At 54.6% G+C, this 121,896-nt stretch overlaps 2 protein-coding genes across 8 annotated transcripts; both read left to right on the forward strand.

The window, feature by feature from the left end:
- Positions 1-35,502: 35,502 nt before the first annotated feature.
- On the forward strand, positions 35,503-76,446 carry LOC102458141 (nuclear receptor ROR-beta-like). 2 transcript variants are annotated; one of them, XM_006128975.5, is made up of 10 exons: positions 35,503-35,773; positions 62,566-62,651; positions 63,034-63,175; positions 63,556-63,969; positions 64,881-65,002; positions 66,315-66,447; positions 69,816-69,923; positions 70,985-71,095; positions 72,399-72,511; positions 73,451-76,446. In XM_006128975.5, exons 1-10 carry the CDS (start codon positions 35,767-35,769, stop codon positions 73,610-73,612), a joined length of 1,398 nt encoding a protein of 465 aa, XP_006129037.2. In that variant the 5' UTR covers positions 35,503-35,766; the 3' UTR covers positions 73,613-76,446. The 2 variants fall into 2 exon arrangements, with proteins under 2 accessions (XP_006129037.2, XP_089631088.1); XM_089774962.1 differs by lacking the exon at positions 35,503-35,773 and adding an exon at positions 48,508-49,344.
- Positions 76,447-82,659: 6,213 nt separating this feature from the next.
- On the forward strand, positions 82,660-118,796 carry SCAMP4 (secretory carrier membrane protein 4). Of its 6 annotated transcripts, none has more exons than XM_075903226.2 (7): positions 82,664-82,765; positions 93,642-93,698; positions 97,447-97,575; positions 102,429-102,585; positions 111,395-111,496; positions 113,037-113,154; positions 114,702-118,796. In XM_075903226.2, the coding sequence occupies exons 2-7, from the start codon at positions 93,692-93,694 to the stop codon at positions 114,876-114,878; spliced, it is 690 nt and encodes a 229-aa protein (XP_075759341.1). In that variant the 5' UTR covers positions 82,664-82,765; positions 93,642-93,691; the 3' UTR covers positions 114,879-118,796. The 6 variants fall into 6 exon arrangements, with proteins under 6 accessions (XP_089631025.1, XP_075759341.1, XP_075759342.1 ...); XM_075903225.2 differs by having other exon boundaries at positions 82,698-82,840; XM_006128973.5 differs by lacking the exon at positions 82,664-82,765 and adding an exon at positions 93,216-93,392.
- The last annotated feature ends 3,100 nt before the right edge of the window (positions 118,797-121,896 follow it).

Below are 121,896 nucleotides of genomic sequence, written 5' to 3' on the forward strand. Positions count from 1 at the left end.
TTTCCTTCAGTGTCGCTCGGTGCGTGGGTGACATGCAGCCAGCACCTGGCGCCCTTTCCCGTATGGCCTCGGCTCACCCCAGACGAGGCAACTGCAGCTGGCGGTCTGCTCCGCGGCGTGACAGCGAAGGCTGAGGCTTAGCTCTTGTCTGCTGCGCTGCACCCACAGGGGACCGACGGCTGCAGAAGGAAGGAAGTTACATAAGCCGCTCCCTCCCTGCCAGGTGCGCAGTGGAGCAGCGGGGAGGCACGCTTGGATGCTGCCTGGCAAGGAGAGGCCGCTGCGCACTGCAGGTGTCTGATGCTAGGAAGTGCCTGATTTGGGGAATCCCCAGAGTGGGGGGCTGGATTCCTGAGGGGCTCTCGCAAATTAACGAGAGGGGCTGGGACTGCTGTGGCAAATGCTACGGGGTGGGGGAAGGGGCTTCCTTGGAACATGTCTCATTTGCAAGGTACAACAATCAGGCTGGAGCACCGCCCTGCCCAGAAAGGACCCGTGTCCCCAGGGGGGCTGCAGAAAGAGAAGGGAGTGAGATGAGGCCAAGGCGGTCCCCAGCGGGGTGGGATGAAGGTGATCAGAGAAGAGATCTGAGCCCCGTAGCCCATCACTGCCCGTTCCCACTGGCTCGGTTCTTGTGTCCCGTATCCACATGCAGAGCCCAGCTCGTATCCGCGCTTCTGTTGGGTTTGGCAAGGCAGGATTCTTCACGGGAGTGAGGCGCGCAGGATCGGGCCCGTACACTGCTTCTGCCTTTCTTCCGGGAGGGTTCATGACCCTTCGGGGCTCCTGCAGGCCTGTACGGGTGACCGGAAGCTTTGTGGATGTGGGATGCGGGGAGTGTCGAAAGCACCAGATCTGATCCTTCAGGAGGCCAGGGCTGGGAGATACAATGGCTGACCAGGCGAAGGGAATCCTGTTGTTCTTGTGCATTCTGGTGAACAGAGCACTAGGTTGTGAGCTAGCTCTCCAGTTGCCCATAGCAAATAGGCTGCTCAAATAGTCCTGAGCTTGTAACGTGCAACACAGGCAGGAAGGAAAAGAACCAACCACTTCTCATCCCACCTTCCAGGCTTCCTTGCTAGCCATGTAACGGGGTGGCATCCACCTCCCGGAAGCGCCCCCCTGGCCGAGTGCACGTGCCGGCACTCTTAATTCACACCCTGCCTGTGTGCAGAGTTCACAACCCCCTCCGGAGTACATGTGTAATAGGGACCCATCTCGGAAAGAGAGTGGTGCCCCCAGGGAGGTAGCATCCCTGCCTTTATCTCAGGGCTTTATCTCAGAATCCCAACATCGTCCATCAGTCTCCAATAAGGTCTCCACCCAAGCTACCCGCGGTGCCACCCAATCTCTCGATCTGCACACCTTGAGGTCTCCAGAGGAACTGAGTGACTCCGGTCCTGCAGCTCCTTTTATAGGGCCTTCCTGACCCCTGATTGGCTGCTTCCTTTGTAGCCTCTCTAGCCTGCTTGGAGGACCTCTGTATTATTTTTGGGGGGTGGGGGGTGGCAGGACCCAGTGTGCACTCCCCGCTGAGGTCCGTATAGAAACAGTGGATGTAAAATGGGGTATAACTTTGCCTGGCAGCCTAGCAAGTGCTGGAGTTGTCAAAATAGCTCAACCTCCACAACTGGGAGTAGATTTTCCAAAGTATTCAGCACCCATTATCATTAATCACCTGTATTACAGCCGTGCCCAGAGCCTGGCCAAGACAGGTGCTGTACAACCCCAGAGCAGCAGAGAACTTCCAATGCTCAGCTCTTGAATGTCCAGCTGTAAGTTCCATGCTGCGAGGGGCAGGGCGCTTTTGAAAACCGGAGCCTTATTTCAGTGTTTGGAGAATCGGGCGCCGCCTGTGGGTGAACACTGGGAAATCTGAACACTGGGAAATCTGGCCCCACATGTCCGCTCCCCCCATGGAGAGTTCAGGGCGCTGCAGTCTGTCGGGGCATGCGAGCGTTGAGTCCCAGATGGAGGCAGAGAGGCGTGCTGGGAACAGCAAACACAGCGGTGCAGTGTTTACAGGATGGGAGGCATACAAATAAAAAACTCTATGTGGGCTATAAGCAGTAAAGCACAGAGCAGAACTTCCCTAGAAAGCAGCTCTTGGCGAGGGCTGTGGAAGAGTTATTGGACTTTTTATTAACATTGCTGTTGTGCCCAGAAGCCCTAATCAACATCAGGACCACATGGTGCCAGGTGTCTCTCAAGCTCATAGCGCGAGACGGGCCCTGCCTTGGGAGGCTGACAGCTTAGAGACAAGGCAGGCAGCAGAGGGAGAGTACGGAGCTTGCAAAAGACTTTACCATGGGTGGGGACTCCTCACCAGGGGCATGTCTACACCACAGAGGAAGATAGAAGCTGCTGCTGTCGATCTTCCAGGGTTCGAATTAGTGGTCGAGTGAAGACAGCTCATTCAAACTGAGAGGGGCGCTCCTGTTGATGCCGGTAGCCCCCATTTCATGAGGAGTAAGGGAAGTTGGAGGAAGAGTGTTCTCCCTTCCACTTCCTGCAGTGTAGACAGCGCCAAAAGCCGAGTTAAGCTACTTCGACTTCAGCTACCCAATTAGCGCAGCTGAAGTGGCGTAGCTTAATTTGACTTTGTCCTGAAGTGTAGTCGTACCCTAGGGCTGTGTCTAGACTGGCCAGTTTTTCTGGAAAATCAGCTGCTTTTCCGGAAAAACTTGCCAGCTGTCTACACTGGCTGCTTGAATTTCCGCAAAAGCACTGACGATCTCATATAAGATTGTCAGTGTTTTTGCGGAAATACGATGCTGCTCCCATTCGGGCAAAAGTCTTTTTCCAAAAAACTTTTGTGCAAAAGGGCCAGCGTAGACAGCAGAGATTTATTTTCCGCAAAAAAGCCCCGATCACAAAAATGGCGATCGGGGCTTTTTTGCGGAAAAGTGTGTCTAGATTGGCCACGGATGCTTTTCCGCAAAAAGTGCTTTTCCGAAAATGCTTTTAATGGAAAACCTTTCCGTTAAAAGCATTTCCGGAAAATCATGCCAGTCTAGACGTAGCCTAGGTGTACAAAAGCGGAGAGTGGCAGAGCTTGCTTTGAAGAAGTACTGTCTAATGGTTAGAGCAAGTAATTGTGACTTTGGACTCCTGGTTTCTCTTCCTCTGTGCCTCAGTATCTCCCCTGCAAACTGGCCTGGATATTACTCCCTCCCTGCTTCATAGGGGCCATTGTAGGGTGTAATTCATTAATGATTGCAAAGGCCTATCAGAAAAGTGCAGCATGCAGAGCGCTTCGTCAGGTCCAGAAGCTTGAAAGCTCGTTTCTCCCACCAGCAGAAGCCCGTCCAGTACAAGAGTTTGCCTCCCCTACCTTGTCTCCCTGAGGGGTTTTGGTAATCTGACCCTGTGGGTGTCGCTACCTTACAAAGAAACACTATTGGAAATCTCCTCAAAGAGCTGGGTGCACAAATTCAGACCTAGAATTGCCATCAATTGTCTTCAGAATTGTCAAGGAAAGATTTCCACATTCCAAATAGCCTGGTTCATTGGGGTTTTAGATTCTCCACTGAGGACTGAAGGAACATTTTTAAATAACTCAGATCCATTATTTGTGTGACTAACCAAAACCCCAGATGTGAGCGCCACCGATTTCTCTGGAGCAGTAATTAACTAATCGTTAATTCCGGTGCCTGTTTGTATTTCCAGTGTGTTGTGGTGAGGTCGGAAGGAAGGGTTTTGTCCCCACAGTTGATGGTGAGCTAGGACTCCTGGGTTCCAGTACAGGCTCAGAGACTTGCTGGGAGACCTTGAGGAATTCACTTCCCTGTCCTGGGCCTCAGTTTCCTCATCTCTAAAATGGGGATAATTATGCTTGTGCAGTGCTTTGAAACCTATGGATGAAAAAGGCTAATGAAGTGTAGATTCCAGGACACCTGGCTCCGCATTACATTTTAACTATACGTTGCTCATTGGCCTTCAGCCTCACAGCTAAATTATTATAATCTCACCTCCCAGGGAAACGCTGGCAGGCAGACAGGGAGGATTTGGTGGGATACAAACACTACACAAAGTTTAAAAACAAACAAATAAAACCTCTCATTTTGTTCTTTCCCATTTTATTTGAAACAAAAATCACTAATATCTGTCATGAGAGCAGCCTGTGGGTACGTCTACACTACAAAGTTAATTTGAACTAACAGACGTTAGTTCGAATTAACTTTGATAGGCGCTACACTAGCGCTCCGCTAGGTCGAACTTAATTCGAACTAGCGGAGCGCTTAGTTCGAGCTAGGTAAACCTCATTCCACGAGGACTAATGCCTAGTTCGAACTAGCTAGTTCGAATTAAGGGCTGTGTAGCCGCTTAATTCGAACTAGTGGGAGGCTAGCCCTCCCCAGCTTTCCCTGGTGGCCACTCTGGCCAACACCAGGGAAACTCTACTGCCCCCCTCCTGGCCCCGGAGCCCTTAAAGGGACACGGGCTGGCTACGGTGCCCGTGCCAGGTGCAAGCCTGCCAGCACCCAGCCAGCAGACCCTGCACCTGGCATGGCTCGAGCCAGCCACCCGATGCCCCCCAGCCCTCCCCCTCTTCCCGGGACCAGGCTGGCGGCTCCTGGGAGCCTGCCCGGGACCGCAAGAGGCAGGCGCCCACCTGGTCTAGTACAGACATCGTGGACCTCGTCCACGAACTCCGCACTAGGCACAGGAAAGTGGTCGTCTAGGGCAGGAGAGCTGCCAGCCTGGCCACCCAGGAGCAGGTTTACATGAAAATCAGGGTGGTCAAGTGAGACCCCCGACCCTGAGCCCTGAGCTTAGAATGGCCGTACTGGGTCAGACCAAAGGTCCATCTAGCCCAGTGGCCTGTCTGCCGACAGTGGCCAATGCCAGTGCTTCAGAGGGAGTGAACAGAACAGGTAATCTTCAAGTGATCCATCCCCTGTCATTTCCAGCCTCTGACAAATGCACTAGGGACACCATTCCCATCCATCCTGCCTAATAGTCATTGATGGACCTAACCTTCATGAATTTGTCTAGTTCTTTTTTGAACCTTGTTAAAGTCCTGGTCTTCACCACATCCTCTGGCAAGGAGTTGCACAGGTTACTGTGCCGCCTGAAGAAATACTTCCTTTTGTTTGTACCTATTAATTTCATTTGGTGATCCCCTCGTTCTTATGTTCTGTTTTGTCAGAATATGAAAGAAAAGCACCATTCAAATGAAGGGCAGTAATCAGACACCTTTGACATACTCTGTAGGGAAAACACTTAAGACTTGTCCGCAGTATGGGGAAGATTGATGCTGCCGCGGTCGATCTTCCGGGGTTCGATTTAGCAGGGCTAGTGATTAATTAACGTAGCTGGAGTTGTGTATCTTAGGTCGACCTTCTACTCCAGTGTAGACCAGGCCTCAGAGAAATAGTTTTTAGAAGTGATCTCACCATATATGCCCATAAATTATCTATCTATCTATCTATCTGTTCTCACACATCCCTTCTGTCTGTGTCTGTCTGCCATCACCAATAACTTCTTTCTTTCTTTCTTTCTTTCTTTCTTTCTTTCTTTCTTTCTTTCTTTCTTTCTTTCTTTCTTTCTTTCTTTCTTTCTTTCCTGGAGGCACAATAACACAATCAATTTAAATGGTTTATTGGCATTATGTTTGTTTCAGTGTGTGAGTGGGTATGCGTGCGCTGTGTGTCTGTCAGTGGGTTAGGGATGAAGTTATTGTGGGAAAACTATGCCAGACAGCTGAGAGTTTTGTTCAGTTCCGAATGCGGGGTGGCCAATGGTCTCTTTTTTCTTGGGGGAGGTGGGGAGAGGAGTTCCGTAGTCCAGCTCCAGATCCCACAAATTTTCTGTCTCCCTCACTTGCCTCGCTCCTCCTACTGGTCAACAGTGTTGTCCAAGTGAAATATCGCTCTCAGGGGAGCAGGAAGAGATGGTCTCTTTGGGTGTGTCTACACCGCACCCGGAGCTCGAAATAAGCTACACAATTTGAGCTACACAAATTGCGTAGCTTATTTCATCTTAATTTTGAAATTTGAAATTTGACACTGTCTCCACAGAGCACTGAGTTTCAGAATAGAGCACAATTCTGAAATGTCCCTTACTCCTTGTGGAACGAGGTTTACAGGGATGTTGGAATAGAGAGCCCGTTGTATTTTGAAATCACGGGCTTGCTAAAAAGATGCAGAATAGCGTCCGGTAGCTCTCTGAGGGAATGTTCCGAAATGACTGTTTCAAAATAAGCTTATTCCCCTTCGCAAGCAGGAGTTATTATTTCGAAATAACAGGCTTGGTCGTGTGGACACTCGCCTTGGGAGTTATTTCGAAATCACTCCCCAGTGTAAACACGTCCTGAGCGTCCTGGTTTACACAAGCATGTTCACCCAGCACTGACAAGAGGGGTCAGCAACAGGCGCAGTGGAGCATGGTTTAACAGCAGGTAAACTACAGCCAAGGCCAAACCGCAGTCAGCACTGTTACAGAACCATAAGAACATAAGAACATAAGAACGGCCGTACTGGGTCAGACCAAAGGTCCATCTAGCCCAGTATCCTGTCTACCGACAGTGGCCAGCACCAGGTGCCCCAGAGAGGGTGGACCAAAGACAATGATCAAGCGATTTGTCTCCTGCCATCCCTCTCCAGCCTCTGACAAACAGAGGTCAAGGACACCATTTTATCCCCTGGCTAATAGCCTTTTATGGACCTAACCTCCATGAAATTATCTAGCTTCTCTTTAAACTCTATTATAGTCCTAGCCTTCACAGCCTCCTCTGGCAAGGAGTTCCACAGGTTGACTACACGCTGTGTGAAGAAGAACTTTCTTTTATTAGTTTTAAACCTGCTACCCATTAATTTCATTCGGTGTTCTCTAGTTCTTCTATTTAGGGAACTAATAAATAACTTTTCTTTATCGGCCCTCTCCACACCACTCATGATTTTATAGACCTCTAACCGCTCCGAGCACGACTCCTGGAGGAAAAGGGAAACTTGTTTGTGCCTCACTCCCTGGAGAAGTCATTCCAGCATGGTTTGGCCAGCTGCCAAGACAATCCTTGTGCCACCCTGACAGGGGCTGGACAGGCCTTGAGTTGGTTGCTCTGAGGTGGCTGGGAAACAGTTTGGAGAGGGAAAGGCCTGGGGCCAGGGCCGGCCTTACCATGAGGAGAACTGAGGCGGCCGCTTCAGATGCCAGACTGTGTGGGTGGCGCCACTAGGACCAGAGTGTAGAAAATTGTGTCTTCTGGTTGCCTATGTCAGTAGCAGAGCAGTCCCAGGAGAGGAGTAGAACAGGAAGGAGGCAGAATTCGGACCTTTCAAAGTTTTGGCCCAAGCGAGCGAGCATGGGGGCATCATTTGAGCTCCCCGCCACAGGTGCCAAAATGTTGTGGGCTGGTCCTGCCTGGGGCTGAGGTGGACCAGCCCTTCCCATCTGTCCTGCTGACCTGCCAGCAACTGTCCTGGCGGTTCAGCCTCTGGGTGAGGATTAGGGTTTGCGCCGCACGAGGTGGGGCAGGGGGTGTCATAGGGATGAATAGTGATGGTTTTGGTGTGAGAACCACCTGCTTACGCCATATCCTTCGTCAAGCCCTCTCCCATTGGCTGAAGTTTGGTGGTGCCAAGCCCCCGGCCCCCGTCTTTCCCTGGACAGCCGCGACATTTCCTGCAGCGAACTTAGCGCTGCCGAGGACAGACAGCCCCGAAATAGCAGCTGTACCTGTGAAGCGACAAAACCAATTTGCGGCTGGGGGTGAAAACACATCGCCCCCGGAAAATCAATACACAAAAAGCTTTCCGTGTGAGATAATTGCGAGAGGAGTCTCTTAACGAAGAGCAAGAGATGGACCAAAGCAGAGGAGAGAAACCATCAATAACATCTCTACAATATAATATGTGTCCAGGACCTGCTGGGGTGGGGGGGCAGAGGGGGAAGGAAGGACTTGCATAAAATAGGACCTGTGCTGAACTGCCACCCCAATCTCAAATCAAACGTTAGACAAAACCGATGTTCCCCAGTCTTGACCTAACTCCAAATGGAACTTACCCCAAGCCCGACACCCCCCCGCCCCCAAGTCCTAACCGCAGAGGAACCTTCTGCAGATGCCAAACTGAGTCTACGTCACAAGCTCAGACCAACCCCAAACTCAATCTGTTCTCCAGACTTTCAGATGAACTTTTCCTGCCCCCACCGGTGCTTCACCCCCCTATACTCAACCAGTTCCATCCCCAACCAGTCCTGAGGCTGGGAAAAGTCTGGCTAACTCCTCCCTGCTGTTTATCTTAGCCTGGGAGCCTCTGCCCTTCCCGGGCACGGCCGAGGCCCAACGTGGACTCCAACTGCAGCAGCTCCGCCATCTTGTTTTGTCTCGGGCATCCTCTGTTGACTCCCTTGCCCGAGCTTCCCATAATGCTCTGGGGCTGAGTGGTACAGACTCCCACCTGCGTGGTTCCACCAGCCTGTTACTACAACCACTTCCCCGTGGTCGTGGAAAGACCAGAGCTGGCGTGGTTCCAGCCTCCCTGACCCGCCTGTGAACGTCTCTCTCAGCGCTGAATCAGGGTCCATCCGGGCCCAACCTGCTGCCACCCCGGGCCCCTCCACCTCACAAAAAATGCCCAGGATCAGCCACGGCAAACTGGTCTGGCCAGGCTCACCCCCAGATGGACTCTTGCCTCCCTCAGGCCTTGATTTGCCTTGAAGGCACCCAGTGGAGAGCCACCACCCCCCTGACTTGCTTCTGCCTTAGTCTCACTGCTCTGGCTGATCTCAGACAGCAGCTCTGCCGTAATCCTCTCATCTCACCAGCCTCCGGTGGAAGCAGAAGGGACAGAGGCATCGTAGGAAAAGCTGGGCAGTGCCAGCGAGCCCTGCCTCTCTTCCTCGTCTTGCCACTCCCATCTTTCCAGCATGCCCTCGCCTGGGCACCTGGCCTCTCTCTCCAGGCACCGGCCTCTCGCTGTTCAATTCCCGCTCCTTCAACTGAGGCTGGCTCAGTGAAAACGGTGCCGCCAAAGCAGGTCTGTCTGGCCCGGCCTCGTCACCACAGGGCCCCAAACTCTGGAACCCTTTTATATCTCGCCTGCGCGCCGAGAGGGGTCTGCTCCGAGTCCCCGCCCGGCTTTGGTCAGTCCGGCTTTGTATGCCGCCAGTTTCTCGGCTGCTGCGATGGCTCTGTCTAGCCCCCCACGGAACCCACCGCAGGGGTAATAAACATTGGTGTGCCCCATCCTACTGCATGCCCCTCCAGCAAGCATCCAGCTCCAGGCTGCATGCCCCTCGGGTGAGCGTCCGGCGGCTGGAACCAACACAGGCCCCCGTCTCAGATCTCTTGCGGCTCACCCAAGGGTGGTGAGAAATGCTACCGCTGCCCTTCGCCCAGCTCAGCTCTGCAACCACTAGGCGCCCTTCCCCCTCCGTCTGCCCCATGTGCACTGGTCTTGTACACCAGTGTGAAATGCCACCCCATCCGACGGGCGGTGACTTACACGGGCGCTGTGCCAGCTTCGGAGGGCTTATCCAAACCGACGGCCTTGCCTTGGGTCCTTGTGCAAAGGTCATGGAACCACAGATTGCAAGGCCAGAAGGGACCACTGTGATCAGCTAGCCCCGCCCCTCCCCTCGCCCCTGACTCAGTTCCTGTTGAAACAAGGGCAGATCTTTTAAAGAGAAAAAAAAATCCAGTCCTGCTTTTAAAAGTGCCCGTGATGGAAAAGCCACTCCAGGCAGTGGTGAATTGCTCCGTTGGTTGATTCCCCTCCCTGTTATAAATGCACCCCTTGGATTTCCTGGGGCAAAGCGCTTCCCGCTGGGCGGAGTAGTCTGACGTGGCAGGGTTTTGTGGACACTCGGCCCAGAGAAGACACGAGGCGAGGCGCACGGTGATCCCTCGTGTTTTCACGTGGTTAGTATTTGACCTGGCTCCCCGTTTGTTTGCGTCTTGGTGGACAATGGTGCCGAGAACAAACCAAACCCTCAGTTGGGTTGAAATTTCCCGTGGACATTTGTGTTGGGAAAACGGAAACTTTTCAGCTGGAAAGGGCTCCAGCCGGCCACAGGAATCAAAGATTTTCAAGTCCGTCTTGTACGCTGGCGGGCGGGGGGTGGTGGCAAAGGCCCTGGTGTTTCACGCTCTCAGCAACCTCTGGCCGGTGTGATAAGGCTGGAAGTGGGAGCAGGGTATCAGTGGCGCTCGGCTGGGAGTGAAAACAGACGGAGCACAATGCAGGACTCTGTGGTTTCCTAGCACCCTGGCCCACTAACCTACTTTGAGCATAATCACAGTTAAGAGCTTGGAGATGGCCCTAGCTGCAGGGCTATTATGTTTATAAAAACAGAGGGGGAGCGAGCGGGCCGTGCAGGCGAGGCGGCGAGGGCTTGTTTTGTTAAAGCCGATACGCCGCCATCCTGCCTGCCGCGTCTGCTCTACACTGCCGGGGAGACAGCAGGGCAGGACGGAAGCAATAAAAACAGGCCGGCAAGTCTCTCGGGGAGCTGGGATGAGCATGGTCCACTGGGGAGCCCAGTGTCATAGTTTTAGGGTCCCTGCACCCCTACTTCCCGCGCCGTGGCCCACTCCAGGAATGCTCAGCTCTCCAGCCAGCCCCTGTGTCCCACTCCCTCCTGGCCTGAGGATTTTGCTGTGCACTGTGATGTCTCCCAGCTAGCCCGTCTGTGCCTCGGTTTCTCCCAGCAGGCTCTCAGCAGCCTATTGCCAGCAATTCCAGGGGCTCACCCAGCTCTTTCTAAGCAAGCACCTTTATTCTCAAGGGAAAAGCGTTGCCACGGAACTATAATCAACAGATCTGAACAGACACTAAGCCCACCAGGAGTTGTCCACCGGGCTTATGAACTCGGGGTGGGGAGACAATGTCTTTCTAACCCTCCCAGGACGGTTGGGGGGCCTTTCCATTGGCTGGATCAGAAAGAACGCCGCACGTCAGAAAGGAAGCCCAGGTCTTTTGGCAGCCAAAGGCCTGTCTTTGTCTGTGGGGCTCTGGAAAAGGCCAGTCTAAGCCAGGCTGTGCAAGCAGGGGGGCTACCTGAATCGCTGGCTTCCTGAGCAGCACCACGCTCCCAGAAGGGGCGGGGCCTTGGGTGGATGAGGCGGGGCTGGGGCAGGCAGCTCGCAGCACGGCAGGGACAGCGCCACGCTGCGCCGCCTGCTCCCCAGCCAGCCCTCAGTGCTGCCGGGAGCGTGTCACACAGCGCTCCGGCGGCCATTTCAAGGACCCAGGGCTGCAGAGGTGGCATCGGCGGCCGGGGGATCTGAGCCCTTCTAACATAAGAACGGCCATACTGGGTCAGACCAAAGGTCCATCTAGCCCAGTATCCTGTCTGCTGATAGTGGCCAGCACCAGGTGCCCCAGTGGGGGTGGACCGAAGACAATGATCAAGCGATTTGTCTCCTGCCATCCCTCTCCAGCCTCTGACAAACAGAGGCCAAGGACACCATTTTATTCCCTGGCTAATAGCCTTTTATGGACCTAACCTCCATGAAATTATCTAGCTTCTCTTTAAACTCTGTTATAGTCCTAGCCTTCACAGCCTCCTCTGGCAAGGAGTTCCACAGGTTAACCACACACTGTGTGAAGAACTTTCTTTTATTGGTTTTAAACCTGCTACCCATTAATTTCTGTATCACCAGGCCCCGGGGTATTTGCCCCCCACTGTTGGCGGGCCTGGGCACGAGCCTCCCTAGGGGCAGTGCTTCTCTGGAGCTCTTTAAAAGCTGCATGATCCCCTTAGTCACCCCCCACCCGCTGTCTGTGGTTCCTGGGGGGCTGCAGTAACCTCCGCCCCTCCCCCATCCCTGGATCAGAGAGTCGGGGGGGTCAGGGCTTTGGGCCCCCCAGGCACCAGCTCGGGACTCACGGCTGCTGTTCTGTGGGATGCTGGGGCACGGGGGAGCCACGGCTTGGGGCGCACAGCTTCTGCCCCATGGAGACGGGGTGCTGGAGTTTAGGGCGCCTGTAAAGGGGCTCAGAGATCATGGCCCCTTGAAACAGCTCACGGGTCCCCGGGGCCATGGCAGTGTCCCTCTAATTCTTTACAGCTCGTTGCGTGCACCAGTATGGAGGCGAAGTATCACACAAGAAAAGTCATTCTGCACCCAGGCAGCGCATGGGCAGGTAGGGATGGGGGGTTGGGGTGAGGGCTCTAAATGGGAGCTCTGGCTGAGGGAGGAGCTCTGGGCTGGGAAGGTATTTAGGGTGCAGAAGGGGGTGAGGGCTCTGGGGTGGGCCTGGGGATGAGAGGTTTGGGGTGAGAGAGGGGGTTCCAGGTTGAGTAGGGACTCAGGACTGGAATTGTGGGGCTGGGGGTACAGGACTGGGGATTGGGGGCAGGAGGGGGGCAGGCTCTGGACTGGGCATTGGGGGCAGGAGGGGGGGACAGGAGGGGGGGGCACAGGCTCTGGACTGGGCATTGGGGGCAGGAGGGGGGCACAGGGGTTGGGGGCAGGAGGGGGGCAGGCTCTGGACTGGGCATTGGGGGCAGGAGGGGGGCAGGCTCTGGACTGGGCATTGGGGGCAGGAGGGGGGCAGGCTCTGGACTGGGCATTGGGGGCAGGAGGGGGGCAGGCTCTGGACGGGGCATTGGGGGCAGGAGGGGGGGGCAGGCTCTGGACTGGGCATTGGGGGCAGGAGGGGGGCAGGCTCTGGACGGGGCATTGGGGGCAGGAGGGGGGCAGGCTCTGGACTGGGCATTGGGGGCAGGAGGGGGGCAGGCTCTGGACTGGGCATTGGGGGCAGGAGGGGTACAGGCTCTGGATGGGGCTTGTGGGCTTTGGGGTGTAAGAGATGGCTCTGGGTTTGGGGGGCTCAGGGTGGGGCAGACTTTGGGGCTTGGGCTTCCCTGGGCAGCTCCTGGCAGCGGTACTCGGGTGGGCTGCATGGTGCCTGCCTGTCCTGGGGCACCACGCTCCGCCCCGGTGCTCAAGGTGGGGGCAGCGCACTGAGCCCCGTGGCCCCGTTGTCTAGGAGCTGGACTGTGGCTGGCTGCTTCCCCACGCCCAGTGGGGAGAGACCCCTCTCTCCCATCCGCAGCAGCTTTGGGGCTAGGGGAGAAGCATCTCTCGCCCCGCTGCAGCCTGGAGCAGCCAGTGCATGGCCGTGCAGCCGCACAGCTTAGGGGGAACGGGGCCGCAGTTGAGACCCCTCTCCCCTCACTCCCAGACATTGGCCCTGTCGTGGGGTTCGATTTATTTTAGATCCAAGGGAGACCAGGACACGCCGGGGCTACTTAACCCCTTTCTTATTTATTGCACGCTTTAAGCCGTTCATACAGTTGTTTACGTGTCTCAAGCCTTAAGAACAATGACTAGCCAATTTAAACCGTAAGTACTATAAATTCTAAAGCAATGATCACAGCGCAAAGCAATGCAAAAGCAGTAACTAGAAGATCTACTAGAGACAATAATAAAGCCTAATTCACTTTCACTTCACCCTACAGTGCCAGGCAGGAGGTCGTGGGTCCATCTCTTCCCACCCATGGGAGCGCCACCACTGATGTAGCCTGTGGGAAGGACCCAGGGGTGGCCCGTGCGTATAGGCCAACTCGGCCGTCGTCTAGGGTGCCACGTTAAACGGGGTGCCCAATGATGACGTCACACCATTGAGGGCTGTGGAGGTGGGGGCGCCGATCGCGCATTCCGCCTGGGGTGCCAGCTGTCAGCAGCCCGCCTCAGGCTGCCCCTGGAAGGCCCTAATCAATTCTAGTTACAATTGGGTAAATCCTGCCCCTTCCCTCCCATCGATGTTCTTACTAAGCGCAATTTATAGCAAAGTGAGACTTGGTCGTTCTAATGATATTTACCGATTGATGCCGTATTGTGTAGGATACGAACATGCCCAGTGCCCCTAGCTGGGGTACATCCTGCTGCTCAGGATGTTGCTGCTGTGTGCGCAGTTGACAGTTTCATGGCTGCATCAGAACAAAAGTCCCAGCACAAGGCTGCTTGTCCTGTGTTCTTGACGTGGTCTCGCGTGCCAGACTTAATCTGCATTGTATGCAGAACAATTCCTGACTCTCGGGCCTTGCCGGCGTGCTTAGGTGCACCAGACTTGAGACAGGCCAGAAATCCACACTTTGGACAAGGCAGGGGAGTGCAGGCTTCCCTACAGGCCCTCGCTGAAATCAAGGGAAGTCGGGTGCGTTGATGAGCGGAGCCGTTCCTCGCAGCAGAGTCTGGCCCAGACACAGCTCTGTCCCCGGGCTGCGTGGGGGGGCCCATCACTCCCCGTACCATACGGCCCCCACCATCTGACAGACGCACGTCCCAACCCTCATCAAATGAGCGCTTTGTGCTGCCTGGTGGATAAAGGGCAGGACCCCGCTGGAAGGAGCTGAGAGCTACAAGCAGCCGAGTGTTTGTTCCAAAGTGAAGCACAGACCGTGTGAAACCCAAGGGTGAGCCAAGCACCCTGAGTCCAGGCCCACGAAAGGAGCAATGAAGCATCTTTATGTAACAGAGGCAGCTGCAGACAAGAGGCCACCGCCCAAGGCACGTGGCGGACGGGGGTTGAGCATGCGGATTGATGGGTTTTCCCGGTTGCAAACTCAAAGGTTAAAATGCTGGTTTGCAGGGTGCTGGATGGGGCAGGAAGGCCAGGAGAGGGAGCTCTGAGTTTGGTTTCTTGGGCTCAGAGCACTCTTGGGGCAGACGTGGGAATTTCAGCACAAGGGAACTGTCCCTGGTGATTTGTTTCTTCTGAACTCAGAGAAATACCTTGCTGGTAGCATGGCGTTCTCCTCCGAACAGAAACAAGCCCACACAAGGAGACCGTCCAATCTCCTTAGGCTGGGGCATTGAGTGGTGGGCTAGGAAAGGCAGAATTCAGCCCCAGGACACCTGCAAACTATTCACGTCCTGCTCCACAGGCAACCCCAGAGTTCCTGGCCGTGCCGGACAGCTGGCCACCCAGCTGCCTTGCACGAGGGCTCTGGAACACAAGATCAGCAGTGACAAGGAGGCTAGTTGGGACGTGTCCCCATTCCCCCTTAGCTAACGGCTGGAAATACAGCCAGTTACCAGGCGCAATTTGGGGGGGATTTTATTTTTCAGGGTGTTGGGCTTCCGCTCCGTGAAGCAAGAGATGACAGAGGCCGACAGAGACCCCACGTGAAATTGGCAGTGATTGTCACCTGGCACCATCATCCAAAACTCAGCGATTTGTCTGCTATTCTAGCTGATCTGTTACACATCTCTTTGGCCCTGGCAGTCGAGACCACGGTTCTGCGCACCTAATGATTGGTACTTAACAGAGCCAACAGCGCCACTGATTCTCTGCCGTCTCGTCAGAATGGTGCGGCCTGGTAGAGCGGGCACAGCCTGGGGCTCTGGCAACAAGCGTTCCATTCATCACACTGCTACTGGCCTACTGAATGATCTTGGGTAAGCCACTTCCTTGCCTCAGTTTCCCCATCTGTAAAATAGGGAAAACGATACTGACTTCCTTTGTAACAAGCTTCAAGAGCTAATGAATACAAGTGCTGGCTAGGCGGTATTATTATTAATTAACGTAAGAATGACCGTGCAAAGTCAGTCCAATGGGCCATCTGGCCCAATGTCCTGTCTTCTGATAGGATGCTCTCTGGTGCCAAATGCTTCAGGGAGAAGGAATAGAGCAGGGTGGGGGGGAACCTTGTTTGGGACAGGGGCCGCTGATCTCCAGACAAGTAGATCTTGTGTGCTCCAGCCCCATGATGGGATAGTGAGGGGCAGAGGGAGTTGGAGTGCCAGCACAGGCTCCCCAATGTTGGGGTGAGGGTGCCCTGAACCTTAGGGGCCAGATCCAGATAGCCAGGGGCTGCAGGTTCCCAACCCCTGGAATAGAGGATGGCAATTATCAGATGACCCATCCCCTATTTCCAGAGAATGGGGTCGCATCCCTGACTATCTTGGCCAGTAGCTTTTTGGACCCAGTTATACTTTTGGCCTGCACATCCCCTAGCAAGGAGTTCCACAGTTGACCAAGCATTGTGTGAAGAAATGCTGCCTTCTGTTTGTTTTAAACCTTCTGTCTATTCATTTCATTGAGTGACCCCGGGTTCTTGCGCTACATGCAGGGGCATACAACACTTCCCTATTCACTTTCTCCATACCGGTCATGATTTTACAGACCTCTAGCGTATCCCCCCTTGGCCATCTCTTCTCTAAACATGAGGGCTCCGTCTAGACTGGCATGATTTTCCACAAATGCTTTTAATGGAAAAGTTTTTCCGTTAAAAGCATTTGCGGAAAAGAGCATCTAGATCGGCACAGATGTTTTTCCACAAAAGCACTTTTTGCGGAAAAGCGTCCGTGCCAATCTAGACGCGGTTTTGCGCAAGAAAGCCCGGATCGCCATTTTCGCCATCGGGGCTTTTTTACGCAAAACAATACTGCGTTGTCTACACTGGCCCTCTTGCGCAAAAGCATTTGCACAAGAGGGCTTTTGCCTGAACGGGAGCAGCATAGCATTTCCACAAGAACACTGGAAAATCTTACATGAGATCGTCGGTGTTCTTGCGGAAATTCAAGTGGCCAGTGTAGACAGCTGGCAAGTTTGTCCACAAAAGCAGCTGCTTTTGCAGACAAACTTGCCAGTCTAGACGCAGCCGAGCAGTCCCAGTCTTTTTAATCTCTTCTCAGACAGGTTCTGTTTCACCCCCAATCATTTTTGTTGCCCTCCTCTGTACTTTTTTCTAATTCTAAAGCATCTTTCGACAGTATGGTATTTATTGTCTTCTTGTCTATCATGTTCCCAAGAATTCCTAACATTCTGTGAGGGCTTTTTTTTTTTAATTACTGCTGCACACTGAACAGATTTTCAAAGAACAACCTACAGCAGGGCTACTCAACTTTGGAAGCCCCGGAGACCACAATGATACTCTCAGCACATGCCGAGGGCTGCAACTTAAGTGTGGTTGCATATACATGAAAATATATATGCAAATAGCTTCTTTCGATGACGGGCATGCATACAAAGATTAAGGCAAGACTACACAACACACAGGCCCCATTTAAGTCAGTTCTGCTGATTTTAATAAAATGCAATAGTTACCCGATTTCCACCATATGACAGCACTTTTAATGAGCAATGACAGTCCAGGAATGTAACTACTAAAACGCATAGCAACAGGAGACCATACTATTGAGCACTTTTTTGTTTTGGCTCCCACCCGTGGACCGCAAACAAACGGGCCATGCTCTGCAGTGACTCGAAGATCTTCCCTGAGAGGCAACAGCTAATTTAGACCCCATCGTTTTGTACATATAGTCGGGATTACATTTTCCATTCTGCGTTACTCTACGAACACTGAATTTACCTACCATTTTGTTGCCCAGGCATCCAGGTATTTGTGGGCTCCTTTGAAACGCTTCGCTGACAGCTTTGGACTTGGCTATCTTGGATAATTTTGTATGTGCAAACTGTGCCGCTTCCCTGCTTAGCTCTCTTTCCAGCTCAAGCACCCCCATCGGGTAATAAGGAGAGGAACAGAAACCTCCCTCGCTGTTGTCAATACTCATGATTTTATCACAAGTCTCGTCCTGTTTGGTGTTTTTCTTCAAGTCCCTACTCCTGGAGCCTCAGCTGAAAAGAAAAAAATACGTTTTCTAGTTCTGGTTGTAGACAAAAGTTTCAAATTGTGACCCACGTGTGACGCTAAAGGCCCACAAACCAGCCAGCCAAAACTTTTTATTTTAAACCCCTGACCCAAAATTGTGATTTTTAATCCCATTTTATGATTCTTTGAGGCCTGGCTCAGGATTTTCAATCCCGGCAATACGGCTCCCTTCGGTCTTCTTCTGTGTGGTATTTTCAACTCCCAAGTTTATTGCGACTCTCGCCATTTGGAGCAGGCGTGCACCTGCCAAATGATAGAATCATAGAATCATAGAATAATAGGACTGGAGGGACCTCGAGAGGTCATCGAGTCCAGCCCCCTCCCTCAAGGCAGGATCAAGCTCCGTCTACACCATCCCTGACAGATGTCTATTAACCTGTTCTTAAATATCTCCACCTCCCTTGGCAATTTATTCCAATATTTGACCACCCTGACAGTTAGGAATTTTTTCTAATGTCCAATCTAAACCTCCCCTGCTGCACTTTAAGCCCATTACTCCTTGTCCTGTCCTCAAACCAAGAGGAACAAATTTTCTCCTTCCTCCTTGTGATGAACAGTGCCAACTCAACGACTTGTGCCTGATTCAAAATGGCCGCCGTCTCCACAGGGCTGAAGCCAATGCGATTTGTCTGTCTGCTTGTGTAGGCTGCCCTCGATAAAGTTACAGCGAGGAGCCCTGTGGCATCTTAAAGACTAAGATTTATTTGGGCATCAGCTTTCATTGATAAAAACCCAAGCCCTCTACAGGCCCATACTGAGGGTGTGACGGCACGTTGGGGTTTTCCTGTCTCCTGCACCCCCGTAATGGCACAGACAGACTCCACCAGCCAGTAGAATAGAGGGAGTTTATTGCTTCTCCAGGATACAGCACAGCACAGATGTCATCTGGTTACAGGGCAGGCCTAGGATGCCTCAGCCCCCCTTGAGATGGGGGAGCCTGGGCCCCTAAATCCCAGCCCGTGGCCTCCGCTGCTTCCTCCATGATACCAGCCAGAAACCAAACTCACTCACTTCCAGCCCTGCCCCTAGCCAGGGCTCCTCTCCCCTTCTTCCCATTGTTCCGCTCCCTGGGAGATGACTGGTTAGACAGGTTCGAAGCCCCTTTGCATAATGACTCATCCCCTGCCCTGCTGGGCCGTGCTGCAGACAGCAGCCAGTGGAGGTCACTCACAACCCAAGCCTCGCAACCAGCAAGGTACCCCCACTACGTCACGGAGGGACAGTCCATGCCTCAAAGAACATCAGTCTAAATAAAGAAGGAGTAGCAAGGGAAACTGAGGCAAGGGGCTTGCCCATGGTCACAGAACTAGCTGAGGGCTAATCTGGGCTCAAAACCCAGCTCTCCTGACTCATAACCCAGTGCGCTACCAATGGCCCCATACGACTGTTGGGCTGATCTGATCTGACACCCTCCACATATTTCTTATGGCAGGAGTTGGGAGGCGGGGCTGAGAACTAGGACAGATTTCGGAGCCCAGGCTGCAGGGACTCAGGTCTGATGGCATCAGACAATCCCGGCAGCTTGGAACCAGCTGGTCCGTCACGCTCCCTGTACTATGTAAGGCCACATCTGTGCCTCTTGGGGGGGAGGCTGAGCTAAAACTGGAGCATCCTTTATGTACAAAGCCCGGTCACATAACGCCCTTCACTTATGTAACAGCCGCTCCGCTGCGACTGTGTAAGGGCCACAGAGCCACAGGGACAATCACCTGGCCCTTCGGCGTCAGGTGCGCAGGAAGCAGGGCGGACTAATTGGCGCCATGGAATGAAAAGCTAATGTCAGGCAGCCGAGTGTGTGTGAAGCGGGGCCTTTGATGCAGCCTGCCGTACCCGACGCGCCCTGCCGGGGTCAGCGCGCAGAGAGGGCTGCGAGAGCAATTAGCAGCGCTGGACCCCTGCTAGGGGGCTCGAGAGCGAGGAAGAAGAGGGGCCCCGATCCTGCCCTGCATCCGCAGGGAGCCAGTCAGTTGGGAGGGAGTTTGCTTGGAGCACCTTTGTGAGTCAGACAGAGCAAAGTGGGGAGGGAGTGCGGGGGGCAGATCCCACATCTCCAATCCGCCAGGGGGGCCAATGCTGCCCCCCAGAGCTGTGGTGGGTGGGGTGGGGGGGCTCTGATCCCACATCTCTGATCCGCCAGACAGGGCCAATGCTGCCCCCCAGAGCTGTAGCTGCCGGCAAGTGCACACTGCAGCATGACAGAAGTGAGACTCTGGTGTGGGGCATGGGGGTGCAGCCACCCTGTGCTTTGGGGAGCACAGGTATCAGGTTGGGGGCATAGCGGATGAGTGAGGTTGGAGCTGATGGATGCCCCCGCTGCACGGATCCACCCCCCTCCCAGACATATGTTTGGGCTGCCTGAGTGGATGAGGGTGACTGGGGAGGATTCCCCAAACTAGGGCGGGTGGGGTGATGCAAAGGGAAGAGCTGACCCACCCAGTCTGGCCTGCGTTTCATTCCAGGATTGTTCACTTTCATCCCGTGGCCAAACGCTAGCCCTCCGACCACAAACCCAAAGCTCCTGCCTTTGGCTCTGAATCGTGGCCTACAGGCGGCAAAGCCAGCAGCTGGGAAAGCAAAACACCCCCCGGGGTGGGGCTGGAGCAGCGTTAACTCACCAGTCCACGCCTGCCCGACATGGACCGGCGCTGGTGGCGGAGTAATGCCTCGGCAGGCATCGAGTCTGACCCGGCTTTGTCCCTCGGGCAGAGGTCACTCACGTTAACCCAGGTCTGCTTAGCCGGGGGGGGGGGGGGGGGGGGGAGAAGTCACCCTCCGGCCTCTGGATCCTCACTGGATCACTTGCAATGGCAGGTACATAGCCCACGGTTCTCAGCACGCGGGTGAACGGGTCCGCCCTGGGCACGCAGCGGGGCTGGGGCTGTGTTGGGCAGGTCCCAGAAGATGATCAGCGCTTGAGTGTCTTAAACTTGCCTCCTCCCCAGGATTCTGACCCACGACGGGGCAGAAAACGCACTTCATGCGCATCTTCCATAGGCTCTGTGCCCAACGGCTGGAGAAGAGCAGGCATCCAGCTGAATTAGGAAAGCCTGAAAATGGTGAGCGACCAGACACCTCGTTCATGGACCCGACTCTCCCTGTAGAGACGGATCAGGTGGTGAAAAGGGCCAGCGGCAAGAGGGAGCGCCTCCCGCCAATCACAGCTACCTTGGAGGTGTTATTCAGGGCTTGCGGGTTTAAAAGACACCACAGTCCTCCCAGAAACTGTGAGCTGCGTCCACACTGCAAAAGTGCATGGAAAAAGCGGTCTGCTATTTCGAAAGAGAGCGCCCAGACTGAATGGCCGCTCTCTCCCAGGTGAGCTGTGATTGCTACGGACGGAGCGGCCGCCAGGGCACCTGTGCTGTTTCCTCTTTCCTCTTCTTCCGAAAGAACGCCCTCTTCCCCGTCCACACACGCCTGTTTGTGAGAGAGCTTTCGGAAAAAGGCTTCTTCCTCGCAGAACGAGGATTCCCAACGCCGGAAAAACCCCTCTGGTCTTTCGATTTGCTTGCGGAAGAACGCAATTGCAGTGTGGACGTTACTCAAGTTGTGTAGACATACCCACTCTGTCTAGCTCAGGACTGGGCATGATGCGGCCTGGGTCCAGCCCACCTACCACGGGCTGCATCTGGCTGATTTCTATTTATATCCTGCTGCCTGTCCCACCGAATTTCCAGGCGGTGGCTCAGGCAGCAGAATCTATTTCAATGGCTCCCAGCCTTGGTGCTACCCTGGAAGGGGCGGAGCTGTGAGCCTTTTAAATAGCCCCAGCAACCCAGGTGCCTGTGGTAGCAGCAGGGCCGGGAGCCGCGAGCTCTTTGCTGATTTTACTTCTAAGCCTCCAGCCCCAGACAACACTGGGGGGAGGCTAATCCTCATCCCCGCCCCTTCCACCCAAGCCCCACCCCCTTCTGGGGGCGGAGCTAGCCCATGACCACCTATTAAAATTCATTAAGTGCCCCCCCCCCTGCAAAACGTATTGCCCACCCCGGTCTAGCTCAACCGCAAGCTATGGGCTGGCTGTGGGGATGGTACCGGTGCAGTCCTCTGGCCTGTGCTATGCGGGACGGTCTCCTTTGGCCAGAAGATCTAAGGATCCTTGAGTCCCGGCGATGGACCCAGCCTGCATGATTCCAAGCTGGTTCCGACCCATCTCCGTGGATAGCCCTGACTCCTTGGCTGGGGCTGGATCAGATCCCCAGTTTGCTGTGTGGGGAAGCAACTGAGCTCCTGGGAAGCACAAGCCTAACCGCCTTCCTCCCCACCCCCGCGGCCCCTGCCCCCCAGCCCCATGCCTCTTGCACAGCTGCCTGCGTTAGTGGGACAGATGTTGCAACCCCAGGCAAAACCATTGGGCGCCATGTTGGATTCGGCCTCTGTGATCCAGGGATGTAGGCAGCTCGGGAGGGAGCCCAGAGGTCCAGCCCCCACTTGGCCCTGGAGTTTTTATTGCATGTTGGGGGGGGAGGCTGAGAAAGAGAAAGGTTGAGAACAATGTTCCCTCTAAGCGTTCCCATCCATGTGCGGACTTTTCCCCCATCTGTGTGCGGAATGAATTTTGTTACATGCGCTGCGGCCTGTGTGAATGGGCACCACCAGCAGGAACCAAAAAAACCCAGCTGTGGGCACTCTGCTGATCAGCTGGGCCACATTTAAATCTCTCTTGAGTGCCACACAGGCCCCACAGATTACTGGGACCCCTGGTTGAGAACCCCTGATCTCGGAGACTCCTGTCTTCGGTGAGACAGTAGCGACTCCAGGATGACTGCACGGGAAAGGAGCATTCCAGCCTGTCCCTCCGGCATTACTTGTCTGTGGGTGCTCCCATATCCTGCTGCCCCTTTACTGCTGGCATAACACCCACCACTTCATCGTTACCCCCGGTCACAGATGGAGCCCGGCTAAGCTAAGTTCCTCCCACTGGCGCGTAGAGAGGCAGGCACAGAACCCAGCTTTCCTGAGCACAGGGTCAGGGCGCTACCCACTAGGTAGCACTGTCTCCGTGGGAGCGGCGGCACGCAAAGAGGGATGTGGGTAGCCTGCCTTGGCTGCATTCACCAGTCCCCCTAGCCCTGAGCAGCCCGGAGGCTCCAGTGTTTCTCAGGCAGGAGTAGCAGGTTGATACTGAGCCCGGGACCAGCTGCTAGAGGGAGACAGGCCCACACACTGTGACCCAGCCCCCAGCCCGGCCGTACGCTCTCCAGAGCCCGTCGGATACAGGGGACAGGAGCTGGCCTGGGCCCCCAGCTGCTCCACAGAGCCACCCGCAGCCAGCACAGAGGGCCGGGGCCCTATGCTCAGCATCAAGGCCCAATGTCCACCTCCTGGCCCCTGCCCACACCAGCGAAGGCCCCTCCCGCCTCCCGAGCCTGGTTCCCAGTGGGCTGACAGCTTCCGCGCTCCCCTCAGAATGTCTCCCCGCCTTGCCCCTGCCCCCGCTGGCTCCTTGCCAGCCCTTCCCCTTTCTGGGCCTGACCCCCAAGGTCCCCTCCTGCTCCGGGCAGGGGGCAGCCAGTCTGTGGGGAGAGGGGATTGCCACGGCTCCACAGGGTCGGCTCTTCTTGCAGCCGCCAGGCTGGGCCAGCTCGGCCTCCCTTCCTTCCCACCCACCCTTCCCGCATCCCCTGCTGGCTTCCCCACCATCCGGCAATGGGCTGGTTCCTGCAGGGGAAACCGGCCTCCTCCTGGAGACGTGGGGGTGGGGGCGGGGGTGGAGGACCCTCTGAACCCACCTAATCCTCCCTCGGAAGCGCATTTTCCCAGCCGAGCTGAGGAAGCACCGAGGGCTTTGGAGGCCGAGGAGAAGGGCCGAGGAATTCTTGGAGAGCAGGGCCCGATGCAGGACAGACCCCGGCGGGCTTCCGTCCTAGCACACTCCCGGGGCTAAAGCGACCTTGGTCCTCTCCCCTGGGCTGGGGTGAGGGGGAGGCGAGCGTCTCTATCCCCTTCCTTCCTCGGGGGGGCGATTTTAGCCTGGGTCGCATCCCATCTGGCTGCCACACGTGGCTGCGAGGTGTCCTTGCTAGCAGGGAGACTTCTCTGTTGCATAAAAGGATTAAGGCGAACAAAGTTGCCTGGAGCTTACAGCGGAGCGTGCAGGGGAGCCGAGGAGGGAGACCCTCAATTTTCGGCAGGCAGGTGAAGCGGGGACTTGACGGCAGCCCATACGGCCGTACGTGAGGAACACATATTCTGCAGCGGGCTCGGCAGGCTGGCCGGGGGCGGGCTGACGCGAGCCATGGCCGGCAGCGGGAGCTAGACAGAAATAAGGAACAGTTTCCCAAGGCTCACGGCGGATCCTCCATCCCCGGCAGCTTTTCAAAGGAGAGACGTGTTTGCAGACAGAGAGGGAGTGCAGGGCCTGCAGGGCACGAGAAGGCAGGACCAGACGACCCCCGTGGTCCTTCTGGCCATGGGATCTAGGTGAGGCCAGGGCCTCTCCCTGGTCCGGAGAGCAGGAAGCAGGAGGTCAGGGCTGGGCTGGTGCCCCCGAGGAGAAGGAGCGGGGGGTCACAGAGGGATGAGTGTCTGAGAGCCGGGAACGTCTGAGATCCCTCCATCCCCCCGAGTGGCACCACGTGAACGAGCTGCAGTGTTATTAGGGCTGGAACGCAGGCCCCTAGGTCTCGGGTTGATCCCAAGTGTCCTTGATTTGGGGTGGGGTTTAGCGCCTGGGGCCAGGCTATGCGCCATGGGGCTCTATATTTAGGGGGCTTCCACCGCTGCCTCTGGCTCATGGAGCCGGAGGCTGCTCATAGCAACTAGGAGCCATCAACCCCTCTCCTTCACCAGGGGCAGGGGCTGTTCGCGGGGGGAATTTCAGGTTCATTAGCCAAACGTGGGGCCCTGGGAGAAGGTTTGGAGCCGGGTCCCGGGGTGGATGCCCCCAACACTCAGGCAGTGACTTGGAGGTGGTTGGCTTGGGGCCACCTCCAGATTTAACGGGCCCCGAACCAGCGTTCTCTGGCGCCAGGAGATGTCGGTCCAGTGACATGCAGGGGGTTCAGGCCAGGCCCACGGTGCCCACTGCGGTGATATTTTCAGCTGCATTCCAGAGGTCGTGTGGTCTAGCGAGTGGCGCTCGACCTTTTTTAATTCGCAACCCCCGGAGCCAGGAAACTTTTCGTTGAGCAAAAAAAAAAACCAGCTGGAACATTTTGTTGTGACCCCTTTAACCGCCGGTCTGCTCCCCTGCCACTTCCCCCGCCCCCGCTGCGCGTACGTTGGGCGCCGAGCCAGGAAAACAAAATGGCAGCTGACCCGGTGCTGCGACCCCCCAGGAAGACGGGTTGCGCACCGCTGGTCTAAGGGATAGGTCCTCTTCGTGGGAAGCCAGGCGACCTGACTCTCTTCCCAGCTTTGCCCTTGAGCTCCAGAAAAGACGGAGAAGGGAAATGATTTGCCCCAGACCAACAGGTCTCTGGCCTCGTGAGCCTGGGCTGCCTGTTGCATGCACGTGTCAGCCCGCTCGCTTTGCTTTCCCCGAGCCCCGGGGAGGGCCTGTGTCTCTAGCCAGGAGCATTGGCTATCGACCGGGAAAGCAGGCTCTCTGGTCTGCCTGCCTCACCCTCCTGGCGCCTGCCCTCCACTGTGTGTCCCCACCAAGTGGCACTTTTCTGTCTTAGCTCCACCAGCACGGAGCTGGGGGATCCCATCCCGCCGCCGTGGGCTCCCCACTGGCTTTTTGGCGCCTCCACAGACGTGTCGGATCGGGTAGAAGACTCAGGACAGACGCAAAGGGAAAAGTCTCCCCCGTTCCAGGCATGGCTAGCACGTGGCGGGCTGGACTGAAGAGGATTCAGCCGCCCACCGTCTCCCACAAGGGATCAGGAAGGGGCCTAGGGGCATCGGGGAGGGTTTCTGGTAGCGAGAGAGACGTATTCATGCCACCGGACAAGGCAGGCCACCCCTGGAATCCAGGGCAGAGCTGTGGTCGGCCTTGTCCCCGGAGCCGGAGTCAAACCGGAGCGGGCGCTGAGAGGGGCTCTCAGGATGGGCAGGGGGATGCAGGCCCATCTGGCCGAGGAGCCTGACAGAGCTCGGCGCGCTTAGGGCCGAGGGGCCGGCTGCCTGTGAACACATCAGCTGGCAAAGCCAGCAGGGGAAGCGCCATTGGAGCTAACGCCCGACACTGGCACAAGAACAGGAACAAACACAGGCAGAGGGGAGGGGAGGGGAGGGGAGAGGGGAGGAGGGGAGGGGAGGGGAGGCTCTGGGGGGGGGAACATCCTAAGGAGTCTGAAGATGGCGCTTGACGAATGCCGAGGGGTCCAGGTCACCCCAGAGCTGGCTGCTTTTCAGCGGAGGGTGGAGGAATTCCTGAGCGCCAGGCGGGGCAGTAAGGGCGCTTCACAGACACACAGCACGAGGGATCCAGGCAGAGATGCAGGATGTGCCCTGGCCGACGCAGTGCGCCCGGCAGCCACACAGAGGAGCCAGCCTGGCTGGGGGAGGCTCCCCCAGGGATGTGCCCTGCGTAGCTGGCCAGAGAGGGCCTCTCTTCAGCTGCAGGAGAGGTTCGCACCCCCTGCACCAGCAGAGCACTAGTCAGCCTGCCTGGCCCAATCACCGCACGGCCTCCTGCCACCACTGGTGCTAGCGGGGGCCGTGGCCCTACCTCCGCGGGAGACCCTGGCACCGGCCATGCGAGCCGGCTGCGCCCTCCCTGCCTCGGAGTCACTCGTGTGCAGGTTTCACCGAGCCAGGCCGGCCATTGCCTGGTGAGGCTGGACGCTGTCGACCGAGACCAACTGGCCACTTCGCACAGGCCCCGCCCAAAGTGTCCAGGTATTTAGGAACCTAAAGCTGCAGAGAGCAGCCCGGCTGCTTCTGAAAACCTCACCAGGCGCTTGGCTGCATCTCTAGCTCCTTGGCCCCTTGGAAATCTGACCCTGCCAGAGACCCCACAGCCCAGCCATTCTAGGGATCAGCGCGGGCCTCGTTACCAGAGCACCATGTCATCATGAATGTATTTACCCTCTCAGCCCCCCTTCCCAACAGTTATCCCCATTGCACAGATGGGGAAACTGAGAGAATGACTCAGACCCAGGTCCTCACTGGTATTTAGGTCAATGAGAGTTAGACAACTCTAAATACATAGAACGGTCAGTGGGAGTTAGGTGCCTAAATACTTTGAATGCTCTGGGGCTAAGTGACATGCCCAAGGACATGCAGGAAGCCTTTGGCAGAGCATAGTGATAGGCTACCACTCTGACCCCTGGTCCGTCCTTCCCCTGACGCCTTTTCCAACAGCTGCTAGCCGAGACCAGCCCCAGCCTGTCCCCTCGCCACCCGCCCGGTCTGACAGCCAGCCTTTGGGTTAACAAGCTGGTTTTTGTTGGTCCACGGCGCGTCAGTACAGGACACAACGAAAGAGGTTTGATCCAGAAGCTGGGATGAGCCTCATGGAAAATTCCTAATGACAGGCTTAGCTTTCTAACCTGTCCTTGGGTGGGGTGCTAAGGAGAGCAAACAATTTGTAATTAGCCCGACTCGCAGGGAGGAGATGGTGTAATACTAAATTCCTAGCACCGGGGAGAGAGACAGGCTGGGGGAGGGGACATCTTGTACTGGACCAGCTTCTGTCGGTGGAAGGGACAATCTCCAGGGCTTATCCAGGTCACAGACGATACGTCCGTGTTGCAATTAAACACCCGCCGCTGACCTCGGCCGCTGGGCTCGGAGGCTCTTTATTCAGGGTTAGGCTGGGGAGATGTGGCCCAAGAAAAGCCCTCGGCGCCTTGTCTCGCTCAGGTCTGGGGACCAGCGGGACTACACGGAAGCCGCCAACAACTCATTCCTGCTGAGAACAGCCGGCTGGGGGCGGCGCGGAACAGTTCTGAGCCAGAACGTTTGCCTGCATCCTTCGCCTCGGGCCGGCGGTCCGAGGGGGAGCATGAGACCCCCCCATGAGGCTGAGCCCGGTGTCCGAGGGGCCAGGGACGGCAGCCTGAAAGCAGCCCCTTGATCTTCAGCTTCTGGCAGCCCCATGTTAAGTCAGCTCCCCCGGCCTGGAATCTGCCGTCGCCCACCAGCCAAAGGGCTCCAGTGCCGAACACGTCTCCATGCACTTCCCCAGCGGGAGCCCCCGACAGGTATTCAGGGTGGGACGGGGGCACATTGGGGTGAGGGGGGCTGACGCTGGAGGAGCCCCAGGCCCTGGCTTCCCCCTACTGCTGCAAGGTCCCAGGCCGGGGGTGGGGGGAGATTGTTATGGCCAGAAGGGCCCATCCGGATCCTCCAGGCTGCCTAGCACCGGCCATAGAGAGCCTCCCTCAGCCATTCCGGTGCCGGGCCCAGCCAGCCCTGGGCAGCCTCTGGCTAGGGGAGGCTCAGTCGGTCTCCCCACGGTGCCCGAGTCAGAGGAGGCCCAGCGGGGCCTGGGGGTGTCCCACGGATGGGACGTGGGAGGCCGCTGGGGGAAAGGTGCGTGTGACTCCAACTGAGGATGTTTTATGACGGCCGTGCCCAGAAGCCCCACCCCAGTCAGGGTCAGAACCCAGTTTGCAAGGTGCTGTCCAGACGCTGCAGCAGTTTGCCTCGACTCGGCCATACCCTTCCCCGGCAGCCCCTGGAGAACGGCATGGAGGCTCTGTCTCCGATGGGGGATTGCACAGGTGTGGCTGAGCTGATGTAGTTTCACTGGCAAACCCACAGGACAGATGCCCGGCACGGGGCTTGCACAAAGTGTGATTAACGTGCAAACCCCTTCTGCACAAGCATGTATGCACGAGAGGTTCCGTCAGTGTCATGACATGGATGTAGTTACCTCGGATGGAATTTCCTTAGTGCAGACTGTCCGACTGAAGCTACTCCCTGCCCCTGTGCTGTCCACCCAAGCCGCTTTAATTCACCCGTTTGCACCTGTTCTTTTCCTTTTACAGTCACCCCGCTTCGGAGAGTCATTGCAACAGAACCATTCTGCTCACACGCACACAAATAACTGAAACCCAGACAGGCCTGCGGCGTCACACAGAACCGCGCCACCGGAGCATGTCAGAAATGAAATGTCAAATGTGCTGAAATGCAACCACCTCTGGGGTGGAACACGGAGCTGAGAAGCCCTCTACAGCTGAACAGACTAACAGAGCCAACTCAAGATTACAAGGAAAAGGGGAAAAACGTGTCTCCAGTGGCAAACGCGAGGGGAATTTCGGTCCCCAGAATGTGATTAGCCAAGTTGGAATTTGGCAGGAGGGCAGCTTTTGTTTTGGTTTGCTTTGTTCCACCATTGTAAAGTTTTTATTTCCCTACTAATCTGCTTCGGGATAATTATTTCCTCCCCAGCTGGGTGAGTGTGACCTCGCTGCTGATTTCTAGAGCTGTCTGTTCCCTTCTGTGATATGGATCGATCTCTGCCCCGCTGTTGGCATTAAGTGGTTATATGTGATTGCCCAAACGGTCTCAAAGGGCACAGCAGGTGGGCTGTCCTGCCACCTCCCACCCATGTTCTGTCTCTCGAGATGCCCCTTCTGCCCTGGGTCTGAGCGCTCAAGGAGAGAGGGTATTTGCTAGCAGGCATCTTACTTGTTTTGACTCCGAGGTCGGCCCCCCAGAACTGCAACCCAAACACACCTCCGCCAAAGCCACGGCCTCTGCCAGACCCAAATGGGAACCCTCCCTCTCCAGCCCCCCGCCGCCCCAGCTGTCCCGCCAGCTCCGACCATTCCAAAGATTTTCAGCCAGGCTAGGGCAGTTCCAATCAATGCTTTAATTACCGCAGCCGCATGGATCGGCTGGGTTACACAGCTGGCAGCAGGCCAGCCCGGAGCATGAATCCCTCGAAATGTTGGCCAATGACCATCATGGGACAGAGGTTCCAGTCGGGCCCCATGGGACAGGGTGTGCCCCAGCCCATAGGTGTGACCTTAGGAATGTTTTTACATGGGGCACAGGGCGCTTTGGAGGGCATGGGGGTGAGCCGCTGAAATACAGACCAGGGAGGGAAGCCGGACTCCTTCGGCGTCAGCTCCTGTGTTGTGCCTGCCGAGAGCTTCCAGCCAGCTCTAAAGCCCTGCAGGTTCTGATCGCTTAGCCCCCGTGACCAGCACTGTGTCTGGACTGAGCTGGCTCCGGGGGTTAATATGGGAGAGGGAACCTTTTACCTCTAGGACAGACAGCAGCCCTCCCCTGCGCCACGCCAGTGTCAACCCAGAAGGGCTCCCTGCAGGCCGGTGGAGTGACTCCACATTGACAGAAATTAGCCAGACGTCTCCGGTTTCGATCCAGTCCAAGTCTGTAGGAACCAAGAGTCGTTCCCTGTTGCCTGGCGGCCTCAGAGGTGGTCTCGGCCCAATTCTTGCTTCATAAAACCCCCTTTGATGCTAGGCCCCCAGGGGGGTGATCTTGTCATCTCCCCCTGAGTTCGTCTGGGCCGGGACAGGGGGTAGGGGCCGTATGGGGGAAGGGCGCCTGTGCAGGTAAGGGGGCTTGGTGGAGCTGCTGTTCTTTGACCCAGGCCTGTGCTAACACCCCTGCGAGCTCTGAGTCTAGGAGAAACCGCCCTGAGACATGAGGGAGCTCTCAAGCCAAGCCGCGATACCAAAGGCTGCCATCCCTTGTGTTCACTACAGTCTTTTTCGCAGGTGTCAGGTGTTTAATTCCAGCAGCCTGGCCAGATCCCAGCTCCATTCTGCTGCCTTGCAATTCACCCCTGCTCTTTCCAGAGCACCCTGCCGCTGTCTCCCTCGGACAGAATTGCGGTGAGCTTCCAAACAGCACCACGTTCCACCCCAGAGGTGGCTGCACTTCAGTGCCGAGGGAAGGGCGCTCTGTGCATGGGCAGAGATGAAGAATGACCCGCTCAGTGCTGCCTTGGGGGCTCCGTTGGCTCCGTGCATGCTCCATAGCTGCAGGGAGGCCCACATGAGGCACTAAAGACACTTGCCGGTCGGCGATGCTCAAGAATATCCCTCCGCGTTCCTGGGGCTTGTAGGCACAAAACAATGTGTTGTGGCTTTCTCGGTGCGGGGCTCTGAATACCAAAGGCGCTAGCAAAATATTGGCTCCAGATGAACATGCCTGACTGGTAATAGGCATTTTCAATTACGGAAGGCAGGGTGCGGTTCGTTATATAACCCTCATGCTTTTGTTTTCCATCCACTGCTCCTGTAGTCTCTGTGTGCCTGGCACAAGAAGGGCCAGGCCTGTCGCCTAAACAATAATTAATAATAATCATGGTCTAGTGGATGAAGCATGGGACTGGTTTATTCCCGGCTCTAGCACTGGCCGGCTTGGCAAGTCCCAGCTCCTCTCTGGGCCTCGGTTTGCCCATCTGTACAATGGAGCTAAACAACCCCGCCCTCCCTGGCAAAGCCCTCTGAGCGCTGTGGCTGGAAAGCGCTCTGTGAGCGCTGGGTGGAACTGAGGACTCTGCTAGCGGCAGCCATGCTGTGCTGAGAGGCACACGCTGTGCTCTCTCTTACGGAGCCTGCTTCGGCTCTCTTGGACTTGAGGCGAGGGGACCCGCCGGATGCCTGTTCTCAGAGCAGGAGTGAAGCTCAACACCTGCTTCTTCTCGGGAGGGGGAGGGCATTGGAAACCTCTCTTGGTGCTGCCACGGCTCCCTTGCCAGACTCACGGGCTGGCTTTGCAGGACCCCGGTGGAAGCAGAGTCTATAAATACCAAGCTGTGTCATCCTCCATCTACATCCTCCATCTACCCATGCGGAGAAGGCTCCGAGGAGGCGGTGGAGGGGAGGGAGGAACAGAGTGAATCCAAACAGCATGAGAAATTCATCAGGTCCTATTTGCCTTCAGCAAACTCAGGCCAAGCGGCAGCATCTGAGGACAGCGGGTCCCGCTGCCCTTCCCGCTGCTTGTCTGGGGAGCGGCTCTCTCTGCCTCTCACCTAGGGCAGCGCAACTTCCTTACTCTGCGTTGCCGTGCTGGCAACCCCTAAGGGATCGGCAAGGAGCCAGGGGATAGCTAGGTGCACATCTGTGAGTGTAGCGGGGAAGGGGGGCATTCAGAAAAGAACACACATCTTTTGAATAGCAGTGATGATCTCACTGCACTATACAAAGGCAGGTCAATGTATCCTTATGCTCATCTCACAGTAGGGGAAACTGAGGCACAGACTAGCGTTTCCCCCCATCCAGCCCAGTGATAAGCCAGGGCTCCTGAGTGTTCAGCATAGCCAGGCCACACTGCTTGCCCTTGAATTACCCCATTCCTATTCAACAAAGCGCTTAAGGCCCAGTGGGACTGAAGTCTGTCCTTACTCCGGAGGGATTAATTTGGAGTAGATGCTCTGCTGAATGAGGCCTCACCGTGGCAGCTGCCAGACTGCACGGGGTGGGGTGCTCTTTGCTTTTTGAGGTGCACACACCAAACTCACCTTGTCACCAATGTTCTGTCTCATTTTTCCATCCACATGCGGAATAAATGTTGTCCTATGCACCTAGGCATGTGCAGATGCGCACTACCGGTAGAAACACATGCTGCCGGAGCCCGTGGGCACTCTGCTAATCAGCTGGGCCGCATTTGAACCTCTCCTGAAGGGCCACCCAAGCACTCAGCTTCCAGGGAACACTCCTCATGACCTAGACCAGGATTTGAACCCAGCTCCAAGCCCAGTTCCTTGCTAGCCATCCCACTGCTCAGCCCCTTTGCCCCTGGGGTGTTTTCCTCCCACAAATCTCTCCCTTGAGAGATCCTGGGTGTGCCACGCCCAGGGCCTTAGCACGGGGCCCGCACACGCCGTGTGGCAAACCCCTTCCAGCCGTGGCGGAGTTTACTGTGGTGGGCTAAGTCAAGCGGGTGGAAGAGATGACGTCAGGAGCAGGGACGGCCCGAGCTGGGGCTGGGTTTCTCCTGTGGCTGATACGACGTCAGGTTCGCGGCTGCCAGAGCTGTGGAAACAGGGCTGCAAACGCCCCACTGCCGTAGCTCAGAGTCAGACGTGTTTTCCTGCCAGGCTTGTTCCATGCAGCGTTTTCTCCACGGCGTCGGCCAATCTCCAGTCCTCCCCCTGGAGATCCTGCCACAGGCGGCTCGCTCGCGCTGCCTCCGCTAGCCGGCATACGATTTCCAGTGCTCCAAAGGCCTCACGGGCCCTGCTCCACCCAGCCCCCCTAGCCCCGGGGTAGCCACTTGCCCTCCCGCCAGCAGAGCTCAGACAGGTTTGCACCCAGCAGCGCCCGGGGCCAGCACCCAGCTGGAGACAGAGCCCCGACGAGCCCCCAGCTGACACTGACGCAGGAAGGGAGGCGGAGCTTCCCGCAGCCCCCCTCTTGAGACGCTTCCGATGTTCTCTGCCCCTCCTGCAGGGGGCGCTGTGCTAGCTGCTGGGGTTGCTACCTGGGCGTCTTGCCCAGCACCGCTGAGGTCTGTTAGCCCCACTCCCTGGCATGGGGGGCGCGGGGGGCGCTCTTGGTGTGGCATTTCTTTGGCTCTCGTGTCCTGCGCCACGGCTCCCAGGCTTTGGCAGCTGGCTCCAGAAGCTTCCCAGATGCTGCTGGCAGGGGGTGGAAGCTGGGGGAGATGGGAGCTCCCCCACTGTCCCTGCCGGGTGCAATTCAGTCTCCCTTTCTGTTGCAACCTTCCCCCCCCCCCCGGCACCTCCGCTCCTGCCCATGATCTAATAAAGCAGCCGAGGCACTGCAGTATTCAAGGAATGGCTCCACCGGGCTTGGTCATGAACCTGGAGCTAGGCCATGAAGACCAGTCTCCCATGGTCCCCCCTTTGTTTTGTCAAAGGAACCACCATTTCGGCATTGCACCGGAGCAATGCCTCTGGCAAATGGCCTGAGCAGTAGCCGCTGATGCCAGGGGATATGCCTGCCAGGGTTGTGCAGAAGTGAAACTTGGAGCAATGCCACAGCACATGCAGCATGGGATCCCGCTGGTCTTCCACCCTCTCCTGCAATGACACCTAGCAGGCTCGCCCGTCCAGAGATCTCTTCTGCTGCTGCAAAGGACCGACAGCAGTGACCCTCCATCCCCCGTCAGGTGGACTGAAGTGGCCTAATGCAACCTGTATGCTCAGCTCTCGGAAAAAGCAGCTGATCTTGGCTCGTGTCCCAAGAAAAGACACTGGCTGCATCTAGACTGGCAAGTTTTTCCTCAAAAGCAGTTGCTTTTGCGGAAAAACTTGCCAGCTGTCTACACTGGCTGCTTGAATTTCCGCAAGAACACTGACGATCTCAGGTAAGATCTCAGGTAAGATCTCATACTATGCTGCTCCCGTTCGGGCAAAAGCCCTCTTGCGCAAATGCTTTTGCACAAGAGGGCCAGTGTAGACAATGCGGTATTGTTTTGCGCAGAAAAGCCCTGATGGCGAAAATGGCGATTGGGGCTTTTCTTGCACAAAACCGCGTCTAGATTGGCCACAGACGCTTTTCCGCAAAAAGTGCTTTTGTGCAAAAGCATCCTGCCAATCTAGACGCTCTTTTCCGCAAATGCTTTTAACGGAAAAACTTTTCCGTTGAAAGCATTTGCGGAAAATCCTGCCAGTCTAGACGCAGCCACTAACTATAAAGGCCCAGATTCGTGATTATTTATTGCTTGTATGAGTGCAGCACCTAGGAGCCCTCGCCCCAGACCAGCCCCTTCACATGCTAGGTGCTGCACAGACACAGGGCAAAAAGACAGATCTGCCCGCAGAACTTCTCATTTCAGTATAAGGCAAGATACAGCTGAGGGGGCAGGGCAGGGAAGCACAGTTCCTAACCCTAACCCTAACCCTAACCTTCTCCAGCCTTGTGGATCACTGAGCAGTTGTGGATTCTAAGGCCAGAACCATCTGGTCTCACTGGTGGGCCAATCAGCACAGCCCCTGCGACACCCTCAGGGCCCTACAGGTGTGTGTAGCTCAGCATGCTGAAGGGGTGATCCCGAGTGACAACGTCAGAGAGGCGGCCCCTTTCAGAGGGAGTGAGAGGACAGCGCCTGAACTAATCACCTGCCGTTCCATGGGCTTAAGGCAAGACAGCTGGGCCTTGCACATGGAGGGAGAGGAGCGAGGCACAGACAGCCACGGGTGGAATTCTCTCAGCTCCAGGAGCTCAGCAAAAGGAGGCTGGGAAGATCCTGATGGACACAAGTGGGGGAAAGCTGCTGAAAGTCCAGGAACATAGGCCCCCTAGAGCTTTGCAGTCCCCCAACAGGCCAGCAGGGTTCCCTCTAATTTTTTCCACCCGTGTGCAGAATAAATTTTGTTCTGTGCACCAAGGCATGTGCAGAGGTGCACCACCCATTGAAAGACATGCTGCTGGGGATGGGCATTCCGCCAGTCGGCTGGGCAGAATTTGAGGCTCTCCTGAGTGGCCGTCCAAGCTGACAGGGAATGCTGCAGGCCAGGGAGACTTTATTTTAAGTCTGGGCGGAAAAGACTTTATACCGAGCACAGCTCCTTCTGGGGGCTTTTGCCGTGTGCCTGTGGGCTGTGTGGTGTTCTAAAGGGCCCAGAGAGAAGAAGAAAGCCAAGCAGGTCTCTGGGAACCATGCCCAGGCAGCGGGAGTTCTTACAGGTACCCAGTACCTTCCGCTCCCATGGGGCAGGGAGCAGGAGCAGGGACATCAAAAGAAGTTGAGAAGCTCGGGATAGGCCCTTGACGTCCTACTGGAGTAAAGCTACGTGGGGGTGAGACCACCTGAAGGATCAGGCCCTTCCATGGTCTCCTCCCCAGGGTAAGGTGAGGCAGGGCTGGTATGAAGAGCCCCCACCCAGGTCCTCTGGCCTATCCCAGTCGTCATCTTCATTCATGCCCCCAGCTTTCCAAAAGAAGCCAGACCCCAGGCCTGATTCATATGAGCGGGCAGCCTGGGAGAAGAGGAAGTATCTCTAAGAAGGTGGCTACAGGGAGCTGAGGATGCAGGAAAGGAGGGGGAGGGAAAGACAAGGGGGCGGGGCGCAAAGTGAAACTGACTTGAGGTGGGCGGGGTCTAAGCAGGGCTTGTCATGTGAATTTCCACATGCTCCATCGGCTCCAGCAGAAAGTAGGTTAGCAGAGCTGTAGCAGGCACTGGCAGCCCAAGAGAGGCAGAGAGAGAGAGGGGGGCAGGTACCTAGAGTGTCTGAAGGGGAGGACGGTCCAGTCACTTACCCATCATTAGGGGAGCAAAACACCACCACAGAACAAGGATCCAACCCTGGAGACTTAATTTATTGAAGGAATTGCTGCTGTTCTAGGTACCGTTGCTGCCCGTTTTCATGAGCTTCTCCACACCGTCCTAATACCAGAAAGCCCCAAGATGCGAGGTAAGATTCTTAAGATGCATGCCCGTCTACAGCGCAGGCAACTTTCGCTTGGCTCTCCCCCAGACGAGCTTTTTCTCTGATTCCCAACCCAGAGAGGCAGCCGGGGGGAGGGTGCTTGTGCATCTCTGCAACTTGCAAAAGCCGACTCCAATAACTTCATCCTTTGTGCTTGTTAACAATTGGGAAAGAATTTTTTTTTTTAACTGGATTTGAAAAAGCCCAACGCAGGATGCGACTTGCAATGTGCACTGTTCATTCTCCGAATGTTGAGAGCTCCTGGAGAGATTTAGCCTGTGACGTATATTCCTGGGGGCATTTGGGGACTTTTTTTAATTTAGGGTGCACATTTTTCTGACATTACAGTTGTTTTTGTGGGATTTGGGCAAAAGATACATCCACCCATTGCATGGCACCAAAAACACGCCCAGAATCGTATTTTTTTCCTTTTATAATCCCGGTATTCTAGGCTCTGGTTTAAAAAAAAAAGTCTCCAAAGCAGACAAGGGAAAATATTTTTCCACTGCTAAAGTTGTTTGTTGCTAGGAGGGGTTTGGAATTGACTGTCAATTTGTGTGGAAATGCATCTGGGTAAATCTGGCTTTTGGGGGGTGGAAGGGAGGGGTTGAATGGTTTGTGATTATGAATCCAATTCTTATTTGTTTTGTTTCATTTTATGCGCCAGCTTAGACCTCACTTAGGATTTCACTGCTAGGAAAAGCTCTTAAGCTCCTTTTCAATATGTTGCTTCTGTTATAATTTGATTTTTGTTATTATTATTATTAAGGATTTTGATGATTTTCCATGGGGGGAACACAAGGGGAGGCCAAAAAAGTGTTTGGAAGCAAGTGATTTGGCAGGAGGAAAGCGGAAGGGACTGTGTCTTCATTTGGGACTGGATTGGTCCGATCAATCTGCCTTGGTCAGAAATCCCTGCATGATGATCTGCCCAATCAAATCCCCTTGTTTTCTTATGACCAATTATTCCCAGTCTTCCTTTTTAAAAAATGAAAATAGGAAACAAAAGCATTAGGTGCCGGGTGGAAGATGGAGGCGAGAGAGATTGCATTGGGAATAAGGATGTAATCGTGTAGTTGATTAACCGATTAACCGATAAGCAGAAACGTATCGGTTAATGCTATAGATGACATGCATTTCCCCCTCCTCCCTTGCCAGTGAATGTTTTAGCAGGCTGGCCAGCAGCCCGGCTCAGTCCTGGCTCGCTCTGGGTCCGGGACCTCCCCCCACTGCGGATCTGCAGTTAAAGTGCACTAGGAGCCAGGCAGGCAGCCAGCCAGTCCACGAGGGATGGTTTTTAAACGGGCTCCCCTGGAGGACCAGCTCCCACCTGGCATCCTGCGCTGCTTCCTCTGGTACAGAGGCAGCAGAAGGGAGTGACAGGGGACCCCTCGGGAGCAGGGCCGGAGCGCACTGGCTTCTGGCCCCATTCCTAGAGACTAGTCGAGTAACGGATAAGAATTCATGATGTTAATTGACTAGTTAACATCCCTAATTGGGAACAATCCTGCGGGAAGTTAGACTCTGGGCGAATTCTGCCCTCGAAGCAGAAATAGGGCCCTGACCACTGGGGTAATGCATGAGGGTTGGACTCTTCCCGCAGGAGATGGCTACAGCGTGATGGCTGCGTTGTGCCTCTTTCTTCCTTGCAAGGGATGTTCTGTTTCCATCGTGTTCGGGTGACTTTCCCGGGGCTGGCGCTCCCTGGGGATTCCTGGCGCGCTCTCTGCAGAGCAGCTGGACGTTCCAGTGTGTGTGTAACCAGCCTCACACGGCTCCTTGAAAAGATGCACATTGGCCAGATTTTCCTTGGCCGCAGAGGTCTTCGGTTTCTCCGTCTCCCCGCACCCGTCGTCATTGGTGCCGGCGGGAGGGGGGGGAGAAGGCAGCAATGGCAGGGGACGTGCAGGCCTGCACCTTGCCAGTGGGGAGTTGGGCCCAGTGGCTGTTGATTGCTTTTGATGCCCTCCCAATTAATAACAACACCTAGCTGTTACGTGGCGCTGCCCTGGAAGTGCGGCACAAACCCTGAGCAATTAATTAGCAGGCGGGTGACGTTTCCTTCCTTTGCGTTTGGGGGGTTGTCAGTGGCAGTAGAGGCTGGATGGAGCACATAGCGAGTGCAGGCTGCGTGCTCCATTCGAATTCTAACCAAAAGGCGTCTCCGTTTGAAGGGCCTTTGTACGGCCCCTCTGCACGGATCCCCTTCCCGGGTCATTACACTCCGCTGGGTGCGTCTCTCGGTGGCTCTCCCCGCCCCGGGCTGTGTCTGTGGGCTGGGCAGCTTGAGACACGCGGGGCATTAGGAGCCAGGCAGGCGTTGTATAATCCCATCAGTTTTAGTTCTATAAACCTCCTGGTCCCTTGTTTTGAAAGGCAGCATGGCCAAGTGCGGCGGGCTTGGCAAGTATTCGAAGTTGTCCTAGTGACCTAGATCTGTCATTGGAAAATCAGGAAGGGGGAGGGTAGGAGGAGCTTCCTTTCCCATTTATGCAGCGTGTGTGCTCATCTGGGCCAGAAGGGACCTAGCTCGAGTTACTCCGACATTGCCCACGATGGGGAGCAGCCGGGATCCTCGGCCTGCCTGCGGCCCGGCGATGCTTCCCCCTGCGCTGGGAAAGAGACCTGGTGTGATCTGAGCCGGGTGGAATAGCAACCGACAGAGCCAGCTAGGGCAGCAATGAACACGCCCGTACTACAGCGGGACTTGGGTGCCTGCCCGCCCCAGGCTGGGAGTTGCAAAAGGGCTGAGATGCATTGTGGGATAATAGTAGTGCCGGGGCGCACGGTGCTGTACAGGCAAAGGGACCCAGGTCCCTGCCCCAAGCCGCTTACACGTGAAGCTGCATCATCCTTACCCACATGAGTAAAAGTGCTAGGATCAGGCCCACGGCCTTTGTAAAGGCAGGGTCAGTGCATAAGTGGTGTGTGCGCTTATAATAGGGGTGCATAGGAGTGTGCGTTAGGGTGTTGTGGGCCGGAACACAGTCCGGCTAATGCTGAGTCACTCGGAAAAAGGGCCCCTGATTTAAGGTGTCATTGGCCCCAGTTGAAATGGAGCTGGCCAAACAATCTGATACAGACTCGTGTGTGTGTGTGTGTGTGTGTGTGTGTGTGTGAGAGAGAGAGAGAGAGAGAGAGAGAGAGCTGACTGCATATCTAAACCTACACAAATTCCCACCCTGCCTGCTGAAATGTGGAAGTTCTGACTTGCCCAGTGGCGGGATCTGGCCCGGACAGAGCCCGGCTGAGTGCCCTGCGTCTGCCCCCGGCGCGTTGTCAGCGTCTCTGAGCGCTGACTGGCATGTGCAGGCCCTTGCGGTGCAGCACGAGTCGTTTTCTAGGCCTCTGCCCAGCACGGAAGCGCTCTGGAGACGCTGCCTGGCTGAACACACCCTCCTGCTTCGCTTCCGTCAAATCTGGGATGCGGGGAAAAGGCTCCGTGTGCTTCTCCCCCTCCCCCCCCCGCCCTGTGGGGAATTGGGATCTGGGCCTAATGCGAGAGCAGGTAGCGCCGGGTGGGAATGGACGGCCCTCTCCTCTCCAGAGCCCACGCCAGGGAGCCAGCTGATGTGATTATCCCAAGCAAATCGCTCTCGGGTTGGTTTCTCTCCGGAGCTGGGATGCAGAGGAGAGACGCCCGGGGGGGCTGCCCTTTGCCTCTGCTCCTCGCTGTCAGGGATGGCGCTGGGTCTGGGCCGCACAGCCTGCCCTGCCCCCACATGGAAATGCCTGGCTGCGTGGGTGCCAGAGCCCCCCGTGCACCCGCCTATCGGCAGGGCAAGCACGGCGTCAAGCAACATTCCCTCTAGATGTTTCCATCTGTGTGCAGAATAAACATTGTTATGTGCACCAAGACACGTGCAGCTGTGCACCACCCATGGAAACATGCTGCCGGCTGGGGGCGCTCTGCTAATCAGCTGGGCAGCATTTGAATCTCTCCTGAGTGGTTGCCCAAGCGCCCGGCCAACAGGGAGCCAGGACACCTGCCCTGGGGCCCCCCCACCGCGTGGGGAGTCCCTTGCAGAGTTAGCAGACCCCTCCCAGCAAAGGGAGCTGCTGTCCCCTATCCCAGGGCCTCTCTACCTGGGCCTCACAACCAGGTGTCAGGCGGGGGGGCGGGGAGTCACAGCCACCCTGCCCTCCCCCTGTGCTAATGGAGATGGGAGGGAGACAGCCTGGCAGTGTGACTGCACGGAACAGACTGGCCCCCCCCCAGACCAGCATGACCGCGCTTGCCCCAGACCGAGCGCCGCGCGAGAGAGCGCTTGGGAGACAGAGGAGCTGTCAGCAGCAGGCCTCAGTTATTCCAGCACAGCAGCTCTCTCCCTTCCCAGGCTGCCGACCCCCTCGTAGGAGTCTTGATTTGTCCGGCAGGCCCCCCAGTTTCCCCCCTGGAAACCGGCTTGCTTACGAAATCAGACCGAAAAGTGCAGCACACGGCCCCGAGAACCTGTGTCCTTTCTCCTTTGCACCTGCCAGTCACTAGATCGCCCGGGATCTGCATCCCACGCCTGCGTCTCGGTGCGTGGGCCACAGGGCTGCACCAACAAGTCACGGTGGGAAACTCGTTTGTACTTGGCTTTGCCAGGGCGTTGTATGCAGCCTGTGGGAAACCAGGGCAAATGCCCCGAGGAGGAGCTGACGTGCCCCCCCGGCAGCCCCCTGCGTCCTCCCAGGGTTGAGAGACACTCACCTGGCACATTTAGCTGAGGATCTCAAAGCAGGTTCGTGAACTCTGGCTACCCCTCGGCCAGACCTGCTGAGCTGCTATTGGCTCACCAGTGTAGCTCTGTTGCCTTGAAAGAGACGAACTGGGCCCTCTACCCCCAGGCAGGCGCTAGGCAGAGAGAAGGGAAACAGCTTGTCCAATGTTACGCCGCAAGGTGATGGACTCGAACCTGGGATCCTCATCACCAGCCCCCATGTCCAACCTCCTGGCAACACTCTCCTGAGAGTCCCTTCCGAATGCCACTCAAGGATGCTGGAGCAACACCCGCTCGCAAAAAGCTTCAGTCCTCCTGCAGGGAGCGGCTGCTAAACCGTAGTTCAGCCGTCACATGAAGTGAGGACCCCCGGCAGTTGGCCCCCTCACCATCTCCAGTGCGGTGAGGGAACGAGTCCCTCTGCTGCGAATGACAACAGCTGGCTCAGTCCAGCCGCCGCTCCGCCTCCGGGGTCTCTCCTTCCTCCGCTAGCTGGCCCCCACGCCTTGGGCGCTGGGCAGCCCCATGTGTTGAAAATCCAGTCCCTGCCCCCAGGAGCTTCCAGCTGAAGGCCTTGTCTACACAAGAAAAGGGTGTCAATATGACTAAACCGGTTCCGAAACTGACTTAGCTGCTCCGAATGCGCCTCCGCCTGGGATCGAGTTAGGGTGGGCTGGGAAGAAACGGACTGATGCTAAATCAGCCCTGGGCACTGGGGAACTCCAATAAGCATGTCCACACTGCTTAAATTAAACCGGTTTCTAACCCGACTCAGTTAATTAAGGTGGGGACGTCGCTGCTGCAGGGCAAACGAGCTGCTCTTGCCTGCTCAAAACACCACCCCGTGGGTGTGGCCCAGAGAAAGGAAATAAGGAAGGGTTTCTAGCTCCTTCTCATAACACATGGAATAGGGGTCGCCAAATGAAATTAATAGGTAGCAGGTTTAAATAAAGTGTTTTTTTCACATAATGCCTCAACAACCTGTGGAACTCCTTGCCAGAGGATGTTGTGAAGACCAGGACTGTAACAGGGTTCCAAAAAGAGCTAGATAAATTAATGCAGGACAGGTCCATGCATGGCCATTAGCCAGGATGGGCAGGGAGGCTGGAAATGGGTGACAGGGGATAGATCACTTGATGACTCCAGTTCTGTTCCTTCACTCTAGGGCATACTGAGCTAGATGGACCTTTGGTTCTGTCTGTTTTTATGACCTGTATCTCCATTATGGCTAGAGGTGAGGCCAGCCAGGGAGATGAGTCTATTAATTTCATTTGGTGACCCCTTAGTTCCTGTGTTATGGGGACAAGGAAATCACTGGTAAAAAAGTTTTAAAAGTTAGTTTAGAGTTACAGGCGAACACGGCCCCTCTGAGACTGTCTAACTTTTCCTTATTGACTTTCTCCACCCCAGTCCTGATTTTATAGACCTCTGTCCTATCCCCCCTTAGTCGTCTCTTTTCCTAGCTGAAGTCCCAGTCTCTTGAAGCTCTCCTCATATGGCAGCCGTTCCAAACCCCGAATCATTTTTGTGGCCTTTTTCGGAACTTTAGTGCCTGGATCCCTTTTTTGAGATGAGGTGACCACATCGACACGCAGGATTCCAGCTATGGATGTGCCATGGATTTAAACAGAGGCTTTAGAGAGAGAGAGAGAGAGAGACATTCTCTAACTCTTTCTTAGTGATTCCTAACGTTCTGTTTGCTCTTTTGACGGCCGCCGCGCACTGAGTATTACTTTGCATTTATCAACATTAAAATTCATTTGCCGTTTTGTGGTCCAGTCACCTAGTTTTGTGAGATCCCTTTGAAGCTCTTCACAGCCTGCTTTGGCTTAACTATCCTGAGCAGTTTAGTATCATCGGCAAATGTTGCCACCTCACTGTTTACCCCTTTCTCCAGGTCATTTATAAATAGGTTGAATCGTCTCGGTCCCAGTATGGACCCCTGGGGGACCCCACTACTTACCGCTCTCCATTCTGAGAACTGGACAGTTATTCCTTCCAGCTCTGAGTCAAGAGGTGGGCCTAGTGGTTAGAGCACGGGGAGTTGGGATCCAGAATGAGTGAGTTGGAATCCGAACGGGTGGGCTGTGGGAGGGGAGTGGGAGCCAGTGGGCTGCGAAATGGGGCTGGGGAAGCTAGAACACTGTTCCCACCGCTGGGAAGGGAGCAGGGGCTAATGGTTAGAGCAGTGGGGCACTGGCAGCAGGAGCCAAGTACCGGCTCTAGATTTGTGTGTAACCGTGGGCGGCTCTCGGTGCAGGGGGATCTCCCGTTGCCCCAGCTAGCAAGGGGCAGCATGTGCTCAGCCAAAGCCAAGCCAGCGCCCTCCTGCTCTCCCTACCGAACCTGCTGACTCCCCACCCGCGCCGGGCCTGGCCCGTCTCCCCTTGGCGTGCGCTGAGCCACCCTCGCCTGGCTGGGGGCATCGCAAACTTAGCAGCGGGGGAGCCGAGGACGTTACCTCTTGGGGCATGGGGAAACTCGGATCGGGGGCGGGGGGACCAGCCAGCTTCCCACGCATGTACGGCTCCAGGAGCACAAGGGGCTGCCACGGTCTCTTGTACCAGAGAGCCCAGGCCCCATCCTCAGGCCCCCTGGGGCTGGAGATGACGTATCCTCAAGGGAGCAGCCTTCATCCCCACGAAGCTCTCAGAGCTGCTCCGTCGCCATCCTCATTAAGGCCACTTTCTCCCCTGCCCCTGCAGTCTCCTTGGCCCCGTTGTGCAGCCAGGGGATCTGGGAAGGCAAAGGGGCCGGTGGGGGGCCTGACGCTAATTGCCAGTCGTTTCCCCTGCCCTGGGCGCAGGCATCGATCCCCCGCAGCAAGATGGGGCACGGGCCGACTTTCCCCACAGGCTTCTGGGTAATGAGCCGCTCGCCCTCGATCTTGCAGCCGCGGTGGGCGGACGGAGCACACCTCCCGGGGGGATGGGCACTGGCTCCCCCGGCCCCGCAGAGAGGTTTGCGCACGGCCCCCTTGCCCGACTCTGCCAGCAGGAACGGAGGCCAGCGAGGGCCCGAGTCTGAGCTCAGCCCCGCCCGCGTCCGTGTCGAGCTGGACTGATGCTCGAAAGTGTGCGCTGGCCCTTTACGTCTCCGTGCCCAGCTGCCAGCTGAACCGTAGCTGCGCCGTGATTGGCTGCAGGGGGAGCACGCGGCTTCCGCAGCGCCTCCCAGCACGTGCCCTGGCTTTACAGGTGTGTCGCTCATGGGCAGCTGGGGAAGGCAGCCCAAGTCCCGCCCCTTCTGCCCAAAGCCACACCCCTTCCCCGAGACCACGCCCCTTCACAACCTTTCCGCCCTCCTGATTTCGGGAAGGCAGAGCCTGAATGACCCGCCGCCCATGGTGTCACTTCAGTAACACGGGTGGGGAAAAGCGGAATCTGTCAACCCTGCACGTGGGCAACAGCGAACAAACGGTTTCAGGGGCCACGCACAGGCCCCCACCGGGCCGAGGCCGTCGACCGTGACCGCAGGCTCTGGCGGTGTCCGCCCCTTTCCTCCAGGGATCTCCAGGCGCTTTGGACAGGCGCAAATACGGCTGAGGCACAGGACAGGGCCACGACTTGCCCAGGCTGTAAATCGGCACAGTCCCGCCAGTCCCCGCTGGCTGAGGGCCTGTCCCCGCGGCACAGCTCAGAGTAGAACCCAAGCGTCCTGATTTCAGCTTCCCTCCCTCATCAGCAGTGGCAGAGCTAGGATGAGAAACCCGCTCTCCCACCTTCCTGTCACCTTCTGCAACCAGTAGGCCACACAGCCTTTGCCCCAGGCCCTCCCGCCCCATGCCAGTCTCATAACCCACAGGGAGTCTAGGGCTTGATTACCAACTTTCCTCTGTGCTGCTCACCCGCCAGATGTTTCGGAATGACATCAGCCCTGGAGACACCATGTGATCGAATTAACCCCAGCCCTGCTCGCTGCAAGCGGGAATCAGCACCGCGAGCTGGGATGCGCTCGGAAAGGGCCTCGTGTGGCCCCGGGGCCGCCGGGGCTTTCTCAGCACCGTGCGGCCGGCCCGCCGTTGGGCCCTGGGGGAGCCGGGACAAAACGTGGGGCATGTGGAGAGGGGGAGGGGCAGGGGAGCCCAAACCTTTTCGACCCCCTCAGACAGCTTGACACTTCGTCTGGGATCGAAATGGGAAAGGGACCCGGCGGGGCCCCGCTGCCCAGACTGCCCCCCCCCCCCAGCCCGTGTCCGGGTCCCCAGCGAGCGCTGAAATGCCAAACAAGCTCTAGCAGCCTCTGCCAGACGTCTGGGGGGGGGGGGTTCTGGGTCTCCCTGCGCCTCTGTTGAGCTTGAGCTGAGTTGTCACCCACCGCGGGGCTGGCAGGAGCAGCAAGAGCACAGTGCACACGGCTTCCCTCCCAGGCGATCTCAAAGGGGAAACTGAGGCAGGGAAGCAAGTTGGCCCCGGTCCTGCTGGGAGCTGGCGGTTGAGCTGACAGGCCCGATTCCCAGCCCTGCTCTGCACGCTCAGCGACACAGCTCCCGCCAGCAGGAAGGGCGCGGGCACCCCCCCATCACAGACCTCGCTCTTCTCCCTGCACCCCCATTCTCGACCCTCCCCTGTCTGGTCCCCACGCTAATCCTCACCCCATCTCAGCCCTTCGCTGCTGCCAGCCGCCACTTCCCAGCTCCTCCTCAGGGAGATCTAGGCACCTAACTCCCAGGGAAAACAGAGGTGCCTAAACCCCTTGGACAAGCTGGTCCAGAGGCTTTGCCGGGCCCTCCTGGTGGAGCCTTCATCCCAGCTTCCCCAGGGACTGCTGACAGAGTCCTTCCTCTCTTTGTGTTTCCCCTCCCAGCTGCCGGCCGGGGGCGACTGTAAGCTCTTGGGGGCAGGGACTGGGTCTCCCAATGTGCACGTACAGCACCTCACACAGCGGGGCCCTGCCGTTAGTCGGGCCCGCTAGGCGCTGCAGTGATGTGCTATTCATTACCAGGCCTCTCTGCTGCCTTGCCAGCAGAGCTCCACGGACCCTCGATTGTGGCCCCCGCCACGGGCCGGTGTGCCACGTAGCGCAAGCTCTCGCCACAGCCACTGACCCTCCATCGCGCCCGGCATCCTGCCTTGGACACGGGGCCCTTCAGGAGACTCCGGGCTGTGCACCGTGGGGCTGGCCGCGGGGGAGGAGAAATTCCTTCCTGACCCCAGCCAGCAGGCAGCTCACGACCTGAAGCATGAAGGTTGATGGCCCCCGTTGCTGTGTCATGAAGGGGGACAGAGAAGCCAGGCTGCATTTCCAGCACAGCCCCCCCTGCCCTCAGAGGGCTCCGGGCCGGGGGACAGCGCCTCCTTTTCCCCAGACGTGCAAGGACCAGCTGCCGGCGTGCAGGGGGCCCAGCGTCCCCCGCCGGCTAGCAAGGCCTGGCTTCTGGAGGGGCAGGGCAGCGAGGGAGAGGCCCCCGCCCTGTTTGTTTATAGCAATAACCCGGCAACGTTTAGCCGGGGGGGCGGGAGGATGAGGTGGCGGGCCCGCCCGGCTGCCTCTGCCAGCTGGGGAGGAATGCAGTCGGGTCGCCAATTCCTGCCTGGCTGAGGGTGTTGCCGGCTCTGCCGAAACCTGGGGAGATGTCTGCTCGGCGCAGCGAGCGGCTGTTCGGCTTTCAGGGGCCGGCCCGGTGACTCCTGGGAAGTGGGGGCGATGCTGTGTGGGGGGGGGGGTACTTAGACTGGGCACCTCTTTCAGCCAGGGCGGGAAAGGGTCTCTCCCAGCTTGGCCTTAGGCTGCTGGACAGGCACGTAGCCCCCTGGCCAGCCCGCCAGAGCACCCCTGAAGGGCTCCCAGCAGGGCTAAGGAGCTGGCTTCTCCTCCATTCGCAGGGGTGTCTTGCTGCGTTCTGTGGGGCTTGGCAACTCCTGATCTTATGGGCGAGATGCAGAAATAAGAGACATCCCTTGTGATAAGGGGCTGGGAACCCGTATCCCCATCTCCACCCCTTCCCTGGGAGATCCCGGGCTGGGACCCTTCTTTGCACTCCAGGTACCTCCCCCGGGCCCCGTCCCTGGCAGACAGCTATACCCTGGGGTGGCGTCACACGCCCGTGTGAACCTGTGTGGGTGGAGTGACTCCGGATTGACACTGGGGCACTCTCGGGGGGGGGGGGGGCAGGAGGGATGACAGGAACAAGGGTGAGTGTGCGAGGCCTGTGAATCACAAGGCGCCTGGCAGAAGCCCTGGAGGGCGGCGGGGCTGGGGGGGCATCAGAGCCAGAGCCAGATCCAGCCTGAAAGATGCCGATTGCTGCACCCCCCCCCCCGGGAGTTGGAGGGGGGCCCGGATTCCCAGTCCACAGTCAGCCCCAGTGCCTCGCCCGGGAAGGGTTAATCCAGAACAGGCAGCTCATACAAGCGCCTTGGTAGGTGCTATTAGAGCCGAAGTGTGTCAGTGGGACCGCAGGATTTAACGCGCGTGGCCCACGCCTGACAGACAGGCCCAGGGACCAACCGCGGCCAGCACCGAGTCCACAAACGAGCCACTGGGCCCAGTGGGCGCGGGGCCCGGGGCGGGGCCCGGCAGGTGTCGTCAGCGTGCTGTTTAGCTCAGGCTGGTTGTATAACCCGGGCGGTTTCAGGCAGACGGTGCCAACGGGGCGGGGAATCGGGCACTGGCGGGGGAGGGAGGAACGCACGCCGCGGCCGGGACATTTTAATTACTGGCTGGCTTTGGGGTTTTTCTGTGTGAACCTTTTCCTCCCTGCCGGCGGCCGCGGGGGATCTCGCCGGGAATGGGGCGGGTCCGGCCGGCCTGTAAACACCTCGTTAAACACCAGGATCGTTCAGCGCGTCAACACGCCGGCAACTGGGGGCTGGGAAGAGTCTCCCTAGTCCCCCATCCCTAAGAGCATTGGGATCGGTGACTCCTCCACGCCCCCCGCAGGCAGGGCTATCTTCCCTGTGGTGCAGAGGGGGAACTGAGGCACAGAGTGGCTCAGGCGCAGCTCCTCGGTGGTGTTAGGCCCCTACTGCTTAGAGGATCTGGGTCTAAGTGACTTTCCCAAGGTTACACAAGCAATCTGTTGCAGAGCAGGCAACTGACTCTGTCTCTTTGTAACCCACAGATTCCCTCCTTGCCCGGCTAGGTGGGGAGCATGCTGGCCTGGGACTCGAGTGGGGTGCAGCCCTTGATCTCAGCTCCCCCGTTATACCTCGCAGGGAGCTGGAAAGGGGGGGTTCAATCCGTCCCAGAGGCGCTCAAATAGTAGAGCGGTGAAGGCCAAGTGAGCCCTTGCTGGATAGCCCCAGGGCCCTGAATATCTGTCCTCTGGCTAAGGCCAGGCAGCTCGCTCCGTGCAGGGATCAGTTTGCGTTCCCTGGTGTCCTGCTCCAATGACTCCCCATGGTAATCAGCAACAGCAAACAGCCCGGGAACCCACATATGCCCAGCCTGTGGCCTCTGGCTTCCAGCCCACGGGAGACCTGCCCCTTCGCTTCACACAGCGTATAAAGAGATGGTGTTGCCTAGGGGTTAGCGCCGGCAATGCGTTGCCATTGGTTCTGGGTGTGTCACATGACCTCACGCTGTTTGCCCATGTGTCGTGCGAGGGGCAGGGCTGGGCGGGCAGCCGGGGGCTGGGCACCACCTCGCTGCTCCGCATTCAATAAAGCCCTTTGGTTGAGCCAGTCAATTTGTGCCGATTTATCCAGCTGCCACGGCTCTCGCACTCTAGGGTACGTTTCTCATCCCGATGAGCCAGGGGGCTACAGAAATTGCCCATGGGGCTAGAACAGGGAACTCAACCCAGCTCTCCTGCGCCCTACCCACTAGGCCGTCTTGCCTCGGTGGGCTTCTTGCCTCCGTATAGCAGAGGCACTGAGGTGGTGTCCACACGCCCTGTCTCCATGCAATGCCTTCTCCTTCCTGAACTTTGCCCCATGCCTCTGCTGATTTGAAAGCAAAGAGCCAGGGAAGGGGTACAGAGAGGAGAGGAAAAGACCAAAGAACAATCCCCCCTCTATGCTTCATTAGGGGACAAGACCTGACAACCCGAAAGGGGCTCCCTCCATCCCGGATCGGGCCCCTTTGTCACGCTAACCTCCCCCACACCTGCCGTGCCAGCTGCAGAACTGATGTTGGAGGGAAGTCGTGTTTGATATTTACAGTAAGGACGATCCCTTTCCTGTCCAAGAAGTCACCAGCTCCAGCTGTTTCATTCCCTCCTTTTTTGTTTACTCTCCGTTGTGGGTTAACAGGCTCCGGGGGGTGGTTGGACGGAGTTTTGCTCTGGATTGCATTAAACTGATTCAGCAGCACATTACAAACAGGGCAGCAATTAAAGGCCATTTTCACGTTCAAGCGCCACGAAGTTTGAATTAAGGCAGTATCTCTGCAGCGGCTACCAAAGAAGCATAGCTTGTTAGATTGTCTGTGTTTGTACAGCGCCTAGCGCCAGAGGACTGCGTTAGGACCTGAAGAAGCTTCTGCAATACAGAGATGTGATTGTTTTTTCTTCCTGGCCACTCCAAAGGTAAAAAACTCTCAGCTACAATTCAAATTTGAAAACAGATTGGAAGTCTGGAAATGTGCGATTCCCTCCGTAACCTTAACTCTGCCCTGGTGTGTCCGCCCTGTGTCTTCCGAGAAGCAGACTGTTCACAGATCTTTTTGGATAATCTCGCTTCTTGAAGTGCATTCAGAGTCCGATGTGCTGCAATGACAGGAGCATAGCCCCGTACACAGCTCGGTTCATGCACAGCTGTAACCGCAGTACCGGCAATGGGCCGTATCACGGATCCGCGTATCCCTGTGCGGTCGCCAGTGTCTCCATGGCGTGGGGTTGTGATGTCACAGGCTGGCCTCTCTTGCTGAGGCTGGGTTTCCTGTCAGGCCATCACCTGCATCTAGAAGGTAAATGATCCGTCCGCTTCAGCTTGGCAGGGCGGGGGGATGTTGGGTTTTGGCTCCGCTTATGTTGGACCGTGGAGGTACCAAACCTGCCAAGCTGGGCACAGAGGCAGACGCGGGCTCAGGATCCCTTTTGGAAGCAAGCGCTGTGACCTTCCGGCTGACCTGCCAGTGGGGCAGGGCCAGGCCTGGAGGAAGAGAAGAGGCAGAAGGGAATGAAATGCTCCCACAAGAGCTCAAATGGGACGTGCACCCAGCCCCTCGGCTGCTATCCAGCTTGTTCCTCCTACAAGTGTAACCACCCCGAGCTGATTTGAACCTGGGAGCCCAGAGTTGCTACAGCTTGAGCTAAGAAGCCAACTGGCCTTCAACTTAGGCTGCAGGGCTCCCTTGTGCCTGTCTCTCGCTGTACGTGGTCTCAGTGCCACTACATGGGACAGTGAACCACACTAGGTGTGTGGGTTACACGAGCCCCCCCCCGGGGACAGCGAGCCCCCCAGCTGGAGCCCGGTACCCCCACGTGTCTCATCTGCCAGCCTGGCTTACAACTGCTCTTGTAATCCCTTCCATTGGGAGGAGCCCTTGCTCCCAGCCCAGCTGGGTCCAGGGTTCTCTTCCCGGTCTCCCACCTCGGTACTCAGCCTGGCTCGATTCCTTTGGCATTGCTGGTGGGAGGGGAGGCTTGGTTGGGGGGCTGCACCCCCTTTCTATGGGGCGAGGTCGGGAGCGACGTTCCAATGTGCAGCAGTCCCGTCACACTGTACCTGTGCTCTTGTTGGGGTGGGCCAAGGGTAGGGCTGCCACATGGTTTCAACAAAAATCCCAGACACACTTGACATGACGTCACAATCGACATCCCATCTGATCTAGAAAATACCGGACAGCTCTAGTGTCTCCATTTGTTTCCCGAACAGAAAGCTCCAATACTGGACTGTCCGGTTCAGAACCGGACACCTGGCCACCCTCGCCAAGGGCTCATGCCCCGCCCAACTCCCACCCCTCACCCAAGGAAGAGGCATGTATTACCACACACATACGTGTACACACAGCAACATGCACGCACCCACAATTGCATGTACACACAGAAAGACATGCACACATGTGCACACACATACACAAATGTACACACACAAACACATGGACAAATGTGTGCACACACACACACATATGCAAATATACCCACACATGCAAGTAAACACACAAACTCACATGCAAACACACCCATAGATGCATGTGCACACACGAATGCAGGCGCCCACGGACCACCTGTGTGTGCACACGTTCACACATGCACACACACAAACCCATGGACAAATGCATGCACACACACATGCACACACAAACACACATACCTATGCGTGCACACATGCACATGGAAAAAAAATCCTTCTGGTCACTGGAAATCCTAGGCCACTGCCCGGGGAAGATGAGAATCGCAGAGCAGCTGATAGAAGCATTGCATGTGGGGAATGAGGACCCCTTGTTGGAAATGAGCAGTGGGTACAGAATGGAACCCGCTGGAGTCCTGTATTGTCTTTGCTTAGCGCTGGCCTCAGAGAGGCAGTACGGCCTGGTGAGCAGAACACTGCCCAGGGGAGACCTGGGGTCTAGTGCTAGCTCTGCGACTAGCCTGCTTGGGGAAGTCATTTTACCGCTCAGTGCCTCAGTTTCCCCCTCTGTGACTTGGGGACGAAGCTACTTGGAGGCTCCCTGTGGAAGGCGCTTTCAGAGCCACTGATGGGAAGAGCCAGGGGTTCATATAATAAGCCAGGAAACGACAGGGCCTGCATAGACACCCCCCCGCGCTGCTCCGTGCCGGGGCGTCCCGACCATTGGAGTCTCTGGAGTGTCCTGTCAGCACGGGGGCGAAAGGGATGGGTGACTGCAGAGGGCTCTGCCGTCCCGGAGGGGCCCACCAGCCGGTGAAAGCTGAGCTTAGGAGGGTGCTAAGGATGCTGCCGTGACTCAGGCATGGGCCAGCGACTCCGGAGAGCTGGGCTCAGGGCCTGGCACCTTGGGTAGGTCACCTGACTTTTCTGAGGGAAAAGCTCATTCTCCCCGTACTGCGACTGCAAGGGGGATTCTCCTCTAGCTAATTGCAGCAAGAGCGGTCGCGCTGGGCTTCTGTGCCCGGGCCCCTTACATCACTGTAGCACCGGGTGACAGCGGGTGAGAGGCAGGGGCCCATTTCCTCTGCTGAGATTGGAGGCCCTGGCTGCGAGTGAGCGTGTGCCTCAGTTTCCCCTCCATCGACAGTTGCGTGGTGGTGATGGCGGAGAAGAGGTCCCGTGCAGGGTGAATATTTGGCTTGTTGTTGTTGGACTGCATTAGCACAGAACAGAGCTGCAATCCACAGTTTCACGATGCTCTCCCGCCCTCCCTCCGTACACACCCTTCTGCCCACGCAACGCCTACTGTTTCTAACACACCCATCACCCTGGTGTCTCGCCATCTCCCCCACCCTCATTCTGCTTCTTTGCCTGCAGTGCTCCCCCATTTGTGCCCCTGGGCTTCCTTTCTGGACTCCCATCTACCCCCCATGACTAGCTAAACCTCCAGGCACAAATATCACAGCCATTTGACAGAGGGGGGGAAATGAGGCACAGGGGGTATGACTTGACCAAGGACGCCCAGTGAGTCAGTAGCAGAGTCAGGAACAGAGCCCCAGAGTCTATTCTACACACACATACTCAGCCAGAGCGAGGGAGGTAGCTGACTGTGGGATGCTCTAACATCTGTGTTTGGGCCCCAACTTTCTCCCGGAGGCTGGTCTCTAGTAGTGGAGGGGAAGCCCGGGGCCAGCAGCGTGGTGGCTCCAGCACCCCTTGAGCGTGTCGCAAGCAGGCCACCGGAGCAGACACCAATTGAGGCTCACATGGCTCATGGCAACTTTTCTGGGGGTTGTCCCAACACTGGGCAGCAGGTCTCTTTCCCCGCTGCCTGCAGGTGACTCCGGAGAGCCACGGAGCTGAGTCACTTCCTCTCCGGGGGTCAGGCAAGAATTCCAGAGCCCCCCGGCAGGATGTTGGACTGGCCACAGGGTCCCGGGCAGCTGGTGGGGGACTCTGGAATGAGCCCTTGCAAACAGCATAGGAAGGCAGGGCTGTAGCAGGGAGTGCTGCCTAGTGGTTAAAGGTCAGGGCGGCGAGCCAGCGGCTCTGCCACCGAGTGACTCCATGTTTTCCTACCTGTCCATTGGGGCTCAGACCTGCCTTGCCGGGGGGAGGGCTGGGGGAGAGAATGAACTCTCGCTAGAGCTCATGGATTCCAAGCATTTCTCAGGCATCCCTTCGGGCTCCCTGGCCAGCCCCTTCCACGTGATTTGGGCTTGAAGAGAACACCTAGGCCCAGAAATCAGGGACGTGGGATTAGGCCCGAGTGACGCGAGGGTGGGGGGACCTGGCCCAGCATGCCATAGGATACTGTGGGAGTTGGCAAATGTCATTGTGGAGCCTTTGGCTATTATCTTTGAAAAGTCGTGGAGATCGGGAGAAATCCCGGATGACTGGAAAAAGGCAAATCCCATCTTCAAAAAAGGGAAGAAGGACGATCCAGGGAACGATAGGCCGGTCAGTCTTACCTCGGTCCTGGAAAAATCATGGAAGGGATCCTTAAGGATCCATATTGAGGCACTTGGAAGAGGGGAAGGTGATCAGGAATAGTCAGCATGGATTCACAAAGGGCAAGTCGTGCCTGACCAATCTGATTAGCTTCTATGATGAGGTAACTGGCTCGGTGGACATGGGGAAGTCAGTGGATGTGATATACCTTGACTTTAGCAAGGCTTTTGATACGGTCCCACAATATTCTTGCCAGCAAGTTAAGGGAATGCGGATTGGATAAATGGACGGTAAGATGGATAGAAGGATGGCTAGAAGGCCGGTCCCAACGGGTAGTGATCAACGGCTCGATGTCAGGATGGCGGTCGGTTTCTAGCGGAGTGCCCCAAGGTTCGGCTCTAGGACCGGTTTTGTTCAATATCTTTATTACTGATCTGGATGAGGGGATGGATTGCACCCTCAGCAAGTTCGCAGATGACACTAAGCTAGGGGGAGAGGTAGATACGCTTAAGGACAGAGATAGGGTCCAGAGTGACTTAGACAAATTGGAGGATTGGGCCACAAGAAATCTGATGAGGTTCAACAAGGACAAGTGTAGAGTCCTGCACTTGGGACGGAAGAATCCCAAGAATTGTTACAAGCTGGGGACCAACCGGTTAAGTAGTAGTTCTGCAGAAAAGGACCTGGGGGTTACAGTGGATGAGAAGCTGGATCTGAGTCAACAGTGTGACCTTGTAGCCAAGAAGGCGAATGGCATATTAGGTGCATTAAGAGGAGCATTGCCAGCAGATCCAGAGATGTCATCATTCCCCTTTATTCGGCTTTGGTGAGGCCACATCTGGAGTATTGTGTCCAGTTCTGGGCCCCCCACTACAGAAAGGATGTAGACACATTGGAGAGGGTCCAGCGGAGGGCAACCAAAATGATTAGGGGGCTGGAGCATATGACTTATGAGGAGAGGCTGAGGGACTTGGGTCTGTTTAGTCTGCAGAAGTGAAGAGTGAGGGGGGATTTGATAGCAGCCTGCAACTTCCTGAAGGGAGGTTCCAAAGAGGATGGAGAGAGGCTGTTCTCAGTAGTGACAGATGGCAGAACAAGGAGCAGTGGGCTCAAGTTGTGGTGGGAGAGGTCCAGGTTGGATATTAGGAAAAACTATTTCCCTAGGAGGGTGGTGAAGCACTGGAATGGGTTCCCTAGGGAAGTAGTGGAGTCTCCAACCCTAGAGGTGTTTAAGTCTCGGCTTGACAAAGCCCGGGCCGGGTTGATTTAGTTGGAATTGGTCCTGCCTAGAGCAGGGGGCTGGACTTGACCTTCTGAGGTCTCTTCCAGTTCTATGGTTCTATGATAGGAGAAGGGGGAAGGAACAGCTGTCGGAAACGGGACCAGGATAAAAAGGGCCTGTTCTCTATAGACATGCCTCGGAAGGGACCCAGCCTGCCCGGGCCATGCTGTGTCACACTGCTGTCCCTATGGCACCTCTTGCAATACAACAGACACTTTACACCGGTCCCCTGGACATGCCCTCACAACTAGGGAGGGATGCCTAGTGGTTTGAGTGGGGTGGGAGTAGAGAATGGGCCTTGCGAGCAGGACTTCTAGGCTCTGTTCTGGACTCTGCTACTGACTCACTGGGTATCCTTGGTCAAGTCATATCCCCATGCCTCAGTTTTCCCCAGCTGTCAAATGGGTATTAGCTCCTGGAGGTTTAGCTAGTAATGAATGAGGGTCCAGGGGGATGGCCTCTACAGAGGGAGGGCTTAAAACCCCACTTGACCTGCAGGAAGCAGTCTGTCTACAGGAACTCAGTGCTACTCAATGGAATTCACTGTGCAGGTCAGGAATTCCCAGTCCGGACAAGGGAAGTTTTAGGACTCCTGTGTGTGTAGAGGACACAGTGTTCTCGTTCCAGGGTGCAGAGGTGGGGGGGTCAGTACTGGGGGTACCCCTTCCTCTAATCACATGCAGGAACTCTGCAATCCCACCATGCAGCCCTTAGGACCAGTAGCTGGTGATTAGGAAGGCAGTGTGGGCTAGTGGATGGAGCCCTGGGCATACACATGGGTTCTGTTCCAGGCTCTGCCTGCTGCCTGACCTTGAGCAAGTCACCGCCCCTTCGTGCCTCAGTTTCTCCATTTGTAGCATGGAGATAATGCTACTGAGGGCTTTGAGATCTCATGATGGAAAGCTCTCCGAGCTCAGTCTTAGCTACTCTCCCTGCAGCAGGCAGATACAGACGCAGGGCAACTGGCGGCACAGTCTGCCACAGCCTCTTTGCCTTTCACCTTGGGAGGAAGGTGGGGACTGAACCAGGTGGGGCAGCTTCAGCAAGCAATCAGCCCCCTGCTTCTATAACCCCGGCTGATGTCCTGCGTGGAGGACCCCACCAAGCGGCTGCCGACCCCTGTGTATCGCCCTCTCGGGGCGGAGGCGCCGTGTGCCGGGAGGGCAGCGTGGTGCTGATCTAACCCAGCCTTAGTGAGCAACTGAAAACTCCCCCTCCCCCAAAGACAAAGAGCAGCCCCCCGGACTGAGAAGTAAAACTGGCACCAAAGGTCCATCTCACCCAGTGTCTGGTCTCCCAACAGTGGCCAATGCCAGTTGCCCCACAGGGAGTGAACCGAACAGGGAACCATCTAGTGATCCCTCTGGTCATCCATTCTCAGCCTCTGACAAACAGAGGCTGGGGACACCATTCCTGCCCATCCTGGCTAAGAGCCATTGATGGACCTAACCTCCATGTATGTGTCTAGTTCTTTTTTGAACCCTGTTAAAGTCCTGGTCTTCACAATATCCTCTGGCAAGGAGTTCCACAGGTTGCCTGTGCATTTTATGAAGAAGTATTTCCTTTTGTTTGTTTTAAACCTACCACCTATTCAGTTCATTTGGTGACCCCTAGTTCTTGTGTTATGGGAACAACTTTTCCTTATGCACTTTTCCCACACCGGCCATGATTGTATAGACCTCTACCATATCCCCCCTTAGTCTCCTCTTTTCCAAGCTGAAAAGTCCCAGTTTTATTAATCTCTCCTCATATAGCAGCCGTTCCAAACCACAAATCATTTTTGTGGCCCTTCTTCCAATGCCAAGATATCTTTTTTTGAGATGAGGTGACCACATCTGCACACACCTGCCACATCTAGTGCCACCCCCAGTGCCACATCTGCCCACATTGCCAACGGCCCAGCTGCTGGGTGAAAAGAGGACAGGCCACAGCTGGAACCACCTGGAGATATGGTCCGGTGAGTTTCAGCTGAGCCTGATGAGGCCAGTCCTTGGACGAGACCTCCAAGGAGCATACAGTTGGCATGGTCTCCCTGTGTGAGAGCTGCTCCCTGTCCCCAGGAGGGATTAGGAGTCACTACGCCTTGTGGATGAGACATAAAACCTTGTCCTCCTTACAGGCAGGATGGCTGCTTTTGTTCCACCCCAGAGGCAGCTGCATGTCATCAGTGGAAAGAGGAATCCCTAGCTAGAGCATCAGACTTTTCAGGGGGGCTGAGCCCCTGCAGCTCCTGTTGACTTTAAGTGGACTGGGGTGTGCTCTGCACCTCTGAAAACCAGGCTTCCAGTTCTGGGGTCCTCTAAAAGGAAGGGTGCTGTGAAAACACAGGGCAGATGGGGAAGAACAAGAGCAGCACAAAATCAACCCCGGGAGCTGGTGAATTATAGCAATAAAGGTGGCAATTTCCCTAGTGCCATTCCTCTCCATGGGCCTGGGATAACAATACCCAGCCCCGGACCCACCTCTGAAATGCAGCCACCTCTGGAGTGCAGCACAGCAAGTGTTTACTAGCTCTGCCCAACACCAGGCAACAGCTGGTAAAGACGAATCCCCTGGAAATGCTGAGGGGGATGCAGGGAGGCAGAACAGAATTACCCGGCCGGGGGATTTGATCAGGACAGAGGAGAAGCCAAAAGCAGCCTGGGATCTGGACTGACCCGGAGTGACCAGGACCTTGGTTTTAAGTCTGGCAAGAGATGGCGGCACAGCGCCCCCTAGTGCCACAACTGGGTTTTGAGTCCGCTGCGATTTAATGGGCAAGGCCTGATCGGAGCCCCAGGTAGTTTCCACAGTTCATGTAACAGCCTGCCAGAGATGCCCAGGGCTGCCTGGGTGAGGGGCTGGAGATCAGCCCCCAGGTGTGGGGCAGCCTGAACACCATGGAGGGGAGAGGATGAAGCCTGCTAGCCGCTCTGCACAAGCCAGGCAGGGACTGGCTGCTGAGTCCTGCCCCGGGCTGGTGGTGCAGAAGCAGAGAAGTGCCAGAGGGGGGGCAAAGCTGTTTTCCAGACTGGTCCCAAGCAGCTGCCTGCTCCCGAGAGGGGGCTGCAAGCAGACCCCTTATAGTCAGTCTCCAAGGGCAGAAGGGACCACAGGGATCAACAGCTCTGCCCTCCGGCGTCACAGGCCCTAGGGTGCCCCTGGATTACGTCCTGTGGGAACATCTTGCAGAGATGTTGCCAGGTCTGCGGGGATGGCAAATCCATGGGAACCCTGCAGCAGCCACAGGGAAAAGGGGCTTCCATGTTGTTGCATGGGGCTTTCGCAACAGGGGGTCTTTCAAGGGGCTGGTTCCGGAGGCCAGGGATATCCTGGATCCTGTCCCAAGACAGCAGAGAGCACCACTCCAGGGTAATTCCCCCAACCTGGGGCTCAGCTGTGCCACCTGCGACAGCCGCAGGCAAGCTGTGGGCTGGATTTCTCTTTGCACTCCCCTGGAATGGATCCTTTCTCTGCCAGGCCTTTGAGCTGTAAAACCAAGGTCCCCTCCCCACTATAGTGGCTCAGGATCCCATGGATCTTCCTGCTAGAGACAGTCCCATGGGTACGTTCGTTCCATTTAGTCTTCCTCCTGAAATGTCCTACGGCGGAATCCGTGTTTTTCTGTCTTAAACCGGTGCGGTGCGTTGTTATACAGCTGCCATGTGCTACCCCAGAGGTGGCTGCATTGCTGGGTAACGAGATTGCTGTTGGCGTGGCATGGAAAGCATTCCGAGATCCCGCGAGCACTCCGGGAACAGAGAGTCTTGCTCTGGGCCGAAGAGCATTTGCAGAGAGGTTTAGTCCCAGGCACCGGGCACTTGGAAGGCAGCCGTCCTCTCCACACAGCTGTTCCCTGCTCCGAGCTAATGAAAAGCCGGGTTATTATGCAGCTGTTAATCAGGCTCTGATAAGCCCATCTGGAGGCCTGTTCCTGTCCCCGCTCCCTGTGCCCCTGGGCATGGGTGTTTGCCAAGACAGAGCTGTGGGAGGGGAATGTTCCCAACCCCCCTGCACCTCATCCCGGGATGTTCCTCACTCTGGTAGTGCTGGGGCCAGGGGAGCCCATATATGCCCCCACCCCAGCACACAGACATGCTGTAGACAGGCCCGGCCCAGCCCCAGGACACACCAAGTTGCACCCTGGTGGGAATCCAGTGAATGTACTTTGGATTTAACACCTGCATGGTCAGAACCTGGCCCTTTCATTCCATCCCAGGTCCCCGGCATCCCAGGGGGCTCTAACCACTAGACCAGCAAACAGGCGGAGGTGGCGTGAAAGGCGCCACCCACCTGAACCTGGGCCCAGGCAGGTTCTGGAGGGGTGGGCGTGGGGGCCCAGGGGTGGGCGTATTTGTGCAGGCTGCTGTGGGTGAGGGACCTTCCCTGCACCTGCCTGCTCAGCTGTAAGCCGGGGTGGGAGCAGCATGTCACTGCCACCTCCTGGGCAGGCTGGGAACTGCAGCCCCTTCCCCGTTCCGTGTCCGCCCTGGCAAGGCCTTAGCTCCATTCATAGTTGTTTTGGGGGACATACAATGCAAATGTCCTGGCTCCATTTCAGTCCTGCTCTGGGGCGGGGCGGGGCGGGGCGGGCGGGCGGGGGTTCGGGTGCAGACTGTCCCAGCAGAGAACAACCCCGCCCCCTCTCACCGCAGCAGCTTGGGGCCAGGTGAGAGGCGCCTCTCCATGGCTGCTGCAGCTCCAGCATGCACAGCCAGGGGAGGGGGGCATGCCCCCCCGGCTGGGGCAGGTCCAGGTTCATCTGCCCCCTGAGCTCCCCAGCCAGAGCGAGGAGCGCAGCAAACTGGGCACTTTCCCCTCCCTAAGGAAGGGGCACAGCCAGCAACGTCCCCGTAAGAAGCTGCAGCCCCCACCTCCCTCCCTAAAGAGCGCCTGGGGGTGGAAGGCTCGAGTCTGGGGCAGACCCAGATGGGAGGGGGCCCCCAGCCAGCCCCTTTCCCCCGCCTAGTGACTCTGTCTCTTTTCTGTTTGGTTTTCTGAGCCGCAACCCCATTCCAGGCATGTCCCATTGTCCTGGCACAACCAAACCCAGACCTTGCTTGGGAAGCTGCTTCCTGAATGTGGTGGTCCCGGCTCTTACCTTTTGGAGGAGTTCTTGGACGGACAGACGGACGGACACTTGCTCAAATATGCAGGAGACGGGCAGTAGCTCTGGTTCGGGCTCCCCTTCAGTCCCTGCCGCCGCGATCCCGCCCCAGATCCTGCAATGCTGGTACCTCTGTCCCCCCCACCGCTGGCTCAGCACGTCCAGACTGGGGGTGCAGGGGCTGCCCAAGGCTCTGGGAGGCTGGACCCAGCCTGGCGATGCCGTTGCAAGAAAAGCAAATGCAGGCGAAGGCGGCATGAGCAGAGGCAGCGTGTGCGAGCCCCAGGAGGTGATAGAACCATCCTGTTCCTCCCTGCGTAGGCCTCGGCACTGCATCCAGTTCGGGTCCCCAATGTAAAGGAAGGGCCCCCCCCAGAATTCCATACCCCCTCTCTGCTCCTGCCCCCTGCCTCCCCTCCAGCCCCGCCACCCCCTCTCTGCTCCTGCCCCCTGCCTCCCCTCCAGCCCCGCCACCCCCAACCTGCTCCTGCACCCTGCCTCCCGTCCAGCCCCGCCACCCCCTCTCTGCTCCTGCCCCCTGCCTCCCCTCCAGCCCCGCCACCCCCAACCTGCTCCTGCCCCCTGCCTCCCCTCCAGCCCCGCCACCCCCAACCTGCTCCTGCCCCCTGCCTCCCCTCCAGCCCCGCCACCCCCAACCTGCTCCTGCCCCCTGCCTCCCCTCCAGCCCCGCCACCCCCACTCTGCTCCTGCCCCCTGCCTCCCCTCCAGCCCCGCCACCCCCAACCTGCTCCTGCCCCCTGCCTCCCCTCCAGCCCCGCCACCCCCTCTCTGCTCCTGCCCCCTGCCTCCCCTCCAGCCCCGCCACCCCCAACCTGCTCCTGCCCCCTGCCTCCCCTCCAGCCCCGCCACCCCCAACCTGCTCCTGCCCCCTGCCTCCCCTCCAGCCCCGCCACCCCCTCTCTGCTCCTGCCCCCTGCCTCCCCTCCAGCCCCGCCACCCCCAACCTGCTCCTGCCCCCTGCCTCCCCTCCAGCCCCGCCACCCCCAACCTGCTCCTGCCCCCTGCCTCCCCTCCAGCCCCGCCACCCCCACTCTGCTCCTGCACCCTGCCCTCCCCCCGTCCAGCCCCGCCACCCCCTCTCTGCTCCTGCCCCCTGCCTCCCCTCCAGCCCCGCCACCCCCTCTCTGCTCCTGCCCCCTGCCTCCCCTCCAGCCCCGCCACCCCCTCTCTGCTCCTGCCCCCTGCCTCCCCTCCAGCCCCGCCACCCCCAACCTGCTCCTGCCCCCTGCCTCCCGTCCAGCCCCGCCACCCCCTCTCTGCTCCTGCCCCCTGCCTCCCCTCCAGCCCCGCCACCCCCTCTCTGCTCCTGCCCCCTGCCTCCCCTCCAGCCCCGCCACCCCCTCTCTGCTCCTGCCCCCTGCCTCCCGTCCAGCCCCGCCACCCCCTCTCTGCTCCTGCCCCCTGCCTCCCCTCCAGTCCCGCCACCCCCTCTCTGCTCCTGCCCCCTGCCTCCCGTCCAGCCCCGCCACCCCCTCTCTGCTCCTGCCCCCTGCCTCCCCTCCAGCCCCGCCACCCCCAACCTGCTCCTGCCCCCTGCCTCCCGTCCAGCCCCGCCACCCCCAACCTGCTCCTGCCCCCTGCCTCCCGTCCAGCCCCGCCACCCCCACTCTGCTCCTGCACCCTGCCTCCCGTCCAGCCCCGCCACCCCCACTCTGCTCCTGCACCCTGCCTCCCCTCCAGCCCAGCCACCCCCAACCTGCTCCTGCACCCTGCCTCCTACACAGACCCCTCACCCCACGCCTGCTTCCTGGCAGCCCCCTCCCACACAATGAACTCCTCATTCTTGGCCCACCCCAGAGCATAGGGGGACCCCCCTAGGTCTGGTGTGTGTCCTTCTGCTTCTCAGTCAGGTTTTTTTTTTCTCACTTGTGCGCAGCCCCCGACTGATTTTTCTGTGGGTCAGAGCCCCCCCCCCCCCCCGGCTTAGACACAACAAACCCCACGTTTCAGCAGGGGCCAAGCCTAGACGAGCCTTGTGGTCCTGTCTAACCAACAGGTGCTACGGGTGCCGGTCATGGGGGTGGCTGCAGTGCAGTCCTTAGGGAGGCTCCATGCAGGCTGGGAGCTTGAACCTGCGTCCTTCTGTGCAGCCTCCCCGCCATCCAGGATCGGGGCCGTACTGTGACGGGCCCTGGCTGGGGGGGCTGGTGCAGAGACTGTCCCCGCCATGCGTGACACGCAGCGAGACGTGTCCGTGAAGAGATACATAGATCCAGGGCAGGACACGGCGCTCACTTAGCAACCTGAGTGCTTCACGGAGCCTTTTCTGCTCTGGGTTAATGGAGGCCTTGATGTGCCAGCCGGGCACCGTCCCACAGCGCTGAAATCCACCGTAAAGCAGCCTGTTTGGGGATTAAACCCCCTTGTCCTCGCCGTGGTCTGTCCAGTGGTCAGGGCACTAGCCAGACAGCTGGGTCCATTCTCTGCTCTGCCACTGAGTTCCTGCATGGCCTTGGTTAGGATACTTAGCCTCCCTGGGCCTCCATCCCCATCTGTAAAACAGGGGTACTGGCCTGGCCCTGCTCTCAGAGGATGACTCCAGCAAAGGTTGTGAGGGGCATAAGAGGGGTGGGGTGTTTGAGCGCCGCAGACAGGCAGCCCCTGGGTGTGTAACTCAAGCTAAGGCAGCGCAGCACTTTGTCTCCCTCGCATCGGTGGAGCAGGTCTGGGTGTTTCTCATGGGCTTTTACAGCCAGAGGTTCCCCGGTTTGGTCCCTGCAAAGAGACCCGGGCAGGGTCGGGGCGTGGGATCTGCGCTGCCAGAGACATGGCCCTTTTGGGTGCGCAGATCTACGCGAGACTGTAAGTGCCACCAGCGCAGGTACAAAGTCCTTCAGCCGCCCCTCCCACCGGCGGGAGCAAGGAAAAGGAAAACCCAGAGGGGATCCCGTGGCTGCTAGGTGGGATCTTGCGGTGCTGGGAGCAAGCTGGGGCGAGAGTGGCTGCTTGCTGAGTTCGTTTGCCGGGGCTCACTTCGGAGAGTTGATCTACTCCTTGGAGCCCCCGCTTGGCAGCTCGGGGTCCTGCTCCCAGCTCCGTCCCTGGCCTGCTGAGTCACCTTGGGCAAGTCACGGCCCTGCCCTGTGCCTCAGTTTCCCCTGTAAAATGGGAATGGTGATCCCCCCCTCCCAGAAAATTTCATTCCTGTCTGTAAAGTGCTGTGAGAGCCCTGTCTCCACAGATGGGCCGAGCGTCTTCCCTGCTCTGCTCCCGAGACAGAGAAGCTGCGATTAACTGGCCTGGCTTTGTCTGTTTTGTCCCCCTCCCTGCTGCAGCCCAGATCGAAGTGATCCCGTGTAAGATCTGCGGCGACAAGTCTTCGGGGATTCACTATGGCGTCATCACCTGCGAAGGCTGCAAGGTGAGCAACAGGCTGTGGCTGGCCCGGGCAGGTGTCATGAGCTTGGCAGCCTCAGCCCAGTGAGCCAGGGGTCCCGCTACAGACTTCTGTGGCACAAGCCCACTGCTTGATCCCAGATCCCGGGTGGGGCTTCCCACGCCAGCGAGATGCCCCCCCCACAACACTCCCAGAGGGACTCACTGGTTGGGTGACCTGGGGACTGGGGACCCCTCCCTGTCTCTGGTCACTAGCACAGCAGCTGGCCTAGTGCCCCCCTCACCCTTCAGCTCTGTCCTGGGGCTGGCGTTGCTCCCGCCCCGCGCTGGTCTGCTCCTCCTGCCACTCCCCCGGCCCCGCGGGGGACCCCCCGCCCCCATTTTGAACCAGCCCCCTTCCCCCGCAGGGCTTCTTCCGGAGAAGCCAGCAGAACAACGCCAGCTACTCCTGCTCGCGCCAGAGAAACTGCCTGATCGACCGGACCAACCGGAACCGGTGCCAGCACTGCCGCCTGCAGAAATGCCTGGCGCTGGGCATGTCGCGGGATGGTGAGTCTGCTCCCAAGGCCGGAGGGGCACGGGGGGCTGGGCTGCCCCATGGGGAGGAGCCCTGCTCTAGGAATAGGGCTGGGAGCCGGGGCTTTGTCAGGGACCTTGAGCAAGTCCCGGTCAGTTTCAGCTGTAAGCTCCCAGTGTGGCCCTGATGCCAGCTGGGACCTGGGCTTGCTAATGGCAGGAGGGGGAAATCCCACCCTTGGAATGTACCGAAACATGCCCCCTCCCCAGCCCAGGGCCCAAAGGCATTGCCCAGCCCCCCTCCTGCTCCATTGGCCCTGCCCGGGGGCCGTGGAGTTGTGGTTAACCCTTCGCTTGCCACTGCGCCCCCATCCCGGCGCCCAAGCCCACCGGCTCCGCTTCCTTCTCCCCAGCGGTGAAGTTCGGCCGCATGTCCAAGAAGCAGCGGGACAGCCTGTACGCCGAGGTGCAGAAGCACCAGCAGAGCCAGGAGCAGAACGGCACCGCCAAGGACGCCGCCGAGGCCCTGGCGCGGGTCTATCCCACCAGCGTGAGCAGCGGCGTCTCGGACCTGGACGACATCTCCCCGCTCTCGGACGGGCTCCTCTTCGACTTCCCCCTCACCCCTGACGGGGGCAGCACCTACTACAACCTGGATCTCCTGACCTCGGCCCAGCCCTCGCCCGACCCGTCCAGCATGGACCTCAGCGACGCCAAGCTCGCCAAGCAGGAGTCCTTCTACGAGCTGATGCTGGAGCCCGGCGTCTTTGCCCACGACCCCCTGGAGGGCAGCCAGCTCGCCTCGGACATGTCCCTGCTCGAGATCGGTCAGTACCCTCTGGCGTAACACAGGGCATGTGCTGAATTTGGCGGGGCTCAGCCCGACTGACCGCCCCTAGACCTTCAGCCTTCAAAGCAGCAGGGAACAGTAGTAGGCTATCATCTCGTGCGGGCCCGCCCCTAAGCCAGGGGGGCGGGGCTACGTGCTGATAGCAGAAGATGAAGTGGGGACTCCCAGTCTCTGGTCCTACTTCTGCTGCAGCCTCCGGCTGTCCCCTCCCCACAAGTCTGGCACCCGCCCTCTCTAAGGTGCCCCCCTCTGGGAGCGTGTGTCAGTGCAGGGCTGGTGCAGCCCCCACTGAAAGGATGGAGGCTGGAGAAAAAGATTTAAGACTGGCCTGCAGCCCCTTGGCCCCCCCAGCCTGTCGCTCTTTGGGGCACAGGGGACTATGGCAGGAACTGTCCTCTTCCAGTCCCACCAGAACTGAGACCCACACACGCCCCACACCCTGCTAAGCTGCAGCCCAGCCCAGCCCCCACTGATCAGCCAACTGCCTGAGTTCCAGCTTGCTCACAACCCAAAAATCCTGTGCCAACCCCCCAGGTAGCTGGGAACTCTGCAGCAAGGATAGACCCCGGATCCTCGGGCTCTGAAAGCCCCTTGCACCTCAGCTAAGGAGAATCCCCACTGGCACTATAGGGCCTAGGACACACAGCGCGATCATTTCTGACTCCACCCAGGAGAAGGCAGGGGCACATCTGGATATGTGACAGCTCATCACACACTACATCCCTAGCTGAGAGGCCATGCTGGCAAGGCGCCAGCAGCCCCGAGGCTGCCTACATGCTTCATTAGTCCCCCAGGCTGCCCTGTCTGCGAGGAAGCCTGCCCCTGTAGGGGCCAAGGCCCTGCCCCCAGGCTCTGCGTCTCAGCAGTGCCCTGTGCTTGCTTCGGCAGACCGGGTTGCTCAGAACGTGGTCAAGTCCCACCTGGAGACCTGCCAGTACACGGTGGAGGAGCTCAAGGGGCTAGCGTGGATGCTGTACACCCAGGAGGAGATTAGGAGCTTGCAGAACAAGGTACCATCCCTTTGCTTCCTGCCAGCCCGCAGGTCCTTGCTACAGCCTGCCCCGCCAGCACTAACCCGGGTCAGGGGGCGCCAATGGGAGCTCGTCCTGGGACACCCCCAACTCGGAACCTGGCAGGGGGGTGGCAGGACATTGGGGAGCGTCAGGCTTTGGGCTGCAATAGGGACGCTAAGTCACTGCGACTGAGCACGCCCTGGGGCGAGGGGCAGAACCTCACGGCCCGGAGCTGCAGGTGGGGGAGAATCCCCAGGCCACGTCCCATGGTACCTACCAGGTGTCCCAGACCATCACCTAGCCGGGCGGGACAGTGGAGACTGGGGCGAAGCAGGCTGGGTCCGGAAGCCGTCTCCTAGCGCAGTGTTTCTCAACCAGTGGGACGAGTACCCTTCGGGGTACTTCAGAGCAGTCTGGGGGGCCGTCAACACCACTGAAAATTGGAGAAAACGGAATTTTTGTTTTACGTTTTACTGCGCTTTATTATTTTTGTACTTTTACACCCAAAAATTTCATCGCCCGCCTGGCTATGATGAAGTTGTTTACACAAATGTGTTGCAATGGTAGAAAAAAATTGTGCGTGTTTGAAAACTGTAGGTACCGGGGGTACTTATGTATTTTTTTTTTTAAAAAAAGGTATTTTCTAAAAAAAAAGGTTGAGAAACACTGATCTAGAGCTCCAACATCCCAGCTAACAGGGGCGGGGGGAGGAGCCATAGTGTGAAACAGAGTTTGCAGGCAGCATGAAAAGCTGCCTTGAAGGGCTCAGGGAAGCCCGGTTGCAAGGGGGGTTCACTCTGAAGTCTAATAATGGCCAATGCAAATGGCTGATCAAAGCAAGGAGGCAAAGCCATCTGATCCCCTACGCGTGGAATCTCATGCTGGTGATGCGTGAGTGAAGCGTGGGTAGTGGGGGGAACGTGGCAGGGGGCCATAGGCCTCCCCCCCCCCCTTGGTTCCCAAAGGCTCAGCAGCCGAGGGGGGTTGTGGAATCTCCACCACTGGAGATATTTCAGAGCAGGTTGGACAGACACCTGTCAGGGATCATCTAGACGGTGCTTGGTCCAGCCGGGCCAGGGACCGGACTTGATGCCCTCTTGAGGTCCCTTCCAGTGCTAGGATACTGCCCTGGGTTCCAGTGGGAGTGGAGCACCATGGGGAGGCAGACGCATGGAGATTTGCAGCAGGGGTGCGCGGCGCAGCCCCCGGGTGGCACCGGACACAAAGGAGCCCCCCAGCCCGGGCGTTCAGGGAGGGCGACGTGCGGCGGGAGCCGGCTGCCCCTGACGTCCCCGTGTTGCACCCCCAGAGCTGCGAGACCATGTGGCTGCAGTGCTCCCTGCAGCTCTCCAACGCCATCCAGTACGTGGTGGAGTTCGCCAAGCGCCTCGACGGCTTCCTGGAGCTCTGCCAGAACGACCAGATCCTCCTCCTCAAAGCAGGTGAGAGTGCGGGGAGACGCGCCCCGCCCCACAGATGGGCTCCTCCCCCCCCCCGCCCCACCCCCCAGCCTCCTAGGCCTGGCAGGGACACACGGGGACAGTCTGGCCCTGGCACGAGGGCCACGCAAACAGGACCGTCCGTGCCCCCGTCGGAATCGGGGCCGGGAGTGGGCTGGGCTGGGTCGAGAGTTGCTGCGAGAGGCTCCCGGGCCGCATGGTGCCGGGCGCGCGAGAGATTCCGGTGCAGCGGGCTGTGGAGAAGCCCATACGCTGCTCTCCAGGGGCTGCTCGGATCCACCCCGGGGCCGTTCCTGGAGTCAGGGAAACCTGCCTCCTCCCAACGCGCTGTGGGCTGCGCCCCCGGAGGCTCAGCCTGGGATTACAACGGGGGGCGACCACAGGCCACTTCCTGGTTCTGCTCTAGGGATGTGAAGGACCCGTCGACCAATCCCCCCCCACCTCTATCTGAAAGAGGCAGCAAGGGGGGATGAAGACGAGGGGGGGCTATGAAACGCCATGGGGAGCACCAGGATCATTCAGAGCCGCGACCGTAGCCTCAGAGGTCCTGTGCCCCATGGCACCAAGCTCAGGGAGTAATAGCATCAGGGTCAGCACAGTCCCTCCCGCCCCCCAGCTCACTGAGCTTTCCCCATTCCCTGCCCCACGCGTGGCCTGCCCTTTCCTGAAGGCCCGGCCTGGTATGGCTGCTTTAGCGCCCAGCTCTGGAGATCAGCCCCCGCCGCGTTTGGAGGGATGCAGATCCGGAGTTCTGGACCCAGGTCTGGTTTTCAACCCCTCCCTCTGCGCCCCACAAGTCCGGGGGCGCTAGGAGCTTGGGGAGCACCAGGTGCTTCTCCTTGCGGCTTCCAGCTCCCCTAAGTATCCAAGGGCTTTTCAGACCCAGCCTCCCAACCCTTAGGGGTCCCCCTTTCACCCTGACTGCGGGGCAAGGGACAGAAGGGAATGGTCCTGCCCTGAACTCCCGGGGGAGCCAGATACGTCTCTCCCCTCCCTGCTCCTAGAGGCCTGATCTTAGGCAGGGCTCCAGCTCCTGCGCCTACGGTGGCCTTGCTAGCGTTTTTGCCCTTTTCAGGGAGTCAGAGTATTGCTAATGCTAATTGCCGATTCAGCCAATGACATGTCCCAGCTTGGTGCCTCAGTTTCCCATTCTGAAAAATGGGTAGAACAGCCTGTCCCTGCCTCCCAGAGAGTGAATGGTGCTCCTGGGCTTCTTGGGCTATACTCAGCTCGGGGAATGAAATTAGATGAATCATTTTTGGTTTTGGGTCCCACTCCAAAGCCCCAACTCCGTTATGTTGTTTGCGTTGCGCTCTAGTGCAATCCCAACACTCCGGGACAGGCTCAGACTGGGGATGTTAAATATCGGACCATTGAACAGTCGATTAACTTCATGAATTCTTATCGGTTACTCGACTATTCTATAGTCCCCAGGGGTGGGATCGGCAGCCAGTGCGCTCTGGTCCCACTCCCAAGGAGCCCCCCGCCACGCCATGCTGCCGCCTCTGTATCAGAGGCAGCAGCGTGGGGTGCCAGGTTGAAGCTGGTCCGTGGGGGAGTCAGTTTAAAAACCAGCTCCCCTCGCAGACCGGCTGCCAGTTGCCCTGCGCTGCTACCTCTGATAAAGAGGCAGCAATGCAGGGTGGCAGCAGCCCCTGTCTAGGGAGGGGGTCTGAGCTCCTGGACCCAGTGTGTCAGAACTGAGCGGGGCCGCCTGCCCACCTGGCTCCTAATACACTTTAAATGCAGAGCCGCAGCAGGGACAGGTCCTAGATCCAGCACAGGCCAGGACTGAGCTGCTAAAAATGTTCTGGCCAGGGGCAGGGAGGAAGAAATGCACATAGTTCACAGCATTAATCTATGAGCTTTTGCTGATTGGTTAATCGGCTACACTATTAAGGTGTGTCTAAACGACATGGCTCTGTCGATGGAGCCATGTCGATTAGGCTGATCGGCAAAGGGAAATGAAGCCGCAATTTAAATAATCGCGGCTTCATTTAAATTTAAATGGCTGCCGCTCTGAGCCGACAAACAGCTGATCAGCTGTTTGTCGGCTCAGCACACTAGTCTGGACGCTCCCACGCCGGCCTGAAAGCCCTTTATCGACCTCCCTGTTACGCCTCGTAGGATGAGGTTTACCGGGGAGGTTGATAAAGGGCTTTCGCGTCGGTAGGGGAGCGTCCAGACTGCCCCGATCTGCCGACAAACAGCTGATCGGCAGAGCGGGGCAGCATTTAAATGTAAATGAAGACGCGATTATTTAAATCGCGGCTTCATTTCCCTTTGCCGAACAAACAAATCTACATGGCTCCGTCGATGGAGTCTTGTAATTTAGACGTACCCTTCCATCTCTGGCTCAGAATGCCACACCCTGCTTTCACCACCATTTACAAACCACATTGGGACCAGTCCAATGTGTTTTCCGATTGCGGACAGCTGGTCGTTTGCCACTGAGAGCTCTCACCATGCACACCGTCCCTGCTGCTCCCTTCCTGTTAGATTTTCACACCCGAAGGGCCCAATCCTACAATCAGGTTCATGCCAGCAGATCAGACTGCGGGACTGGGAAGCCAAAAGTAGGTGTTAAGCTACCCCGGGTCCGAGTCTCCACTGCCCTCCGCACCAGGGAAAAGCACCTGTCCATTTTGCCCTGGTGTAAACCTCCCCATGAGGAGCAGGGTAAAATGGAGGCGCAGACCATGATTTCAGTGTATTCTAACTGCGAGTGGGGCAATCCCGGGTTAGTTCTCCAACCCAGCTTCCTAGAGCAGAGCCGTACTGCCGGGTGCTGTCCTGCCCACGTCCACCCGGACGCTCTGCATGGCTGTGAGACACAGTACAGGTAGGTGGGCCCCTCCTGGCCACATGGGCTTAGGTAGCAACCTGCATTGGTCCCTCCGCCAACATCTTCCCTCCTGCAACTCATGCTCCTCCCTCCAAGTTCCATGCAGGTTGCCACCCTTAAACCCGCACGCTGCCTGGTTTGCATGTCTCAGCACATGGAATCTAACCAACCTCTTCATTTTTTCCCTTCATTTCCTTCTTTTGTTTTTACCTTCATTTTATCTCTCTGCTTTCCGTTGCTAACCGACTGGGGCATGTTGCCGTTTGTCGAAATCTCACGGTCCCAATTTGCTCTTTTAAAAAAACAAAATTGGGGTTTTTTTAAACACTTTTTTTTTTAATCACTTGGAATTGACACTTGAATTGGGCTTGGCGGGATTGTTGGTCTGGATTTTTGTTGTTGTTTTGTTTTGGTCCTTGGATGACGGAAATGCTCCCTTCCCCTTCCTCCTTTCCCTCCTCCTCCTCCTTTTCCTCGGCATCTGTTGTCTTTCTGCCTGCGTCAGGTTGCCTGGAAGTACTTCTGATCCGAATGAGTCGGGCGTTCAACCCTTTAAATAACACAGTGCTCTTCGAGGGGAAATACGGTGGCATGCAGATGTTCAAGTCACTTGGTAAGAGCTGGTTTGTTTGCTTTTTTCCTCGCCAGGGTGACGGGGAGAGGGAATATACAGGAAGGGTCCCTGTCACTGCAGTAACTTCATGGCAAGGAGTAAGGAAGATGTATCAGAAGCACCGAGGGAATTTAGGAGCACAATGGAAATCACTGAATCTTGTCCTCTGGTCTTTCCCCGAGCACTTCTCCTTCTCCTCTCCATGGTGTTTATTGTCCCAGGCTGGATAGCGTATGGGACAATGTTAATGGGCTCCAGGCCGCATTGCGACCCAGCCTCGCATGGGTGCCTCCCACAGCTGTAGCCAGCTAAGGGCTGGTGGTTCTCGTGCCGTGCGCTGAGGGGGTCTCCGTGTGGGTCCTAGGGGACACGGGCTAACCTAGCACAGGCCCCGATCCTGCAATGGGGTCCATTGGTTTCAATGGCAGCAGCAGGAGTGCAGGGCTTCCGCCCAGGCATAGGCAGCCGCAGAGTCTGGCACCGCAGCCCTCCGTGCGCGTCTTGCCAGGTACAGCAGGGTCTGGAAACCTGTCTGGTTCAGCAGGGTCTGCCCGCTCTGCAGCATGCTGGGCAAGGAGCCCTTCCTCCCCAGGGGCTGACACGAAACACAGTTAAGGGGCAATATTGCCCGTGGGCAGGGGCAGCCCGTGCATATAGGCAGACTCGGCAGTCGCCTAGGGCGCCGCGTTAAACGGGACGCCCAATGATGACGCACCGCTGTTGAGGGCTTTGGATGCTGATCGCGCATTCCACCTAGGGCACCAGTTGCCGGCAGCTCATCTCGGGCCGCCTCTGCCCGTGGGCCATATTCTGGCTTTGACTCACCCCCAGGCTCTCCCACGGCTCTCAGCGAGAGCATGGCTCCTGGGCAGCACCTGTGATGCCAGGAATACCAGTGAGCCTTCCGATGGACTCCTTCCCACCCCTCCTGCTGCAAGAGAAGGGCTTGGTTATCGTTGTGGGCAGGCGCTGCCCTGGGGGGGCGGACGCCGATTTCCTGCAGCGAAGGGGTGTGCGGCCCAGGCCATGGTGCGTCTCTCACTCCCACGTCTCCTCTTTAGGCTGCGACGACCTCATCAACGCCATCTTCGAACTGGGCCGCAACCTGTGCCGGCTACAGCTCTCCGACGAGGAGATGGCGCTGTTCACTGCAGCCGTGCTGCTCTCTCCAGGTAGGTGGAGCGGGGGGCAGTCAAGGGAGAGAGCGGTGGGGCGGCGGTTCCGGGGGTGTTCATCCGAAACCTTGCCAGAGAAACTGGAGACTCGCTAGGTCATTGTCAGGTGGAGCAAAGGAAGCATGTGGCTCTGACTTGGCACCGGGGGAGCCCGTGGCAAAACTCCCCAGGGAGAGCAGGACCGACGCAGCAGCCTTTCGGGCTGGCAGAGGCAGCCTGCAAGACACAACGCAGGGAAGCTGTTTGCAAGAAGGCCCTGGTGGGGAGGGAGGGGACTGAGCCCTTCGGAGAAAGGATCTTGTCCTAAAAAGAAATCCCACTCCAGCATCCAGGGAGATGTGCCTGATGGTCTTTGCCTCTGTTTTCCTCCTTCAAGCCTTACCGCCTTGTAGCACTGTCTAAGGAAGGCTTTTCCACTCCCATGCTTCCGGGCATGACACTGATGGCTGCTGGGGCCAGGAAGGAACTGCCCCTGTACTAGGGTTGCCAGGTGTCCAGTATTGAACCGAACAGTTTGGTATTTTTGCCTCCTGTCCAGTAAAAAAAAATCAGAACATAGCGGACACTTCAAATGTCCAGTATTTTCCAATTTTTTCCCATCCAGGAGGCGAAATCCTGAGTGCTTACTGGGTTCCGCACGGGAGCTGACTGGCCCGGCACAGGGAGGCAAGATGGCCTGTTAGGGCCAAAAAGCCTCCAAAGCATTTCTTAAAGGGGCCATGCTGTTTTTTAAACTTTTCTTTGCTTTTCCTTTTTTTTTTTTTTTTTGCTCAAGAACTTTTTTGCTCAATCCCCCCCTTTTTTTTCCCCTTCAACAGAATTTTTTCCCTAGTGTTTTTTTTTTGGGGGGGGAGGAGGGTGTTCAGTATTTTTGGTTAAACCATCTGGCAACCCTACCCTGTACACAATTGGGCACTCGTGGGAGCTGAACTCACGAATCAGGCACTGGCCACCAACAGAGCCAGCGTGTCAGGCCAACAGCCAAATGGAAAGTCCTTGTAACCGTAAATGCTGGACAGATCCCTCCCTTTTCTCTGTCTCTCATCAAATCTGCTTCAGGAACGTGGAACTCTCTCCAGCCAAGACACATGTGTGAGGGCAAGAGAGAGGGTCACAGGAGGGTGGGAAATGATCACAAAGCAACGTGTTAACCTGTAGCTCCCTACTTATGAAGGGCAGGAAAAACAGTTAAGAAAATACCCCCCCCCCCCCACCCCTCCACACACACACACGGTACTAGCTGTGCAGAATTTAGATCCATTTCCCAGGGCGGATGTGAGCTTTGTCTGTCAATTTGCAGATCGTCCCTGGCTCACGGAATCCAAGAAGGTGCAGAAGCTCCAGGACAAGATCTATCTCGCCCTGCAGCACGAGATCCAGAAGAAACATTCCAGCGAGGATAAGCTCTCGAAGGTAGCGGAGCTGAGTGGGACCTGCCTGGCGGAACCGGGGAGGAACTGCACTGCGGAAAAACAAGGGCTGTGGGGTTGGCTATCAGCAGGGGAGGAGTGACCTTCACAGCTGGACAAAGCCCGGGTGGATAGACAGGAGGGGATCGTGGGGTGTTGGCTGGATTCACTAGGTCCTAGGGGAGTAGGTCTCACTCCGTAAATTTTAATGCCAGGAGAGGCCATTAAAATCGTCTAACCTGGTTTCCTGCATGGCACAAGGCTTCTAGCACCGAGTGAAAGGACTCCATCCTTTCCAACAGCGCTTCCTCGGTGCCTGACTGTGGCAGGGGCCGAGCTCACCAGAGAGTTCTTCTTCCTCGGCCTGGTGAGAGCTTCGTGGCTTAATTCTAGTGGAACCTGCTGCTGGAACCGACCACGAAGTTCTCCTCTCACCCCCAGGCAAGAGGCCTGGGGGTTTAGAAGGGAGGCGTTAGAGCTCGTGGCCCAGGCGTGGGGAGGTGGCTGTGCCAGCCGGGAGTAGCAAAAGGGCTCGTTTGTCACTCTCAGGATCGAGTCGTTATGGCTCCGTTGGGCGGGTGCGGCAGTGACCCGCATGGGGAATCCTCGGCTGTCGATTTTCAGGGCTGCTGCAAACCAGCGCGGCTGCTCCCTTTATTCTCCCAGGCTGAGGGGGAGCCAAACCACGTCCCCGTGAACACAGGAAGCCCCTAGGATAGAAACGCTGCCCTGGTTCAAAAGGGGGCTTGACCTGGCGCCTCTTAGCCCATGTGCATTCCCAGAGGCATCCGCCCCGGTGCAGCACGCCTCTCTCGGGTTTCTCTCTCATTACAGCGTGGGTCTAGCTAAGCCCTGTCCAGCGGCTGGACTCTATGGCCGGTGCACAGCGATGCTGATCGCAAGCTCAAATCTCACGCCCTTCCCTGGCTTCTCTCCCCTACAGATGGTTGCCAAGCTGCCCTTCATGAAAACCATCTGCAACCTGCACTTGGACAAGTTGGAGTTTTTCCGGCTCCTGCATCCAGAGACAGCTATGAGCTTCCCGCCCCTGTACAAGGAAGTATTCAACTCCGAGCTCCAGTACAGCGACCCGCGGGAGAGCTAAGGCTCAGAGCGGCCACACCCCGTTTCATTTCCCAAAATCTGGAGAGGAACAGAACCATTGGGGGCCAGAGGGGGGTTGTTTGAAGTAACCAAACCCAAGAGACCCTATGGGGTGAGTCGATCTCCTCTCTGCCCCGCCTCCCCGCTGCCGTTTGCAATAGCTCTTGAATGTAATGCACCTTGAAGGACAAGCAAACTGACTTTGCCATACCAGTGAAATGAATGTGAAACCTCCACTCCTTCGAGGAGACCCTCCAGAACTGTACGCGACACCTTCCTTCGTGCATGAATCCCCGTGCGGCTCACACGCGCCCGTGCAACGAAGCAAAGGGGCCCTCGTCCAAGGGCCGGCTCTTGTTCTCCTCGTGTCTTGTGTGTGTTGGTTTGAAATTCAATAAACACCAGAGAGAAGGAATGAAAAGGGGGCAATGCAGACACGTTGGGATAGGTGGCTCAGCCAATCAGGCCAGGGTTGGGGAGAGCAGTAGAGTCGGGAGCTGAGCAGGACTGAAGCTTGGGGGAAAGAAGACAAGTAGCATCTTACTCTTCATGTGCACTGGAGTTAGTGACTCCCCAGGCGCAGGGCCGCTCTGTGGGAAACAAGGAAGCAGGAACTCAGCACTGTTTCCTCATAAACATCCAAACCCAACCAGACGGGACCCATGGGGGGTGCGCCCAGGAGCGGGCTCCGTGCACTCCGCTGTCTGAATGCAGGGTCGGCTGTGCCCGTCTCCCCTCCGGATTCCGTCCAGCTGAGTCTTGCAGAGAAGTCCTTCAAGTCAAGGCCCCGTCTGCCCTGTGCAATCCCAGGCACTCTCCCCCAGAGAAGGGGCTTGCCCCTCTCCCGCTGGCCACCTCTCGCTCTCCGCAGCTGCATCCTCGAGGCCCGGTGCGTGTATCGCCGCCGAGCTCTGGGACGCCAGGCGCCGCTGTGGTGGAGCAGAGGTTCCTTCGGGGGATGGCAGCCGTCATTAGCTCTTTGTGCAGAGTTCCCTTTCAAAGCTTGCCCCGGAAATCCCCAGTCTCACCTCAGGTGACCTTGTCGTCTCCCTAGCGGCACCCTACGCGGCAGGGTTAACCTTTCGTCTCCCGCGGGGGGCTCCATTGCATCTTCGTGGCGGCTGGGCCGCGGACCGAGGCGGGTGAGCCTCCTCCAGTGTTAGCTACCTGAGTTCAGTCTTCTTGCCCAGGCCGTGCTGTGGAGAGCCAGGGGTCCCAGGTTCAAACATCCCAGCCAGCAGTGCAGCGCGACCAGGCCTTGCCCCTCCCTGGAAGGGCAGCTGATGTTCTCGTTCTCTGTGCTGCAAAGCGCGGGACCCACCCAGTGTAACAGAGGCGGGAGAAGGCAGCGCACGGTGGCTCTGCGCCTGGAGGTTGAATCCTCCTCAGACCCCTTTTTTCAGGAGCTTTTTGCTGCTGGGTTGGAGGGTGTTGGGATTGGCTCTGTGGGCTGAGCAGAAACCAGGGTTCTCTTTCCCTGGATCTCTTCGGTAAAGCCAAGTTACTATGCAGTGATGGGAGCAGGCGTCACTTTTCCCCTTCTGGCATCTCCTCCTCCCCAGAGTTGCAGTTGAGATGCCTCTGAGGAAAAAGGACTAGATTTGCGCAGTCACTTGGGTGTAAGGATACCCAGGGAGGCCTACAAACCTGCCAGGCCCCTGAGCAAGATGGGGGGTGGGCTCCATGCCCCCAGAAGAGGCAGAGCGTCAGGCGGAAGGGGGGCAGGACTAGCCTTCCCCAACCAGCCTTCCAGACCTTTTAAAATGCCCCCTTTGCCCCATCAGCGGGCCTGGGGATACCCTCTCCTTCCATGCTGCGTAACAGGCCACAGGCTGGAGAGATTAAACGGTTACTTCCTGTCGAACGTTTTTTTCGTTCCTGCTCCCATTGATGTCAATGCCAAATCGAACAAGCAGAAGCCTTGTTGCCAGGGGAACAGTGGTTCCTCCTGATGAACAGTCAGAATCCCAACTCCTTCCCTTTCCTTCCTTGTTCTGTCCTCCCCCTCCTCTATGTCACCAGCAAGGTTGGAACCTTCATTTCCAGAGCTCTCTTATGAGGAGGAAGCGACTCCACTTGCCGGCACTCGTGTTCTTCGGGGGGCGGCCCAGCAGCTAGAGAGGAACACGCTTTGCACTTATTCAAGCAAACCGCCTCACAAAGCCAAGGAGAACTCTGCCGCTGTAAAGGCCAAGTAAAAATGGACTTTCACTTTCTCTTAAAGCCACTCTACACTAAATAAGGCTGAATATGACTTCGCTTGGTTAACCGCTGTTAGATATCTGGAGTGGGGCATATCGGATTTCTCCACCTCCGTTCATTATCATGGCATTCTTCTCCCCTGATTGCATGTTCCCAAATTCATTCGTACTTCGGAAGAAGGCTGCTGGCTTCCCCAGTCGCCGGGTGCAGTATCTAGTGCCATATGTTGTTCTTCAAGACAGTGTTAGCAGGGTTGGGGACATGATCTTGCTTTTTTTTTTTTTTTTTGCTACCCCCTCCGATCCCGACACTTTGTGGACTAGAGAAGTCAGCATTGCCTTTTTCATCCGTGGGGTTGTGCCTTTTGGGAAATCATTTCCAACACTGGTTGCGGACCAGCTAATCGCCTCGGTGGGAGGCAGGCCCTCGGGAGCAAGCGCCGTGAGGGAGGAATGGGCTTGGGTCGAGGGGCTTGTGTCAGTTGCTGCGAGAGGACAGAAATCCCTTTCTTAAAGGCAATAGCCACAGGTGTTCCGAAATGGTGAAGAAAAAAGGCACAACTCCCCCTCCCCTTCTGTGTCCTTGATGTTCCCTGAGCAATGTGCACAAGGTTAAAAGTCGCCGTTTTCATTTCATCAGTGAAGAAGCCAAGTGAGCACCTTAATTCAGGAAAGACTGAGCCCTTGCCATTGACTGGCAATTTCCCTGCTTGCGACACAGAGCATATGGAATCTCCATCCTTAGAGGGTTTTAAGTCCAGGCTTGACACAGCCCTGGCTGGGCTGATTGAGTTGGGTTGGTCCTGCTTTGGGCAGGGGGCTGGACTCGATGCCTCCTGAGGTCTCTGCCCGCCCTGGGATTCCATGATTCTATGTCAAACGGAAGAAAGTTTGGATTCAGCCTACAGGGAAATTTCAGGAAGAGACTGGAAACCTAAGACATTGTCACCCAACCAGCCGCGCTGAAGGAAGTGGCGCTTTTTTTTAAAGGCTCTAAATTGGGGGTGAAATGAGTTTTTTAAATAAACCAATTAGGTCACCTCCACCTCCAACCGCTGAATGAAAGCAGGACATGTGATTATTTAAAATAACCTGCTTGGCTGAGATCTACAAAGTCAGTGCGGGTCTTTAGGAATGAGTCGAAATGAATGGGAGTTGGGCATCTAACTCCTCTAAGCACCGCTGCAAATTTCCACCAACATGTGGACCGTTTATACTTGCATATAACCTAGCCCCATGTAGAAGTCAGCCTCTGATTTAGCACTGCAAAAGTCAACGTCCTGCCGTTCTGGCTGCATGGTCCAACTCCTGGTTTGGACCAGTCCTCCAGCCCCACAAAGCTTTCTGACCCTTGTATACCTTTCCCTCCATTTCTCTACTCACCTTCCTCCTTTTTGTACATCTACTGAGGCCCAAGGCTATTCCCAGGATTGTCAAGGGTAGTTTTGATCATTGGGGCCTGCTATGCTGACCTGCCGAGCATCCTCATCTCCCATTGACTTGTACATCATTTGCGGGTGCTCTGCAGGGGCAGGTCCCAGGTTCGCTCACTGGGGCACCGTAACAATCCTACTAGACTGGCACAGGTGTGCAGCACCCTCCTGCCTCACAAATTAACATCTTGGCGTTCTAACAGGAAATAGACACTCCCCTTCCCCGGTATGGGAATGAAACGGACATGCAGGGCTAAGAGGATGGACCTCTATTGCTTGAGCTAAGGGAGTGACTCCACTGGCTGGTAGCAGTGATAGGCTCTTACCCACTTACGTGGATAAGAGATCAGAGGCAAGGCCTGTAATACACGCTGCACCAATGGGGTATACATACATGTCTCAGTTTATATGCCAGTATACATGGTGGCCTTAGTGTAAATGAGATTAAGGCCTTTTTACACCATTTTGGCAATATGAAGTGGACTTAAAAGTGCTATTACTGCTGCTTTAAGGCCCTTTTATATTGCCAGAGTGGATTAAATAAAGTTCAGTGTAAGTGAGAATCAGTCCTGATGGCTACATGCAGGCGTGTGTTTGCACACTCATTCACTCTCTCTCTCACACACACACACACATACCAAGTGATGTAAAGATAATAGGTAAAAGTTTCAAAAGTGCCTGCATGACTTAGGCACCTAAATACCTTTGAGGCTCTTGATCACAACACTTCAGCTTTCGGTGGGAATCAGATGTCTACAGCCCTTGAGAACGGGCACTAGGAACATAAGTGCTGTTTTCAAAAGAAACTTGGGCATTTAAGAGCCACTAACTTTCAAAGAAACTTAGGTTCCTATGTCACTTATGACAGTGCCTCTTAGAAGCCTAAGTCAGGTGCTTTGGAAAATTTCACCCATGTCTTTCTGGATCCATGCTGGCCAGGTTTTAGATAGTCAGATGTGTTTCATTCATCTGCTTTCTTTTTTTAATTTAAACCAAAAAAATAGTTGAAATTGAGGAACCAAACAAAAGCAAGGGCTCACTCTTTCCCATGTGATCTAATATATATATATTTTTGTTTCATACAATTGTTTAGATGAGTGTATATTTCCACCCCTAGACCCCTCACACTGTGTATACGAAGAAGAAATGGGTTTTATATATATATATATATATATATATATTGTGAATGTTGGTGCAAAAGAGAAAATCTATAACATTGCAGTCAGTTTTGTTATTTTTATCTATATGAATGAAACGAAGAAATGGAAAGCATTTTTTCTATCTAACACCGTACACACTTCCCCCACCTGTAGGTACAGGCAGGTTTCATGGAAATGTTTTACTTTTTAGACTTAGGAAAATACTTCTGTTCTCATTGAATGTCCTGTCTTGTAAGATTGTAATTTCTATTTTTTTAAAGAAAAACAAAAAAACAAAACCTAACAAAATAAAGAAACCCAGGGAGGGGTGGGTGGGGGAGGGGAAATGTTAATTTAAGAAGGGGGGACTTTGTTTGGATTTTTCATAATGTGTCGGGGGGACCTTTTAATGAGGCGGATTCGATAGAGATATAGATGTATATTGCACAAGATTTATGGGAAGAAAAATAAAGTCTGTTTTACAGGGGAAAACGTGTTGGGAATTCTGAATTTGACTCCTGTTTCTTAGCAGAAAGCCCAAAGTCCACTGGAATCCCAGGAGTCTTTTCACCGATGCCAAGAGGCTTTGCCTCGGTCTGTCATTGAGACCCACTCACAAGGCACTCAATGCCTAACTCTAAGCACCTATAGTTTGCTGTGTACGTAAGCACCTGGTTGAATTGGCAATAGCCCGGAAGAAAGCTGTGAAGAGTCAGTCACTGTCCAGTTCTGCTACCCGCAATCCAGGAAGAATTTTGATAAATCAGTGAGGGTTCAGGGAAGAGCCAGGAGAAAGATTAAAGGATTAGAAAACTCCCGTACAGTGGCACACTTAGGACAGTCTGCACTAATCCCTGCCATTGATCTTCTTGACTTCAGCTCGGCAAATAGCGTAACTGAAGTCGATGTACTTACCACAACGTCTTGTGTGGTCTCCCATCGACACTGGCTACTCTTCTTGTCTTGGTGGAGTACCAGTGTCAACAGGAGAGCATCAGAGGGATAGCCGAGTTAGTCTGTACAGGGTAAACATAAAAAAACAACAAATAGTCTGGTAGCACTTTAAAGACTAACAAAACCTGTAGATGGTATCATGAGCTTTTGTGGGCACAGCCCACTTCTTCAGATGACCGGAGAGCGATCGGAGATCTATTTACCATGTCTAAGCAGACACATAGTGGAGACAAGCCCTAAAGCTGTGGTTCTCAACTGGTGGTCCACGGTGACTTTTTCGGTGGTCCACAGGAACATTGTCCAAAGTCACATGGCGTGAGCATGCGCCGCCGTTAGGCTGTTTTTACGCCTTTTTGTCTGCTCTTTTTTATCATGTCTCAAAAAGGAGGTGGTCCATGAACATTTTTTGATTGGCCTGGTGGTCCGTGGACTGAAACGAGTTGAGGACCACTGCCCTAAAGGAACTCAACACATTTAGCTTAACAAAGGGAAAGTTAAGGAGTGACTCAATTACAGTCCTAAGTACCAACCTGAGGAATAAATACTTAGTAATTTGCTCTTCAGTCTTTCAGAGAATGGCCCAATACAATCCAATGGCTGGAGCTGAAGACAACCACATTCAGACCTGAAATAAGGTCCTCCTCCTCCCGATCTCCCCTGGCCAGCTGCGCTGTCCCCTCCCACTTCCCCATCTCCCCGGGCCAGCCACGCTGCCCCCGACCGCCCCCCACCCCGCATCTCCTCCGGCCAGCCGCACTGCCCCGACCCCCTCCTGGTCACCCCTGCTTCTTGCCGGCCGGCTCTCCTCCTCCCGATCTCCCCTGGCCAGCTGCGCTGTCCCCTCCCACTCTCCCATCTCCCCAGGCCAGCCACGCTGCCCCCGACCGCCCCCCCCCCCCTGCACCTCCTCCGGCCAGCCGCACTGCCCCAACCCCCTCCTGGTCACCCCTGCTTCTTGCTGGCCAGTTCTCCTCCTCCCGATCTCCCGTGGCCAGCTGCACTGCCCCCTCTCACTCCCCCATCTCACCAGGCCAGCCACGCTGCCCCCGACCGCCCCCCCCCCCCCGCATCTCCTCCGGCCAGCCGCACTGCCCCAAACCCCTCCTGGTCACCCCTGCTTCCTGCCGGCTGGTTCTCCTCTTCCCGATCTCCCGTGGCCAGCTGCGCTGCCCCTAACCCCCCCATCTCCTCCGGCCAGTTGTGCTGCCCCGACCCCGCCCGCCCCGCCTCCTGCCCCGCCCATCTCCCACGGCCAGCCACGGTGCCCCCGCCCTCCTGCTGGCCAGTCCCCCCCACATCAAGTGTGTCCAGTATTTTTTCTAAACCTATCTGGTAATCCTACTTGCAGGTGCCTGATGCAGGTAGAAGGCAGCCCCTGCTGAGTAAGGGCTGGAGTGGCTGATGACTCAGCGCCTCCCATACCTACAGTAACTGGACTTTGGGTGCCCAGTCAATAGAGCTGACCTGACTTTCAACTTGACTTTCCAGGCACCTGCTCCCCTAACCAGGCCTGAACTAACAGTGATGAAGAAAAGAGATGACATGGCTACCTTCCTGCTAGATCTGTTTCAGCAGTATGGCTGCAGCAAGTTGTCCCATCCATAGGATGGTTCGGGGCAGTCACCCCAGGCCCCGCACTTTGGAGAGGCCCTGCTGCAGCCGTCTCAACCATCCTATGGACGCGATCTGGGAATTATGGGAGAAGGAGGGCCTGGTGCAGCAAGGGACACACTCAAACACACACACTGCGGCGGGGGGAGCCTGCTCCGATCTGCTCTGACCCACTGTCCTCTCCCGGCCCGCACTTGGCTTCTCTGTGGCAGCAGGAAGCAGAGTGCCCCGGCCCCAGGGCACTCTGCTTCCCGCCACTAGGGTTGCCAGGTGTCCGGTATTGACCTGGACAGTCCGATATTTTCGCCTCCTGTCCAGTACAAAAATTCAGAAAATACTGGACACCTAAAGTGTCTGGTATTTTCTGATTTTTTTTCCCTGCTAGGAGGTGAAAACACCGAACACCTGGCAACCCTACGACACTCTCTACCAGGCTCCCCCCACAAGGCGTTTGTCTTATAGCTGGAAAGAAAAACAAAATGGCCACCAGCAAAAAAAAAAAAGACTCTTCTTAAAGGGGCCATGCTGATTTTTTAATTTTTTTTTTTTTTGCTTAATAACTGCTGTCGGGGGCCTTTCCCCCCCCCTCGTGTCTTTTTGGGGGTGGTGGTTCAGTATATTTGGTTAAACTATCTGGCAACCCTACCCACCACCACAGAGAAGTGGGGTGCAGTGGGCCTGGAGAGGACTGCAGGGCAGAACAGAGCAATCTGCCAGGCCGCTGTGGCTCCCACTGCCGCAGTGCGTGTGGGCAGAGACCAACTCCTGCTGCTGTCCCACACCAGGCCCCGCCCCCCCCCCATAACGACCCGGCTTGTGTTGCTGAGGTGAAGGGGCTTCAGCAAGGTGGCCCATGGGGGTTGCCTGGGGCAGAGGTGGAGGTTTGCCTCATGCCCAGCACTGCCCGAGGGATGGCCCTCGCTGCAGCACTGGGAGGGGAAAACATCCGTCACTCTTGTATATCCACCTTCCCGAGAGGGGGCAGCTGGGCTGCTGGAGGAATAGTGTTCACGCTCACTCTGGCTCTGTCTGCAGGCTTAAGCCGGTGCATTGCGGGGGTGGGCTGTTCACACCTAGGGTTGCCAGGTGTCTGGTTTTCACCCAGACAGTCCACTAATTGCGTCTTCTGTGTGGTAAAAAAACCCAGAAAATACTGGCCATGTAAAACGTCCCGTATTTTCTGTTTTCTTCTTGGACAGAAGGCCAGTGGGGTCATTTTTCCCCTGCCGCATCTGGTGGGGGCGGGGAGAGCAGCGAGCGTGGGAATTTAAAGATCCTTTCTTGTTTTTGTGTTTTTCTCAAAAGGTCGGTTTCCATTTTGGGGGGGGGGGGTTTGCTCAACCAACGCTTTCCCTGCCATGTTTGGTGACGGTATCTGGCAACCCTAGCCAGCCCCAGCAGGCCGAGGAAGGTGCCTTGTCAGGAGAGGTGTCTCATGGCCCAGGAGCTGCAGGGCGCAAAGCCAGCGGGGGGGGGGGGCAGGGCACAGGTGCCTGCCCCAGCCATGACCCAGCAACCCCCAGGCCCAGGCAGGCCCTGGCTCCGCCTTCGCAGCCTCCCTCCTAAAATTGTCCCCCGCCGGCTGCCGTAGGCCAATTCGCGCCTGGCTTCAGCCCACACTCCTGGCCCCGCGCCTCGCTCACATGCTAGCGGGGGCGGCCCCGCCCCTTGCCGCCGCGGGGCATGCTGGGAGAGGTAGTCGACCTCGCCGCTCCGGCCGCAGGGATACGCCGTGGTGGGACTACAAATCCCAGTGCGCCCCGCGGCTGTTGCTAAGGTCTGGCGGAGCCGAGGGCCCGGCTGCTGATGCGCTGAGGTAGGGGCGACCGAGCGCGGGGGAGCTGCCCCCAGCGGGCAATAGCCTGGCGGCCGGGAGCAGCCCCTAGGCCTGGTTAGTAATGGGGTCCCCCGGCCGGCGAGTGGGGGAGGGGTGGAATCAGCCCCCCCGTCCAGTCGAGCAGTTAATGGGGGGGGGGTTGCAACCAAGCCCCCCCCCCCCAGCCCAAGTGAGGTCACCGGGAGACCCCCCCCTCCCCCCGCCCTCCAGAAAACCAGCAGCGCCCTGGGGCTGCTGCCTGCCTGCGTGTCCCCACTGAGGGGGGAGAGCCGGGGGGGGGGGGTGCGACCGCCTGGCCTGTGGCTGCAAGTGACCCTGTTGCACGGGGGGGGGGGGCAGTTGAGCTCTTCCTGCACCAGGGCTGTGTCTGCACTGGGCCACTGTACAAAATCAGCCGCTATTCCGGAAAAACTGTTCTGCTCCCGCTCGGGCATAAGTCCTTATTCCAGGACACTGTTCTGGAAAAGGGCCAGTGTGGACAGCCCAGTAGTCTTTTCCGGAAAAAAGCCCCGATCGCGAAAATGGTGATCGGGGCTCTTTTCCGGAAAAGCGCGTCTACATTGGCCGCAGACGCTTTTCCGGAAAAGCAGCCTGCCAATGTAGACGCTCCTTTTCCGGAAAAACTGAAAATGGAATAGTATTCTGTTTTAAGCAGTTCCGGAAATTCATGCCAGTGTAGACACAGCCGGGGTGTGTCTAGACTGGCCAGTTTTTCCAGAAAATCAGCTGCTTCTCTGGAAAAACTTGCCCCCTGTCTACACTGGCTGCTTGAATTTCCGCAAAAGCGCTGACGATCTCATGTAAGAAATCAGTGCTTCTTGCGGAAATACGATGCTGTTCCCGAGTCCCTTTTGTGCAAAGCTTTTGTGCAAAAGGGCCAGTGTAGACAGCTCAGATTTGTTTTCAGCAAAAAAGCCTCGATGGCGAAAATGGCGATCGGGGCTTTTTTGCGGAAAAGCGTGTCTAGATTGGCCACGGACGCTTTTCCGCAAAAAGTGCTTTTGCAGAAAAGCGTCCGTGCCAATCTAGGCGCTCTGTTCCGAAAATGCGTTTAACGGAAAACTTTTCTGTTAAGCATTTCTGGAAAATCATGCCAGTCTAGACACAGCCGGAGTGTACAGCAAGTAAGAGGTGTGGGAGTGCTGTCTTGTATGCATTGCAGGGGCGAGGACAGCTTGGTTGTACGTGCATGCGAGGGGCAGTTACACCTAACGCATGGGGAATTTTGCACATGGGATGGTTGCAAGAGTGGAAGATTTTTCAGCATGTCTTCGGCACTAGTAGTTCCACATGTGAACCTCGGTATAGGGGAATGCTTTTCCTGCCCTTCCCCATTATTTTCTTACTGCAATACCTTTTGCTAAATATGTAATGAAACTCTTTCTTTCATGCTGTACTAATGAGACTTTTATGGCGTGTTTTCTGCTCTAGGCATTTGACATGTAAATAATTGGAAACTATTTAATTTTGTGTGGTTTTAAATTTTATTTTGAGTGTTTGCTGTAGAGATTCGATTTGCTAGGCCAGTCTGAGTAGTTGTAACACAGTGTGATGGCACAGAAACATATATAAACCACATCTCCTTCTCTGCTCTGGGGCCTACTCCTGCAAATCTCTTACTCATGAGTAAAGTTTATTCACAGGAGTAATCTTACAGAAACCAATGTCTGTCTTCCATATTTCTGTAGCCTTATCCCATCTACTGCAGTAGGATATAGAGCTGTAAATAGTCCACAAGAGATATGGGAAAAATTCCTCCAGATCTGGTATTGTGTTGGACTTCCATGAAGTGCCTTCCATAAAGTTAGGGATGTGGAGGACTAGTAGACTATCCAGTAAGCAAATGCTTATCAGATAGTCAACAGGATAGTCAAATAGTCTCTCCCCTCCCTGCCTTGCTGGCAGCAATGGGGTGGGGAAGAAGAGGGGTACTTTAAAGTGGCAGCACCGCTTGAAGCCTGGCACCAGACTGTGTGCAGGCCAGGGCCACTTGGGGTATCCCCAGGCTGTATGCAGCGTTTCAAAGCGGCAATGCCCTGTGGAGCCCAGGATCAGACTCCCCAGCTGACTGCAGGCTCTGTGCGGTGCTGTCACTTTGAAATGCCAGGGAGCCTGGGATCAGCCGCAGCTGACCCCAGGCTCCATGCAGCGTGCCAGCTTTGGAATGTATGAGAGTCTCCTGCTGGGGCTCGTGCACATTTCAAAGTGGAAGTGCCCACATGGTGCCCGGAGTCCGTGGGACTTCCCCCTGGCCCTGGGTACAATGTGGTGTTCCAGCTTTCAAATTTGCATTTTAAAGGCGGAACGCGGAAGTGCTTATTGACTAGTCGAGTCGTCGATGGAAATTCCATCGACGACTCGACTAGCAAATGAATTGCTACTCAACATCCCTAAAAGTGACACACACACAAAGCAAGGGCACATGAAGTGAGGTGCATGTTGATTGCGCACAGCATTGACTGTAAAAGCCATATGCTCCCTCTGCATCCAATCAGAGCGCTGCTACGGATCAGTCCACACCCCTTCAAATTCTAGGTGCACAAGCACAGTTAGCAGAACTGCCCTATCTCGTGAGATTGTCTTGCTTACTACGATCTTGTGGCCCACTGAGATGGTAGGCTGCTCATGTGGCCCACTCACTGTCCTAGGGTGCCCATTGCTGCCCTAGACTGTCTAATGCAGTGTTTCCCAATTGGTGCTCCGTGGAACCCAGCACTCTCCCGCCCTCTCTGAAAGAGAGAGAGCCGGCTAGCCAGCTTCTTAAAGAAGCAGCATGCTTGTTTCCTGTTCCTCCCTGGAGACGCAGAGGCATAGGGAGGCGGGGGCAGAGGGAACAGTTGCTCCCGGCCGGCACACTAGGGGGGTGCCAAACAGGAGTGACCCCACATGACCCACAGCGGGGAGGGAAGCACTTCCCCTCTCCAAAGGAGTCGGCGTGCGCTGCCTGAACAGCTGGGGCTATGGCACCCAGCAACTTAGTTCCACCGCCCTTCTGACCTCCCCCCTTCCCCACGCAGGAGACCCGGGTCTGCGCAGCTCCAACTGTGCAGGCAGTACGCTCTACCCTGGGATTCACCGTGCCTTCCTCCCCACCCCTCCTACCACCCCCTCCCCCCGGCAGGACGGCATCATGGAAGTAAGTTGCTGGAGTGCAAGAGCCCCTGCTGCTCAGGCAGCGTGCACGCCAGCTGTTTGGGGAGGGGAAGTGCAGTTGCACACTTCCCGTAACCCAGAGGTGCTGCAGGAGCCCCTGTCCCCAGCAGCCCCTGTCCCCAGCCCCCAGCAGCCCCTGTCCCCAGCATCCAGTACCACCCTGTCCCCGGCCCCAGCACCTTACCACCCACTGCAGCACTGAGCACCACCCTGTCCCTGACCCTAGCACCCTGCCACCCATCCTAGCACCCTGCTACCCATCCTAGCACCCAGCAGCACCCTGTTCCTTGTCCCAGCATCCAGCCACCCTCCCCAGTGCCCAGCAGGACCATGTCCCTGACCCCAGCACAGTTGGGACTACATTAGTGAGGCTTGGGGGAGGGGGGGTGTTGCATCTCACTCGTGTGGCCCCAACTGACTTTTCTGTGGATCAGTGACCCTTGACTCAAAACCGGTTCCTCACCCCTCTCATAAATAAAGAAAATGCTAAAACCTTTTGAGTTTGACATAATATTTTATTTAAAAATGAAGCCTGGCCAACATGCCCCCAATTGGGGCCAAATCCCCATCTCACTGCAGCATCATAATTCTCCTACAACACCTGACCCCAAATCTGGAACAAGAGCCAGTGGCTGGAAGTTGAAGCTAGACAAATTCAGATTGGAAATAAGACACATTTTGAAGAGTGAGGGTAATGAACCATGGAACAACTGTGGTAGATTCTCCATTGCAGACACATTTTAACGCAAGAGTCGCTATTTTTTTAAAAGGCCTGCTCTAGTGAAAACAGGAATTAATGAATGGAAATGATATGGCGTATTATCCAGGAGGTCAAATTAGATGATCAGCAGTCCCTTCTGGACTTACTGTCTATGATTATGAATCTAAAAATCTCAGGTTAGCATCCTAACAGCTGGAATGTCCTTTCACTGATTTTTTTTTTTTATTATTTCTCTCAGCTTGAAGAAATGGGCAAACAGTGAGAAATAAATCTGATTTAAAGTTTTCACCTCTGACAGCCTAAGATATTAGTAACAAGAGGTAAAGAAATACATTTATTTATGACCTGCAACTTTAAAGGAGGTGTATTCCTTTAACGCTTCCTGTGCAGAGAACAGCGTCCTGTTTCTTACGTTTTTAAAACAGAAAATGTTGCCCTCCACAGGACACAAGGGCATTTTTGTATTTTTGAAATTGAGAAGGTAGCAGCTTTCATTGAACCCCATCTTGGTTTTGTGAGTCATGTGAATTGGACTGTAAGTCTTGAGTTATTCATGTTTGCTTATGAGCATAGTGGAAAAGGAAAGTGCATTTTCCAGCCAGGCTTACTTTAATACTCTCCCTCCCCACAAGATGGATTTTATATTGAAATGTCTTGGCTGCAGAGAGTGGTGGAGGATGCATTTTTAATCTGTTTTAAGAAGTTTCTATATGAATGTACATATAGAGGCAGCAAGTAGGGGGAGCAACTACTAATTGCTTCTATCCCTAGAGCTGTGGTGGTGTTTTTACATTGGAAAACAGCCTTTCTGGAGTGCAGACACTGACTTCAGTGAGTACTTGTGTGAGGAAGAGTTGCAGAACAGGGCAGCCTCCTGTAGTCACTCCTGTGCTTGTGATATAAAATCGTAAGTGGGATCCCGCAAAACTCTGAGCTTGGACTACACTGAAAATGTAGGTTGATAGTTATCTTCATCAGGAGTATGTGACAGCACTGCCGTACACACCCTTTGAGTGCCATAGTTGTGCCAGTGTAAGCCCCAGGGTAGCTGCTGCCATGTTAACAGAGGCATTCTTCTGTTGACCTTGGGAGGTGGGGGTCTATCCCACAGTAAAATCCCAACCATTAGTGTGTACTGTGTATGCACTTGGTCTCCGTAGTGCAGATATACCCCGGAAAGGCTAATGAGGATAGAGAGGTAAAACAAATTGTCTTCTCTTGGCTGCTTAGACACTTTTTCTTAAGTAAAAACAATATATTGGGAAACTGAAACTCTGGGATGTTGTGACATGACTCTCTGCAATGCTAGGGATATAATCCAGGAATTCTCCTTGGATGCATGTTCTAAGCACTACCCTTTTCCCACTCCCGTTACACTTTAAGGACTTATTTAGTGTGGGGAGCATGCTATCTACATTGCTCCAGCCTGAAACAATGACCCTGATCTTTCTTCAGTAATAGGTTTTTTTTTCTATTGACATTTTAATGTAATTGGTTGAATTATGTGATTCGTTCTTTCCAAAAAATGTTACGTCCTTTGTTAAAAGCAGCTGCGGGTGGTAGGGCCAAATTTAATTTGAACTTTAACTGCATTCATGCTTTATTTCCTGTTTATACAACAAAAAGGACAAGGCAAAGCACAAAAAAGAGGCTCAGTTTATGAATCATGTTTTAAGTTTCAAATGCCTTCAAACAGTGTATGGAGGGATTGTGGTGGCTGTTTGTTTGTTCTATGGTACTTCTCAGGGCCCCACTGTGCCCTGAAAAAGTACAATTTGCGTAGGTCCTGCCTATGTTAAACTGTACCTGTATAAACAGTGAGTAATCCTGTGGCACCTTAGAGACAAACAAAAAAAATATGTAGGATCATGAGCTTTTGTGGGCAAACCCCACTTCCTCAGATGAGCTAGAGTGGAGAGTAAAAAGGGGGGACTCTCACAATTTATAACAGAAAAAGAAGGGGGGGAAGCTGGACAGGAGGTCGAACTGAATGACCTGCTGAGGTCTCTTCCAGCCCTGTGATTCTATGAAGGGCCTGTATGTTGTAGTGCTGGGAACTAATGAGGTTAATTGAGTGGGCTGGAAGTGGCCCATGCTCAGCTTCTGATGTCAACTGGGTGTTGAATGGAAGGAAAGCTGGAGTTCTAATGGGCCATCCAGCTCAAGTCTTTGTACAGGCCCTGGGACAGCATGTCAAATTCACATATGAAGGTCAATTCCACTCTCTGTAGCTGGCTTGTGAAATTCATTTGTAGAAGAACAGCTGCTTTGAAACCCAGTAATGAGAGCCCCAGCATGTTCAAATGTTCCCCTCCAGATTAGAAGTGGTAACACGCACAAACATCTGACTTGTGTCCATTAATCCTTTGTGATCGAAACTGTCGGGTTTGGCCTATATCCATGGCAGAGGGGCATTGCTGGCTCTTGATGGCATAGATTAGGGGATGTGCAGTTGTATGAGCCTCTGATGTTGTGGCTTAGGTTCCTGGGTGAATGTGTCCGAGGTGAGATGTGTGGCTGCTGGAAAGAATTTGCTTCAGGTTAGGGCGGGGCTGCTCAACTTTGGAAGCCCCAAGGGCCACAATGATACAGCACATGCTGAGCACTGCAACTTTAGTGTGGTTGAATATACATTCAAATATGTGCAAAAAGCTTCTTTCACACTGATGGGCATGAATATAAAGGTGAAGGCAAGACTAAACAACACGCAGGCCCCATTTAGGTCAATTCTGCTGATATTAAGAAAATGCAATAGTTGTGCCATTTCCACCCACATGACAGCACTTTTAATGAGCAATGACTGTCCAGGAATTTAACTGCTAAAACACATATCAACAAAAGACCATTCTATTGACTCGCCGTTGTGGAGCGTGTTCCCAGTGGAGGCCATGTCCAAAGGATCCCACCTGTGAACAATGTGTTGAGCCCTGCATAAATCCAAACGGCAACGTGGGCTGTATACAAACAGGCCACAGGCTGCCTGCAGAGCTGCATGTTGAGTAGCCCTGGGTTAGAGGGTGGTATGTGAGCGAGGATTGGCGTGTCCCCCAAGGCCTGTGAGAGTGGGGGATTGTTTTCCAGGCTAGGTTGTAGATTGCCCATGATGAGCTGGAGGGGTTTAAGCTGGGGCTGTAGCTGCTGATCAGTGGTGTTCTGTTTTCCTTGATGGGCCTGTCTTGAAGCAGATTCCTGGGTATTCGTCTGGCTCTGTCAATCTGTTTCTTCACTTCCCCATGTGGGTATTTAAGTTTGAAGAATGCCTGATCAAGATCTTGTAGGTATTTGTCTCTGTCTGTGAGATTGGAGCAGATCTGGTTGTATTTTAGGACCTGACTGTAAACAATTGATTGTGTGATGTGTCCTGGATTGAAGCTAGAGGCATGTAGATAAGAATAACAGTCTAAGTTTCTGGTATGGGGGGAGAGGTGGTAATGTGGCCATCACTGAAGTGCACAGTGGTGTCAAGGAAGTGGCTGTCTTGTGTGGACTTGTCCAGGCTAAGGTTGACGGTGGGATGGAAGTTGTTGAAATCCCTGTGGAATTTTTCAAGGCTCTCCTTCGCATGGGTCCATATGCTGAAGATGTCGTCAGTGTAGCATACGTAGAGGAAAGGTGCTAGGGAATGAGACCTGAAGAAACGTTTGAGGTCAGCCATAAAAACGTTGTTATATTGTGGGGCCATGTGGGTACCCATAGCAGTGCTGCTGACTTGAAGGTATAAATTGTCCCCAAATTGGAGATGGTTGTGGCTGTGGACAAAGTCACGTACCTCAGTCAGCAGGTGTGCTGTGGCATCATCGAAGATAGTGTTCCTGACAGCTAGTAATCCATCCTTGTGAGGTGTGTGGTGTAAAGAGTTTCCACGTCCATGGTGGTCAGGGTGGTGGTTTCAGGAATTTTGCTGCTGCTCTGAAGTTTCCTCAGGAAGTCAGTGGAGTCCCAAAGGTAGCTAGGAGTGATGGGTACATAAGGTCTGAGGAGAGAGTCAGCATAACTGGATAATCCTGCCAATGCCTGAGATGAAGGGACGTTCGGGATTTCCAGGTTTATGGATCTTTGGTAGCAGATAGAATACTCCTGGTCAGGGATTAGCTGGACCAGAGTCCCAGTTTAGGGAGCTACAGTCCATAGTTAAAAGCAGCATTCTCTCTAAGCTGAGCACTTGGGCGGCTACCCAGGGGAGAATCAAATGCCGCCCAGCTGATTAGCAGAGAGCCCACAGCCAGCAGCATGTGTTTGTACTAGGAACAGAAGAGTTTAACCAGTTAACCAATAACCAGATGTTTCTCAGTTACCATTAATGGTTAAACTCTGCAAGGGGCTGCTGGCAGCTTCATGGGACCACAGGGCTAGCAGCACCACAGCTGGGAGCTGGCAGCCCTGGGAGCAGTTAAAAATTCTATTGGTTACACAGTTAATATTTTTTTAATTTTTTTTTTCCACTTGTCGTTTCTGCCGGTGATACACATCTGCACACACCTTGGTGCACGTGACCAAATTTATTCTGCACATGGATGGATCACATTTGAGGCAATGCTGGTTGAAAAAAATAGTAAACAAAAGATTAGGAATAAATGGGCAGTTTTCAGAATGGAGAGAAGTAAATGGGGGGAAGTGTCCCCCAAAGGTCTGTTCTGGGACCAGTCCCATTCATAAATAATCTAGGGAAAGGGGTAAACAGTGAGGTGGCAGAATTGACAGATGATACAAAATGGCTTAAGATGGTTAAGTTCCAAGCAGACTGTGAAGAGTTACAAAAGAATCTCTCAAAACTGGGTGAGTGGGCAAAAAAATGGCAGGTGAAATTTCATGTTGATAAATGCAAAGTAATGCATAGTGGAAAACATGATCCCAACTATACATATAAAACATAAAATAAAATAAATTAGCCATAACCACTCAAGAAGGAGATCTTGGAGTCATTGTGGATATTTCTCTGGGAACATTCACTCAGGATTCAGAAAAGGGCAACAGAAATGATTAGTGGTATGGAACAGCTGCCATATGAGGAGAAATTCAGACTGGGACTTTTCAGCTTGGAAAAGAGACAACTAAGGGGGGGAAATGATTGAAGTCTATGAAATCACGGCTGAGGCAGAGAAAGGAAATAAGGAAGTGCTGTTTACTCCTTCTCATAACACACAAACTAAGGGTCACCAAATGAAACTAATAGGCATCAGGTTTAAAACAAAAGGAACCCGTGGAACTCTTTGCCAAAGGATGCTACATAGGCCAAGACTGTAACGGTTAAAAAAAGAACTAGCTAGCTTCCTGGAAGACAGATCCATCAACGGCCATTAGCCAGGGTGGGTAGGGAAGGTGTCCCTGGCCTGTCTTTTCCAGAAGCTGAGACTGAGTGACAGGAAATGGGTCAATTGATTACCTATTCTGTTGTTTTTCCTCTCGGGCACCTGGCACTGGCCACTGTTGGAAGATCGAGTACTAGGTTAATTGATCTTTAGTCTGACCCAGTAAAGCCATTCTTACGTTCTGAGAGAGAAATCATATTGCTATAAGCAAAATAGATATATGGGTGTGTTGACCAAGCACTAGACAAGACACACAGAGGATGGGGGAAGAAACAGAGGGTTAGAGCCATTACATTGAGTTGCCTCAAGTCACAACAATTTATTGGCAGGTCTCCTGACTCTCAAGTTCAGAGCCTGAGGCTGGAGATCACACTGCAGTGTGAGGTGGAACTTTGTGTTTGTCATATTAAAGTAGAGATGGACTTTTGTCGTTGATTTTGCCGATCACGTTTGTTGGTACTTGACATTCTAGTTTAGAACTGTGGCCAAAACAAAGGTTTGTTTGTTTGTTTTTGTTTTGTTTTTTTAACTTTTGTTTTCAACTTGGGTTTTACTAAATGCGGTGGTGTGCATTGTTTCTGAGGCTGCCTGGGGTAGGCATGGCGTGCTCCCAGGGGAAGCCAGCCCCATCCTTGCTCCTTTGGCCCAAGCCCACACTCCTTCCCTCACCGTACTCGGAGGCTGGGCAAGGCTGTCAGCCCCACTGCAAGTAGATAGAATCCGCTTCCTCTATAAACCTCTCTATGGGTCAGGAGCCAAACCTGCAGCTTTTATTCACCTAGCTAATTCCTCTGAAGTGAATAAGGGGTGCATGATTGAATCCTCCAAGTGTTGCAGTAATAGGAATGATTCTGTACTCACCTCCCCTCCTCCCCCCCATGAAACAATCTTTATTTGTAAAATCTCAGCACATTTTTGCATGGTTTTTTTTTTTTTTAATTAATGGTGGAGAATTCTTTGGGAGATCTGTACTGCAGTCTGGTTCCCTGCCAAACTTTTGTCTAAAAGAATTCTTTGAAGATAAACTGTTGTCCGTTTCTATGTTTGCATCTGTGACCTTTTTGTGTGTGTGCTGGGGAAGAGATGTTTTTCCTAGCTAGCTAGCAAGCAAGCAACGGGTTAATGATTAATGCCTGATCTACAGTGGGAACATATCAGTATAACTACTTATCTACTTTGGGGAGGTGGATTTCTTTCCCTCTGTGTGCTTTTTTTTTTTTTTTTTTTGCTTGGACCTGAGTCCAAACCAGACCCATTTGTCTCAACTTCTTGTCTGCCTTTAGCTAGAATGTTCATATGTTCTGACAGCAATTTCTTGTACAACTTCTGACAGTGCCAGGTGTGTTAGCAGCGCACTTACACACTGCCGAGCAGTAAAGCTGTTAAAGTTGTTGAGAGCGAGTTTGTAATGAAGCCTTGAAAGGTAAGATCCTGTTAATACAAATAGAGGTAATCCATAGTTCTCTCACTGATACTGCTTGAGCCTGCCACCCCTGTACGGTTAAAAGCAAGTACTTGGCACTGAGAAGGCTACGCTAGCAGTCAAGCTAGAATAATAAATTTTGTGGTGTTTGTGGAATGTGGCAAAAATGCCTTTAAAATTAGGGTGTCCGTGGATATGGGTTATAGTTACATGCTGTTGATCTGATTTCTTTCTTTCTTTCTCTACTAGGGCCATTGCTGTCTGATTTCAAACTTCTCCAAGGACCATTTCTAGCAGAAATGGCAGGTAACTAGCAGTACTAAATACAGAGAAACCAAACGATTAGAGAAAACGTTTCATCCGTGTATAGTGCTCAGCGTAGTGGATTACGCACAACAAACTTTTCTTCTTCTCTCCATTGGCCTTTTGCGTTCCTTAGAGAGCCTTCTGTTGCTCCTTTTTTTCCTCCATTCCTCTTACTCCTGTTCTAGACGGTTTCTGTCCTCAAGCTTGTTGATGGAGCTCATCACCCTGGCCATAGAAGGCTGCATATGAAGATGCTTGTGTGGAGGAAATTGGTCACTGCAGTCCCTTCCTATGGAAATTAAATGTTTGCTTCCACAGCACTTCTAGCTGCACTGCGAACTTGAATCATGGGTTTAATTCTGTTCCCATTGAAAAGAATATCAAAACTCCCATTGACTTCACTGTAAGCCAAAATGAGTCCTGAGCTTTATATAACCTCTAGAATTGACAGTGTTTTGTAGCAAACACATTTATATATTGCTTGCTGTGATCTAACAGTCTTGGCCTAAAGCAGAAGAGAGCACTGTAGAAATCCATGAGACATGTGATCAGGTGTAAGAGAGAGATTTTTCTTTTATTTCTATTGTCTTTCTTCCAGAGAAACCCCGCAACAGTTTAAAATTGTGTATGTGCAGCAGCTCTGGGGTAGGTGGATAACAGCCAGCTGGCACACAGCATGGTACACAACAATAGAGGAGAACTCTAGAGAAGGAAATTTTGGCCGCTGACAAATGCCTTTAGCAAACTATGATGGGGTCATTTAATTTCCAGGCATTGCAAAATGCAGAGTAAACATGTCTCTGTCTTGGAGAGCAGGAAGACTCATCTGCACCTACCAGGTTTTGAACTTGTGCTTCCAGGAAATCTTTGAGGCAGATGCACTGATGGCCTTCAGTCATGGAAATGCTGGTGGACTAGAGGGAGAGACCTGCAGTAGTATAACTAGAGATGTGAAGGACTAATCGACTATCCCATTAGCAAATGCTTATCGGAGAGTCTACAGGCTAGTCAGCTAGTTGCTCCTCCTCCATCCCTTGCTGCTTCTATCAGAGGCAGCAAAGAGGGGGGGGAGTGAAGGGGGTACTTCAAAGCAGCAGCACCGCTTGAAGCCTGGGGCCAGACCCCGAGTACCACACGGCGCTGCCACTTTGAAATGCCACATGCAGCCTGGGGCCAGCTGGGGTGTCCCCAGGCTCCTCACAGTGTTTCAAAGCAACCGCACTGTGTGGAGCCCAGGATCAGCTGGGGACTCCCCTGCTAACTTTGGGCTCTGTGCAACACTGCCACTTTGAAATGCCACGAGGAGCCCAGAGTCATGGGGAGGCCCCAAATGCATGCAGCATTTCAAAACAGCAGCGCCACGGGGTGCCCGGGGTCAATGGAGTTCCCAGCTGACCCCGGGCTCCATGCAGCGCTTTCACCTTTGAAATGTTGCAACAGCCATATGTCTGTTGCTGCACTTTAAAGGCGGAGGTGTCCTATTGACTAATCCAATAGTCGATGCAAAATGCATCGAGTATTCAATTAATCAGTTAGTTGATAGTTAACATCCATAATATAAAGTGGCTGTAAATACATTTGTGGGGGAAGAAGGGCAAAGAAGGGACTAGCGCACCCTGAAAAAGAGGTGGTGGCCAGAGTGTTCATTCAGCAGCAGCGTAAGGCTGCTCCTATTGCTGGTGTTTCTGTAGTGGAGGAGTCAGCAACCTTTTCAAACCAAAGAGCCAAACTACATCAAAATTCAGAGCAAATAATCAATGAAGAGCCGTATAAGAACTCCCATTTACTTGACTGAAAATATACAACTTAATGTTATTGATAATTGACATGATGGTTAATAATAGCATCAATGAAACATTGTACTCACAGGCTTTATTTAATGGGACTTCTGCTGCTGCATCTTTTTGCACATGTCTTTGAAGTTTACATCATAACTGGTCAAATTCAGGTTCATGCTGCATTCAAGCTGCTTGAGTAATTATGAGGTTTTTAAAATTTTGAATTAATTTTTCATTTGAATTTAAAAAGTTGCATGTGTTTTGGGAGTGACAAAAGAGCCCTATTATTTGGTTCCATACTGAGCCATATTTGGCGTGAGAGCCGTAACTTGCAGAAATCTGCTGTGGAGAGTGATTAGTTTTGCCGGAGCAGCTTTTTATCTTCTTGCACAGAGATGATGGGGAAACGTTCTGGGCCTGAAAGGTCACTTTCAGACACTTTCCTTGTCTTCTGTGCCATTTGGAAGTTTTCCCAGGACATTTTTCTTCTTGTCTTGTGATTGTTTTTAATTCCGTTCACTGATGATGAAGACTTGAGACAATTAGTCACTGTGCAATGGACTCCAACTCTAATCAGCACTCAAAGAGAAAAGTGAATATTCCCAAACATGTAGAAATGCACACATGGTTGTAGTCAGGGCTCGCCAAGTGGGGATGAGCCCCACTTGCCAGCCGCGCGGTTCGGCACGCTGCGCGTGCACAGACCACATTGCGCATGCGCTTACTGCGCTGCGTGGCTGTGCTGGCTTGTAATCTACTCGCCACGGGCAAGTAATTATACTAATTGTCGAGCCCTGGTTATAGTAGATGAACACATGTGCCTATCTTCCCAGCTGCTAACAGCAGTTTGGATTACACACTTTAAAGGCCCTTTTGGTGTGTTCCTAATGTCTGTATTAGGGATATTAAATTTATATTAATTAACTAATTGAGTAGTTGATGGGATTGCCATCGATTATTTGAATAGTCGATAAGGACCAGTGTGGCGTTCTGCCTTTGAAATGTACAAGAGCCCCAGCAGTCGATTAGTCGCTTACATCCCTAGTCTCTATCATGGTGTCTGAACTGACGGCTTGCTTTGCTAAGGGCAGAGCTGAATGGGACTAGAAGTGTTGAATTTGAAAGGGGGAAAAGGCCATGACATATGAAACTTATCAACCGTAAAAACATCCCTGATATCTGCAGGGCAGAGAGTCCGTGAAGAGTTAGTGTGACTCATTTTCCTCTGACTGGATGGCATCCTCTTTAGTATAATGTGTTTCTAGAGGACTTGTTCTCCTAAAATCACCCTTTACGTTGTCATGAGACCCTATCAGCTGCAGGCCACAAAGCCTGATAGCAGGGCCAGCAAGACTTCCACTGGGATGAATGCTCTTCTGCAAACAAACGTCCATCTCTCTGCCCTCTGGGAGAGGAGAATCCCTGCTTTTCCTCTGATTTGTTTTGTCTGGGTAACCAATATCCACCTTGCTTTTTTGCCTTAATATACTGGATAAAACCCTTCTACAAGGCCACTAGATGCAGTTAGTAATCTGCTCAGCTGGCATCTCTCACCATATAAAGCTACTAAGCTTTTGAGTCCAGTCTTGCTTCTTTTTTGATCATTTATGCCAGTGAAATGCTACTGAATCCAACTGGTGGTGCTTTCTCCCTGGTTTGCGCTGGTGTGGATGACAACACAGGCTATACGCAACAGAGATTGAGTCTTACTGTGAAGATAAATGCTGCGTTGGCCCACTTGAGTAAATAAATTGGGTGTCGGGAGGTAATGATTCTCTTCTCTAATGGGGGGGCATGTTTTTCAGAATAGTTTCAAGCTTCACATATTCTTGATCTGTTCTTCCTATGAGTTTTTCCGTGCTAGAAAGTGTGGGCGGGAGGGTGGTGGTGGAGGGGTCATGTTATTATGATTACTCATTAATTTTAGAGACTGTCTGAATTAGCTAAGATGTGTGTTTTGTTTTTTGTAGAGAGGATAAATAACTTCCCTCCACTCCCCAAGTTTATTCCTCTGAAACCATGCTTCTACCAGAATTTTGTTGATGAAATTCCCATAGACTATCAGAGTCTGGTGAAAAGAATTTACCACTTGTGGATCTGTAAGTGAAATTATGAAACTGTTTGACAAATCTGCTATATATTTGAGAGAGTCTGTCTGTGAGTTGTTCCTTTGTTCTAGAATGCCTCTTAATTGGTAAGAGCTAGGACCACCAAATTTGGTAGGCAGCTTTCTCTTAACCAAACCCTGACCTTGCTTCAAGTTATGACGTCAGAACAACGGGATATGCCTGGAATTCGATTTTCTCATAAAATGGAAAGGGAGGGGTCTGGTAAGAAAGACACTTATACTGTAGAATGACCACAGGGGGGCAGCAGGGGGCAAAGGCGGAGAAAGGAACAGTGATCTAATGTATGTTTCAAAGAGTTTTTGTGTGTCTGTCTTCCGGTGCTGGGGGACTTGCATTCCTCCCCCGGCTGTACCTGCTGCTGCAGCCATGGACAGGTATTTCTTGCCTAGCCCCAAGCTGCTGCAAGAGAGGGAGCTGGAGTAGTCCTCTCTCTCCAGGGAAGTCTGCGTCCTGAACCCCTCCTCCCCAGCCCCAGCCCAGAGCAATGATTGAAATGAAGAAAAACAAAACTTATTTGAGTTAAGGACCCGAACAATGCCAAGTAAATCTTCTAGTTATATATATTGGGCTCAACAACAGCTGTAAAAAGGTAGGATCCCGTGTATTAGATCTTTTTAGGGTTTTATGTCTATTCACTTATCAAGAACAAAATGTTCCTTGTAGAATGCCATTTTTATAGTGTAGTTTGTGCGTGATTTAACCTGTTGTCTCTTGAAGGCTCCCATGAACTGTAAAGCATGTACTTCTGGGGTAAGGTGGTGGTCAGTGCGAGGGTGAGGTTTACCATCTGGTCCTTACGTTTAAAACTTTGGGAAGTCCTTTTGACTTCAGCCAGAGTCTGCATCCATTCCAGACTCTGCTCATATGGTCCTGATTACAGAGTCCATGTGTTTGCAAGAGAGAGGAGGTTTTATTTTCGTGTGTGTGTGTGTGTGTGTAACTTAAAAAGGAGAGAATCTGCAGATGTATTTGTTTAAATGTATCCAGGGCTCTAGTGCTGTGCGTGCCCACACACATGCATGCGTCAGCAGATTACTAATCAAACTCCCTCAACCAGGCCCAATTAAAATTCTCCATCATTGGCGTAATAACCTCAGTCCACAACAGTTTTCTTATCTTCCACAAGAGGTATCTCTTAACTATATTTTTTTCTATAAATTCTCTAAGGTTGGGCTACTCAACTTGGAAAGCCCCGGGGCCCACAATGATACAGCACATGCCGAGGGCTGCAGCTTAAGTGTGGTTGCGTATGCATGCAAATAGCTTATTTCACACTGACGGGCATGAATACAAAGATGAAGGCAAGACTACACAACACACAGGCCCTACTTAAGTCAGTTCTGCTGATATTAATAAAATGCAACATTTACCTGATTTCTACCCATGTGACAGCACTTTTATTAATGAGCAATGACAGTCCAGGAATTTAACTGCTAAAACGTATCTCAACAGAAGACCATTATATTGACTACTTTTTTGTTTTGGCTCCCACCCGTGGGCCGTGTGTTGAGCCCTGCATAAACCCAAACCTCACCATGGGCCACAAGCAAACAGGCTGCGGCACACGGGCCAGGTGTTGAGTAGCCCTGCTCTAAGGTTTCTCTTATCGTTGGCATGTAGAACTCTCCTAAAGTTGGTTAGCTGGGCAGTGCTGCTGTTCTAGTCCAAATTGGCCAATTGATATTGGCAATGTTAGAGTAGCCACATTGCTCCCAGGATATGCGAAGGAATATCTGTTACTAAACCAGCTTCTGTTGTTGAAAGACATGAGCTTTTGAGCTCCACAGGACTCTTCTTCAGGTCTGGGGAAGGTAGTAACAATGTCACCGCCAGCTGTGGAATGGGTTGTTAAATACAGGCAGTCCCCGGTTTACATGGATCCGACTTACATCGGATCCCTACTTACAAACGGGGTGAGGCAACCCCGCACTAGCTGCTTCCCCCCAGCAGACCAGGGAGACGTGGAGCGGCTTTTCTCAGCAGACACCTCAGCTTGAGAATAAAGGACTGAGGGAAGTGAGGTGTGGGAGAATAAAACTGAGCTCTGGAGAAATGTTTGGCTAGAGTTTCCCCTACAATATGTACAAGTTCCGACTTACATACAAATTCAACTTAAGAACAAACCTACGGTCCCTATCTTGTACGTAACCCGGGGACTGCCTGTATAAGCAATTAACACAGCTTACAAGAAACCATTCAAAATCAAGTGGGCGATTAATGGCCTGGCGGCCACTTCCCACAACTCTCATTGACCAGGAACAGAGAACAGTGGCCACTGGGAGCTGTGGGGGGCGGAGCCTGCGATGGTCAGTGTCAGCAAAATATCTCACCTGTTGCCCACCGGTGCTGTATGGGTACCAGCATGGGGCGGTAGGTGTCCCTCGATGGACAGTCTTGAGCAGCAGGCTGTTGTTGGCTCTGTCCACTGCACTTGTGCTCTCTAACTGAACAGTTCTGAAATCAAGGGTGAAAACTAGGCTTTCCTCTCTGAGGAATGAAACTAAATTTGACCTCAATGGGTAGACCTGTAGAAAGAGAAAGATGGACCGGGTAAATGCGCTGGAAGCTGGAAAAATCCCTTTTCTCTGTCAACTCTTTCCTCCCAAAATACTTTTAATCCTAGGTTCTCTCCCAGTTACGGAAATATCTCTCATTAAGGGACACCATACACGCTGGATGCTGTGGGCTTCATCCCAAATGTATATTGTGTGTTTTGTGTGTTAGAGAGAGAGAGAGAGAGTAAACAATAGGATGTTCTGTCACTTCATTGTTCTTTCATTATTCTGAGATGCTGTAAAAAGCTCTCATTTTTTTTGCCTGAATAAATTTGTCTCCTCCAGACTGATTAAATGTTGCATGTTGTAAAGCTGCCTTTGTGTGAGATTTTTTGTTTGTTTTTGTTTAACAGTGTCCCTCATTCCATTGAATGGAAAAATGGAAAGATGCCAGCCAGTTAGTCAATGGGGCACATGTATGTCTGAGCAGACCTGGGCTTTCATTAGGCAGTTGAGATTTCCATCTGCTGCACGTTTTCTATTTGGGTCGTTATAGGTTTCTCAGATGTGGCTCAAAGGAGGAGAGACGGCTCCGGAGACGAGACAGTGAAAGGGGGAAGACGAATATTTAAAATCTATACTATTTTATGTAGTGAGACTGAAGGGTCATTATTTTAATTGAATTTGAGCATTTAATAACAAAAGGTGTGTTGATTTAGGGAATCCTATGCTAGAGCTCCCACTACTGGAGAAGAAATGCCTGTGGAGATCCCATATGAACTACCTTTTGCATTACAGCTGTATGGGCACCCTTGTTTAAAGGGGTTTTATTATTGGCTTGATTTTATAGCCCACAAGTTATCAACCAAACATTCTAGAATCGCTATTTAGAAACAGTAAATAGGATTTAACCTTTAGCTTAAGTGACTTTTCTCTCTGCTAAATCGAAGGCATCCACAAACCAGGGCATTTAACACACATCTTTTTGTTAATCTCTTACGGAGAGCCTAAGACATGGAACTAAAGCCTGCACAACTGAGAGAAGGATGCTCTTTGATGTTGATAAACTCCCCATTTAACCTAAATGTCAGAATAATCAGTTAGAAAGAAGCCTTGAATTGAAGACTCAGCTGCTTGTCTTCCCAGTGTGCTGTTTGGGTACACAATAATTTATGAATTGCTCAGTATCCCCCCAAGTGGATTGGGAATGGGCATATAATTAGCAGAGCTTGCAAGATCTCACACTCCGCTTGATGGTCTACCCCTGCTTGACTGCTTAAGCACTGGAATAAATTGCCCAGGGAGGTTGTGGACTCTCCATCATTGGAGATTTTTGTAAGAGCAGGTTGGATAAACATCTGTCAGGCGTGGCCTGATCATACTTAGTCCTGCCATGAGTGCAGGAGACTGGACTAGATGACCTCTCTAGATTCCTTCCAGTCCTATGAGTCTATATAACTTTTTAATGCTCCACCCTATTCATTCTAAAATTTCTGGGAATGGCCTAGGGATCCGTGGGCTATTGATATTGGGGGCGGGGGGGGGGAGGGTCAGAAAACCAGAAGGTGACGATGACGTCACACTGAGCTCCTGGCATCAGTTTTGCATGGCCAGTGTCAAGCCCCTCTAATTATCTTTCGATTGAAGAACTGCTAGCTGGAAGCTATTCATGCTTTCCAGCATAACTCCGTGTCTCCTCTGCTCATCCTCCTAGTAGAGGTCAGCATGTTGGCACCCTGAATGACACCTCTCTCAGACAGGAAGAACTAAAACTAATGGGAGGGGGTGGAAATACGTGCAAACTGTGGCATTGGGAAATATGGAACCCTGTTAGGTGGTTTAGGAATGTGAATGGTTAATGTGTGGTCAGGGTCTAGTAAAGATCTGCTAAAGACCTGCTCCAGCCCATCCAGAGCTGCTCCCCATCCCCGGTGGGCCCGACCCACTGGAGCAGCATGCTGCAAAGCGGGTGCACCAGCCCAGCGGGAGCAGCCCCTGCCTGGCTGGAGATGCTCTCGCCCCCAGCGTTCAATTTAGCAGGTCTTTACTAGACCCGCTAAATCAAATGCCAGAAGATTGATCTCTGAGACATGCTTTCGTGAGTCACCTGACTCCTCCACCGGCATCTGTCCCATTCCAAAGCGGACAATCTCTACCACCAGTTCTTCCAAATTACAGCAGAAACCATGCCTCATTGTCAGTGTGTTGGTAATGTCCAGGCCAATTACTTTATTGTAACAGGGTCTCCTTGTGTTATACATGCCATTTGCTGCTGCTTTTTTGAAGTCAGCAAACACTACTTATGCCCTTCCCTCTTCTCTCTCCTAGTTTACTGCATCACATTAGTGGTGAATCTAATTGGTTGCCTGGCCTGGTGGATTGGTGGCGGTTCTGGTGTCAATTTTGGCTTGGCCATCCTTTGGCTTGTTCTCTTCAGCCCCTGCAGTTACGTATGCTGGTTCCGACCTGTATACAAAGCTTTTCGGTAAGTAGACGCTCATCTTTGTTTGAGCAAAGGGTTTCCTCTGGGAGATTGGTTCGGTAATCATTGGCCAAGAGGACAGTGGCTGCAAGCTGTCCTGTGTGTCGGGGTCGCAGCACGTCAGCGGGTCCCCGACCCTGCACCCCCCTCCGCAGCCAGACGTGACCCTCAGCCGGCAGGTAGAACAGAAGGTTTATTGGTTCACGGGGATGCAGCATAGCACAGGCCCAAGAGCAGGCAGCATTATTCCTCTCGGGGTGGGGGGGGAAGGCTCGTGGGTCCTTCACCCTCCTTTTCTTCTCCAAGCCTCCTCTCTCATCCTAGCCCAGCGGAGACTGCCCCCTTCTCACAGGCCCTACCCCCCAGCCTGGTGCAGCCCCGCCTATCCTCTGTCTCCCTTCCCGGCCAGGAGGTATCTCCTGTGTCTGGCCCTCAGATGTCTGGGCCCAATACACACCTGGAGTGAGTCATGCTCAGCCTCTCCCCGCTCAGGCAGAGTGTGCTGGGGGGTGGGGGGAAACTGAGGTACACGTATGTACACACACACACACACACACACACACACACACAGCACAATACAGCAAAGAGTGAATGTAACAACACCCCCAATATGTCACATGTCTCCCCTCTTCGAGACAGAACGGAGCAGGGTCACTTCACCAGTGGCCTGGGGAAGTTCAGATCCCCACCGCTGGGATAAAGCATCGACTGTGACATTGGCGCTCCCCTTAGCTTGGGCCCACCATGGCAGCATCCTGCAGGAGCAGGCTCCATCGCATTCAGCTGCTGGACGACTTTGAGGGGGCCATCCCTGGCTGCCCGCCACTTGTTCTACTGCATGGGGACAAGACCCATCCCCTGGCCCCCAGTGGCGCAGGCCCGGGCCTGGGCCCGTGCACTGCAATTGTACCAGCCCTTCTGCTTCTCTTGGGCTCTGACAAGGGTCTCTCTGTGCAAACAGCAGGGGGGGCAGGTACTCGTTCCAGTCCTACGGGTACTGGCGCATAAATGTCTTCAGCATCTGCTTTAGTGTCCCATAGAACCTCCCCACCGTCCTGTTGGACTGGAGCCGATACGCCGAGGCACAGGAGAGCCGGACCCCATACTTCTCCCACGAGCACCGGAGCGCGGTGGCTGTGAAGTTGAAACCCTGGTTCATGGGGACCTCATTGGGGAACCCTACCCTGCTGAAAATGGCCAGCGGTGCATCTGCCACTGTGTCTGCCTCAGTCGAGGGCAGAGCCACGACCTCGGGGTGGCAAATAGTGAAATCCACCACCACTGGGTTGTATTTCTTCCCTCTCCGCGTCGCCTTGCTGAGGGGCCCCACTAGATCCATCGCCACCCTTTGGAAAGGCTCATCCGTGATGGGCAGGACCCCCAAGGCAGCTTTCTTCCTAGCTCAGGCTGTCCCCAGCCTCTGGCAGGAGTCGCAGGCCCGGCAGTACCGCTGCACAGCCGCAAAGATCCCTGGCCATAAAAATTCTGAGCAGCCTCAGCTGGGTGCGCCGAATCCCCTGGTGCCCCGAGAATGGGACGTCGTGGTCCAGGTGCAGCAGCCTGCAGTGATACTTTTTGGGGAACCACCAGCTACTGCTGGACCCCCCCCCCACGACTCCGCTTTCCCTACAGGGAGCCAATCCCAGTACAGGAATCCCCTCTTCCACAGGAATCTCTCCCGGCAGCCTTCTCCCAGGGGCTGAGCTGCACCATGGCCAGCCCAGTCCCTCAGGCTGCACCTCGGCCTGGAATTCAGCATCTGGAGAAGTGTCAGGGACCTGTTCCCCCTCCACTGCCTGTGTCCGGGGTCCCAGTCCCCTGTTAAGCCCAGCCCCCAAGGCCCCTTGTCTGCTGGGATGGGGCCCTGCACCCCCTGCAGGGTGCCCTCCCCAGGATGAGGGTTGCAGGCCCCTCGCTGGCTCTGGTCAAAGGTAGTGATCAGGGCACTGTAGGGTCCTTCCAGCCAATCCTCTAGGTCATCCCCCATCAGCACCCCCACTTCTTTGGGGCCCTCCTTAACCCCCTGTAAGTGGGGTACAATTACCTTGAATGGGGTCCCGTCCATGCCCCTCAGGGTCAGCTGGGCGCCATGTGGTCTGGGGCCACTAGCTTGGGCCAGGCCTGCCTCACCTCCGCCCCCGTGTCCCAGGAGCCCGTCACCTTCCTGCCATCCACCTCCCGGGGCAGGAGGCTCTCGTTCCACAGGGGCACCCTGTGCCCATCCGGTACATGGAGAAACCTGTCTCTGGAATGTCAGGGCTCCCGGAGGAGCTGGCCTGAGTCGCCTCCCCCATCTGAGCTGTGTGCAGCCTGCTCCTCCTCCAGCCCCATCCAGTTAACCCTGGGAAGTCTCTAGTTGTGGAGCCTGTCCGGGGCTTTGGGGCACTGAGCTCGCTTATGCCCCTTTGCCCGCAGCGATGGCAGGTCAGGGCCCGGCTGCTCCGTCCGGGTACTGGCTGGCCCTGGGGGGGGGAGGGTTCCTGGCACCCCTGTTCTGGACCCGCCCTGTCGGCACTTCCCCCAGTTGCACAGCCACGAACCGGTCTCTCCGGCATTTCCTTTCACACCCCCGGGATTAGACCAGAGCCCCCTCTGCCTTCTGGGGCCACCCCCCCTGATCCTGGGGAACGCTTCTCCTCCGAGGCCCCACTCAGGGTAAGCTGCTTGCCTCTCCACTTCCTGGAACTGCTTCCCACGGCCTCCAGCAGGCCTGGCTCTTGCAAGCCCCCTTCCTTCTGCTGTGCCCCTGTCACTCTGCCGGAGCTCCATCCATGGGGCGCAGTCGAACCATCCTCTGCGACCACTGTGGCGGTGTGGGGGGGGGGGTCCCCGACCCTGCACCCCCCTCCGCAGCCAGACGTGACTCTCAGCCGGCGGGTAGAACAGAAGGTTTATTGGTTCACAGGGACGCAGTAGAGCAGGCAGTATTATTCCTCTTGGGGGGAAGGCTCATGGGTCCTTCACCCCTCCCCCTTTCCTGCTCCAAGCCTCCTCTCTCATCCTAGCCCAGCCGAGACTGACCTCTCCCCCTCCCCCCCAGCCTGGTGCAGCCCCGCATATCTTCTGTCTCCCTTCTGGGCCAGGGGTTATCTCCTGTGTTTGTCCCTCAGGTGTGTGGGCCCAACACACACCTGGAGTGAGTCATGCTCAGCATCTCCCTCTCTCTTCCCCCCCCCCCCACCATGCAGAGAGTGCTGCGGGGGGGGGGGGGGAGAGAACTGAGGTGTGCACACGCGCGTGCACGCACACACACACAACCATACAACAAAGAGTGAATGTAACAACACCCCCACTACGTCACACAGGGCAGAGATTCAGGAGAAAGTAAATGGAATATTCTGTTACAGCAATGTGGGTTAAAACAGTTTTGGCCAGGTCAGGAGCTTAGGGATGTTATGGGGCTGCCCAACTCGAGGGGGCTGATTTGAATCCAGCCCAGGTCGATGGTTGGTGGCAGTTTGTATTACGGAAGTGCCTAAAGGCATCCCATTGTTGTAGGTGTGCTATAGAGACCCAGAGAGCTTGCGGTTTAAATACAGCTGTTCCCAGCCTTTCTTATACCGCAGACCAGCAAACCCATTACAAACTTTTGGCAGACTGCTAACATTTTTATTTGCATATTCATTATGGTAATTGATTTTTAAGAGGTCACATGGGATTTTACATCACGTCTGTGTGCACAGAAGACGTGTCCTAACGGGTCAGAGTTGGCAGATCTCTACAACATGCAGCAAATTCACAGGAAGAATTCCCCTCTGGCTGCTGGGCGGGGCAGCCCCTCCCCCGGGGCGACTGCCTGCAGAGGGAGGGGCACCCGCGGGGGTAGGCGGCATGTGGGGCACCCTGTTTAGCAACTGAAATGTTGTCAGGGGCATAGCAGCTGGTGCCCCCTAGTGCTACCACCAGTCACCTCTGCCCCTCCCCCCTCCTGCCCCATAGGGTGAGGGAGCTGCCATTTTATCTCCCCCATCTCCTTCTGTACAACCCCTGCCCGGTGTGTCTCCTTTCCCCAGCCAGGCTGCTCTTGCTCCCACAGTCTCACCCCAGCCTCCCCTCCGTGCATCCCCCCCTTCCCTTCCTATGACCTCTCCCTCAGAGTTTCCCTCCATTGAACCCCTGTTCCCATCTGCCCCATAAGTCTCCCCCGAATCCCCCCAACCTCCCTTCAGCATCTCCTGCATCCCCCTCCTGCCCCCGCCTCACACGTCCCTGTTCCCCCTCAGCCCTTATCAGCCCCCACCCCTCTGCAGCCCCCTCCTGACTCCCCCTCACGCTGGGAGCGGGCAGCAGCTTCCCTAGGTCCTGGGCAGGGATCGTAGGCAGCTCTGCTGGGAAAGGCCTGGGGCCAAACCCTCCTCCTGCAGCCCCAGGGCACTGGGGGCCTTGCTCCTGGGGGGGGAGAGGAGGTGTCACCTGCCCCCCAAGCGCTGCCTGCCCTGGGGCAGAGGCTGGCCAGGCTCGGGGTGCTGCCCTGGGAGAGCCTCCTGGGGAACAGTGGGACTAGCCCTGCTGGATATTCCCCCTTCCAGTTATAGCCGGGGGCCCCACAGCAGCCCCCACCAGGGCTCAGGGATCCAGCCCAGAGCCTGGCCCCAGAGCCCCCGTGAGCAGTGGCTGCGAGTCACTTCCTGCTGCTGGGCTTGAGCCAGCGATCGCTCCCCCTAGCTGCTGCTGCTGAGTCCTAGCGTGACACCCGGCACGTTGTAGCCCATGCCCCGGGGGCGGGAGAGGCTCCCAGAACCCCTGCCTGCTGCTGCTGGGTCCTAGCCCGACACCAGCTGCGCTGCAGTTTGCCGCAGCCCGGCAGCCAGCAGTCCGTGGCCCGGCGGGTGGGGGCCACTGGTTTAAAAACACAAGCCAGACAACGGGAGGGGGTAGTGGGGAAGGAAACGGTCTGAGCACAGTGAAGAATGCTGATTAGTGAGGGGTATCCATGCCCACCCACTTCCACCCTTCGCACAGATTGCCCCTGGTTGGCAGAGGGGCCTGAAAAGGCCTTAGAACCTGAACGTCCCTCTTGTCTCCATGAGGAGTCCTGTCAGATCAGGCCTGGTTCATGTTGGTAATGGGGGAGGGGGAGTGTTGCAGTCACATCTTGCATTGCCCGATGACCATGGGGGCTCGTCCTAGCACTAAATGGTTTGGCACTTTTGCAAGCATGTTTTTAAAAAGATACACGGTTCGCATTGCGAAGATTAAATCTCCTCGGGGTTACCTCAGCGGTCACGTCGCTAATGCGCAGAGAGATGTTCTTTGTGGGAAAACCTATATCGAAACAGCTCGCTGAGAACCGGTCTGTGGGGGGAGGGTGAGACTCAGCATCTAGCTACTCGTTTTGTTTTATTTATTTAGTTGGTGGTTGGTTGTTTAAATAAAAGCAGCCCGCAGCCCTACAGAGACATTGGCTTTTCCCATCCTGCACCAATCGTCATCCTACACTTTTCTTTTTTTTAAATTAATTATTGATGTTTCTCTAGTGCCTGCTGGGAATGGGGTAGTGCTTTGAGCCTCACAACATCTTTTTGAGGGACTTAAGTTTAATCTTCATTTTGCACAGGAATAGTGAGGCGTAAAGAGGAGAAGTTATTTTCCCAAGGTCATGCAGAGCTGACAGGAGTCTGTCATTCCAGTTTGCTAGACAGCCAGCTCTGTCTCCTCCTTCACTATTATTTTTTAAAATTGATTAATCATCAGATTCTATAGTAAGGGAAGTTAGTTTAGAAAAGAGCAGAAACAGCTGACAGCAATAGAAGCAGACAGACTAGGACCCTAATTCCAGAAAAACATTCAAGCATAAGCTAAATTTTAAGCATGTGCCAACGGAACTTACGCAAGCGCTTAACTCTAGGCACGTGCTTAAGTTCTTTGCTGAATTTGCACCTGAAATACTAAGAAAATGTGTGTGCTAATGTAGTGGAGATGATTAAAACCATAGCAGCTAAGGTAATTACATTATAGAAGGCAAAGGAGGAGAACTTTGAAAAGGAAACGAACAGCAGAGGAATACTCAAACTCCTGAAGTGAAAAATGATATCTGAAAAGTGTTAGTTTCTTGGGCTGTTTTGGGGAATCCCGCTCTCCCCCATCTAATTCAGTAGTTTCTGGAGCTTCCAAGTCACCAGTAGAACTCTGTTCAAAAAACACTTTCCATTCCAAAGTCTGGGAAAAGTTACTCCTCTGCATTGCTTTCCTCTGGGCTTTGTGGAGTTGGTTTCTAATTATTTCTTGAGTGCTGTTTGTATGTGTTTGTGCAACTGAATACAGGAAGGCCCTCGAGAATACTCTGTGGAAATACTTCCATATAAAACAAATACCAGACTGGCAAGCCATAGATCAGTGAGTCTGAGATTGATTTAGACGAGACTTAAAGGGAAATAGTGATGTAATTGGGGAAATCCTTTATGGGAAAGAACTACAGTAGCCAGATTCATGAGACAGTTTTACTTCTAGAGAGTCAGGGCAAACCCACTTGCTATGCTTATTCCTGGATGTTACAGCCATGGGCAATACTAGGATCCCATACTCTATGGACACTTTTGTGAAACATTCGCCGTATGTCTCCCTCCAGAGTTTAAATGAGGTGCGGAGCCTTGGCATGAGAGCAGAGTTGTGGTGCGTTTCCAGTGGAAAGACGAATCCGCATTCACCTTTTCCCATGTACTGTTGCTCAGGGGGTTTCCAGCCTTTTTTTCACTTGCAGGTCCCTAAAAAATTTCAGATTTTTAAGCCCTGGGCCCTTATGGAACTCTTAGACACAGTCTGTGAATCCCTGGGGTCTGCAGACCACAGGCAGAGAACCACTGTTTTCTGGTAACAATCTTTTGCAGACCCCTGAGAGGAGGTCTGCAGAGCCCAGGTTGAAAACACTGCTATAGTTGATTCCCATACACCCCTTCAGCTTGCGATCCCTTTGCTGTTGCTAGGTTATAGTCCATGTAAAAGTCCAGCCTGGCACATCATCCTTTCACTGTGATTTGGTTTCTGTACTGAGACCCACAGTCTGCGTTTAAGGTAATTCGGTCACAGTAAATACGCTGCACCCGACAGGAACCTGCCATGCTGGTGGCATTTTGCTCCTCTGTAGCATTGTTCAACCCAGTGTATCCAGCTTCTTTCATGTCTTCCATTGGCCTGCCCCTTGTGCAGCTAGCCTCACAAATGGACCCCACTTTGCACCGGTGTGAGCGTCTGCATGAGGGGCAGGACGAGAGAGAATCCGTCCTGAAGATTTCCAGCGTACCCAAGGTCAGTCCCATTCATCTGCTCTTACCATTAAGTACCAGATTTACAACGGTATTTAGGTGCCTAAAGATGCAGCTAGGCTCCTGGGGGAATTACATAAGCAACTAAATGAGTTAGGTTCTTAATTCCCCTTAAGTTAGGCACCTAACCTGCTTAGGTACCATGGAGATTTACAAAAGCTCCTCTCTGCATCTTTCTGTGCCTACATACCTTTGTACATCTAGCCTAGAATACAGACCCTCCCTCTTCCCAGAATCCACTGCATTTGAGGTAAATAATTTGCACTGTTAAATGTAATAGATCACTGGGTTGCAGTGGGTCCAGGGGCAGACTGCGGTTTAGAACAATGACGTTCCTTGCCAAAGAATGGCTGAGTCATACAAGGGGCATTATCAGAGGAAGACGCTGCATTTGGTGTTGCCATCTGGGCTACTGTTGCTGTACAGCAGTGGTCCCCAATGCGGTGCCCGCGGGTGCCGCGGTGCCCGCAGGCGCCATGGTGCCCGCTGGGGCATTTATGTGCGCTCTCCTAGTGACCAGGGCCAGCCCAAGCCATTCTTGTGCCCTGGGAGCGCAGCGCATGCGTGGTGCCGCCCCCGGGCGTGCGGCGCATGTGCAGCCCCCCACCTCCGGGCACCTGGCAGCCCCAAAAGTTTAGGGACCACTACTGTATGGTATGGCTAGAGCTCTGGCGGAGCTGTGCTGAGCTCCAGAGCATCGTGTGAGTGACAGGCCATTAAGCACGCCTTTGGCTAGCATCCTGCATACCTGGCCTCCCACATTAACTCCACTGAGCTCACTCAGTCCTTTGGCCCCTGCCTGCTGTGGCCAGTCAGAGGCAGAGCTGCAGCCGTTACAAGAAGCGCAGTGTTCCTTCTGAACAGCGCTGCTTTCCCAGCCTGCATTCCCCCCAGCTCGTTCGGCTCCAGGACGCTCTGTGCATGGCTGCCAGAGCTGGTTTCCTTCCTAATCTGTCCCGGAGCTGGGTTATCACTGGCTTATCTCCTTAACCATAGGGGTGTAAACAGATGACCAAGAGCAACTGAGATTTTCCCAGCTCGGATTCTTATTCTCAATATTTGCATGTAATGCCCATAAAAGATCTGTCCGGCTGTCGGAACTTGTGCCCGCGTGTTCCCGTAGCTTCTTGCATGCTCAGAAGTAGAGGGGTTGCATTATGAAAGCACAGGCGCTGCGCCTGCTTTGAGTTTAGCTGGAGAATCAGAGTAGCGCAGCAAGCCCCTCTCTCTCCTTCTAGAGGCTGCTGAGGTATTGGCAGAAAACAGCATGCCTCTCAGCAGGTGGTCCTACTTGTAATTATATTGTTAATCAATTTAAGGGCCTAGCTTTATGGAGGGAGGTGAAGTCCCGATTATGCAGAGACCTGTGTGCTTCCAGCACTAGAGAAAGAGCAGTGGGTAATAGTCTGCAAGGTACAAAGCGAGTGAGGAGCCATCGCTCCATGATAAAGTGCGTATCGGAGGGAGCAGGGACTGGCCATACTGATGTGGCGCAGGACAAAGTTCTACACCTCCTGCATTCTCCCTCATGCCCCTCTCTCCTTTCACAGGTCCGACAGCTCTTTCAATTTTATGGCCTTCTTCTTCATCTTTGGTGCCCAGTTTGTTCTGACGTTCATACAAGCAATCGGCATCTCCGGCTGGGGAGCATGGTAAGAAGGCTTTGAACGGAGCACTCCAGCCATGTCTTCTCTCGGGCTCGGGGCAGAAATTTTGTCCCGTGAATTCAGCCAAGGTTCCACGTTTCCGTGCATTAAATGCTGATGTTTTGGGGAAAGGGGTTTGTGAAGAGTTGGGCAGATGATAGGGAAGGGGGTCAAACAAAGAAAGGGTCCTGGTTGGAGTTGAGGGCATGTTCTCCGCTCTCTCGCCTCGCTTAGGGTGCGTCTACACAGCACCCTAAATTTGACATAAAAAACGCAATTTGCATCTTATTTCAACTCTATGTCCCGATAGCATATTTTGAAATTTGGCGTGTCTACACAGCACCAAATTTTGAAATAATGCGCTATTTCGAGCCATCCCTTAATCCTTGGGCAACGAGGTTCACCGGGATGGTGAAATAGCGCACCTATTATTTCGAAAAATATTTTGAAATAACAAGCAGCTTGTGTAGACGCAGGGTAGCCATTTCGGGATACCTGTAGACAGTGGGGCTATTTCGGGATATCGGTATCCTGATGTAGCTACCCCGGGTCCTTTAAATGCACCCGTTATTTCGAAATATTTTTCAAAATAACAGGTATGCTATTTCGGCATCCCTGTAACCCTCATTCCACCCGGGTTAAGGGATGTGTCGAAACAGCACGTTATTTCGAAATCTGGCACTGGGTAGATGTGCCAAATTTCAAAATACACTATTTTTTAAATAGATTTGAAATAAGATACGCAATTTGTGTAGCGTGAATAGTGTATCTTATTTCAAGTTTAGGGTGTTGTGTAGAAACACCCTAAGATAATGACTTAATGTGTTACATGAATTGAGCCTGCGTAAGATTTTCATCCTACTCTTTCAAGGCTATGTCTTCCCCTCTCCCCATCTTTCCTCCCCGCCCTCAGGATTGGAAATAACCATTGCTCCCTCCATATGACCACAACAGTTCCAAAGAGAAACCACCCATGAGTTTGTAGCAAGGTTCCGGTCTAACTCCTTGGTGGTGTGAGGGAGATATCTTCTCTGTTCTCGCCATCTTCCCTCTGCACATCAATTTCACTTCATCTCCGGTCCCAGGGTTCTAATTGGAGGGTATGTCAGTGACCTTTCTGTAATCTGCCATCTTTAGAGCGCGGGATGCAAATCCCGCCGAAGCTGGAGAATAACAGAAAAGCAAGTGCTGTGCTTAAACACTAGTCCTCCCAGGGCCCCAGGAGAGAAGTGGAGACAGAACTAGGCCAAGGTCTCCTCTTTGGTCACTTCCTGACACCTCACCATTTGACTGGCTTGCTGGGGTGCCTAGAATTTCAATACCTGCATATGCTGCAGGTCAGGACTGGAGGTGCATTAGCAGAGATGTGAAGGGGAAGGAGCTACCTATGGGGCATCTGGTTTTTGGCCTCAGTTCTTCTCCATTCACTTCCCAGAACGCTACAGCTCGCAGATATTTTGCGGCGGGGGGTGGAAAGCGCCTCTCTCGGAGACTGGCCCTGAAAACAGAAGCTAGTAATGCTTCTCTGTGTTGCGCTCTCTTCCAGTGGATGGTTGGCAGCCATTACCTTTTTCAGTACCAGTGTCGCAGCTGCTGTGTTCATGCTGTTTCCAGCCATAATGTTTACAATGTCTGCTGTGGCAATGTCCTTCTATCTCCTAAGGGTAAGTACTTCAATTGCCTTTCTGGCATGGAGGGTCTACTAATTCCGCACAGCAAAGCAAAGTGAATCATCAGCTTGGTGGGAACTAAAGTGGATTGAGTATAGACAGCGAGTGGGCTGTCCCCTGGCCACACCGGATCCCGGACAGGGCAAATCTGGATGAAAGGTTGAGAGTGCAATTGAGGATTCTTCCCATGCAGCGTGACGGTGTCCTCCCAGCATGAATCCACAGACAGCCATTGGTTCTGAGTAGGGATGTAATAGTGTAGCTGATTAACCGATAAGCTTTTCCTTATCGGTTAAAGTCTATAGACTACACTACATGCATTCCCCGCCCCCCAGCCAGTAAATGTTTTAGCAGGCTGGCCAGTAGCCCCTGCTGTGGCTCTGCATTTAAAGTGTATGGGGAGCCAGGTGGGCAGGCAGCCTGGCTCAGTTCCAGCTTGCACTGGGTCTGGGAGCTCAGACCAGTGCCGCCGCCGCCCCCCCCCCCCCCCAGACAGGGGCTGCTGCCACCCTTGTATCAGAGGCAGCAGCGCAGGGGAACAGGCAGCCCGTCCACAAGGGGCTGGTTTTTAAATTGGCTCCCCTCACAGACCAGCTCTTGCCTGGCACCCTGCACTGCTGCCTCTGATACAGAGGCAGCAGCACGGAGTGGCAGGGGGCCCCTCGGGAGCGGGGCCAGAGCGCACTGGCTGCCAGGCCCCAGGGGCGGGCCTATCAAATAGTTGAGTAACCAATAAGAATTCATGAGGTTAATCGACTATTCAATATTTAACATCCTTATTTCTGAGAGTTGAGACCCTCCCTGGGAGAGGGACATTCCTGGCAGGGTCTTTTCCTTAAAGCATTCTGGAAAAGGGAAGCGTTGGAGAGCCACTGGCCTGGGCCACACAGCAGGAGAGACTTTCTGTGGCCTTGGGTAGAGGGGTAAAGCCAGCGTGGTAAGATCTAGCACAGAAGATGCCAAAGTCCAGCAAAATACGTCCTCTACCCCGCAAAGCACCTGCCTTCAGGACAGCTGACCTCTGGAATGTGGGAGCATAGATCTTTGAGATCCCTGTTAGTGCCACTCCAGTCTCGTGTTGGTCAGTGTCTGTGTAGGTGGATGGCTGAGAAAAGTCACTCCATCTCCTGCACCTGTATTCCCAGCGCTATCCTTTTCCCATCATGTGCCCCAGCCTTGCTGCCTGGGATGCAGTAGCACCGAATCCCAGGTCAACTGACCTCGTTGGGACAAAATGTTCCTAATATCCTCACGATGCAACTCCCCAACCTGAGTTTGTCCTAAAGCTGCGTTGGCTTAAGACTTTGTTGTAGATCTTCTCGAGCTGCTTTTTCTGTTGGGATCATCAGCCCTGGTCTGTTTATAGTGCCCCTGTGCTTGTGGAGTGGGGACACATGACCAGAGATGTTACCAGGTACGTGGGACAGCACTAGGGGACCGTCTAGCATATTAGGTGTTAACAAAGGGTCTTTAGCCCCTGCTGGAAGGGGAACGAGATATTTGCTGCTGATTCTTCCCTTGCTCTCTTGATTATCTATTAGGTAAATAAAATTTACCGAGGGGCTGGAGGGAGCTTTCAGAAAGCCCAGGATGAATGGAACAGCGGCACATGGAGGGACCCTCCGAGCAGGGAAGCTCAGTACAATAACTTTTCCGGAAACAGTCTGCCACAGTACCCCACCGTGCCCAACTATCCCACAGGAAGTCAATGGCCTTAAGCAGCAACAGCTGTCAAACTGCCTGGATTATCTTTTTTGTGCATATGTGTGTGTGCGGTCTCATTTTTTATTATTTGAAAAGATCATTTGGTTTTTCCTGTCATTTTGAGGGTTTTTTAATCCCCTCCTCCCCAGGACTGCAGAAAATCTGTGCACGCAGCCCGTGCTGCCTCCAGGGCCTTGCACATCTCTGTTGAACATTTTATTTTGTGCACAGTTGCCAGTATTTGCCCTGCTGCAGGCCGAGGGACTATTCGCTGCCCTTGCTCGGGGGCATCCTTCAGTGATCAGTGCATGGAAAAGGCTGATTTTTCCCCTCTGCCAAGAACACTTTAAGTTGCTCTTTCCCCTGCCCTCCCTCTCCTCCTTAGATGCACAGCGCGCCGCTGCGCTCTTCCTGCTGCCAAGCAGGGGACACAATCGAAAATGGGCGTCGGCTGACATCTCCTGATGAACTATCTGGAATTTCTGTTTCTCTCACTTCGAGAAACATCTCGTCTGTTTTATTTTGTGCTAGTACAACTGAAATTGGTCGCCAGGGCTCCCTTCCTGCTCGGAAAACCTTTGAAGGTCTGTGACCTTCTCTTAAGTTCTCTGTAGTGAGAGATGCTTGGCCTAAGGCTGCCCACTGCGAGGGAGTGGTGATCAGATGCAGAGTCCTGCGCAGGCACCACTCGGCTGGTGAGGTGTCCTCCTAATAGGACTCTTGTTTTCCCCACCCCCAAAAGTTTGGGGTTTTTTAATGCTAGGATCCACATGCTTTGAGAGCAGGGGCTCACCTCGCGGTCTGTTACCCTCACTTGCTAATGGCCCGAATGAAAGCCTGGTGGAATCACTGACTTCAATGGGCTTTGGCTCCGACTGCATCCATAAAATTCACTCTTATGTAACTAGCCAGCGTAACACCTGGCGCCATTTAAATCCCACTGACGCAGCGTCTAGGTGTTTGTGCTGGCACCGAGTATCGTCTCCCTCCTGCTTGCATCTCATCCCACTGACACCCGCGTGGTGGACAGGAGCTTCTGGCTAGGGCTCTTCAGCCAGGTGCTGGAGAACGTGTCTAAATCTGAATACTAAGACCGACCTGTGTGAGCAGGGAGGAACTTCCTTAAAACTGATGGCTTAATCCTGACTTACTCAGATCTGAGCCATGGCAGAACCCCCACGTTTCTTATGCTGGTGAGTTGTTTTCCTGCTCCGTGTCACCTACGACTTACTTGTAAACTGCCCTTTATTTAGTCCTGCAGGACCACAGCCCATGCATGCAGCCAGTTTACTAGGGTGTGAAGAGCTCTCCTCTCCACTTTAGCGTGTGGGCAGCGTGGTGGGATCATTTTTCCTTGGGAAGGATAAAGGTTCCGTTGGGAGGGGCTTTTCCTGCTGAGAACAAGACTTTGTCTGCACTACAAATGCTTTGCTGGTATAGTTGTACTGACAGTACACCCTGGTGCCGGCATCCTACGGTGACAGAGGCTTTTCTGGCCCCGCCTCACCTTGACGGAAGCACTCTGCGGTCTGCCTAGCTGCTCTGGCCCGGGAGTTTGCTGATGGCTGGGGGAGATGCATGTAGATTTTGGTTTTCGTTCCACCCCCTCTCCTCCAATTAGCAGAACTGTGCTGGCAAAGCTTTGCCATGTAGACCTGGCTGTGGGGTGGGTCCCAGCGCTGCTTTGCATCCCTTTCTGTTCTGTGGCACAGCACTTGAATTCCTTCCATTTTGCACTCGATCAGCCCAAGCAGTAAACGCTGCAGTTTCCGTTTTCTCCTTAAAAACCTGCTACTCAAATGTTGAAACTTTCCAGCTGACCTGTGCGACTGGGATGCCCAATTCCCATTAATTTCCCCCAAACCCTCCAGCAGCTTGAAAGTCTAAAGAGCCTGTGAGGTGCTGAGAGGGGTTCGGTTCTTGTTCAGATCTGCACCCTAGTGCTGGGTTCGGCTCTGTCGTGCTGATGTGAATCCAGAGTCCCTCCGTCGCTGACAGTGGAGTTATGCCAAATTTACACTGCACAACTGCAAACAGAATCTGCTTCTGGAAGACTTAGAGACGATCTCCCAGCCGGATGGAATCCGTTAGCAAATGGGCTTATGAAAATTGTCTCAATATACAAGTGCCTTAGTCAGTAAAATACTAGCTCTTAGGGGAGAGTTCTTCTCCCCCCAGTGATCCTTCCCCGTTTTGTTTATAATTTTATTCTACATGTGTACATTGTAAATCGTAAGTAAGCGAAATGTGTTACCTTGGGAGTTTGTTGTCAGGAGGGCCAAAGAAAAAGCAATTGGTTCACACGGGAGGCCAAAGCCTCCTTGAACTTTGGTTTACAAGCAACATTTCCCACTGCTGCGAAGCCAGCCCTTTGCTGGGCCTCTCAATGTCTTTCTAACACATTCCTAACACAGTAACTTGTGTGTATGTGACTTGCTCGTAAACACATGGGCAGATGCTTGGAGCTTGGCTAACAGACTACAATCCAATCATGTTGCCGAACTTTTCGTTGCCTTGATCTTGTGTAGAGTGTTGTGTGGATTTTCTTTGCATGCTTGCCATCCAAAGGGTGGTCAAAGAGAACGGCTTCTTGTCTAACTCCCTGGAAGTACGAACATGCCACGGGAGATTGGGTCAGAATTCCCAGGGCTGGGATCCTGGTAACAAAAACTGGAGCCCTGCCTGTAATTTGCCATATTGGGAAGCCTGAACTAACCTCATCCTGGGAGGCACGGAATATCCTCCACTCCTCTAGGCCATTCTTAATGTGGCGTGCCGGAGGGGGATTCGTAATTCCAGAAAGTTGACTTGATCAGTGTGCTGCCAGAACCGTTGTGGCTTATTTTTGGAATCACAGCTCTATTTTTATAAATGTTTACATTAGATTTGTAAGGAACAACCAATGCTTTGGAGAATTGTTAACCTGGACTTAGCCAACTTTTAATTTTTGTTCGGCATCATGTTGTGTGGGATGCTCTGTGTCGTCTGTGGGGTTCTTTGCTGTTTTCCTTGCAGGCGTTAAATAAATCCTCATTTTGTGCTGGTTACCTTGGTATGCATTCTTAGGGCGTTGGAAGAAAATACTGAATGGGGATAATTAGATCTCCCAGTACCCCCTCTAGAATACTCCAAAGCAGCATTGGGCAACCTGGGCTAGTGATTGGACCAAATGAGCAGCCCTCCATCACAGTGGGCCACAAGATTGTCATAACCAAGATGCTCTCCTAAACCAGGTGGTTTTGCTCCCTGCGCTCGGGTTCCTGCATTTGCGGCGTGTGACGACTGGACTGTAGCAGGGCTTGGATTGGCTGCAGAGGGGGCACCTGGCTCTCGCAGTCAGTGTTCTGCATAATGAACGTGCACCTCATTCCCTGTGCTCTTGCTATATGTGCATGTCGGCTGGAGAAAACCTACGTGGACCGAAACCAGCAACCCTGAGGCTGACCACCTGCACTGGGTATCCCTCCTACTGCCCCTCTTTGCACTGTTAGTGATTGGTTAATGGGAGCAAATGGCAGAGGTGTGGGGAGAGGAAGGGGGGGACCCTGTTTCAATGTGCATCTGCTTGTTTGTCTGACTTCTGCCGCGTTCCCGTGCCATGTGCGTTTTCCCTGAGCCCAAAACACACGTGGTTTGTAACAGACAGGCTACGTGTGGCTAAGCACTGTGCTTTTCCCTGGGCTTGTAAATTGGTGGATTTTGTATTTTCTGCTTACGAACTAGCTCTAATTAATTTACCCCCCAGGATGAGTGCAGGGTTAGCAATTGAGTGTGTTCCAACACTAATACGGTGGCTTTTGTAACTAGCTTGCTTGTGCTACGCTGGAGCATGAGTTGTATTGATCTCCACAATACGTGTGTATGCGCTACCCTTTCTCAGGGCTGAATTACAGCACGCTGGAGCAGTCAGGTTAAATAAAAGTCAAACCATTTTGCTTTTTCTGTCTTGAGCTCCCGCGGAACGATCTGAGCTCTCGAGCGGAGGGTCTGAACCCATTGGGTGTTTTGTGGGATCGGATCAGAACCCCGGCCCTCTCCTGCTGGGCCCCGTCTGTCAGCCTCATCTGCACAAGAGGAGCCTGCAGCAACTCTGCTGGCAGCAGGGACGTTCTGGCTAGAGTGGGACAATTTTCCCTCTAATCTTTTCCATCCACGTGCAGAATAAATTTGATGTGCACAGGGGCATGGGCAAATGTGCACCACCAGGAGAAACAAAAACCCAGCTGTGCTAATCAGCCGGGCAGCATTGGACTCTCCGGAGCGCCCGCACAAGTGCCCAACTTACAGGGAATTCTGGATGGGGGTTGGAGACTGCTGCGCGGGCTGGAACACGTGTCCCTCCCTCCCTGTTCAGCTGTGCACGCTCTGTCTTAGGCAATCTGTTTAGGCCGTGCAGCACAGAGACTGGGCTCGCTTGGCTATGGACATGGCTGCAGAAGCTTCCTCCTGTGGGCCGAATGCACAGAGCTCCATGGAAAAGAGCTTCTACTTAGACAGCCTCCGCCCGATGGTCCCTTTAATTTTTTTCCATCCATGTGGGGAATAAGTTTTGGTATGTGCATGGAGGTATGTGCACCACCAGGAGACACACTTGCTGCCAGCTGTGGCCCCTCTACTAATCAGCTGAGCAGCATTAGAACCTCTCCTGGGGAGCCAGCCAAGTGCTCAGCTTACAGGGAGCACTGCCCCAACTCCATGAATGCACAGCACATGCTTCCACGCACTGGGGAGGAGACCAGAAGGAGCAGCGTGTCCCCCCCACTTTTGGGGAGGTGCTGGTGAAGAGCTTCAGGAGAACAGACCCTCCCTCCCCCAAGACACTAGAGCAGAAATGGCCACGGGCCCCTTCCTGAGTGAGAAAAACTACCCCGGCTCTGGCCTGGCTCCTACCGGAGCAGCTGGGACTGGCACCCTTGCTGTCCCGTGTGATGGAGCGGATCAGGCAAGCTGCCACCCGCTCCCAAGACTCTCCTGCGTGAGAGAGGGGTGGCCTTAACCGCTAGGCGCTCCAGTGGAGGCAGGAAGTGTAATGTCAGCTGCAGCCCTTGGGTGAAGGGCCGGGGTGGGAGCCTGCTAAGAGGGAGGGAGGCTGGGGAAGGCAGGCTTAATGTAAGAACAGCCAGACTGGGACAGACCAACGGTCCACCTAGCCCAGCGTCCTGTCTGCCCACAGTGGCCAATGCCCGGTGCCCAGAGGTTAACCAGTTCCTGTTCGCATCCCTAATAAATGAGGGATGTGGGGGTTACAGCAGCAGGAGTGGCCCGAGGCTGGCTGCAGCAGCTGATGCGATCGGCGCCCCCGCCTGCACGGCCATCAGTGGCCGTGACGTAATCACGGGGCGCCCTGGCCAGTGGCGCCCTAGGCAACTGCCTAATTTGCCTAGGCCCACGGGCCGCCCCGTACAGCAGGACTGCTCAGATTTGGAAGCCCCGGGGGCCTCAATGATGCTCACAGCACATGCCACGGGCTGCAACTGAAATGGATCCCACCCACGGGCCGCGTGTTGAACCCAAATCGCGCTGCGGGCCACATGCAGCCCACAGGCCGCGTGCTGAGTAGCCCTGGGCGCCAGGGTGTTTCCCCAGGGTGCAGAATGTCACCAGGAGCTGTGCCTGCCTGAAGACTTGCAGGCTTGTCCTGTAAAGAAACACGGGTTTGGGGTGTCAGCCTGGCTATACCTGCACATTTGTCCCCAGCTGGACACACAACCAGGGCTGGTGAGGTTTGAGGCTCCTGGCACACTTTGCTCACTACACGTCCAGGGAGCAGAGAAACAGGCACTTGTGCAAGTGGGGAGGGAAGTGCGGTGGCGGAGCTGATGGCTGGTTCCCCTGAATCTCTCCTAGGCCTGGCGCTCAGCACTGCTCACCTGGCGCTCACCGTCTGTCCCAGCCACGCTCAACTCGTCGCTGCCGTTAGAAGCCTGAAAGCTCTCTTTTGAGACTATGCCGCTGGGAGGATTTGGGACCCAGCAGGCAGGTCCCTGGGCTGGGGCCCCTAGAGTCTATTTCTGGCTCTGCTACTGACCTACTGAGTGACCTTGGGCATGTCCACTTCCCTTCTCCAGACCTCAGTTCTGCCATCTGCACAATGAAGCTACTTACCCTCCCTCCTTGCAAAGCAATTTGAGAGAGGCCCTTGTATCCTATCTGTGCAGCGGTGATTGTTACTACAAAAAAAACTTAGAAAAGCAGGTGCTGGTAGAGCTGGTTGGAAAATGGACTTTTTCCCCGTGAAAGAGCTAGTTTGCTGGGGATCGAACTGCAGGATTTCTACGTGGGAACGTGGCTTTGGTGAGTCTGAGTACTCTGACTGGTTGGGCCGTACCACTGCCTGCCCTCCGGGGAGAGATGCCTTTGCATCCTGAAAGTGCTGGGTCATGGTGTCTCATGAGGGATCTGGGGGTCTGGAACCACAGAGCAGAATGGGAATATGACATGGCTGAAGTACAATTCCCATGATGCAATGCTGCAGACTTGCCAAACCTGACTATTTTGCTCTTTTTTCAACCCAAAAATGGAAACTTTCTTTCAAAAGCAGACCCTTTTCATGTAAAAAAAATCCACTCGTGGAAAACGGCAGTGGTGGGGGGGGAGGGGGAGTAGGAGGGGGAAATCCTTTGAAATACAGTTCAGAGGGCAAAATTTTGACCAGCCCTACTGGGGAGATATTGCCTATAATGATCAATAATGAGTAACATGACATGTGGGATGATCAGCTGTGGGGGACGAAGCTGACTGCGTTTTTTTTAAATCAAGGCAAGTGAAGCTGGTTGTTATGTTTTACAGGCGGCGCTGGCTGCAAATTGTCCTTCCTGACTCTGTTGCGGATGATCAGACTCGATGGCCATAATTTATTAATGTACCACATACAGCTTTCCAACGACAGACCTGCAGTGATTCTTGCATCACTGCCAAACAGGAACATTCCTCTGGTCTGTGACCTCATTTACAAAGTTAGCTCAGAGAGGGAGGTTTTACAGCTGAATTATTTGTTTGGTGTTGTCATTTCCATGGTGGTCCTCTCTAGCA

Source organism: Pelodiscus sinensis, chromosome 32, assembly GCF_052426305.1.
Source record: "Pelodiscus sinensis isolate ZL-2025 chromosome 32, ASM5242630v1, whole genome shotgun sequence".
Classification (NCBI taxonomy): Eukaryota; Metazoa; Chordata; order Testudines; family Trionychidae; genus Pelodiscus; species Pelodiscus sinensis.

Bases quoted from the DNA above. Each gene is read 5' to 3' on its own strand.
- LOC102458141 (XM_089774962.1), top strand. From the start codon at position 49,140: ATGTGCTGCAATGACAGGAGCATAGCCCCGTACACAGCTCGGTTCATG. The intron at 49,345-62,565 runs GTAAATGATCCG...TCCCTGCTGCAG, and splicing joins CCATCACCTGCATCTAGAAG to CCCAGATCGAAGTGATCCCG. The intron at 63,176-63,555 runs GTGAGTCTGCTC...CCTTCTCCCCAG, and splicing joins GCTGGGCATGTCGCGGGATG to CGGTGAAGTTCGGCCGCATG.
- SCAMP4 (XM_075903226.2), top strand. The intron at 97,576-102,428 runs GTAAGTGAAATT...TCTCTCTCCTAG, and splicing joins AATTTACCACTTGTGGATCT to TTTACTGCATCACATTAGTG. The intron at 113,155-114,701 runs GTAAGTACTTCA...ATTATCTATTAG, and splicing joins TGTCCTTCTATCTCCTAAGG to GTAAATAAAATTTACCGAGG.